The following is a 144,179-nucleotide window of genomic DNA, read 5'->3' on the forward strand; positions in this document are numbered from 1 at the left end:
TGAGCTCTGTGGACATATTTGCTATTTTGATAAATAATTTTGTGAGAGTTCTTGGATAATGAATGCAGTGATCAGTCCTAACTGCCTGTATATGTGCTTCCAGAGCCTTTCACAAGTCAGGAGAACAGTTGCCAACTCCTGACAAAGACCAAGATTTGACTAACCAAGTTCTTTGATAAACTTTGAGGGACATGGTGCAGAATAGGTGTTATCTTTCTTTCCTGAAGTGCTCAATATGAGTCTGATTTAAAACAAAGAAAGTGAGGGGAAGCAAAGAAAAAATTCCCAAACCCATGACCTAAATAAGGAAATAAAGAGAAATTAGTAGGGTAAGGCAAGTTTTAAATATTGCAGGGATCTAGTTCTTCAAGTAGAAAGAGGTTTAACAGATTTTAAAATATTTAAACTAGGAAACCTACAGTAGGAAATATTTAATATAATTCATTGCAGTAGAAAAGAAATATTACCAGAGATATGTCTGAAAGAAAACTAGAATGATTCAGACCCGGGGTGATGAGAGATTCATAGTAGGCTCCCTGTTATTTTCTGGGCCAACACTTCTTATAATTTCCAGCTTTTTTTTTTTCCTAATTCTGTTTCCAGCTGCCCTGCAAGCAAAAGGAGTGAGCATGCTGGCTGAGTGGACAGAGGCAGACTGGAAGACACCGAGGCAGACTGATTGTCAGGAAGGTATCTGCATATGAAATGGCACCAGGGAACCAGAACATTTTCCAGAAGAGAAGAGACGGGGGAATGCTGCAGGGACACTCTGTTTTCCTTGGATGAGCCGGCCAGAACTTCGCTCTTTTGTTTGGGATATGCCCTCCTCTTTGTACTTTGCTTTCCTGTCTCATTGAGAAGGGTAAGAAGGAAAATATTTGGACATGGCTTGATAGTAAATAAGATTTTTTTATTCATACACACACACAAGAAAAAGAAACATAGTTGAGGCCCCAAGCTAATAAGAGGAGCGCAATTCAATATCTATTTACAATGAAACATTTGGTGGAAGATCATCCCAAGAAAGTATAACTTCCCCAGAGGAAGTGTTTTTTTCCTCTTGCAATTTCCTGTAGGGCCTTCTAGTCTTGGGACTATAAGAGAAAAGGCTTTCAAAGAAGTACGAAAGAAATCATTGAATCATAGAATGGTTTGGGTTGGAAGGGACCTTTACGACAATTTAATTCCAAATCCCCTACCATGGGCAGGGGTGCCACCCATTAGATCTGGTTAAATGAGAAATAGCTTGTCTGTCAAATGTAATGGCATTTGTCTTATAATCACTGTAGTCAGGAGCTTTCTCTGCTTTCTAAAACTCTCTTCTGAGTTCAGCTTTTTGGGGGAATGAAATAGTTAGGCATATCCAAAATTATTATGTCATCTACATTTCCCTGAGCCTTTTGCTCTGCCACCCTGTGGCACATCTGCAGTGTGGTGAGACAGTGAGGAGTGGGTGGCACAAGTAGCATAAGACTCACAAGCATGGTACCATAGGATGTCTTTTGCTTGTTTGCTTCCAGTTGCAAGATATTAAACACATTTTGGGGTTGCTGTTACACATTAAACACAGCACTGACCGCTCTTCATATGAATCCAATGTTCATCTAACACAGCGTTTGGCTCAGGCAAACACTCTGAACAGTCTGAATGAGACAGCCTGCTGAATAATAATCTATTCTGATGCTGTAGGAGCAAACTCCTTTGATGCAGAGGCATGTCACGATGTTGTTTTCTCATCTACAGTATTTGTATTCAGGTATTTTCATTACTTCCATTTGGTCTTCACTCAAAGTTCACCCCCTTCCTGCTATTTCGATGCTGATCAGAACTAATGTTTTTCAAAAGTTTCTTCTTCAACCCTTTCTGAACAATTTCTGAAGAGAGATGACTATCAAATCCTATGAGCAAGAATAAGTATTTTTTAACAGACTATAGGTAGATGCTAACATGTTAGAATGTTAATGTTAAAATTCAAAACTATGATTTCATCGCAGGAGTTTACCTGGTGGTCAAAAGATTTAAAAGAAAATGTTCTTTTAGTTGCTTCATAATTCCATTACTGAGAAGTGGTTTGGTGACAAGCATAGTTTATAGAATCAGTCAGGTACGAAAAGTTTTTCCAGGAGATTCCAAGTTGTGGTTCAGGAGAACCCCCTTCCTCATGGCAGTGCAGACAAACTCTGTTGGTAATGCTGTTAATAGGTATTTTTCATTAGCTACGGTGGAACAGGTTTGACTTCTATGTGATCACTCTGATTTCTCGCAGCACTTCTCTGATGCATGGCTCTGTTAACATGCTGAAATGTGAAAGAAGGGGAAACATATGGTTTTGTGTGTTTCCAGTGTGGTCTCCTACTTGGAAAGATCTTCTTAAGTGCCAAGGATGCCTATCACTTGTATCTGCCATTGACAATGTGCCAAGACCCTGACAATGGGGAGCACCCAGGACTGAAAAGTGGATGTAAATGTTGGGACAGTCTGGATTGTGGAAAAGAATTTGATTGCTGCAAACAGAATTGAAACTTTGCCCTACCTTTGACAAATCCATTTTAGAGGATGCGGGGAACATTTGCAGCACATCTGAATCTGGTAATTTTTTCCAAATCTTTTGTTTTACTCTGCATTTTCATGTTTAAAACTGATTTCTTCTGCAGGAGTGGTTTGGGGACAGCTTGCACTCCAGTGATAGCAGTCCGTGTTGGTATTTAGCTATAATCAATTTTTAGGTGCTTAAAGAAGGGGGCAACAGTCCTACAGTGTAGACTTCAAGTGTGAAGCAATGAAACATTTGGGGCTGAAGGTGGAAGAAGAAGTTAATACACAGAGAGGAAGTATTACTCTGTTGAGTTCTAAGGTGCAAAGGGAATAGTGTTATATCATACATCTCTTCATACACTCTTCCTGTCATATAAAATTCCCTAACTGCTTCTCTTCTTTTTGGAAAGTATAAAAAGAAGAACAGCAAATTATTAAAACAGTCCTGGTGCACTAAATAAATAACAAAAAGTCCCAAATCAAAACAAAAATCCAACAACAACCAAACCAAACCAACAAACAAACAAACAAAAAACAACAAAAACCAAAACCCAAACCAAGCCAAACTAAAGAATCCCCACCAAAACCAAACCAAGCCAAAAAACCCAAACCAACAAAAAACCAACACAACAAAACAAAACAAACAAACAAAAAAAAACCCCAAAAACAAAACAACAAAAAACCCCCAAAAACCAAAAAACAAAAAAACAAACCAAAAACCCAACCAACCTTCCAAAAAAGTAAAAATCTAACATACTAGTATTGTTAGGAGATTTTATGCTGCCTGCCTTAACATTATGAATACCAATCCTTTTTGAGTACATAGAGGAAGGCTGGTTACCTTCTTGCTCAAGTAATTACACAAGAAGCTTTTTGGTTTGGCTGGATACTTAGGGTATTTCAGTCCTCCTATTCTTAATTGAAGAGAGTCATACACAGATCCTGAGAATTCAATGAAAAAACAAAGGTTGGGGTGATGACCTGGGTTGTAAATTAAATTTGGAGTACCCAAAAGAGTGAAAGTCTTGAGGGAAGCAGAAAAGCTGTATAAGCACATTGATTTCAGTCAGTAAATTTGTTTCTCATAAACACAGTCTTTAATACACTTTTCAATAGAGACGGACTTCACATTAATGTCCCTCATCCTACTGTTACTGTGCTTTGTTAGTAGACAGTCTAGTCAGCTGTGCTAATGCAGTAATTAATATCTTGTGTCCCTTGAGTCTGATCAAGCCTTTAGAACAGAGACTAAAACCTCCAAAACACAATTCTTCCCTTCTTCTTGGCCCAAATAGAGTCCTTTCCCATATCATCAGAAAGACTAGCTCAGTCCTCCTTTAGGAATCTGGTCTTTGGGCTGTGTCCTCTTTCCCTGCAGCACTTTACTTCCTGCAGTGCTGGTGAGTTAAAGGTTATGTATCTCAGTGAACCAGTGTGGCTAGTGGCAAAAACCTTCTTCAACAGAAAAACTGTAAAGCTGACAATAGGGTGATGCTACTGCTGCCCTGTGAACAATAAAAGATTTGTTCATTCAGTGTCATGTATTTTAGTCGGAGACCTTTTTTAAAATGAAGTAATTAAAATGTAGTAATTCCAACATGAAATTTCATTCAGAAATAGTGGTGTCCTTAGGAGACTTGTGGCTCCTAACCAAGGGTCATAATAGCAAAGAGGGTAACTGATCACAGAACTGAGGAGAAAGGTGGAACAGCCTGTGTGTTATCAGGCTAAGAAATTGAAAGGTGGAGTACCCATAATTGATAAGGAGTTGGCAGTTAGAGATTTGCCCTACTATTGCAACCTCTCACTACTAAGATGAGGAACGTTTTAATCAGGGGTTTTCAAGATATAATTAATTCATCCGCAAAACTTTTCTCTGAAGGACTACACATGGCTTGGGCAGATAGGTGAGGTTTTAGTGTACACTGGGGAGAGGGAAGATGCCTCCTCCACACCAGGTTTAGTTGGGGCAGTGCTCTGGTGGAATGCTCTACTCTAGGTGGGAGAGACAGTGAAGAAGTGGTCTGTAGAGAGCTGCAGCCATGGAAGAAAAACTGAGGATGAATAAGCAAGTAGGAATGACATTTTCTGGAAGAAAAGCACAGGTTCAGAAGAAGAACAGAAAAATTGAAGAGATAAGTGGAAAAGGCATGTCTCCCTCAGCATTGGTATAGTGAACAGTTAGTAAGAGGAGAGAGCTGTGCAAGGAATAAGAAGCCAGGTTTGGCTTTGCCAATATCCTGTGTGTAATAACACCCAAATAATTTCATCTTTCCTGTGGTTTTTTTCCCTTCACACTATGGTAATGTCTCTTGCTCCAGGTTTGCACGTGTCCTGGTTCCAGCCAGTATACAGTTAATATTTTGCAGTAACTGTAAAGGGATCTAGGTGGAACACAGCGGTTATTCTATACCATCTCATGTCATTGCCAGGAGCAGGGGAAAGGAACTCTCACTTCCAGAGAGAAGGGGTTGCTCCTAGTCAAGAAAACGTGGCAGCAGGAGCTGTCTAGTATTCTCTATTATTGGGGGTGTTTGTCCATGTGAATACTTTATTTTCTTATAGCCTTTGTTAATAATATTTTTGCTGTTACTAATTGCTTTCCTATCTCATTGCTGTTTCCGGTAAATTGTTCTTATCTCATTCAGTCCATGACCTTTGCCTTCTGTGCCTCCAGTAGGAGCAGCATATTGTTGGGAGAGTCTCCCTGGAGCCCTGAATGGGGAAGTACCATTCCTATGCCACAGCAGCATGGATCCAGCACAGGAGAGCCTCAGGTTTCCTGGGGCCTCCAGACACCATGGCAATGAAATATTACCTCACTGAAACAGAAGTAACAGAAAGGAGGCCAGGTCCAAGCACAGGCCTGGAAAATGAAGATAGTAGAGCAGAAAAACAAAAGATATCCAGAACCTTTTCTAGGAAGGAGGGGTGCTCATGGCCCCTGAAATGTCTGGATCTCCTTTTGTCCATCCTTTCTTTCTTGTCATTCCCCTTGTATTGTGCCTTTATTTTATAGTTATCAGCCAACATCCAGCAGCTAAAATCTACACGTGTTATTCGCAACTAAGACTCTCACACTGCTAAAAACTACCTCTCTGTTTCCATGGAAATGAAAGCTAACAGCATGACAATAAAATAGGAGAAAACCATCAAAAGAGAGCAGTTGAATACCTTTATCTTAGTTCTACTTAGTAGTAGCAAGAAGGCAAATGCTTCCCATCTAGAGCAATTTCCAGTGGTGGATGTCAAAATTCTTTCCAAGAGTAACTACAGCTAGGCTCAAAATGTCCTTGAGGAAATAGTTCTCTCTTTTCCTAATGGACAAACAGGTTTTTTGGGCTCCCTTCCCATGTAGGTGTGAATGTCCCTGTTTGAGACTGGGACGTTTCAGACATTACATATCAAAGTCATACAGCATGTGACTTGACAGGACTATATCAATATGATCAGGAACGGATTCCTGTATGAGATGCCTATCTCATCACATCAATTCCCCTCAAGAACAATCTTCTTCCTAGGTGCAGAAGGAAGAAAAATGGCTTTTCCTGGATTTTTGGGAATACAGATTTAAATTAAATACCACCAAAAATAACAAGTGGGGTATATGACTTTTATTCCCACAACCATTCTCAGATGAAAATTAGATCAGGGAATAATAAAGCCTTTCAAGCTCCTTTAAAACAATTGCCTATACCATATGCCTGACCTTCTTTCTCCCATTTCCATGGAAACAGAGCAGAAAAAATGCAATAGAATGGGACAGAGGACAATTATGCCAAATATATGTAGTAGTTCTCACTAACAGTTCTCACTGCAATTTCAGATTGTGTGCATTTTAAGGAAGAGAAAGCTAAAATCTGATGGGTATCTGAAAATGGATCACTCACCAATATAAATCTTCTGCAGCTAGTCAAATCTCTTTTTCTTTATCATTCACATCATAATAAACTTTATTGCACTGATGTGAGAACGACTGAGCACTGGAACACGAGGCCCACAGAAGCTGTAGAGTCTCCTTCCCTGGAGATATTAAAAAATTTCTGGGCACAGTCCTAAGTAATGTCGTCTAGGGGACCCTACTTGAGCAGGGAGGTTGGTCTAGATGATCTCCAAGGGCTCCCTTCAATTTTATCCATTCAGTGATTGATAAATCTCTTCAGCTTGGTTCTTGGTTGCACCAAAATTGGCCTTGTGGAACAAATGCATTAGAATAGGCATAAATAAACACCATAGCCTTAAAACAAGTCTCAGACACACAGGAAATAAGCCTGTCTATTTGTGGGTCCATGCACTTTTGCAATACCTGTGCACTTCTGTGTTTCCAAGCCTGCAGCACTGATTTCAAATTCCAAATTCCATATAATTATCTTTGCTTTCTGGAGTGGTACAAATGCTTTAATGAATTATATTAATCATTCTGGATGGTACTGCAGCTTAATGGGAGCACAGCAAAATTTTTCCTGTTGGTGAAATATGCACAAATGACAATCTATGCAACCATCAACAACCCATGGGAGGCAGCAGGCTCTAGATTTTGGCTTTTGGTGCAAAAGGCACTCAGCTTCCTCCTTTTTTTTTGGTAGAGAGATGAGGAGAAACTGGCAATCACGGGTTCACAAGCTCTTGTTTATTTTGTGTCACTTACAGGAGCAACAAAAAATTCCAGAGCAGTCATTAATATACAGCTGTAATATTTTAAATAGATCAAACTGACAATAGGAAAAAAAGAAGAAAAACCCTTCCAGAACTTTTTGATGTCATCCTGGCATGGAGGCGGTCCTGCAGGTGCCTCCTGAGATCTGACATCTGCATGGTCTGACTGTTGTGAAGGTCTGTTTGGGCTCAGAAGTTTGTATGTGGGCATCTTTATCCTTTTTGCAAGTTAAACCAGTCAAGAGTTTTCCAATGAAACCCTCCTAAACGAGGTATATTCTCCAGAAAAGCACATGATCTTACATAGAGGAAGAGTGGGACATGGACTGTTAGGACTTTACCCAACAGACTCTCACTCTCTTGAAAGACTCTTTGAGCAAGAAGACCAAGTGGCCTTAAACAAAAATTTTGTAAGATGCTGTAATTCTTCATTATAGCTGCTTCACAGCAACTTCATACTCTCTTCTGTCCTTGCTATGGGCCATTTGGTCAGAAACCAGAAGAAGAATGTCCTGAAGCCAGTAGCAGCCTCCAAGTCTCTTGTTAAAATACCCAGTATTACTCAGATAATACTGGGTATTCTCTTGTTAAAATACAGTATTGCCCAGAAAAGGAGACTGAGGATTTTAGTGAGAAAAGGGGACATGAGAGTCCTGGGGAAAGAAGAGCCATTTCAGGCTCTTACAAAGAAAAGTCTGCTGGCAGGAGGAGGAAAGGAGCAAGTCACTGAGTATAGTCTTGCAACATACTAATTGGGAAAATGCAAACAGTAAGTGAGGGGGAGCTGTGGTCTGCTTATGGATATTCTGGAAGCACACAAACAGGCTGATTTAACTGGATAAGTTATTAACCATGAATTGCTCTTTCCACCTGGATGATTAAAAAGTCTGTTTATCTTTGTAGCCCATTTTGTATTTCTTCACAGACTTCACAGGTAAATTCAGAACTGGTTACTTAGGTACGGCATTTTGATAAAGGGACAAGGTAAATTAGTCAACTTGATTACAGTGGCTTCCTGCCCAAGGGCATTTGACACAGATTACATTACACAAAGAAATAATTCAGATTTGCCTCTGAAACAACCACATGACTAGCTCTGACCCTTTATAAGAAACCTTGTCAGTTGCTTACCTGCACAATTAAAAGTCTGTATCTCACTTTGGCCTGAATAAAGCTAGTTCAACTCTCCTTGAACTTTACTCAGAAAACTCTGAGTTTAGACAAAGTAAAGCAGATGTATCCTTACTGACAAAGCTGAGATGTTTTTGCAAGTTTGATCTGAACTGAAGAGAGCTTTTTAGTGATGGTGTCCAGCAAAGGAAAGTGGGAACTGCTGGCTAATTTATTTATCCTAAGATACTGCACAGAAAAAGATCTGCTGTCCTGGGAGAGCCCTACCTTTGATGCTAGGAAACAGAGCAAGGTTGGTTTAAAAAAAAAAAGAAGTGCAGTATTAAAATTAATCTCCTCTTCAAACTGTTTAGGAAAGCTTTGCTTTCTGCCCCATCTAACTTTGCAATAAAGTGAGATCACAGCAAATCAAACAGATTTTGCCCGGAAGCCAGGCCAGCCAGTGCAGTCTGCTGCTTCTGAAAAAGGGAAGACAAAACTTTGCTCTTGGTCTGACTGCCATGACTATCTGCTTCTACCCTGCTAGACCTGCCTATACGTCTGTGAGGGACAACTCCCCCCAGAACACCCCCTCAGATCCAATTTGTATTCAAGGCTCTCCAGGTGGCCTTTCAGCCTGCATAGCTCATGTTAGTCTTCCTCCCATAATCACAGATCTCCTGTACCTTGGTTTCCTTTGTTGTTGTACCCCCACTGACTGCAGAATTGAATATGTAAGTCGCATCACCACCAGTGTTATGATTTTTTTAGTTGCTCACCAGAATATTTCAGGTGTGGTAACAAAGATTCTTCATGTATGAGAGATGAGGGTGGGTGACTGATGTTAACTCCTTTGCTTCTCAGCTTCCCCACTCCTTGCTCTATGCCCATTTTTCAGATAAATACTTCTTGTTTCATGGGCCAGCAGTGGTTTCCCAGTCACTTGTCTCCCAGCTGCCTAAGGAGTGCAGGGAGTACAGTACTGCAGGGAGGAAGGCTGATGTTCACCCTTTTGGGCTTTATTTTCCCTTGCTCTTGGTTAATTCTCAGGTGCAGTACTTACCTTCAGACCTAGATGGTGATGTCTCTGCTCTGTTGTAGGGGAGCATGAACCTCTTTGCCATGGATGGCTTCAGGTCCACTCCTGTGAGGAAGGGGTATCCTGCAGTGGGTTCTGTACTGCAGAGTGAGGCTGCTTGTGGCCCACTAGGTGACTCTGCATTTGTGCCTTGCACATGATTCTGGGAACCTATGACAGGCCCTTTCTCAGAAAATTCTCAGACAAGTTCTGGCTTTCTTCCAATGACCTGAAATTAATCCATCAAAACATCAAAGAAGGCATACAGAGGAGCAAGGTATGGTAATGCTGAGGGTGCTTTTGCTTGACTCTGTTTTGGAAGTCATGTGGCTTTTTTTTCAGGAAATCCTTTCAGTCTTTTGAGGACAGAATTGGCTACTTACAGAGAGAGTCCTGCTTATCCCTGGATCTCAGGATCCCAGGAGCTGTTTCCAGAGCTCTCTGTCCCTGAGACCAGCTCAGTTCTAATCCCTCTGTGGCGCAGTGTCTCCAGACTGATGGGGTGCAGTGTGGGGTGGTCCTGCTGGGAGGCGGCACCAGTGATGCCATGCTCAGAAATCACAGCTATCAGACTATGGTGAATGTGGGTGTGGGGCCATCTCCTTAAAGAGATATAATTGCAGCCCTATTACTTTGACTTTTCTGCTTATGAGCTCAGGAATGTAACCTTGGAAATGTTGTTCAGTTTTCCAAATATTACCTTTTGCTTCCAAACATTCATCAGTAATCTTATCAGCAGTGCTGTACAGTTTTTGCAGTGAGCTAGATTGCCAAAATAGTTTTAGTACGGTTGTGACTCAAAAGATCTGGTGTCTGTTCCACACTCTGCTACTAAAATCTTCTGCAACTGTGAGTAAATCCCGTCTGGCTGTAATGCAGTGAGGTGAACTAACAACAAAGTGAGGGGATTTAATGTTTTCTTGTTCAGATGCAGTAATTATTATGCCCCCCATAACATGACAAGAAGTAATGCAGTGAGTGAAAAACACAGATAAGGCCTGCAAAGCTTCAGCATAGCCCCGGGGAACACAGAAAAAGAAGACACAATCTTCTAGAAAGTTACATCTAGTCTTTCAGCTACCTGGAGCCTGTTGAAATGTTTTAGCATTTATCAGATCATGCTAATATTTAAATTTATTTATGAAAAAGCTGTATAGTTATATAGTTGTAATAATAAACATAGGTTGCAGTTTTAAGATAGTTTAAACCTCAATAGTTTATATATGCATGTAGCTCTACACAAGCATAACTGTAGAGTCACACACTCTCTTAGATGTGTATATCTGTTTCTTTCTGTTTTAAAGAAGTGAAGACCAGGATAATATTCTTGGATAATATTCTATGTAGTCTAGTATAATAAAGGTCTCAACTGAAAAAAACCCAAACAAACACAAAATCAGCTCAAGTTTAACTCTCTGCCTTTCTAAAGATGGTAGAAATCAACCAATCTACTCAAAACACACTGAAGAGACAGCAGACCAACAACATAATCTTCATTACTTTAGAAAACCATGCCAAAAATCAAGCTTAGACTTCCAAATACTTTTATAGTGCTCACACTCTACCATTTAAATAAGAAGAATTAATTATTTTAAAACAATTTTACAGAAAAGATGCTCTATCAATTTGTTTACCTTTCCACACTCCAACTTCACTAGATTATTTACTGTGCTTTTCACACTGGCCTCCAAACCTCAGGCCCTTTATTTTTCACTGTTTAAAACAACTCATGAAAGAACCCATTAAAAGTCAGCATAGCCTCAGACTCAGGTTAGTGAGACATTGGATCAGCTCCTCCCTACTTAGCAGCTTTATCTTGGTCTACAAATCAATTTGTAAATTAAGCTTGTCCACCTGGCTGATCAGCGACTGTACCCATCCTGTGAACTGATTATGTACAGCTCCTAAAGAGACCTCATGTGTTTCCACATGTTTTGATGGATGTCTGAGTCCCTCAGCCATTGTTGTGTCTATACAAATGCCCTGGGCCTCCGAGCCATTGCTGCATCCAACTCCTTGGTCTGTAGTATGGTCTCAAACATGACGTCTCACTTCTGGAAAGACAGCCTGGTACAAGACTCAACTTTAAATTAACAACTTCTCAGTTGTCTTTCAGCCAATACAGAGAATCACAGAATTATAAAGTTTGGAAAAGACTGCTAAGTTCATCCACATACGATAGACAGAAGGCCTTTCATTATTCTGCCCCAAAAGTCCACCAAAGAGTACCATGAAAGCTGAGCACATAAATACACAAAAAGAGATAGTCAGAAACAATGAAGAATATGGGGAAAGGGCAAAACTACTAAGTGATTATATTGTCCTGTTTTATTTTGACACAGAGCATTTATTCTTTCTAATTAATCCTAATTACAGAACTATTTTGCATTATTATCTACATGGGATAATTAAATTTTTTTCTTCTGAAGAAAAATGTGGACATATTCCTTGCTGTCACTGAGGAAGCTTATCCAAATTCTTGCTCAGATTCTCTGTGAAAGGAACCAGAGCTGTTGCCTCAGCTCTCCAACCCTGGACTGCTATCACATCCTGTCCACACATTTCCAGCAGTGATTACAGGACTGACTGCATTTTCCAGGGACATTCTCACTAAAGAGATACACAGTAGTGTTACTTCTCCATCCCACTAAATTTTTATGGACATAACTCCCTAAAGTGGCCAAAGATGCAGGACTGAACTGTTATAGACAGACTGCTAGTCATCTTCATGAGAATTATTCCTGAGAACTATCCTTGCCAGGGGCTCCAGCCTGACTCCAGTGATATTACAGAATATTGAAGGAATTCAGCACCTTGTATATACAGTTTGGCACAAATAAAGTATTTCATTGCCTTTGGATGAAACAGTTTAAATTGACTTTTTTTTATGGAGCATGAAAGACACACTCTAAACAGACTGCAATAGATACTAGACTAACCAGGAAAACTGGGAAAAATTTTGTTTAGGACGAATTTTATAATTTCAAATAAAAAACCTTCATGTATTCATGAAACTGTCAGTTTTGTATAACATATTTTAGCAAACAGGGATTGAGAGTACCTATGGCTATCTTCAACAGGTTTACATTTCTTGCTACTTCTCAACCACAAGAACCAGCGCAAAAGGTTCCTCTTAGTCCTACCCACACATGAGTACCCTTCCTTCTCTCTCTCCAATCCTCATCTGTCATCCTCATTATCAAATACAATAGAGTCTTCCAGGGCTTCTTATTCAGCAGCTACAACTCCAGAAACAGTTTCTGTTTTAGGTGGTTGCTTATATGCTGTGCAGGTGCTGGCTTTTGGTCACATCTAAATCCTGTTGTAGCAGCCTTTGTGCATTTTGCCCTGCCTATTCCTCTTCTCTCCCTCTCCTCCAATATCCTGCCTCAACTCCAGTGAACGCTGTATAATGACAGAAAACATAGAAGTTACAAATATTTGCAACACCTCACATCTACTGTAGATTAAAAAAACCAAGCACTTCACTTGTTTTTTCCTGAATCCTATTTCTTTAGGTCTTCTGCTTTTAAAGCTACTTCTGTAAACTTATAGGGATAAAGATTACTTTTTATTTCTGGTTTTGCATCTTGTTGACGATAGCAGTTTGTATTAACAACAATAATATAATAAGTTCTTAGTGAGATGACAATGGTTTTATACACAATAGGACAAAATGAAGTTAAACAGTGCCAGCATGAAATAAACATCATGATTTTTGGAGCTTACTGGTAATCTCTCATCCAAGTCATTAGTTGATCAGAACCACCAGAATAAATGAATTATCAGATTTTGTGGACTTCTCAGTGTTTCAGCAACTGTCCTGTCAACTGCAGAAAATGAACTTTTGCCTGAAGTTATTCAGTTACATAAAGAACCATTAACCCATCAGCATGCAGTCTGGACTACTGCAAAATAACCATGTGCCACCTTATTTTTGAGAGTATGTGTTTCTCTCCTTCTCCTTGGCTGTACAATTAGTCCTCAATTTTACAACATTTTGTAATCCAGTCTCAAGGGGAAAAGAAAATGAGGATATTTTTACATGGTGCAATGTTGTGAATTCCTTTCTTATAGTCCTGTGAGTTCTCCTTTTTACAAGAAATCATCTGCTCTGATTCTGCTTATGAGTACCCATTTAAATAGGAAAAAAAACCCCAGTGATCTCTAGATTCAGTTATGGCCTTTTCCATTATGTTCTGGAGGTGTTAGAGTATAGGTTGTCTCCCTTTTATCTAATTTGTGGCCCATGGGGGAAAAATTTAACCATCTTTGAAATGTTGCGTGATATTAGATGGATTTAGGACCACAATATTTAGTGAAATAAAGAATATCATATCAGATTATGTAAACAGAGAATGAAGAAGGGGAAGTGAGCACATTTTAAGTTTGTAAAAGAAGTGAAATACCTCAATCACTGTGTGGAATAGCATTCAATGGAATCAGCATGCTGTTGAAGAACAATTTTTGCAGCGTAGCCGTAGCTTAAAAACACTCTTCCTGCTGCTACAGTCTGAATTGGCTGGCCCCAGATTCTTCAAAGATGAAACATTGTTCTCTCACAAATTTCACGTTTATTAAAAGATTTCATCTTCTCCTGCGCTATGTTTGCATCACAACACAAATCATCAACTTGCTGTGACCCTGACACCATTTTATAGGCTTAATAACAATAAATCTATGTCCTGAAATAGTTTCTGCAGATTACAGCAATCAATCAAAATTCAGGGAGCCTTTAACCATTAATATCATTGGCAATGATCCAGCACCCTGGGAATCCATCTAAATCAGCCATTATTACTGAAAATGTTCCTTAAGAGCCTTAAGATAAAGGCAGTATTTGGGAGCATAAATTGCAGTTCTATTTTTATCAGCCACTGAGGGATGATTTTCATGGCAATGTTTTTTGTATCTGTTTAGAACAAGACAAAGCCAGAACAATTCCTTCTTTTGCCTCATGCAGCTCTTTTGGTTATTGTTACAGAAAAGTAGAAGCCAATACATAGCAGATTGCTTTGCCTATGTGAAATGTGTTCGTTATACAAAGGAGTCTCAAGATTTTTTGAAGGAAAAGGAAAGAGCTGCTGTCACAAGCCCTTGCTGTACTTCATGGAGACATCTCTAGTTCAAGGCAGCGTTCCTAAGAGAAGTTGTGCCCACTTTATGAGACTACAGATATCTACAGGTTTGGTAATTTCACACTCTGAAATTTTGTTATGCAGAGAAGCAATGCAAAACTTTGCAGCTCTTTGCAAAGCGAGTTTTTCACTGAAAGATACATCTACAACTCTTTGTCTCAGGATTTTCTGTAGATGACCATTAGCAAAGCACCTGAAAACCTTTCATGTAAAATCAATGGCAATTGTTAACACTGCTGAACTCACGTATATTTCTCTTTTATTGGTAAAAATGTTTACTTTCTACTTTGTGTATAGATTTTTAAAAAATAGTTTTCTTTTACCTGTTGTAACATGATTTTTTAAATATTTTTTTTTACTTAGCTGTTTTGATTGAGGGATTCTAGTTAAAAAGAAGGGCCATATGCTTTGGAACAGGGTCTTTTGAAATTGTCTAAACTGTGTCCTGCTGATTATTTTGCTTATTGTGCTCTGACAGCTTGTTCCCACTCAACTGTGAGCACACAATGCATCTCAAGCAAATCAATGCAGGCTCTGTGATCAGCATTGTTCTGAGAACAGCCATCATTTTATAAAGACCTGATGTCCATCTCTAGTGGGAATGGATTCAAGGCACCATTGAGGACTGGGCTGGGCTCAAAGGTTTGTTAGAAGCTGTCTGATTGCCCAGCAGCCTGACCCTAATGGACAGTGCTGAGGCAGTCCAGCAGTCTCCATCTTCAGCCATCAGTCTCTCAGCAGAGATCCAGCCAGATAGCTATACAACATGCTAGTAAACTAAAAGAAAAAATGTTTAAGTCATTTTGCAGAGGAGGGGATTGTTAATCAAGTGATCAGACTGTCCCTGACAGTCACAGGTCACACAAGACCTGTCTGAAAAGGAAAGAGTTTTTCTTCCCTTGATGGCCTAATTCATCCGCAGGTACAGCTACACTGTTTTCCTTGTTCATGGTTTCTGCAGAACAGAGCACACATAAACTGCATGGACAATTTCAAATCTTCATATCAATGAAACAAAGTAAAAGATCACAAATAAAATCCTGTGTTGGAAACCATGTTGTGTGAGACTCAATGAAAAGCACCTTAAATTTTTATCTAATTCAAAGGAAATATAGACAGGTTTTAAGCTTCCCATTTCACACTGAAAAGTGGAATACATAAGGGAATGATTTTCTGGTTCCCCACTCCAGTCTGACTGTTTTTGCAACTGCTTTAATTCCCTGGTAAGACCCCAGCTGACTTTTGCACTTGAAATACGACATAGGTATTATTGTCTAATAATGGTTCAAACCAAACTTCAAGGTGCCAAGGCAAAAAGATTTCCACAGCTGACCCATCCCCAGTGAGAAATCTCTAAACTTTTCTCCCAGTAACCAGGAGCTTACTGGGTCTATAAAATCCTGGTCCCAGCAGAAGCCTGAAAAGCCTGACAAGTTTCTCTACTAGAATCTGGATTATAGCCTGCAGAGTCTATGCAGTAGAGAAAGAGAGTTGTAAGGAAAAACCAAATAAGTATTGTTCTTTCTCACCTGATCTGTAGTTAATGGAAGAATAATCTATGAATATCATTACCTAAGGAGCATACAGCTAAATCTTCTTCTCTGGTTCTTCCCTTAACCTTGTATTTCCTGAAATGGTACACTTGACCTTTACATCTTTTAAATTTGATAGCAGTATCTTTTAAAAATAATCAGGCAATTGTGACCTTGTCAATGTCAAATAATTTTATCTACCATTAGATGCCAGTCCTTCTCATTTAACTGATTTACATTTGGGACTGCAGCTCTCCCTGAGCTGGGTGGCTGTTAATGGGGCCTGTTGCTGTGGTTGGTGATGCAATGAGCTATAAATGCTACCTTTTATCTTAGCTTTTACTATCCAAGTGAAGCCAGTTACTGGAAAAGCTGTTTGGTCAAATGGGTGATAGAGCTCATTTCAACTGAACAATGTAGTCCATCCTGCATCTAAAACTTTGCTACATGCATTGCAGTTAGACAGCAAAGGTGGGGACTAAAAAGCCTCAAGTTCAAGATTTGGAGATGGATAGCTGCTACTTTAATTGAGCTGTGGAACAAGAAGAAAAGTTTTTTTTAGGTTATTTCTGAGGCAAGTTTTCTCAATGCACTGAATGGAAGCACTCAGCTAAAAAGGAGAGGTGCATGAGAAGGAGAAATTTGATTTCTTGGAGTTCAAGGTATTCCCCAGTATACAGTTTTTGGCTGGTCTAGGTTATATCTCACAGCTGCTACCCACATGACAGGACAAATGCAGGTTTCTCTGAGTTCTTGCTCTTTTACATCTCTGTGTGCCACACCTATCAGGTTGTATAGGGCTTCTTCAGCTCTGCTCTTCAGTTCTAACTAATGGTTGTGAGATCAGTATTTGAGGTGGTGGTGTGATGTAGGAATGAGCCATAACAGATATCCTGACAATGATGAAACCCATGGACCTGGGTAGTAACAGAGCTCAGGAATGTGCCAGGTGATGACCTAAACCTCAACTGAGGGTAAAACTAGCTTCTTTCTTAGTAGCATTTTATCTTCAGCAGAGCAAGCAAAGGCTAATGAAATCTGTATATATGGTGCAAGCAAATTTGGAAGACTGAAAACTGTGGTAAGTTTTGGGATGAACATCTGAACTCTGAACATCTAACTCTTGACACAGTATCTCTGCTCCCAGAGGAGGGTTATCTTATCTAAAAGAAGTGCTAATTTGCACTGAGTTGTATTTCTATGCAATCTAAACAGGAAGAGGGTATTTCAGAACTGGGATGTCTGGTGTGTGTGGACTCCCTGTACTTACAAATGTTTACTGTTTCACTTAATGTTTGACCTTCCCGTTCTGACTGTCTCGTTCCGTAAGTCTGATCTGTGAACTCTCATCTTTCCTCTAAAGTGCAAGTTAAGACATTGATACCATCACATCAAAGATGAAAAGACGATCAGGATCACCTGCATGCAGAGTACCCTATATGGCATAGATGGTTCTTCTGGCAACTAACTCCATCTCAGAGATTTCTAACCCTCTTTGTTCTTTTAAGAAGCAGCCCAGATTCTGTCACACTGCAGTCTGGTGAAACTACATAAAGGAGATTTGCTGACATAGTGACCGTGTTTATACTACAGTAGATAATTTATATCATAATCTTACAAGTCTACATCTGATTTTGACAAATATGTAAGTGTATTCAAAAGAGAGTTCCTTGCACTTAGTTAACCATGTGCATAAAATGTCTCTAAGAGCTGAACTTCAATTGTTGAATGTATTTCATCCTGTTCTATGTTCTCACAGATTTATACCATCAAGAAAGTGAAAAACTCGCAGCTGTGGGATTCTCCTGAAGATTAATGAAGACAAATTAGTATAGAAAGACCTAGCTCTAAAATATTTATGTCTTTCTAAGTAAATCAAACACGATCTTTCTGACTCTGCATTAGGTCAATCTTAGCAGATCCCAGCTTTCCCATTTAAAAGTTTTACACTCCAGAAGACTTCAAATTGTTCTGTTGCTTCAAAGAGCTTTGGGTCTGAGTTCTGATGGTCCCAGTGCCAATCAGAAGTTATGCCATAGGGCATGCCTTCCCTTCAAGTGGACAGCCTAGTCCCATGTCTAGTGCAGGGTAAGAGGCTCCCTAGGAATATCAAGTATCTGCTGTAGGAGCAGTTAGAGGTATGAAGTCTTGAGGAACTTGAAATAAAGAGAACTGATCAGAAATGGCACTGAGCTACCCAGGGATTGTTCCTGCCTACTGGAACGAGGTCTTTCAGATCTGCTACAAAAAAAGCAATCAAGCCTACAAGTTGCCAGAGTGTGTTAACGAGAAAATTGGAAGGTGAGCAAAGAGGTAAGTATAGTAATGTGAAAATGTACATAAAATTCTTCAGCATTTCTGGAGGCTTTTCTGCTCCTAATCTTCAAGCCTAAATCATGTCCTCAGTAAGCTTGCTCTCCCAGTACCTGTCTCAGTCCTTCAGATTATTTTCTCAGTGGATGAGGACCAGAGAGGAAAAGCAATTGGTGGAGGCAGGGTGGTGATATAGGAGAGAGCAATACTTACACTACTGGCTTCATTGAGAGGATAATTCAAGGATTAATGCTTAGTGCTTATTGCTTTTGAGGCCATTTCTGAAGCTCAAGATGAAGGGAAGAATTATTATTTTAATTATTATTCTGCTAAATATTGTAGAGAGGCATTTAATAATCTCCAAACTGTCCATGAGGAGGTGTTGGTTCTCTCCAGATTTCCAGGAGGTAAGGCAGGCTATCTGGTGTCTGTCTATTATTTAAGACTTCCAAGGGATAGGGAAATTATGTAATGAACAGTAGGATTACAGCTCTTTTACATTAAAAAAATAATGAAGATCTTGCATTAAAAAGTTGTTAGAAGTGTCTCTGAGTCTTTCATTTCTGTGTAGCTATGTGCTGTCATTCCCATGGGGTAAAGGTGGAGCCTGGATGAGGTAAGAGAAAGCCAAGAATACAAACCAATCTTGTCTGCACAGTTGTGGAGTAATGGTCTACTGTTAGAAATTATTTTAAGCATTTCAGCTTCATGCTTAGCAAGGATCAGTACACCCAAGGCCTAATGAAGCCTGTAGAACAGATTGGTCATAATAGAGAAGCAGCTTTCATCATCTCTTTTTTCATCCACATTATTCTAGACATAATGGGAAACAACCTCAAGGAGTTACAGCTTTGAAGTGTCTAATAAAGACAAGTTTTTCCTTCTTTGAGAAGAAATGTTAAGTGGAAGCATCTGTATTTAGGATGATAATTTCTGAGTGCAGTGAGTGAGCAGAGAGCTGACAAATATGTAGTGAAGGGTTTCTGAAAACTAGCCATGGTTTTGAATCACCAATTGTACATTAAATCTCTACGTGGCCTGACATTATGTGCAGATCTTAGCAGAGGTGTAACAGAGAAATATATTGCATTCAGCACTCTTTAGACCTTGCCAGCTATTGTGTAGTTTCTAGTGGTGACAAAGTCTTTAAATTCCAAGAAGTTAAAAGGATCAGTAGGTGCTCAGCATCTCTTTGAGAGAACTGAGTCAACAGGCTCACTGCAAATCAGAACCCAGGGCAGCGCTGGTAAGGAAGTGATAACCTGCTGGTGGGCAGAGGCCGAAATGTCTATAATGTCAGTGATCAACACCTCTACATGCAGGCTCAGATGCAGTCCCGAGACAATGCAGCACTTTGGCTCTGCGTAATAGCTGGACTTGGCTGGACAGGGAGTGTGTGGTTGAAGTCCCATCCTACCATGGTGATCCTATGCATGGCAGCTACCAAACAAGTTTTCCAAAGTCTTCTTCACTGCAGCATTACAAACTGTGCCACGCTTCACTGGTTGTCTAAGGATATGGTTTAAGTTCAGGACTAGAAATCTCACTGGGTAGAGCAAAGAGCAAGTTTGCACCACACCTATATGACAGTTATGATAACATTCACAAACCTTCAGGATCTGGCCTGATTATTTTGTTGGGCAGAGAAGTCAATCTCCAGCATAAGTTTATCCTTTAATTTTGAACTTTGTTCCTGCTTCCTCAGAGATCCTGTTTCGGCATTCTAAAAGGTAAAATTTTGCATTCATATTAGCTCAAGCAATGCAAATCATGCAGTTCAAAGACTGTTATGTTAAGCTGCAGCCTAATATGCTCAAAAACTTGTTAGCTGCTCATATTTGGTTGGGGGTGTACTTCGTGTAGGCTACAATTCATTGTACACCTTCAAACTTTGCTTTGCTCTTAATGTAGTATAAGTAAAACCAAGAAACAATAGAAGTATAAACATATTCCAAGAGACTAAGTGGCACTGATATGTATGTATGCAGATAGATGTACATAGAGGTTCACTACCTAACTTCTTTAGCAACTTTCCAGTGACATTCAAAACAGTGATATGAGAGCACATAAAAAAGCTACAGGATATAAGTGAGTTACTAAAATATTTGAAGCTTTCATCTGTGTACTACACTGGGCTTTTCAATCACCCTAAGTTAACCTAGCTACACCTTTTCTACTCCTAAAGCAGAATGAAAGACTCATGATCAGAGATACCTCTTCCTTATTGCCGAACTGTGATTAATTACATTAACCTCACTGAATACTCAGATAGTTGCATTTTGCTTGAGTAAGTTTATACAAGATACATATTTTCCTACTGGTCCTAAAGCACACAGCAGCTTGATGGAAGTAAATTTGTGCAGGGATTTGCATCCTGCTTTCTGATTTCAAACCCAGACTAAGAATCAAATCTCATTTTTCAAAGGGTTTAGGCTCATAAAGTCATAGAATGGTTGGGATTAGAAGTGATCCTAAAAAATATCCTGCTGCAGCTCCCCTGCAATAGTCAGAGACAACTTTCAGTAGACCAGGTTGCTCAAAGCCCCATTAAAACTGGCTTTGAACACTTGCGGGAATGAAGCAATATCAAGTTCACTTCAAACTGAAGCTTTCCTTTGTGATGCTAAAGAGAAAACAGAGGCTCTTTGGCCCCACTCTGCAGCTCCTGCAGCTGCACAGACTGGTGGTGCCACCCTGCACTCCTGCTGGTCCCTGACCTGTCTCCAGCTGCATCCTTCTCTGGGTCTCTGCTCTGTGCCTGCTTTAACTGGGGCTTCCTCTGCACTTGGACAGTGTTGGGCAGCGCAATCCTGTTCGGTGCCTCTGTGGGTGCTCACGTAGCACCCGTGCCCGTAATGTCCTACAGCCAAAGGAAAGGCAGGGCCGTCCTTGCTCGGAGCTGGCCAGCCCTCAGGGTGCCCAGGCACAGAGTGTTCCTTCAGCTTACCGGGTGCAAGGGGGCTCAGGAGGAAGGGCACACAGCCCTGACGCTCTGATGAGAAGGTTTTGCTTGCCAATTGAGCCATGCTCTGTGTTGCAGCTGACTGCCACCTCAGTTCACAGACACGGGAGCACTAACACGGGGCTTCACAAAGCCAGGCCCAGTCCGCGCTGGCCCTGGTTGCAGGAACAGCACTTACCTGGGTGGTTTCCAAACACCGCCTGTGAGGGCAGAGCCTGCAAGGAATGCCAGGCAAGTCAGGCTGGCCGGCAGTGCTGCCGTGCCCCTGAGCTCAGAGGGCTCACTGCAAATTCAGTCACAGCGTGGCCTCGGCGCCACCGCAGTCGGAGCCTGGAGGAGCCACGGGAAGGTTTCCTGCCGCACGGGGGACACGGCGTTGCTCGCCACCCCTGCAGCAAATGGACACTCTCAAGTGTGGAAAGCTGCCACATCCTCAAGCTCCTTCCCACACAGTGTGTCCCCCCGGCTCAGTTTAGGCACTTGATGGTTAGAGCTGCTCCAAAGCACAGGTGGCTGCAGCCACGGGGCAGGACACGGTGCTGGCTGCTCTGTGTTGGCATCCAAGGCACAAGGCAGGGGCTGGGAAGGGACAAATAGAAAGGGAACTTTGGCTGCTCCCAAACGATCTGCAGAAACAGCAACACAATTTCCATCCATGAGGCAGTCGTTTCATGGCCCCAAAGCTGTAGCCACACTGCTGTTTTTAAAAAGAGGACGTAAATGGAAGATCAATTCCTGATTTATCACAAAACAGAATTAGGTCTATTCCTTAGTTATAATGGCTCATGAGGTCATCATGGCTTATGCCATACTCTCAATTTTTGTCTTCCTTGAAGAGATGCTCTATTGCAAATGAAGTGTCTGAAGTGCAGAATTTTATGTGCTTATGACTGTGAATTTTTCCTGACAGAGGAATGAAATGAACCTCTATTCCCCAAGTCCTTGCACTGCAGGGTTCTTGGTGCACCTTTCTCCCTCTCCACTCCCTCCCTCCACCCAGCCTCCAGCAGAGTTTAAAAGACCTACAGGAGGGGACTTTTACTGCTCTAATCACCCCTCATTTGTGCTGGAAGTAGCTCGTGGTCAGGGCTGCTTTACACCAGGCCTAGCAGAGGTCAGGCTGCTCAGAAGATCAATGATGGTAGGCAAAGCATGGCCTACCTCTCCCTGGTGCTGTCAGCCTTCTGAATATTCTGAGTTGGATTCCCCTGCCCACTGCAACCACCACCGTGTTTTAAAATTTTGGAATTGCTAATGCTTTTCAAAAGGAGAGCACTAAGCCCCACCTGCAGCATTGCCTGACTGTGGCGTGGTGTGACCAAGAGCTGAACACCAACTGGCAGTGGTGCAACAACGAGCATGGTGATGGTGCCCTTCCCCTGCACATGGACACCTTGTTCTTGTCCTCTGAAGGAGCTGATTCCATGCACAAATCAGGAGAACAATTGCCACAGAGAATTTCATTGTCAGAGAAGCAAAACAGGGCTGTGGAGAGCCAGGGGCCCCTGGAACAGGGCAGGGAGAAGCTGGAATCTCAACACCTTGTGCATTGTCTCAGTTTCATCCCTGTAAAAGTGAGAAGCAGAGCTGGAAAACTGAGGGCCTGGCAGGGTGCAGCAGTTTTGGACATCTGACTTGCATGGTGCAGCAGGACTACTCCGGCAAAAGGTTCTCCACTGCTCAAATGAGTTCTTCTCAAAACTTAACTTACTCTTTGCTTCATCACACTAAAACTTAAATACTTTTTAGGGGGTTACTGAGGCCCAGGGCACAGTAACCACAGTAATCATTCTCTGATTTCTGATCACTTATTGGGACAATTTGACTGCCATTTGACCCTTTTTTTTTTGGTGATCTTTAAAATAAAATATTATCTTTAACATTTCTGTGCAGTAAAGTAAAAATAATGGTGACAGATTGCCTAGTGAGGGATGGATCGGAGTATTGGTACTGCTGCAAACCCATTCCAAGCATAAAATATGATACTGATTTTGCCTCCCAGAGGTATTTTGACAGCTGATAGGGCTTGCTGTATCAGTGTTTCAGTTTCTGTTTGAGATAAACTGCAACCAAAATACATTATTAAAACTAAGAAAAATATTTCCTAGTCCAAACTTGAATAACAACCCGTGTGTACAGATAATTTCCTAAACTATACCCTGCCAAGCACGCTTTCCCACGAGAGAGACTCCTGCAGCAACCCTGTGTGGTTCTGTACCTGTGCCCAGTGCCCTGTGCTCATACTCACATTACTTCCTCCTCAACACAGCCTTTGCCACCAGCAAATCTTCTTGAGTGCTTTCTTCAAAAATCTAACACAAAAAAGTAATCCAGAACACTCTTTCAGTCTCTCCTATTAGTCAAAGCTTTAAAACATCTAAGCAGTTTATTTTAAGCCACTCCTTCGCCTAATTCCATGCCTCTAATCAAATTATCCTGCTGTTAGCTGTTCTCTCAGTAATCCTCAAAAAACTGTTTTCCAGCTAAGCTGATTTGTAACAAAGCGTACTCCACAGGCCATAGCACTGGGGCCAGAGCTCTTGGCCCCTCCACCCTGACCCAGAGCTTGTAATGGCTTGAACATTTTCTCTTCGGCTTGTTTTCCCTGAAAGAGTCAAGATGGTGCCACACTGCTGAATTGCTCCCACAAACAAAGCCCATTTCAGAGGACTTCAAAATCCATTTACAACAGTTCTTGACTTTGTGAGAAATGACTGCTCACTTTTAAAATTTTAAAAGGTTTATTAGACCTTAACAAAAAATACAACAAAAGGACTAAATAAGGAAAAAAAATTACAGTGCTGGGAATGGAGCCGAGCTAAGGCCCACCCCACGACTACAAGCCACATGCTCACCTACAAAAGGAATGCTCTGCCTTTTATACCCTTAGCCCTGCCCAAAGTTTTGTCAGTCAACTCCTTCTCTGCCGTCCATTGGTGGAGATCACTTTCTTACACCTTAATTGGAGGTCAGGTGTTGTGACACTGCACTTCCTGGTAACAAGCCTGCCTTCTCCAAATGTCCTGGCAGCTGAGACTACTAGAAGGGCAAGGGGGAAGGGGAAAGGGAGATATGGGAGGACATATTGCCATAACATCACTCTACATTTTAACATCCACCTTATACCTATCTCTTAATTGTGAGAGCCAACTATTGCGTTACTAATCTATAACAACTTCCTCATATGTTCCAGAACAAAGGTGTCAAATGACATGAGGAAACCTACCAGCTGGGATGCTTTTTTCTTGCCGCAGGAATGGCATTGTTGTTTGGTGGGGGGAAAACCCAAGGGAAAGGAGAACAGTCTTCTGCTCACTAGAATGGCTAATTGCTAATGAGCTTCTGTCCCTGAGTCAGTTTGAGAAATCAAAAAGTAGCTTGTCCACAATGTAGTGGAGTACTCTTGCCATGATGCAGCCACATACTTGAAATATGACTTTTCCAAATGGAAACTCTTGTTAGTATTATTAAAGTAGATAAATACTGTCTACAAGGGCTTATAAATATTAAATAGATGCTAGAGAAGGATCTTGAACCTTGTCTCCTATATCCCCAAGTGAGAGATCTAGTCATTGTGCCATCATATCCCTCCTAATTGCTCTGGGCCAGTGAATGTTTAATTATTTCCACAGAGAAGAATAACTCCCACAAAAGAGGCTGGTATTGGTGGAGTATGGTAATGATATTACTTTGCTAAAGATGGTGTATGATTATAATAGCACAACATTCTTCCAGAAGTACTGTGTCCTTGGTCATTTCTCTCAGACATGGAAAGTGGAAGCTTTGCTGTCACAGATCTGACCAAAATGCTTATTTTAAGAGGTTTTTTTTTCACTTTTCATGTGTGTGCCTAATTTTTTACTTTTAATTTTCTATGGATTGAGTGTTCTCTCATGCCTTTCCTCCCCACCTCAAAGAAGCTTGTGGTAGAAAGCTAGGAGATAAGGCTCTGCTAAAACAAAGAAAAGAAAAAAATGTGACCAATTGCAATAACAAGCTTGCACTGGGTAATTTAATACATACTCACATGAATTCTGCTTTCCTAATATGCTGTGTTAGTCAGTGCAGTAGTCAGATGGCCACAAGAAGAACATAACAGAAGAAAAAAGAAAGAATCTGAAAAGGAAAGAACCTACCCATACTCTAACCCTCCCAGGGAGGGGTGAGTAAATTTTTAGTACCCAAATATTTTAGGTGAATTATGGCTCCTTCCCAGAGTCATCTAGATAAAAGGAGACAGGCTGATGAGAGTCATCAAGCTTTCCACAAGCAGCCTGTTCTGACAGAAAAGTGTCCTTCCAAATAGTTTCTATTAACATAAGGCCAAAAATGAAGTACAGTGTCTCTAAGGCTTCTGGGTTAGACTGAGGAATTGAGGGACAGACAGAGTTTAACAGGCTTGTGTAGCACAGTGTATCCTCTCACAGAGCTTCATCTCGTGCCTGGAATGAATTCCAGATGTATCTGCATTCCACTGAACAGGAGGAACTGTAATATCTGTCTTGAAAATTAATCAGGATGATATAACTTTATACTAGTATCTAAACAGCTGGAGGGAAAGATTGGCTTGTCACTGTGTTAGTCTGAAAGCTGTTACTTTTTTTTAGCTTTGTCTAAATGAGGGGTTTTTTAGTTTCATCTCTTTGTTATTGTTTTGTGTTCATTTTGGGTTTTGGGTTTGTTTTGTTTTTTGTACCTGCAGTGTCTGGAAATAGAAGGAAATTCTATTTTCCTCATATTTATTTGAGTAATGAAGAATGAGAAAGGAGACAAAGGGCAGGAGGGAATAAAAATTTAGAAATTCATCAGGTGGAAACGCAGTGACTAATCTATGATAATTCAGGGATTAATAGGCTTAATCCAGCATGATCCTAGGGCTTTTTTTTCTCTCCTTTCACTTCAAGACAAAACTTCCCCTTACGGCTAAACATAGGGAAAGAATGAAAAAAAATTGCCATATTTATCCTACTTGGTGAGTATTTTCCAGAATGGAAAGGAGGAGGAAGCCCTGTTTGAATAACTGAAAATTTAAAGGGCTAAATTATCAGGAAAATGTTTCTAACCAAATAAGTGTTATTTGCATGCAGCATGAGTTCTGAATATATGGGCAGGCAACTGCTAAATGTCTTATAGTCCAATCCGTATTGGATGGCAGCTAACGAACTCTTGACTTCAACAAGTTGGGATAGAGTAGTACCTTAATTCTTCTTCCCCTTCCTGTTAATGGGAAGAACAGCAGCTGGGAGGAACATTTGCTGTGGGCAAAGCATAGACTGCATTAAGGATCAAACATTTAAGCAGAACATTTCAACTGGGATGCAGAACCCATTTAGATTTCAGCTGTGAACAAGTTCCATCTTGTTTAAAACTGAGCCTCTTAGAATGCCTCTGCAAAAGCTGAGAAGTGTTAGAATTTAAGATTGCATTTACCCTTGAAGTAAAAGGTCATAAGAATGAAATAAAAATATCGCCTTATTTGTTTATGTTAACAAATACATGGTGTAGTTATGGTACTGCACACTCCAGAGTTTGAGTCTCACAGACTCTTGTAGAGATGACATTCCTATAGATTTTTCCAGAACTTTTATTAAATTAGTCATGAGCTCCGGGAGACTTAGGAAAAAAAAAGTATTCTAAATGTGAACCAAAATTCTGGAAAAATGGCAAAACATAACAAGACCTGACATTTCTGAATGTAGATCTATGTGGAGTTGATAATCACAGGTGACGCTATAAAGGGTCTAACTCCCAAAACCTTCAAAAATTTGGCATCCAGGTCTGAATGATTTCAATATCTTTTTATTATACACTTGATTAGTCCCTTTATAATAGCTTCTGTTGTTTATCATTCCTTCAGTTCTACCTGCAGTCTACAGATTTTACTGCCTGTAATTGTAGCAGCAGTTTTTCTTTCAGTTGTCTGGTTGTATTTGACTGCAATGAATTTGTCTTATCACTCCTCAGTATTCATGGTTTCCCAGCTAAAGAATTTCAGAGTGCATCTATATATTATTTGTATTCATGTGTTTTAAGTTAACCACCTGTTAAGTTTGTTTGATGCCCTTGGACCTTGTGTTCTAAGAAGCAGTAACTAAATTTTCTGCTCACCTTCTCTCTGTCTTTCAGAAGTGGTTGTACCTATCACACCTCCTCATCAGCTTTGCTGAGCTGAAGCACCCTGTGTCCTCTTTCAGTGAAGCTATGCCACACCTTTGACCACATTTGTCATGCTATTGCTATGTTTGCTAGCTTTTTCATCTGCTTTTCATCTGCTTTTTTTCATGATGAAGAAGACAGCAACCATATGTAGTCAAAGACTCCCACGATCTGAAACAGCTGAGTTGTTTACCAACTTATGAAGTGAGCCTCTTTGGGATGGGCTCTATATAAGGGCTTTCTCACAGGTTCAGGTTTGATAAGGCAACACTGAAGTGTGAAGTTCCAATACCAGCCCAAGAAAAAATAGATGTGTCTGTACAGGTCTTCAGGCTGATTGTCGTCATGGTGCCGGGGAGGCTCTAGCAGTGACATTTACTTATTCACTTGTCCTATGTACCTGAAGAAACATTTACAAAAACCCACAAAAAAACCAAACCAAACAAACAAATACAGCCAGAAACCAAGCAGCTTTTAGAAACATTGCAATTTTAGAAGAGGAAAGGTACACCTCCCTTTGCCTTTATGACTAATGAAAAAAGCCACTTCCTCCCCACACCCCACCCCAGCTATCTCCACAAAGAAACAAGAGACAGAAAATATTGAACCCTCCAAAATAAGGTAACCACCAAGAGAAAATTTTCTCACCACTCCCTGAAATTTGCTCTTCTACCAACTGCTTGCCCCATCCTGAAAGAGTGGGGCTCCTGGTGACTGAGACAAGCCTCTAATCAGACTGTCAATTTGCCCTCTCTCCCTCACTCCCACCAGTTTATTTTTCAGACAGAGAGATGAACATGCAGAAGAACTAAAAAAGACAAAATCCACCTTGTGTGAACAATGTATAAACAAAATTTATAGTTCAGATTCAAAGGACAAAGAGATTAAAAAACTTGGTCATCTGTAAGAACAGTCAAGTTCTCTAATTTGGAAAGACAAGTTCTCTTCTCCATTGCAAATATTATTCAGGTGCAGTAGGTGCAATCAGTCAGGCACAGAAGGGGAAAAGGTTTCTATGACACTTGTACAAAAGCAGTCCACAGGAACTTGTGGCAGAAAAATTGGGTGAGGCAGATAATTTACAAAAGCACTTACAAAAGCAGTATCATCAGATCTAGAAATTTATTGAAAAAGTTGTCAAATAAATAGCCTAATGGATATGATAACCATTTTGCTGGTTGAACAGCATTTGAACACATGCTCCTCCAATAATTTGTGAAAGGAATTGTCTGAGTGAAGTTTTAATGTGACTTTCCTTCTGCTAAACTTCTAAAATGAATATCCCTGATGCAATTTTACCACTCACTCATAATTTTTGCACTTTGATACTGCTCCCTTGGAAGGGATAGGAGAAGAGTTTCTCCTTAACAGACTATGCATGTTTTCAAGACTGGGAGGCCTGACCAGTGATTTTAGTTCAGCCACATTTAAAAATGTTAGTAAAGAAAGCAGAAACCATTTAAGAATATTCTAGTGTAACAGGTAGGCAGGGCTAATCACTGCAATTTAACACCAAGAATAGGGACCTGAATGGCAGCCAGATCTACCTATAGGGTAGACAAATCTGGGGAGACATTTTGTGCTGGGATTAGATGGGGTCAGTGAACCTAAAGAGAGTTTTGGCACATGCAGCTCCATCATGTATATTTGTCTATTTCTAGTTCACACCAGTTGCTGTTGTGATTGGAGTAGTCTGGAGGGAAGAGGTCTGAAACAAATAGCAAAGGGTTTTTTCTAATTTGGAGTTTCCAATCAGTGTAATAGTTAGTTATGCTTTATGGTTAGTCTTCTATGCAGCCATAAAATATTCTAATGCATTCATTGGCCTTTTTTTTATTGCTGTGGTCAAATGTTTGTGTTTCTGATCAAAAAGACTAGGCAGTATTGAGTTTTTCAGTACAATGGAGGCAAACCTTTGATTTCTGAATGGATGAGATATGGTTATGAATATACCAGTCCAGTCTGGTTTCTGTGTCATACTCAAATCTGGCTAGGTTTGGTTTCCTGCTCTGTTTTTAAGTTACTTATGTCCAAAGCAGTGGGTCTGTCATTTCTGTGATTGCATGAGACAGCTTTTCATGGTCAAAAAATCTCCCAGACTTTGATACTTTGGCATCCAAAGCCAGACACAAATTGCAGACAAATTAAGTCTTAAAATGTGAATATTGATCCAAAAATAGTTCTGATCTAGATATCACTTCTTGATCTGTAATACTCAGTAAAAACCAAAGAACTCAAACTGCCTATAGAAAAACATCACGATCTTTATAAACTATACAATTACCCATATCTACCCAAAGCCTGCCTAGTTTTCTTACTCTAGACATGCAGTAATTATTGAAGCAGGGGTTTGAATTCAATCTTCCCTTTTATCTGCTGAGTGGCAAAACCAGGCATTATAAACAGTTTTCTTTATCCAAAGGATTATTTTTATTTATTTTATTTTATTGGTGGACTAAAACCACCAATGAATTGAAACTATTTCTGTAGTGTGGTGGAAATTGCACAAAGCATTCACCTGGAGCATCTTCTCTCTGACTTCAGCCTCTGCTCACTGAAGACTCTCCTAGATCTCACATGGGCTAAGTGACTGCTAGGATGGTCACTGTTGGCTAAGAGGCTTTATTAAATGGAAAATGAAATCCTGCTTTTAGTTTTGAACCTCCATATGGGCCATTCACTTCAGAGTTGGACTTGATGACCCTTGTGGATCCCTTTCGACTCAAAATATTCTGTGATTCTGTGATCTGTAAAAGAGTTCTGCTAAATTCATAACCCTTGTGAGGATTTTGTATAAAATAAGTGAGGGTTTTAAAATAAGAATTTCTATGGAAGAATGATTTTTGATTGACTCTAATTTGTGCATGATGAGCCTTTCCTTCCTAGGGTCTTTCAAGGTTCATGACTAAATTAGTTTCTAGGAAAGGACGGAGAATGATGACATCTTGCTGCTAAGTATGTAATTTATATGACACAGGAATATAACCTTGGATTATCAAATACATCAGCACTAACAAATACACCAATAACTTTGAATTGATAAGGATGTTGGGCTGGAAGACTTATCCTCAATTATCTGCAAAGCAAAATTAAAAAGATAAGTAAATCCAAGGTTTTAGAAGACTGTGTGGACACCTGTACATGTTTTTGTGCCTTGACCCTTCTGCTTGCATTCAAGAAGATCCACCGGGAATCTACTGCAAATGGGTAGCTCAGGAAAATTATGGAAGAAAACTTGGTTTTTCATGTCTTGTGGTCCTCCTCTTGCAGTGGGAGCTAGTTCTCAGAGCTCCAGAGTTAGGTTTGCATCAGAAGCCTTAGAGATGAAAATGTAGATGAACATCAGATGTGAATTATGTGCTGAGACTCTGAAGATGTCAGCTCAAAGAAGAAAACATACATTTGAATTGGGCATGGACACATGCCAGTTAAGGGCTACATATGTATTACCAGGTGGGAGAGTATTTTTTTGAGTTTTTGGATCGGGCATATTTCTCACATGCATTCTGATTTCATTAGGGCATAAGTCAGGCACCACCTTGCCTTACAGCTCTGTTGCCACAGAAATCAACCCAGGTGCATGGGTGTGAATAGCTTTGGCTCCTTCAGCTGGTTTCCCAATCAGTGGCCAGAACACTAAAATTTGAGAACAGTTAAAAAGAGCATAGCCCTTGTTTTTTGACTGGAGATAAGTATGTCAGATCTGATCTAGAAATAATAAATATTGTCATGGTTTGAAAGACAGGTGTCTTCCAAGGAAGATGGGAACCCCCTTGGAATGGAGAACATGGCCCTCTTCTGTCCGAACTATTGTAAATTTGAAAATAAGGGGCTTTCAGGCAATGATATGGAAAAGGAACAACAGTTCTTTACTGGCATGTATGTATATAACAAGGCAAACAAGCGATAACAACAAACAAACCAGAGCGCCCAGTGAAGTCTCCTCCCTGCAGTTTAATCCATTTCCCCGTTGGTGCAGTTCCGGTCACAGCCAGCAGGGGAGCTGCTGGCTCCGGGCCAGGCAGGGTGCGGTGATTCCCCCGCGCCTGCAGGGGCCGCTGTGCCACGGGCTCAGGGACCGCGCGGTGATGGCGGCACGGGCCAGATGGGAAAGGATGGAAAAAAGGCTTTCTTTACAGATTCTCAGGGGTAGCCAATCCAGGTGGCCCTCTGGATAGTGTAATGAGTTGTAGCTGGGACCTTGGAGCAGCAGCTGGAACAGCAGGGATGAGGAAAGTCCCGGAGTAGTAGACGAGATAGATCAGAAACGCCGCAGCTGTAGCAGGAAGTCTCGGCAGGCACTGGGTATGGGGATACAGTGTAGTGGGGAAAAACCCGGAGCAGTGGTAGAGGAGCAGTGGGGCTGGGCAGCAGCAGCCTGGCTCCTGAACATGGCAGGGAGAGGTTCCCTTGGAGGGGGAAAGGGGCTCAGGTATCCTGGGATGCCCTGAGGGAGCTGAGCAGATGAGGAAGTGTCCTCTGTCCGGTGAGGTAGGGTGTTAATAAAGTCCCAGTGCAATGGCCCCTCTTATCAGCAGAGTTCCACTCGTGGTAGGAGGCAGCAGAAGACAATCCTGCAGTTGGTGGTGAATTCTTCTGGCAGCGACCCTGGCCTCTTTCACCCCCAAATGCTGAGAGAGCAAGACAGAGCTAGGAGCTGCACCCAGCCCTTTCCCTCAGCCCCAGTTTTGTGGTATGTGTGCCCTTTCCAGGAGAATGTCCCTCAGCTACCATAGTAAAGCCAGCTGCACTCCACCCCTTTCTGCATGGTTATTTCTTTTCTTTCTCCTAAGTACCAATTGTTACTGCTTTTTAGCAATAAAATGGGAGAAAATGCCTTAAGAGAAAGAAAACAAAAAAGGAAAAATCCTAACCTCGAACAAATATGTACATTAGGGACAGGATCTGTCAAGCTCCACAAGTGCCTGTTCTGGAAAACCTGTACAGCCATGTGCTTCACTTGAGCAACATAGTTACTTTACTTAGGCATTGACATGGATTTCTTTGGCTTCTCCAGCAGCTTTTCCTCAATTTTATACTAATTTCAAAGGATACTTGAATTTCAGAAATTTGGGAAGAGTGGCATTTTGAAAGGAAGACTATTCATTGGCATGGCCTGGCTAAGAATCTGAACACATTTTCCATAAGTTAGCTTGTCTTCAGACCCAAGGTCGTGGTATTGGGTGTATTCCACTAAGAAATGTCAGCTTAGGTGAGCCTTAGGTCATGGAGGTTACAGTCACTGTGTCTCCAACAGAGACATGCTGAAGGGACCATGCGCATGTACACTGGTAGAGTGAAAATAAGGGAGAACTTGTTCATGTAATTGCCACAGCTAACTGCCTTCCCCAGTAAAAGAGCTCTCTCCAACCATCTTAATAGAGAATGTGTTCTTGGGTATGTGACGCCAAAAGGAAAATTCTTAGGATCAAAACTTTAATAACAGTCCCTTTCTTTTCCTGTCTGCTCCCATGTTCTGGAAATGGCTATTTGGAGTCAGGATTACTCAGGAGTTGCCTCACGCAGCTGTCAGAAGGACACACAGGCAAATTGTGTCTGGTCTCTGGCCACACCCTGCTGGAAGTACATGTGGCCCAGCCAGATAAGAGGCATTTTTTCTAGTGGAGAGCCATGGACAACACCTAGCTCATCCATGCTGCCAAGATTACAGTGCAAATTTGACAGGCCATGACAAGATTTCAGTTTTAGTAACACTGTTACTGGTTGTGAAGATCAAGACATTTTGAAACAACAACATCATTTAATTGTGTGTATTTGTACACAGTTGGCCTTTTTTTTATTCCTTTAAATCAGTTTGTCTTCTCATTCTGTCTGAAATACAGCTCTGCAGGAAAGTGGCTGTACAAATTCACTCACAAACTAGGTCAGTCTGTTTTCACTTAGAAGCAATATGCTCTTGCCCAGAAATCTACAGTGCCTACCACAAAGAGGTGCAATGCTGTGAACCCACTCTGAGGATTTTACTGACATATCCTGAGAAATCCTGGTGCTCAAGTGTTGTTTGTCAATCCCTGGCTTTCTTGTTTACATTGCCTCTTATCAGTAGAGCAACAGACTGTTTGCATGGCAGCTTGTCTTCCTTCATCTCAAGACTTCTGAAGCTGCTCCCCAAAATGTTCCTGCCTTTGACCTGATGCTGGATCTGCTCTAGCCACTGAAGTTATTCAAGGCCAGATCTTCTGTTTCATTGGATGGGGAAAACTCCCCAGGCTGTCTGCAGGCTCTTCCCAGTAGAACACTCTGCACTGAAAGGTTTGGTTTAACTGGAGTAGGTATGCACACATCATGTACCCAAAAACCATCATAGGACCTGCCACCTTCTTGAATTTTTCATGTAGTAGATGCCTGGGGGATTTCACACAGTTCTCTTGCCCTGAGGTAGAACTCAGTCTGACTGGGAGGTAATTTGACTAAAGTCCTTCCTATCTTAGTTTTACTATCACAATACCCCACCCTGTGGTCTTGGCTATGAACCAACTGGAAGGAAGGAAAGTCAAGTTCCCTAATTTCCCCTGGATAAGAAAGGAAATATAGATGTGGTGACTAACAAACTGATCTTACTTGGAAAAAACAGCAGCGTCTTCTTCATCCGTGTCTTTTCAGTGACCACATGGCTGGCAAAAGACCAAATTATTCCTCAAAAGACAAGTCTATAGCCCTCACAAAGACAGGCTGTTGGGAGGCACTGATAAGCCAGGTCTGAGGCAGTGCCAGGTTTTTCCCTGAAGCAGTCAGAGAAGGCAGTAGTATCATGGCATTACTGCTTATCTGGATTCCTCTGTGTGGAGTCGAGCATTACATCTCCAAGGAAGATATGGGACAGCATCTCTTTGAACCCATCTGTCACCCTTGCAATTATTATGAAAAACCCCAAGTTCTATGAACCAATTGAAATTCCAGACCCAAATTAATTGTCCTTTATCATTATGCCTAAGAGCAGAAGACATTGCAGCTGGTACTGGAAAGACTAAAACTGAACTGCCTATCAGCAGGGAAGAGACTGAGTTCATCCAACCTTAGCCACATTAAAGGTGCAGTCTAGCATAAGCCATTTGCCTGGGCCCTCCTTCCAGTCAATGGAACAATTCCATAGAGTGATTCACTGCATCCTAGGAATAGTGCTTGAGGCAGGTGGGATGAATCACTCTGGGGAATTGCCTGGCTCTCTCTGAAGAGAGTTTTGCCAGACAGCTTTAATGGAGAGCCTTTCTTCATGTGCTTAAAATTAGATGAGATGAATCCTGCCTCTAAATGTTCAAACTCACTTTCTGAAACAATGAAGAGCTGCAAATTGCATGAGAATGCAAACAGCTGATGTTTTTAAGTGACAGCCTTCACCCAAGGCCAATCCTGCATGGATTTCACAGGCAGGGTGGAAGGCAACTGGATGGTGCAGTCTGGATGGGAGGTGCTTGCTCAGTCTGCAGTGAGAGGTGCAAAGCTGCTCCTCTCACCTTTGCTCCCAGGTCTGGCTCCAGTTCTGACACCTGGTGATTTGCATTCACCTTATATTTCCACATCATGCTCTGGGAGGTCTCTACTCCCATTCAGCCATACAACAAGCAAGCTATTAAGGGTTGCTATACCTCTTAGATAGGTAAAGCTTACTGCTCATTGCTATGAGTGCAGTGACAGGCACGAGGGCCCATGAAAGCCATCACCTGTATGAACCACTGCCATGGGTACTGTGCAGGCAGGGGTAATGGATGATCCTGTCACACAAATAAGACACACAATTCCTGCAGAATTGACTCCAAACATTGACTCTCAGTGTGTCTTTTTCACCTAACACCCCATGGATGACTGCTGGAGGACTTCCACCAATTACAACATGAACATGTTGTGAAAATTAAATTATTTTCACAAAATTGTGAAAATTATGAATCCAGCAATATTTGTTTTATACCAAGCACAAGATTTGGGGGGAAAAATAAACCATGTAGAAAACAAACATACATAGAGAATTAAATGCTCTCAGGTATGAATTCATTATCTTTCTTCTCATGCTATGGACTTCTAATGAGTTAGGAATACCAGACACAGGACAGTGAAATCATCATCTGAATTAACTATATTCATGTCCAGTTTTGTCAATATTTTTGTTCAAAGACCTGAGAATGGTAGGGTTTAGATCCTTTTATATGCTGCCTGTTAAATTTTACTCCTGTAAATATTGGCACATTTAAATCAGTAATCCTAAACGCCTCCATTTTTGGTATGCAAATGTAATTTCTTCGTAGAGGACAGAATGGCACAAGTGGTGTCCTTGTAATGCCATTCTGGCAGAAAACAAGCCCTGGAATAGCCATGGATAAAAGCCCTTTTTTTTTGAAGAAGGGCATTTCTGGTTATCTCATTGCTTGATCAGAGGTCAAAAGGCTTGTCCCTGCAAAGATTATCCAAAGTTTAAATAGTGGCTGATCAATAAATATCTGTTTATCTAGAAGGTCTCAACAGAATTTCTCTTTTTGGTGGTCTGTGTATTTGAGGACATAGGTCCTCAAAGGGATTGAAAGAGACACCAGAACCACGTGGTGTTCCCAGAGTTCCTGCTTTTTGTGTACCAGAGGCAATAGGGAAGGCCTGATGCCTCTTGCACAGCCCACATCTGTCTGGAAGCATGTCTGACCTCCCTCCCCTGCAAGCTGTTCTGCAGGGAAAGCAAAACCATTTATTTTTAGCCTTCTTTCCAGTCAGGGATGCTGGCAAGTCCCTGCTGTTTGCTATTCCCTCAGTTTGCACCCTCTAAATGAGGGAATGGGGCCCCTGTGGTAAATGTTAGATGTATCCTAATGGCAATCACTTCAGGAGAGTCCGTAAGAACAAGAGCAGCTCTTCCTCCGTGATGGTTGGGAGGGCCATGATGAGCAGCAATAGGTGGCCCAGGCCTTCAGAGGAACTGCTCTCCTTGCCCCTGCCCTTTTGTGCCCAGCTGCAGCCCTGGGAGCACCTGTTGGTCCATGCAGAGCCACAGAAACAGCAACAGTGAATTTCAAAACCTCCCTCCCCTTTTTGGCTTCATGGCTCAAATAGATTTGTGTGAAGTTACTCGCACACAACTTTGCACGAGTCAAGCAACTTTGGGAGAAAAAGTCCCAGCCCATGAGCATTCCCAAGCCTTTAAAAATATCACACCCATTTGTATCTGCACAAACATAGATTTAAGCAGTTTTCCTATGCTTCTGTGACCATCAAAGCTTAGCAAGAAAGCAGAGAGGGAAAATGGGGAAGCATTTATCTGCAGACTGTAAAAATAGAATGGCATTTTTGCAAATTACTTTTCTAGTCTGCCAAGTGATTTCTATACAATGTATGACACTGGCAGGAAATCTGCCAGTCCATAGATTTTTCTGGATTATGATCCATCAGTCTTAATTTCTCTCCAATAGATGATGATAGATAACATGATTCACCACCTACCTCACCTTATTTTTCAGTGATGACTCTGTGGCTGCAGAAGCGTTTGTGGTCCCCAACAATGGTTCAGGGGGCAGGAGTGAGATAAACTCAGTGTTAGTATAAAAGTGTCAGTCTTCTGAGAAAAACTGCAACAGATACAAGTGCTGGAGGTCTAGCCCCTCTTGTTATTAAGCAGGCTGAAATACAGTAATAGCCCTTAGTTTAAGTTTCTTGTAAGAATCTCTAAGGGCTAGTGACAATGTTGTAGTTGTTAAAAATTGTTCAAGTTGGGGCTGAATATCTCAGTCAAGGGTATTTCCACATTAGTGTGAGCAATATGCAAGCAAAGTTTAGAATGGAAACCTTGGACAGAATGGGAATAGGAATCTCTTTCTTCTTCCACAGCAGCTCTGTGGGCAAGACATGAATGAACTTGAAGAAGTCAGATACCATATACCAATAATGAGGGGAAGCAAACAATATTCACAATTGCCCTTACCCAATCCCCTTCCCCCCATACTTCCTCCCTCTTCTTCAGTCTTATGCTGGGTTTCACAATTAGATGCAGACAGGAAGCTGGTAAATGACTTTCAATTGCAAATGCTGACAGGCTGGCTTCATGGAAATCAGTGACAAAACTCACACTCTTTTCAGAAGAACCATAACTTTATCTGCACTGCAAGAGGCAGATCACAGATCATGAGTATTGTACTGTTTTTGCAATAGTATGAGATGAGCAAAACTGTCATTTTGTCACTGTTTGACAAGACATTATTTTGGAGCTACTCAACTACCTCATTCAGTTCAAAACACAAAATGGCTGTGAGTCAGCTGAAATTATTTGCTCCCTAGTTCCTCTAATAATAAGAGCATTTGGGTATCATTTTCAAAGAAGGTCACATATTGACAGGAAGAGTTAGGCAAGGATGTTGGTAAATAGATATCACGGTCCGTATTGAAGCCCCAACAAATGAACTGCAGTTTCAAAACAACCTTTATTCTGCTTGAAGACTTATTACAATTTTTAAAGCAACTCAAAAACAAGACACAGCTCCATCAACTCTACAGCTTGAACAAAATTTTAAGGAGGCATGTTTTCACTGTTGCCTTGTAAAGGCAATTTACAATCTGCTTTACTCTCCACCTCCTCAAAGACAAATTTAAAACAAAGCAATCTCAATGTTTTAAAGACATGTAACAGAACAGAGCTTTATTTTCAAAAAACAAGAATAAAAAAAATAGCAGCATCTTGGGCAGCTAATGCAATCTCATCAGGACAAGTGCAATGTAACCTCACTAACTCCTACCGTTTAGTTTCAACTGCAGTAAACAGAACATGACTCTACATAAAATGTTGCACTTTGTAACCTTGTCCCATGGGAGGCATTATGCTTTGAGCTGCCCATTTCTAAAGTGACCCTGAAAAAAACCAGTATCAGGATTCACTTTCCCAACTTAATACCATGCATAGCAAAAGCACTGTGTGAAAATCGGCAGTTTTCCCCATAAGAAGCATCTGAATGTTTTCCCAAGCATTATTATTTCATTGCCAATTACAAGACAAAGCCATTTTTTCACTACAGAACAGTTGACACCAAATAGAAAATCTGAAGATTTGGTTTTACAGATTGCTTGACAAGATAACGGAACCATACAGACAAGCTTTTTTTTTTTTTCCTTTTTTTTTTTTTCTTTAAAGAAACTATCCAACAACACAGAAACTCAGTTTTCTAACTGTATCTGGAAACATGCTGCACCCACAAAAGTCTAGTGTGCATGTGTGTGTCTTTAAATAAAGTTAATGATATCACTTACTAAATTCAGCAAAATGATCATGTTCTGTGAAAATGCATCTATATTGGGAACTGTTCATACACAGCAAGTGTGTATGAGTATGCACAGATAAGCATCCCCAACCTGCAAATTCATATTTCAGCTGAATGAAATCAGAAACTCCTAATTTTGCCTGTGAGTTTTGGTTCTCTTTGCTATGTCTCATGCCTTTCAAAGGCCTTGTGAAAGAGATGCTGCAGTGCAGCATAACTCAGGGACTCAAAATAAAACGAAAAGTTATGCAAATCAAAAAAAGAAAAAAAAAAGTAACAGAGTAAAGCCCATCCATTGATTATATTTGATGAAAAAAAACTTTGCATCAATAGAAATACAGAAAAACACTGTGTTTCTTTAGTTATATCCCCATGCTTTTTTTTTTCTGTATATAGTAGTCTGAGATCAGATCAAAACTGGAGTGAACAATATGGTACATTAAAGACAAACAACTCTGCAGTGAATAGGGCCTTTGGCAGGACTTAGCTCTGTGCATTAAGGAGGGAGAGAAATGCAGAGGCCACACAATATGTAAGTACCAAAGAAAACCCACTCATGCCAATTTGAGGGCGTAAATGATCCCTGCAAATTGCACAGACCCTGTGTAGGCAGAACATCCCCTTAAGAAGCCCTAAGCATTCATCATTACAACATAGGGCTTATTTCTCATTGTTGCTTGTGCAAGAAAAGCAAGTGTCAAATCTGCACACACACTATTTTTTTTCTGCTACAGCCACACACAAAGAGAAGTTGCACAGCACACAGGAATGAATTATATTCCATACTGGGCTGGGCATGCTAAGGATATGGCCCACTGACATAGCAGGGGTTTTCTTAATATGAGGAAAATTAGATCCAAATGCTTAAACTATGATAAAATTTCTTGACAAATGCTACGTGAAACATCAATTCAGATTACATATATTTTGCCTACAGAGAAAAAATACAATTTTACTCTTAAAATATTTAACATTCAGAAATTAATATATGTCCGAAGAATATCTTGGATTGCTATAAGCGTTAAACTGCTGTATATTGAACTAATCTGTAACTTCAAGCCCAGTAGTATAACTGGCATGCTAGAGTAATTGTTGGTGTTTTTTGTAGTATAAACCAGTTATTAGTATAACAGATTCACATGTTCCTACAGACCTGAAAAAAGTGTGGAATGAGAAGGGAAGGCATGAAGACTAAACTTCTATTCAGGAAAAAGATTCAGAATAATTTTCTAAGTGATGACTATTGTGAAACGATATTTGTTGGATCTTGTTACCTGATATAAATAAGAAAATACACCAATAGGAAAGCTAAGATAACCCACCAAAAAAAAAATAGACCACAAAGTCAAAGTAAAAGCAAAAATCTTAGAGCCTCAGAACTGAAGTAACAATGTAAAAATGAAAAGATAATATAAAGATTAGTGGAAACTGGCAAATTTATTATTATTTCCAATAGCTTATAAAGCATTGCGTACTTTGAAATAAAACACAAGGATCTCTAACCAGAGCTATTATGAGAGAACTCCATGGGTCTCATTCTTTTGATTGTGTGTGCAACTCTCTTTAATAGTAATAAATCTTATCTTTTGCATCTTGGGGGAAGAATAATTTCATATGTTCACTTAGTCAAATCTTCTCCAAGATTTCTCTGAACGTCCTTACTTTATTGATTTGCAACGTGTGAATTTCCTCAGTGGTCAGGACAATAAATAACCATTGCAAACCATTGACAGTGAACTATCTCAGGATTACGGGTAACTCTGTTTTAGTGAGATTTATGTATTTGTTTCCCTTAACTGAACCATGATTTTGTAAGTCTCTGGTGCCCTAAAATTATGGAAGTGTTCACTTTGATACTGCCTCAGCCTACAGACTTTTGAAAATACATATCATAGCCTAATCATTTTTAAAAAATATATTTTCCAGTCTTAACTAGTTCTATATTGTATCCAAATGTTCTCTGTAGAGGTGGAAGGTTTTTTTTCCCCACAATACTAGTACAAAAAACAAACCTAGGCAACAGATTGGAGAAACTTCCTTCATGTGAAATGAAAATACCTTTACAGGCTGACAAAAATTCTGTCACAGGAGGTCAAGAAGTCATTTATTTACTGTGAAGGTGGATTCATTCTGAGATCCAAACTATCTACACTCTACACTGCAGTAGCAAAATATCCCCATTTATTTCTGCAGTCACTATCAAAGAAGGATACACTATTTTCCTTGTCTTCCATATACAAAGACAATCATGATAGAAGTCCAAAATGCTTCAAGAAGCAAATGTAGCATGGTACCGTATTCTAAAGATATCTCTGAAACAGTATTGTTGGACTCAGTGATATTTTGTAATATTCATATAATTTTATAGAACTAAGCAGCTTTGAAGCTTATCAGGCACTGCCCAACAAAGTATTTAGTCAAAAAAATTATGAACTTTTTAAACTTTGAGCTAGTAGCTCAATATTCTATACAATGAAAATTGTAAAATATTTCATAGTTTAAATTTTCAAGCCAACTCTTGCTGGCTGCCTGTACATTAAAACAAAATAAAACAAAGCAAAAAACAAAACAAAACAAACAAGAAAATTATTAACAAAAGTAATCGCCAGGAAGAATATGCTTAGGGAAAAGAAATTAAAAAAAAAAAGAAGACAAGAAAAACAAGCTTAATCTGTAGATATGCTTGAGAGAAGACTACAGCCTAAAGAAAATTCAGTATTGCATAGCATAGTCTAAAAATTCAGCTTTCAGCGAACAGAAAGGGAAAAAAAGAAGCAGTTTGGTATTGACAGTTTCCATCAATGACAGTTAGTCATCCAGTACTATGTACATTATTATACACTGTATGCCATTGAAAATCCTGTTTTCTTCAGTCTTAAATATATTCTTAAAACAGGATTTTTAATCATCTAAACAAAACACTTCCTGGCACTTTGCTATTACAATTACTCTGAACAACATACTGTAACTGAAATCCTTTTAAAGTGTCCCTTAGAAATGAAAGTGCCACTCTGCTACATATCATTCACCAGAAACCAAAATAGAACCACAATGCTGTATGTCTGGATCCACTGAGTGCAGCAACACCATTCCAAGTCAGGTTATGACCACGAAATTCCAATAACTGAATGACACAGACCTCTTATACCTTGTGTCTGGATAATCCAATGTTCTAGCTGGTAAAGCTTCAGAAGTGGTCGTAAACAAGCACCATGCTTAAAGGCCTCTATGTCCCTGCAGGGAGATCAGGTTTGGATTTTTCTCTTGTGTTTTTCTTTTATAATTACAAAAAAAAAAAAAGCACTTCAGATCACAAACATACATTCACAGCATAACACCGTGATCTCTCCCACTGCAATTGTGAAGGAAATCTTTAGTTCCATCTGAAGACAAATAGCTTTGATACTGAAAATTCTTGAGTAAAGCTGAAAGGAGCCTTTTCTCTCCAGAGGCCTCAATGTTGCCAAATAATTTCTTTAAAAAAACCAACAAACAACCCAGAGTATCAGGATCTTCATCGCCTCTGCTGGGCATATACTGGGTAGGCTAGCGTGACATTGAGAGAGTCATTGTGCTGCACAAGTGACGTGTGTTGGTAATGTAGCACCAGTTCTTTGAGCGAGTTGTACAAGTTATATGGCTCTGCAAATCCATACCCAGTAGGTGTTTTGTTTATCACACAGTGCTTTACTTCACCATCCACCCTAAAACAAGACAAAACCAAACAATTTTTAGTTTTTGAGTACAGCAAAATTAAGATAGAAAATAAGGTACTAGCAATACATCTTAAGATGCTAGCCAGTACATAGAATTCCTCTGTTTTACGGTGGGATAAGGGAAAAACCTATGTTTAGTCCAAATTTGTGAATGTCATCCTAGCTTAGGGAGGAAGGAGATAGGCAGGACTTAGCAGCTCCACAGAAAGGAGAGCACACGTATTTTGGTTTCCCCTCTGAGTGAGGCTCCTCTATGGGAGTGGCAGAGGTTGGAGCTGTGTAGGAAATAGAGCAGCAATAAGAATGGCCTCAGGAGTCCTTGAGCTGCTACTAAGCCAAAAGGTCCAAGAGGAATTGTGCATATGCAAGTGACTATCTGCCCCCAGCTGAAGGTAGCCCCTTGCATAGGGGTTATATCATTCACAAGTTAGGGTACATACACAACAGAGCAGGCATAGCAGCCTTGTTTGCTGCTCTCTCGAACAAGGAATGTTCCATCTCGTTTTCCCCGCAGCAGATTTTCAGCTTGGCTTCTATTGATATTTCCCACATTCCACGTTCTCTCATCATGATGGGGCAAGTCCTCATCATCTTCTACCATAGAGTATTGGCTGTTGGAAAGAAAAAATATGTTTGTGAAACACAGAACAAAATCCACTAATTAAGCAATCCTTATTCCATATTACAGTGGTTAGCAGGATGCCTCCTAGGTAAAACTGGAGATTTAAACTAAGTAATACTGCACCATTTAAACCACTGTATGAAAGTAAAATATAAGCTCCGTTTCTTGTTTTTTTGAAATGTAAATTTTAGGAAGAATATAAAAAGATGATGTGTTATTTTTCAGAATATGCTGTGAGCACTTTAGTACTTCTGCCATTGCTCACTGTTTTGGTAAACAGCAAGCCCAACAAAATCAGTACCGTCTGAGTCAGCTTCATTTCCAAAGATCAGAACACTTGGTCAGCAGTGAAAAATCATGCAATGTATCAACTACAGCTGCTGCCTAGAGAACCTCTGAGCAGTTGCACAGGGAGGCATTAATTATTCATAGGGGAATGGCTTTGTGAAAAGGTGCAAGAAAGCAGTAGAATGCTTTCTCTCTCTCTCTCTCCCCCACCCCACCCTGCCCCTTATAAGGAGATTGTGAAAATAGCATGCAATACATGCTTCTCTACTAAATCAGCCACCAACTATAAAGCTGATTCAGAGTTACAGAGAACCTTCTGAGCTAAAGCCCACCATGAAAAAAGAAGAATCTGGTTCAGCTGTCTGGGTATCACCTTGGAATTCTGCAGTTCCAGAGCTCCCCAATCCCACAACAGTCTGCAGTGGTTGGCCCTGCCTCTCCTGTTCAGCTTGCAATAAGTCTGTGTTAGGCTAATGCATTTATTCTCTCTGTAATAGGCTCTTAATTAGTTTTCCTTGGTCTAAGAAAAGATAACTTCTCACTCATCCATGGTTCTGTTTTTCTGAAGATTCTCAAAGTAGTCTACAGAAACCAGCAATTGCACATGGAATTCTATTTTTCATAGGGAGAAAAGGTTCTTTTTGTTTCAGATGACACTATCTCCAGGTTCCTTATCCCATCACTCTTTTGACCTGCATGACATTCACATACATTCAGTAGTGGCTCTGTTTTCAACCAGCATCTAGAGAAAGCAATTCTTGTTTTCATCCTGCTTATTATATTGGGGAATTTTTTTCTGCAATACAACTTCAGAAGAAAAGCCATATTCTAAAAGTTTAATTTTTCAGGAGTTACCAGACTTGCCAGCAAGGAGTATCAGAGTGAGAGAAAATGAAGATTTTCTTTAAACAGTTTGATTACTATTTTGATGCTACATTAAACCCACAGAGTGTTCTTTGTCTACTGTTTAAGTGATAGGAACATTAATGGGAACTGGTGCCTACCTATTTTACAACATCTCATCTTTGCTAAGACTGAGAAACCAACATGGCTTTAAAATGTGTATGTCATTTTTATCTCCTGCTACTACCACAGTGATAAGCACAATTTCCAGGGTAACAGTAAGAATTTATTTATTAACAATAAACCAAGCCAAATGAAAATAGATATGGACAAGGCCAGAATGCAAGGCAGAATGCACTACAGTCATTGTCAGTCTGCTGCTTTCATATTATATTCAATCAGGCAGCATAAAAGGGATGCATAAGAAACTACATAGGTGGAAAATGTTGATCCAAATACTACTGAGACAATTTTGATTCTTCTATTTGTTCATTTTTCACTGTTACTGTGCTTCAGATATTATTTTGTGTCTTGCTTTTGTTTAAATTTGGCCTATGTTTACACAACCCAATCAGCAACTTTTTGCCTTTTTTCCCAGGAATGAAGTGAAATGTATTCATCAGCCTCTGTCAGAACCTACAGTAAACTAAACTGAAATGACAGAATACTATCCTGCCGATTTCCAGAAAAACAAAACAGACCACAAAACTACAGGATACTCCTCAGCGCATAAAAATTTTTCATCTCCAACAGCAATGTGACACAATGATGTGGTGCTCCTATACTGGATAACATCATGGGACCCACAGATGAGATTTGGAAAAAGCCTGCTCATGCCTAAGAGACCTTCTGAATAATTTATCCATCCATATGACATCTCTGTAAAATACTAAGACCTTATGAACTTAATTTTGCTGGTAAGATAAAAGACATAGGTTACATTTCAGTGCTTTGCTACAGTAACTTGAATATGCACTTCACTGAAAAAAGGAGGAGAGTAGAGGGTGAGACAGTATCCTCTCTAATACTTGCATTATGTAGGCTGTCATGTCTTAGTCATTGTTACTGAAGATCTCGGCTTGAGATTCACTCTTTGTGGTCCAAGACTTAAATATGCCTTATCTCACTTCTGTATTTAGGTGATTTGAAATACCAGAAATATCTAAATCTTTCAATACTTACTCTTCTGCATTTTCATTTCCAAGCCATTCATTTAGCTTCTTTTGCCGAACGCCTTTTTGAGTCAGCCACCTGAACAATAATTGCAAATGAAATTAATTTTTAGTCACAAAAGTTGGGTATCATTAAAAACCAAACAATGTAAAATTTGTTAATTCATGGTACTCACATCAAGTACTGATCTCTTGTCTTCCTCAGCTGTATGAGGTCTGGCTTAATGCTGTTCATACGCTTGTCTATCTCTCTATATTCAGCTGCTTGCTTTTTCAAGTCTTCTTCTAATCTACGCCTGCTGTCCACAATTTCACTTATCCGAGACTTCAGTTTTTCATAGTTGTGCATGATTCTAGATGGAACAATATGGCAGGTTACACTCTGATTTCATAACTTTATAGTCTGCTATTTAGAGGTGTAGACATCTAAGAGAACAGATTCTTTCTCTAGATATAGTTATACATTTTGCCAGTTCACATCTACTCTATTTGAGGCTTCTTTGCTTGCAGCTGAACAATTTAAAACTTGCCATCTTGCTTCAATTTTAGGCAGACCTATACGTGGCATTGTTTTTTCAAAAATCATACAATTTGATACTCAAAATCAAATACTGACCTTTGTATTTCTTTTTCATTTCCTTCCCGTTTAAATTTTTCAATGTATTCCTTACTGTATCTTTCCTGTGTTTGGCACTGCTCTTCAAATATTTTTATTGTTTCATTAAATGCCTCAATGGCTGTTCTTTTCATTTGAATTTCCTGAAAATAAAATAATTGTTATTGCAGTTGGTATCAGATAAAGGGGAATATTTATTGGCTTGTATCACAGAAACACTTCAGGATATTATAGAAGAATTTCCTTTCAATATCCTTTTACCAAAAAGTATTTTGTCTGCTGAGCCTCATGGCATAGAGACAACAGGCCTGCGCAAAAGGTTACCATGATAAGATTTCCATGATGAGGTTTATCAAGAAATAGAACTACTAAAAAAAGAATCACTTACAATCTTTGCTTTGTATAAATAAATTGATGCTTAGAACCTTATGGCAGTGCACTTTGCCCTTTGTATGAACTCAAGTCATTAGAGGCACACCTGGCTTCCTGAAATAAAGGTGGCCTTGACAGGTCTCAGGAGGTTATCTGGTTTACCCTCCTGCCCCTACATACCTAGTTGGTAGCCAGGTCTTAAGTCATTAGTTCAAGTTGGCAGCAATTCTCCAATTTTCTTCAATTCTTTTTAGGTGTATTTCCTGCACACTTTTAAGATGCAGTCTTGATTCTGGGACTTTAAAACTGGACTTTCAGTGGCATGTCAAGGCATGGCTAATAATTGATTAAGCTGAAAGAGGCAGCTTTTTATTCCTGCATTTTGTCTACACATGTCATCTCTTTATTCTGTATAGGTAAACCAGACCCTTCAAAAACTCAAAATAAAATGCAATGCTTCCTTGGAAATGTGCCTTGAAAACTGTAACTCAGCTTGATGAGGTCAGAATGCAGAAGTGGTGTAAATCAAGACAGTTATGTACTGGCTTTGGATGGAGCTGTCAGACTTGGGCAGAAGGTGGCTTAGTTTACAGGTGGTGGCTGTTCAAACATGAGTAAGCAATTGCACTGTTCTGAGCAAGTACATCAGGGCAATGCAGTGGTGGTGGAAGAGAGGAGTAGGAAGATGACAATACAAATTCACAATAATGTTCTTCAAAATCTTCAAAGTTTTCCATTCTCCCTTTGGTTCAAATCCAGCTTACCTGAGATGTTCTTGTATAGTCTTCATAGAGTCTGTCATATTCTCTGCTTTTTTCTTGGAACTGGGTATTATATTCATGTAATTTCTTTCCTACTGCTTCAATGCTATCCTCTTTTACAACTTGATCCTGGAATGATGAGCAGAAAGAAAAATATTCTGTAAGGAAACAATTATATTGCCCTGCTTTTCTGGATAAAACTGCTTAAAAATGCTTGGATAATTACATGGAAATGTGACTCCTCTTTCACCAATATGGAGATACACTAAATGCATAATATGCAAATGAGATAATAATGACAAAAAGGAATTTTGCATTGCAAGTGTACTGAAAATTACATATTTCACCACTGAGTAGGATAATTATTAAGATGTTTATTTCCTAACAGTGTATCTGCATTATTTAAACTTTTAAATATTTACATGCAAAGCATGGAGTTGATTTTAAACAAAAATGTCAGATTTTGTACCCACATGATTTTTTCGGACAGTAACAGAGCTGAAGTTCTTCATGTTTGGCAAGTTTGGCAATAATTTCTCTGTTTTTAAGTGAAATGCAAACAAAATAAACTAAATTACCTGCTGGTACTTAGATACTGGATAGAGTAATTTTACATCCAGTTTAGGATTATACTGGGCTAGAGATTCATTCCGGTAGTGGTTTATTAGCTCGACGACAGAGTTGAATGTTAATGGGTCAGAAAAGCCATATTTTCCATCTCGGTGAAAAATTTTGATTAATTTGTTATTTCCTCCTTTCCTGCAAATAAAGTATATTGAAAAGTTAGGCATGCTTCAAGTACTATTTCCTAAAGAATACTCTGCATTAAGAGCAGTTATTGCATTTGACTATCAAGTATTACAGAGCCAGTGTAACTCGTCTTACCTCAGTGTCAGTGTGTAGTCCCCATGCATTTTGGTTGAAGCATCTCGTACCAAAAAGGTACCATCAGCTGTGTCTCGAAGCTTCTCATTTACTTCTTCTCTAAAATGAAAGCAAAAGTAACCAATCATTTCAATCAGTTCTCACACACTTATTTTTCCACAGTACTCTAAATTAAAATTTGAATGTTTTGAAGTAAGTGTGTTTTAGAAGCCTTCTATGTCTCCATATTAATACCAATATACTATGTATTATACCATATTAATATTAATAAACTATATATTACCTTATTTAACATTGTTAGAGAACAAGTGGGATAAAAAATGGCATACACTGTGCTCTCACTACTGGACAAAATTATTATTCATACAAAGCTCTTTCTGCTTGTTCATACAAGCCTATGCAAGTGGAGCAGCCAGTGCTGGTCTAATATAGCTATATATAGTACAGATAAAAATGTTGCTAATATATGGCACTTGTTAGTCTGACTTGCTGACTGTAGTGCCTACAGCTGAGGTTCTGAATGAAAGACAAGAAGAAAATTCTTTCTTAGTGCTATCTTTTCATGCTAGCATTTCATATAAGTCTTAAAGTAACAGAACAATTATTTTGCATACTACATTCTTAGTGACTGCCAGTAAGTTTTTAGTCATATTTGGAGAAAAACCAACTGTAATATGTTTATGGTGGAAACAATCATAAAATTGCTTTTAAAACTGTGAATTTTCTATACTCAAAGCCTAATACGTGTACACAGAATAGCACAGCAAGAATAGCACAAAGCCAAACATAAGAAATACATGTCTTGAGGTGATTTACCTTGAGATATCCCCCCAGTACCATTCAGCATCTTGTAATGACATGTTGTTATTCATGCTATTGTTAGTTACGGTATTAGGTTTCGGTGGCTTAGGAGGCAGTGCTGCAAATGAAAGGGGGGAAGAAAAGTTGTAACTCACTGAAAACATTACCATATATTCCTTGAAATAACACATTATTACATACATTTTAAAATTCTATGAGTGTGTTAAAAAAAAGAACTGGTTACCAAATAGAGTTGCCCATCATTAACAGAATTTAAAAGACACTACAGGAATCAAGAAATTTGAAAACAAAATAATTCAAAATAAAGTTTTACTGTTTCAAAAAATGATGTTATCTTGCAATAATATATTTTAAGGAAAATACAACACCATACTCAACTCCTGCCCCTGTGAAGAAAGCATTTGAGAAAAAAAAATCTGAAGTTTGCTTTTACCTTCTTTCACCATCTTTGGGTGAACACAAGTAATAAAACATGCCACTTTTTCTTTTATCCTTCTATGTAATGATCTTAGAGGAATGTTGTATTTTCTTACCTAGAAGCTGAGTAATAAAAGATGCAAACCCATAGCAATACAGTATATTTGAAGAAGAAGCAGAGTTTTGAAATCCTCAGCATTCTGTGCAATGATTTTCAAGAAAACCAAAAAAAACAAACCCAACAGTTTAAGAAACCCATCTGTGACCAAAATATCCGTTGTGTTAATCTTAGTATCCTACAGAATAAATTGTGTTCCAAATGCCAGGACTGATTAAACACCCCCCCCCCCCCTCACTTTTTTCAATGTCAAAGCTGCGTATGTATACCAGTGGGTGCCAGAGAAGATACTGCAGCACTGACTTAGTAACAAGGGGGACTACACTGGAATCAGGATTAAAAATCAACTCAGCTCTTTCAGTTCTCCAGTAAGTACAACATTCCTGTCCTGTATATTATGACCAGGCTGAAAAGACAATGTTTTTAAAGTTGCAAGGAATATCAGGATAGCTGTAATACTTTCATATGATATGAAAAAATGATGCTACAACAGGCATTCAATTAGTATTGCTAGATTTTAAAAATGTTTTTTCCTTAAACAATCCAAGCCAATGGTTTGGAATCACTGTTTCAGGAAATATGAGTGTTACTACAGCATCTCCTTTTAGGCACAGTGTGGAACAGAGAGAGCAAAAATAGTAATAAAAGAAATACAATTTTTACATGATAAAATAGCAGGACTAAAACTACGTCTGACATAATAAAATCAAAACAGAAACAGCTCAATTCAGTAAAAATTCAATTAAGTAAGCAATCAGGTATTTTAATATGTTAAGATTCTAATTACTACAACCATGCACTAATCCACAATTTTATTCTAATTTATGAAAAAAGGAAACCTATTTGTATCAGTAACAAAGTAAAGAAATCCTACATATCCAGTAAGAATTTTTCAGCAGCTATTGTAAAGACCAAAATTAATTAAGTCTTCTATAATAAGACTGCAGTTTTACCTGGTGGATCCATTTCTATGTAAAACATCAAGTCTGTGCCACAATTTATATCTGTCTTAGGATATTCTATATCCAGTTCTTCCATATTCCAAACAGTATTGTACATTTGTATGAGTTTCACTGAGTAAGCTCAGATACAAGAAAAGAGTCAGGCTGTCTTTGTAATGGTGTCTTGGAATTCATTTTAAAACCTATAAGGGGCTGCACTGTAACCTATTACATCATAATCCTCAGCCAATCATGTCAAAATAATGTCACCAAACCACTCCTGCTTTCTCATTTTGTTCTACATTAATCTTAAAACAATTTCAGTTTTGGGAAGAATCTCTATTTAGCAGAATTGCAATATAAAGCTGGTATTACACGCAAAAGGAGCAAGTGGACTCTCATATTCCTGGCTCATTTTCCTGACTTTGCAGCATGGTACAGTCCAATCCTGGCAGGATGACAAAAGGCTGATATGCTGCAGCACGTAGCTCTTAGACACAGGCACACACAACACTCACACACAGGGCAGCTCCCTTCAGAAGCAGGTTGGTCACATCTCAGGTGCACTCTTCCTGCTTAAATGCCTGAAGCTTGCCATTCAAAAATATTTAAAAGGATTCTAAATCTACTGCACATATTAGAGATGCATTAGAGAAGAGCATGACTGTGTGTGTATATCCATTACACACATTTTACACAAACATATAGAGAGATGTATATATCCACATAATGAAATATGGATTATGTTTTTAAACTCTCCGTACTTCTACTATTTTTATGGGCACATAGGACTGATAGAGTTTATATTATGATAAAAATGTGCTTACTGCAGAGATGTCTTCCTCTTTTATTATTCAAATCAATCTATATTAATTAATTTTGAAATCCAAAAATATTGTCATCTTACATTCAGCTGATTCACTCAAACAATGGAGGAAAGTCATAACTGAGCAAAATCTTCAAAAATGGTTTTGCTGAACACAAAAAAGGCTGTGAGGATACAATAAGATTTAGTCTGCCTTTTCACACAGTTTCTCTGCCCTATTCTCATTGATATATTTATCAAGTTAATTGTTTTTAAAAGCAAGAGTCTCTTGTCAGTGTCTCCTTTGCCCCTTGACTTTAGGTCAGCAGCATACTCCAACCATTTAGAAATATTCTATCTTAACTCCCCTCATCACTGACCATAACTCTCTCTGACCACTTGGAAGAAACATGGACAGAATAGACTATTAACTTCAGAGCAGAATGCTATGTAAAGCAACATACTCACTATAATCTATGGGGGAAGAAAACCAGAGACCAAAAATAACTACAACGAAAACTAGCTGTAGCAACTATCTGTGCCTTACACCTTAAGAAATTGTGGAACAGCTGAAATGTGTTCTATCTCACATTAAAAAAAAATCAACACAATTTATATGATTTCCAAATATTTCACCCTGCACTCCGCCCCTCCTCACCTCCCCACTGTCTGTGCCCATGAGCAGGTTACCCCTTTCAGACAAACATCAACATACAAGAGCATGTCTGGACTACACACACATACAAAAAGATGCAAGCTAGTTTGCTTTGTACATTAAGAAGCTTCATTTTGAAGTAGACTCTCCCCTTCCTGTTGAGGTAGATAAGCTCCAAAGATTCTTTCAATTTCCAAAATGAGAATCACCCCACACATAAGTCTAAATGCTAAACTTCAGGGTTTAACCTACCTGCTACCCAAACAATTAACTTGCCAAGGTAATTATTTAAATTAACCTACAAAGATTTCCTACAAGAACTGCATCGTTGTTTTTAGGTCTCATATGGGATCAGTAATTTTTTTTTATTCCATTGAATAAAGACTTTCAGGAAAAATTACTTCCCTAGAGTTTCACTGGTGGCCAAATCTAGGACTGAACAAACTCGTATAATCAGGTTAGTGCTCAGTTCAGACTAGCCTAGCCTGCAGGCAAGAAAAGACAGAGGAGGCAGATAGGCTATTACCCATTTTGTATATAACCTGGAGAGGTACTGAGTACTAGACTTGAATCCATGTATCTTAAAACTTTTAAAGCTCTACCTGGTAATCAGTTACAGTATAATACTTCCACAAGATGATGAAAAAACCACAGAAATTCAAAATCACTTACTTTGTAAATTATGCATCGCAAATAATTTCTCTTGTAAAACAGTCGAAAATACAATCCAATATTGGTTTCCTCTTATAAAAATCTTCTTTAAAAATAAACCCTAATATCTCCATTTACTAGGAAGCTTCTCTGAAGCAATGAAGGAAAAGCAATTGCTGTGCTTTCCAACTAATGTTCCATAAAACCCCCTAAAAGACTTGTAACTTGCAGTGAGAAAATCCAAGCCTTCTCTCTCAACAGCTTAAACCTCTGTGCTGTGCAGAAGGTATCCACTTACTCTGGTTCATCATTAAAAAGTGAACCTGACTTCAGTACTGTGGAAGAAAAAAAAGAAACCACCACCCTCAGTAGCTTGCACGTCCCTCTCAGATAAAGATCTCAGTTTCATGATTAACTTGGGTAGGTTCAAATATTTGCTGAGCCAGGAATTTCAGCTGGGGGATGGGAGCCAGATTCAAAGTAAAAGTTGTCATCAACTAACAAGTGGCCAATGCAAAGCTAACTTTCTCATTTTAGCTAAGTAAATGAGAAGACCATTGTAAGAAGCTTTAAAATAGTCCCTATCACTGGCTGCTGCATGCAGCATTGAAGATGAGAAAAGCACCATGAACAGCCAAATACAGGAAGTGGCTAACTGCAGAAAAAAAACAGAATAAAAATTTTCCTTGAAAAGAGCTGTAGAAGCAGCCTTGTGCAAGCAAAATAGCCTGCCGGCAAGCACAGCATTACCTTGTACATGCTCATGCTGGATCACAAATATAGATGCTGCTTCAAGACCCTTAGTCTGAGGCTGTGAGAATGTTTATCAATTTCCTATATACTAAAAAGATATATATAAAAAAAAAAATCTGTCTGTATCCATGGTGGTTTCCAGTACATCAGGATTGTTCATTTCTTGGGCAGGCAGGTGGGAAAATGGACTGTACAAAAAGGGAGGAGCTAAGGTTAAACCTGTTTTCCTTGCATTAGTGTTTGTTGGAGATCAAAATTGCTAAAAGAACAGAGCAGCAACTGAAGAGCCCACAGAGGTTATCTTCTTTGCCAGTTAAACTTCCAAAAGGAAATAACAAAAGGGGAGGAGGGGACTAATATTTCCCTCTCACTTCTTGCAAACAGTGAGAATTTCTAATAAAAACACTGAGAATTTCTTTGAGATTGCTAGTTGCTCATCAAGGCAGTCAAATAGTATAAAAAAATTTTTGCCTTCTTCATACTTCACATACCAAAATCCTCTTACACTATGAAACACCACTTGTACCTAATAATGAAATCCCAAATATCTGCAGTACATTTTGATGTTTTGCACTTGATTGATTGGCTTCATCTATAACAATCCTTTGCTTCCCTAGTTTTAGTCTCTGCCTACTCGAACAATTGTCAGTTCTAAATATAATTTAAATCTGCAGAGTCATAAAGGTACAGCCTACTTCAAGTGGAGATGGAAACCAGTGTTTCTGAACTAATTTAGCTTCAGATAGTACTTTATATACTTTACTGCTAAAATTATAGAAGGATTTGAGAACATTTCTTGGTTTTTAGGACCATAATACAGATGTATACAGTCAGAAGAGAAAAGACAATGCAAACTTGGTTCACATTATCAATTAAAAAAGCACAGATACCCACACAGAGATAATGAGTTCCTCATTATCCTGCAGGAGAGATACAAGTATCTTGTCAAAAAGAGATACTGGCATGCACACACCTGTATTTTCCTTGATATATTGCCAAGTCTTTTCTTTTTATCTAAATTTCAAAATCTTGAGTGGTGTCCATTTCACTTGCAGCCTACTATTCCTTGCAGTCATATTTACAGTGTTCTTCTATTAACACAGCATATTTTTTTCCTAAAATATTATGTCTGAAGGAGGAAAAGAACTTAGCAGTTTTGACAGGCTCCCACATTTTGCACATACATACCTGCACATGGACAAAACAATCTGTAAAAATGCGAATAATGGTGCACGTATTGTTTCACTTTTATAAAATTCTTGCAATTAGTTATTGAGAAACGTAAAGCACTGGCTTGTGTGAAACCTTAAACCAAGGATACAGCATTCCGAAGTATGGTGGTTAGCCAAGCACTGTGGTTTCCGTTAGGTCGGGGATAAAGCCTGGCTTTTATTAGCTTAGAAGGGGAGCCCTCTGCTGGGTAGGACACAGATGCACACGGCCCCCGGCCGCCGTGGGCACCGCGTCCGCTGTCCCTGGCACTCGCAGCCTTTTGCCTGCTTCAAACCCCGCTCGGCGCTGCTGGCAGTCCAGCCAAGACTTTGACATGATGCAGATAAGTTCTGACAACTGATAGCATTCCTACACATTTGTTTATGTCCCCAGGACACTACTGACAGGACTGTGGTCTTAGGCTAATGCCTGTATCAACAGGCATTGTATCTTTGAGGAGGGATCAAATTCCAGGAGGAACTGGATCAGCCTTCACATTGCCCTGCTCTAGCTATTATGCCACCGCTCTTGTGAATACTTTTTGTAGCCAAAAGCAAAGTTTATGCACCTTGGTGATGCTACCAAGACTTTCACCTCATTCCCAACAAGTGAGCAGTTACATGTAAGGCAGCCTTATTACCTCACTCATTCTTGCATACGATGCTCTGAGTAATAAAAAGTGCTTCTTCAGGCTGCAGTATTTCAGTCTGAGCTGTTATTTACAATGTTACATACAAGCCTGGGAAGCAGGAATAAACTGGGATAGGCAGCCCACACAAAGCAGCTCAGCTCTAGTCAGTGCACAGGCTGTTGGAGGCTTTGATTCATTGATACAAGGCAGCTCTTTGCTGTAGCTCCTCTTCTGCTCTTCACCAGCAGTGCTATGAGCTCCCCACATCCCCTTGCTCTCTCGCCACATCCCACTTCCTCTTTGCCTTCCTTAAACAGACATTATTCTCACACACTCCAGCTCCAGAAAGGAACTCCTGTCTCCCTAAACTCCCCGCTCAAAATTACTTTCCAACTTTCTCTGTGTGGCCTGCTTTCGCAGCTAAGAGTGTTAAACAGACCCTGTTGCTCTGAGCACTTACTACACCTACTATGGGCAGCTTTGGGATCTTCATCCAGGGCAAGCCACCTCCAGGGAGAAAAACCAGGAGCCTCTAAGATCCTTGACAATTAACTGAAAAATGACCCCAGTCTTCCATACCTACAAATATAGCCTAATATAGCCTATTTACCTTCACAAGTCTGTATGATGTGTGAGATTCTGTGAGACCTGAGCAGCACTATTTGCTAAAATATAAGTTACAATTAGGATATTTTCTTCTAATAGTACTGTTTTGGATAGCACACTTAGAGGCTTATACTTTGTTTCTCACTGTGCTCTTTAAAGTCTGTGCAGCTGTACATCAAGCTGGGATGTTCAGATGGGATACAAAAATCACCTGCCTTGCTCACCATCTTTTGTCTTTCCTACCGACAAACTTGAAGAATGAAACAAGAATCAGAAAATTGATCTCATTTTTTCCAGCCTTATTTCTCCTGCAACATTACTTGTCTTCATCTGCTACACAAAAATCTACGATTCTATTAATAAGTATTGTTAAAATTAGTATTTTTGTGTAGGACTAAGCACTATTTTAATCCACAAACTAGAATCTATAGTTTGCTGATGAACACCATGACAGTAAAAAATACCCCAATCCACATGTTATGTGGTAAGTCAAGTAATGGTCTAGGAGTAACTATTTTATTCATGTTATGACATCCAAGAAGCACCACTCTAGCTAAAAGATGTCCAACTGAAGATGCCCAATTTAAGATACAAATTTTAAAATACAGTAAGATGTAAGGTCCAGCTGCTTACTTTCTAGTGTTTTCAGGTAACAAGTATAATTAGTGGGTGATGTGGTAAGGAAAAAACCCACAGCTGTGCAAAGATCTGCCTGCTATTCAGATTGGTTATCTCTTAACACCACATTTAATGTATTTATATACTGCATGAGATACCACTAGAACTTCATGCACAGCTTGTTTTAGACAGAATGTTCTCATCTTAACAAAAAGAATTAAGAAGGAAGGAAGCCATCACTCCAGCCTGTGAAAAAGAGAAGAAACCTGGCAGCTCTAGCTTCCCTGTTATCACTTAGTTGTCATGACGTTATTTTCAATAAGTAAACTTCTTTCTGCTTAAGACCTCTCTAATTCTCCACTTGTAAAGTTCTATTTAAGACTGTAATTCTCAAAATACTTACATGATAAAGAAGGCATATTTTATTGGGATTTTCTTTTTATTAGAGTCTGTCTAAATAGTCTTTATGGAAAATCAAGCCACTAAAAGCAATAATCTTAAAGACGACAATTCTGAAAAACACATCTTAGAGTGCTTTTTATAGTTCTATGAGAACAATAAAAACAGACCACTCCAGATGTTCAGGTCACTGAATGATATTGGTGTGGAAATGGACGCATGACCTAATCCTGCAAACCTACAGAACATATTAGTAAGATTCAACTTTGGAAAATTAGTCAAACTCCTTACAGGCCTGAGAGCAGAGACTAGCTAACCAGACTACAAAGCCTGAAAATTTGTCTCTGAGGTTTTTTTCCCAGCATATTCGTACATGTGCAAATGTTCTATTAAAAACATTCTACTAGACATGATGGACTTAAATGCACAGGGAAGGAGTTCTATTTTTGTAACAGATCACATGAAAAATCCTAGGACTGTCAAAGTAAACTATTGCATCATGCTATATTAATTAATGCAGAAGTAATATTAAAAACAATCAGGTCTTCCATTATAATTATTAATGTAGTGTCAAATCATGTAAATCTGGTGGATAGAATGGCATTTCTTCAAGCACTCTAATGACACTCTCAAAATGACTAGATTCCTTGTTCTTATTAGTAGTTCTAACATCAACACCTTTCACTTTTATACCTTTCTCACATGAAGCAACTTGGGCAGATAAGCAACCAAGTGATCTCTTAAATGAAACTTATAAAATTCTTGCTTTGAAACGGAAGGAACTGTTGACCCTCTCTTTGTAACCTCCCAACCAGCTTCGAGACATATATATTTACATACTCCAAAGCATTTGCAAACATGTAACTACAAAAATGCTATTAGCTTCAGACTATTAGAATCTGTTTTACTTTTTAGGGCTTGCAACATGTGACAAAGACAATAATTTAACAATTAGCAGCTATTTGCTGATTCTTAGTAAAACATGACAAATACTGTAAGTCTGGACTCTCCTAGCTGTTACAAAGCATTAGGCAGAAAAATACACAGTAGTTCTGGAAATCTCTGTTAACTACTTCACCAAAGTTGAACAAAACTAAATAGCAAACTGAAAACAGATCTACACAAAATATAAGGGAAAGTCTCCTAACTAACAGAACTGGCAAGATTAGAAAAGTCTTTCAAACACAGTATTGGGAACAAAAATTTTAGCCATTTAAAATTAATCCTCATTAGCTGATGAAGAGGATTATACAATGTGCCTACCTGAAATACAGGAAATAAAGCACTTTTCTGCTGTGTTCTAGCTCTTCAAAACTTAAGTAATGCTAAAAATCCTACTGCCATGAACTTTATTTTGTTGTTTGACTACAGAGGTGGGAAAGGTATGGGATGTACAATGTTCACCCTTCCCTTTGTTAGATTATTCTCTGTTAATAAGTTGTGAAAGGAATTGCTTTCAGCTAATATGTAAAGTTCTCTGCATTAATAATTTCCTTTGCACATAGTTAGCAACTCTGCCTTGCTTCTACTGAATATTTGATTCAAACCCAGGGATTTTGCATAAATTAGAGGTGTGTTTACTATTTGTTGATTTAATTAGATGCTAACTTACAGAAGCAATACAAGTAGGAACTAACTTTCCTGGATGGGCTCCTAATTTTTTTTACATTATTTATTGATATTGATAAATAAATATTTTGTGTATCTGGATTAAAAAATATGTGTATGTAAATAGTGTCTCCATAGGGTATAGCAAATCTAAGAAAATTTGCCTGGGAGTAAATTGAGAGTTCAATAAAATCCCAAGAATTAGCCCCTCCACCACTGTATGATATGCATTCTACTTGTTTACAGGTCTTCAAAAACTCACAAAATACAATTTGCTGTTTACTGAAAGAGAACAAAAGTCCTAAGGCTGGACAAACTATTGGCACTAAAATTATTTTAATGAAAAATACTATTTCTTATAAAACAAACATTGCACACCACTATAAAACACACAACTTCTGCTTATCTCTGAAATTGTGCACTTTTGTTTTGCATTAAGTTTGATTTAAATAGGAAAAAACTGCAAGCATTTACTGTCATTAAATTAAATTTTAATATTTAAGAGAACATATAACTTTTAAAATTAAAAATATTTTTTACCTGGTACGGGCTGTCTCTCGTTCCATTCACTTGTGATTAAAACCTCTAGGATTTTTATGTGGTGTTCTGTATTATCAGAGCTGCAAGAGATGGATTAGGCAGTAAGAACTAGGAGAAATACACAAGTTTACTTTAAATTATTTAAAAAAATAGAAAGAATTTACCACAACGCCCTCACATCAGAAATAAGGTCAGAAAATTATTTAATTAATCTTATTTTGTATATAACTAATTCATATTTACAGTACAAAGTATGGTAAAGATGACCCACATACCTTGCTATCTGGAATCTGAAAAGCAGAGGGCTGAAAATTTCAGCCAGAGACCTTGCATTCAAGAGATTTTTGCTGGAGGCTTGACAAACTCTGAGGAAATGTTTGAGCAAATACTGGAGTGTGAGCCAATACTGAGGAGGTATATTTGGAGATCTGATCAGTTTCTTCAGCAACTGAGCATATTCCTCTGAGCTCTGCAGTTCTGCAAGCAAACAGATAAATGGTTCTTGAAACCAGCACAGAAACATTCAAGTAAAATGAAACTATATGTGGTTCCTTTAAAAACACCAATTTTACAGAAAAAAAAAATCTGTCCTTCATTAGAACCAAAAGATATCTTCTTTTAAAATAAGAAAAATGCTCAGGGAAGAGTAAAGAACAAGTATTTAAAAGTCAAATGGAAACAGATATGCATTTTGGTAAAAACCACAATGTGCTCAGAGTGTACTGGTAGAAGTCTGTCTTGTGTTTAGCGTCACACATGATTGGGTAATTCTGAGATGCACTAGATAAGTCTCACAGGTGCTGTTCTAACTTTGAAGGTTACCAGTAACAATATCCTGTCCTGAGATATATAACAGAATACTTGGCCCATGTGCTGAAAGCTTATAAGCTGTACTTGTTTGAAATGATCACTGTAGATGACGAATCTCACATGCATGTATTTCTCACTTCATAATCTGCAACCCCAATGTAACACAGCACTACATGACCTCTAATACATTTACTTTGTCAGCACTGATAAAAAGTTAAAAATTAGCTTTCTGTATACAGTCCTTGATTTTTTCCCCCAGTTCTTCTACAGTATTTCTACTTACTAAAATGAAGAGAACTGCGTTATCCCTTATATTTTACATTATATTTGCCTAAATAAGTAACCAAATAATGCAGAATAACGTCTAGATCTAAACTGAAACAGTTTTCATAGAAAAGGGTAAAGGTATATTTATGGCTTCTGAGATGCTGCCAGGTTGTGTAGAATTTTTGCTGTTCTGTAACAGCTGTACCACCAGTTATCCAGAATTTTAATAAAAGCCTTTTTGTTTGATATTTGAAATAATTTCATAATCATACCTTGAGATACAGAAATCATGTCACTGTAAACAGCTGCTGGAATGATGGGATTTGGCAGGTCCAGGATATACCTCTTGAGAGCATCTGATAAAGTGTGAATATCAAATGTCTCTAAATCTAATGAAGAGGCATCTAAAGGGAAAGAGCAACATGCTTTTTAGACTTCAGAAAGTGGAAAAAATATACAAGCTCACAACAAGCAAAAATTGCTAACTTACATCTGGTTCATGGGGAACAACTCCTAAGACACCAAAGAACGTCTTTGAGAAGAACAACACACAGAGTTCAACACCATGCCCAGTCCCTTGGCATCTGATGAACCAAATGGTTTCCATAACTGTGTGTGGCCTTCTGCCACATACAATTCAGAGCTGAACTCACAGTAATGGTAGTGACTTGCTGCATCTTGGCAATGTTATGAAACATCAGAATATTTTTAACAGGTCTCTGTTTTATGTGTAAATATTTTGTGTAAGAAGTAAGTACTAATCAAAGGTTTGGCCAAATGCAGCTTCTCTACAGGGAGCTACTTCTATTATGACTAAAAGTTTGATTAACATCTTGGGGATCCGAGTCTGCAAATATTTATGTAAGTAAGTCGAAACAAATATACACGTGCAGAACAGTGTGCTTGGTGTTTTATGCAGCTGTTGAGATTTATCTTGTAAAACCTGATACCCTTCCAGGATAGTTATGACTTGGGATAAGGTTTGGTAGTGTCACATAAAGGACTACTTGTTAGTGTTGGAGCAAAGAATATCAGCAGCAAAAATTAAAATGGGAAAATACAAAAATCCTTATTTAGTGAAAGCAAGGTTACGGTTCATCCTATAACATGAAACTCTGGCAAAGTCCTAAGTGTATACAAAAAGATCCTTATTTTGTACAAGAATTTGGAGGCATGAATACTGATCAACCTTCTATCTAGCAAGATTCTTGGTAAAATAACTACTGAATCTGTTTGTCTACTTTAAACAAAGGGAAAGGGAGGTAGAGGACTCAAATAAATGGTGTGTCTACCAATACTGTGAAATAAGGCAGCCAAGACGGGGTAGTGAGAAACTTAGTGCTCCTCCACCTCCTTTGTTTTCCCCAACAAAGAGCTTGTGGTATGAGCTCAAACCTTCTCAGACACCAAAGAATTTGCATGAGAGAAAAGATATAATAAATGTCTTAAATTATATAAAACTTGCAGTGTGGGAATGATTTCTGCAAGAGCAATTATGTGTCAGAGAATCCACAGATTCTTAAAGAAATAGCTTTCATTACTTCTGCTGCTTACTGACTGTTTTTTATTTCATAAGCCAAGTTGAATCATGCATTTTCATTGTTGACCATTTCTCTGAAGTATGTCCCAAATTACTATAATGAATACATGAGTAGAATATACTTATTCTGCAACTCTCTGGGTGTAATATCATAAACAGACCCGAACTCTTCCATCTGCTGAGCTGACAAGATGTAAATCAGCTTTGATTTTGGAGCTAGATAGTATTGTGTTGATGCTAACAGACAGTTATCCAATTAAAAAATGGAGAATATTTTAACTACTAGCAGAACAGCACACTAATGCAAGTTCACAACTTTGAGACCAAAGCTAACTTTGCTCTCTGAATTAGCATTCTGCTAATTCAAAAACAGCAGGCAGAGGAAATAGATCTGCCTCTATCCCTGTACCTGGATACTCACTGCACCAGCTCTGAGCTGAAGATCCTAATCCTATTTTAAAGAGAAGTCAGAAAGAGACACTTTTACTAAAGGGAAAAATTCTGATTCTGTTACTCAAAACTAACAACATTTTAAGTGGGAATACATGTAAACCATGAGTTTTTAATCTCAAGGGACAGATAAACCTTTCAAAAATTATAGCGCTGTTTCGAGACTTAAGGAAGGATTCAGATAAATAAAGAAATGCAATTGTATTGGTGCCACCAAAAATCTGGATTTATGCAGGCTGAAAAACATAAACACAATACTGAAGAGGTTGCTACTATCATGAGGCTGTTAGCACCACATGCCTATCTTCTCTCCCTGCTTGTACACATACAATTCTTCACTCCTACCACAATCAGCATCTTTGTTCTGAAAAAACAGACAACTCAGAGTATAATGTCTTATTCGCTTTGTTAATGTTTGCAATTATTAAAAATTAGGAGACTAAATCACTGCGTGAGTTTGCTTTTTTTGTCTCTTTGGCAACAAGGCATGTAACCATTTCCATTTTCTACCCCTTGTATTTTTGCACTCTTTTAGGCAAATGAAAGCTCACACCACACATTGCACCCCAGCTTGCCAAGTCGTGGTCAAACTCTCCTCCTACTCTCATTCTGAAACAGTGCTGCCATGCCAGGATATTCTGTCCTGAAGAAGAAATTAAGTATACCAAAAAAAGAAGAGGAAATATATTTCAGGAAACTTGAACGGGTATGTGGTGTAGTTGCATTTTACTGTCTGAGAACTCAGCCTACAATATTAATTCAACTGTCTTTCTTCAGTATCACTCTGTAGCAGGTAGATAATGGGCCGCTATTGACACGCCACCTACTGGACAAAAAAAATGCACCACAGAACTGTATGTAAACAGCTGGCCATTTGTTTACAAAATAATAACCTGCAGCCTTTCAGGACTAATCTATCTTTACCTCGCTTCTGAACAAAACACCACGTTTTTCTCAGTACAGCTAAACTGTCAGTCTTTGAACAAGTGAGACAACAAGAGATAAAAATAAATACTCTTAAAAAAAAGGTGCAGTTGAGCCATGAAAAAAGACAACTTGTAAAAGTGAAAAATACTTTGCATATCAAGTGCAGAAGTTAAAAAACTTTTTTATTTATATATGTCTTTTTAATAGTATATTATTGAGAACCAGCACATGAGTGAGAGTGGTCTGACCACAAAATCTGTCTAGTGCTTTAAGGAAGAGAACTGTACTTACCACACTCAAAAATTTGTCTTAATTCCACTGCGCTGCTTGAGCCTTGTGCTCCATACAAAGTTGAGTACTCCAGACCTTCAAAACAAAATCGATAGAATGCATTCAGGAAAGCATTACTATTTTGGTGACTGTTGCCCTGATGCAACATATTTTTGTTTTGTTCAGTAAGTACTTACAGTATAAACTAGCAACATTCTTTCACCTACCACACTACAGAATGTGATTGTTTTTTTAAGGCTGTAAGACACCTCTTTGTGCACTCAAGCTGCTGTGTCTGCAGAAAGAGATGGTCAAAGAAGATCAGAGATGCTGGCATCATATTCTGTAGAACTGTCCACTGGCCAACTATAAAAGGCCAGTGGACAGTTATAAAAGACTAGGAAAGAGATTCACACCAGTGTCAGAGAAAGTATCTGTATATATCACATATTGCGATATAACAATTCACCTGAATTGTTAGAGAAGACATCAGTAAAGTGTTTTCACATGAAAGATACTGTTTACAACTTTCCTACATCAGTGAAAATAGAGAAGACAGAAGGAAAGAGACCATATGCAGGGATGCAGAGCACTGAAGATTTAACACTGTCAGTGGTGTCTCCTGAAAGCAGTAGCTCCTTATGCACACTTGTGCTAAATACTGGCCCTCCATGCTGATATCAGCAAGCTTCTACTCTTTCAGGAAAGGCTTACACTCTTTTAAAGTGCCAGAGGAGTATGTTAGAACCCATGTCCCCAAGGACAGCAGCCTGATTCTCATCAGAATACCTCTTTTGCTCTTGTTCCCCAGCTTAAGGCCCATAAATGAGAAGGACTCACAGAGCTGCTCCTTACCTCACCAGCACTATGAAAGACACATCAGAGGAGGTGCCAGGAAGATATAAATAGGGCAAAAGAAGTATGACATTGTAAAAGAAAGAGGAAAGCTTCAAAAGGATGGAGAGACATCAACACAGGAAAGCAGGTGAGGGAAAAAAACCATAAAAATAACACTGTCTGGCTCATTATAGATCAGCAATAAAGAATTGGCTCCTGAAGAATAAAACCAGTTCTTGAAACCTTTTCATATTTTATTATTTTCTTTTTTCCCCTGCTTTTGGGGCAAAACATTACTGTTTTCCCTGTGCCACCAACTCAATGTTATGCTGGCATTTACATAACCAACTAAAGGTGCTTACTCGTTAGGAAAATACCAAACCCTTCTCCCTTACTTTCCAATAATACTTATATTAATTATTAAATGCCATTTGAGGTAAGCTTTGGTTTTGCTCCTACAGTCCAAATAGCCTCTAATGAGCAAAAACCACTGCAACAAACCTTAAAGGAGATTATTTTGGATGATAATGCAATGCATTATCAGTTCTAGAAAGAGGACATGCCAGCTCTGGATCCAGTTCTGCAGTCTTGCTTCACATAAGCAACTGAACACTTTGGTAGATCATTCTTCAGCCTACCTTTCTTTTCAATTGTCTCTACTATCTTGACAAGAATTGGTGGAGCAACATCAGGAGGTGTGAACTGCTCTGTAAGGTCTGGAAGTGAAAAAGCTGTAAAAAAAAAGAAGAAAAATAAGCCAAGCTGCAGATGAATGCAACTACTTTTATGAAAATCATGACATGTAATGCAACTAGTTAGTTTGTAATCACAGAACAAACATCCCGGTTGTCAGTGCTGTATGATAAAACAAACTCCATACTTAATAAAAAAATGGAATAAAAATTATGACAATTCCATTTTTATAGCATTTTCTTTCAGGGACCTCAGTCCTACATTCACTCTCCATATTGTCTAGGAAAAGAAAACGCAATAAAAGTTTGCAATCTATGGATGTGCAGAAATAAAATGCAAGCAAGGAAAGAAAAAGTCTTTCTGTCTGAGATATTTACATACACTGTGCACCAAGTGAAGGAGCTATTTAACACATAACTGTCTGTGAGTGCCTGATCCATTGGGTAAAACAGACTTAAAAAGGCCTGAAACAGCAGTAGAAACAAGTATTTCACACTCATACACAAGCTCAGTAACTTCTGTGCATTTCAATTTTCAAGCATTATACTATTAACAGTATAGTTTACTTGAAGCACGGATTTTCTTTTCTATATGGACTGGTTAGGAATAAATAGCAGTATAATTGGAAAGGGGCACTTTGCAGATTCAAACAAAACTGCACACAGCTTTTATACAAAGTCAGTTTTCATGCAATCTGGTTTCTTAATGGAGAGAACACACTCTTAAAGGTATGTTCTGGCTCTGTGAGGAACGATCTATCTCTAAATACACAATTTTTGCCAAAAGAATAATTCAAAAGTTTTAGAGTGGTCCTGTTTAACACTTGGAAACAAAAATGTTTACATAAACTACTGCCAGAACCATCTGGCATGGTTTGATGGATTATGATTGATAAACAAAAAATTAATCATTGAAGCAAAAATTGTCATTTACCTAAGCAATGGTGATCTCTGCTCAATTAAACTCACCATGGAAGAGAGCAATTCTTGAACACACACACACACAAAAGTGCCTGTAAGGATATGCATAAATACATATATGCACACCCTCCACCCCTATTTTCAGAAGACTGAAACAAAATGATGATAACTAAGTAGAAGGAGAAAAAAACCCACAGAAAATTATGAAAAGAGAAAACTAAAAGCTTAACTAAAAGCTTTGAGATAACAACAACAACAAAAAAATCAACTGAGAAAGAGAGAACAGACAGTTTTGGCTAATTCACCCTGTTTTGAATTACGTAACTTCATTAAAATGCAAACAATTTTGCCGTGGTTTAACCCCAGCCAGCCCCAAGTCCCACACAACTGCTCAGGCACTCTCCTCTGGTGGGATAGGGGTGAGAGTCAGAAGGGTAAAAGTGACAAAATTAGCCGATTGAGGTTTAGATAGTTTAACAGGGAAATCAAAAGCCACATACAAAAGCAAATTGAGCAAATCAAAGTATTAATTCATCCCATTGGCATGCAGATGCTCAGCTATCTCCAGGAGAGCAGGGCTTCATCACTGGGTAATGGCGACTTGGGAAGGCAAACACCATCACTTTGTGCATCTCCCACTTTCTTATTCTTCCCTCAGAAGAAGCACTGCTGAGCACAGTGCTCTGTGGTATGGAATGTCTCTGTGTCAGTTGTGGTCAGCTGTCCTGACTCTGTCCCTTCTCAACTTCTTGTGCACTCCCTGTCTCCTCACTTGTGAAGTGGGGTCTGAAGCAGAAAAGGCCTTCACACTGTATAAATCCCACTCAGCAGTAATTAAAATATCCCTGTGCTATTAGCACTGTTTCCAGTGTGAATCTGAAATGCAGCCCAATGACAGCTACTACTAAGAAAATTACTTCTACCCCAGTCAAAACCAGCACAAATTTAAAAAACAGTAGGACATCAAGGAAGGGACAGAAGTTTGGAAGTGTAGAGGGATGAGGAGTGAAATGAAAGACAATAGCAGTAATAGAAGTGAAGCATACTGGCAAAAAGAAGGAAAATTATGGTACTGTAATGATGGAAATACTTTCCTAACCCATTCATAACTGAAGGTATTAGAAAAACATCTGTTAGTCGTAACAGTTTAACATAGGGGGCCTGGAAGATAACCATTCAGGAGTTTCAAAAGAGTTGCCTATTCAGATATCTGCCCTACTGATGCTTTTTAATGACTTGAGGAAAATAAGAACAACTCCCACAGATCCAAAGAGCTCTAACAGCTGATACCATACTCTGCAAGGACAAGTAACATGTCTACATGCTAGTGTCATTATAAGTCCTGGACAAAATAAAGAAAAACCGAAAACTAGGCTCATATAATGCAACAAAAGACAGCAGACAGCACTGTAATGAAGGATCATCTGCACAGTTTTTTAGAAGATAGGTTCTTTCCTTAGTGGCACCTTTGTGAGCTGAAAAAGGCCAATGAGTAGACATAATAAACTCCAAAATTCTGCCAGATAGTTGATTTAGTATAACACTCCAATTAAGCTAAATTCAATGCAAGCATGTTATATAGGTATATTAAGCTAGAACAAGCTACTCAGGGAGCAAATGGACTTTTCAATTCTTTCCATCTTCAAATCACTTTCAGATTCCATTCGGAACATCTCTTTTATATCTGCTTCATGAACACAAGATGGGCTCAAATGGAAAATGCTGCACTCTAAGTAGCCTCTGCTGAGGCATACTGAAATACAGACCAACAGATTTGTAATATTCAAATCAAATAGTTCTTTTCAACCTCAAACTATGTATCTATCTTATGATATGGACAAATCTATTGAAATAATAAATGAAAGATTAGAGTAGTTTCAAAGGGTATGCTATGAAAATTCTCAGATTGTGAGATACTAGTAGACTCAAGTGAATGCTAAGGGCTTAAAATGGATCCCTTACATGGTAGCAGAGGAAGAATATGTTTTAAGAACAGAGTTTACATAAATTTACCTATGAAAGTAACTTTCTGGTCCCTGAGGGAGCTAGTTACAGTTAATTCCTCCCTCTTTCATAACATCAACAAAATTGCACCATCTCTGAACAAAGATGCTCATTTCCTAATTCCAGATGGAGGCAACATGCAGCCACAGTCAGCAGCCTAAACTGAAACAGAGGAAAGAGACAAAGAAGGATAAATAGAGACAGAGGATAGAAGTCAAAACTGAGAGACAGTTGGACCTTATCAAGTGACAGCTTGGCAGTTCAGGGATGGCCCGTCTAGGCTATTGAGCAGCACAGTGCTTCCTTCCATTAACCAAATTGTGCCTTGATGGCAAGACATCAACAAATACCTATTAAGAATATATACCTATTAGAAACATACCTATTAGAAAATATACCTATTACCTACAGCAAAAAGACACAAACAGGTCCAAAACCTGCAGTTATCAGCAGCTTCAGAGTTACAGAAGAAAACATCTAAGTCACATAGTTACAATGCTCAGCAATGTAGAAGAAAAACATTCACTTCATCAGCAGGTCGAAGACAGCATGAACAAATTAAAATCATTTAACCTCCCACCTATTCTAGGATTTTCCACTCACTGTGTCACCTTCAATATAATTAACACATATCATACTGACTTTTGCTTCAAATTTCCCACCTTTTCCACAAAAATAGAAAATTAAGTTTGTTTAAAGGCAAAAGGCTTTACAAGACACATGTAGTCAGAAAAAAAATCCAAAAAACTCAACAGTACTCAAAGAACTGAAGCCACTTTATTACATTTATAGAGAAGACAGCCCAATTTGGGAACAGTGTGCTTCAGTTTCAAAATGCTGAGGGGAAATCTCAGCAGCTAAACTAAGAAAACTGCACCTAATTTCTGGAAAAATAATTTTTTTTTTACTTCAAGAGCCAGAATAGAAGTTATGATTAAAGAAGTCCTGATTCTAGATTACGTGTACCAGGAGAAAACCCAGAATGCATGTTAAGATTTGCAGTGGGAAAGGAAGACTTTTTAGATAGGTCAGTTTTAGTAAAAGACAACTGAAAAAAACCTCACATGCAACCTGCATTTAGTACCTGATTTCAAAGTAGTCTTTTTCTTTGAAGAATGCTGTAGGGCAGCAAAGATGTTCGAAGAACCATATCCACTCTAAAGGATTTGAGCAAATTTGTACGTGCCTTTGCTAAAATCCTGTATCAGTTTTTCATTAAAACAATATTTTCCCCCAAATGTCTCTGTTTTGTTCTTTTTTTTTTCTTCCCTTAATCCCAGGGTCTCCAAAATATAATGGTTCTCAAAACTGTCTTCTTCCTAGGTCTAGTAGTGGGTCTCCAGATCGTAAGGAAGCTTCTGATAACACTTGATAAAAGCTGGGTTTTCCACTAGCTCTATTTTTACCTTGCCACAGTGAGAATCAATGAGATGAACCACAAATCAAGAGTTCTCTCCAATCTGCAAACTCTTCCTTCTCCCTGTTACAGACAGGACTGAACAGCTCTAAGGCAATGGCAGTGTGTGGGAGATGACAGCATACCTTACATTCAAGGGTTGCCAGCACAGCTACAAAGTGCAAGACGAAACCAGCACACAGCTGCACCTTTTGGAAGGGTTCTCAGTAAAAAGATATAGAGTTAGTACCTGGCAACGACAAGTGGAAATTTAAAGCCGCAATTTGGCTTCAGATGATTCTGAGACATATCTTTCATTACTGCTAGAAGAAGAATGAAATTTAAAAACATATATAATAAAACCCCTTAAAATGTACAGTAGATAGCATGAAAGGGAGTTTAATTTCTAAATAATTACAGGAACTATATACTAACTCTACTTGAATTTAATTTTGAATTAAGACTACTCCATGAATATTCTTATTTTTCCAGAATGTTCTTATTTTTCCAGAAATGGCAGTAAAGTTTGTGCACGCATTTTGCACTTTTGATGACAGCACAGCTCTATATAAAAGTCTTCTACTTGAGAGCTCAGGTGTTAAGATGATCACAATACTTATGGTGCATGCAGATATACTCTTATCATAATGATTTTCTGTAGCTTTACACAGGTCCTTTGTTTGGAAGTCATACAATAACTCCAGACATGAAAGGTTTTGCCAGTACTTAAATGAGCTATATTAAACATTAGCATATTAATTAATGCAGAAGAAGAAATGCAAAGGTAAGGATCATGGTCAAGCAAGTTGTGATAATGCTCCAACAAGAATAGACAACAAACTGTAAAGAAATGATGGCTGCTCAAGCACCTAAAATACTTCTGCCAGCAGCACCATCAGTATAATGCATTACCAGCTGCGGACAATGGGGGTTTCTTACATAGTTCAACACCCATGCTTGCTATTGGAATTTCTGGGAAACACAGGAGCTTACTTTCTTGATTGAAATACTATTATTTCAGCAGTTATGTACTCTACTCTACTAGGTATGGGAAATGGAATTAAAATAATGCGCCCCTATTATCATCCATCTTCCTTGAAACAGAATCTGAATTTCAATGAGGATCCATACTGTCGGAATTCAACAGCTTTTCAGTATACAATGTTGAATTCCAGTGAAGATGCATTGGAAATGAGGGCTGTCTGGCAGTTCTGCAGGCCTTTCAGGCAGTGGTATGTATTGAGCTGTCCCATGTACTCCTCCAGGGCGCTGGCTGCTAGTGACTCCCACATCAGAGACAGCAGAGCTTGAGGAGATTGTGTTGGGAACACACCAAAAGCCATGCCTACGGAAACACAAATTCAGACCCTGGAAAAGTGGAAAGCACTAGGAGGTACACCATCATACAGATGATGGCACAACCTGAAGCTTTTCCTGGCCCTGTGGTGTCAGCTGATACAGATGCTGAGCCTCAGCCATCACAGCCCTCTCAGCACCTGCTGTAATCAGCTGGGGAAGAAAAGGTCACATGAGCCTCACAAAATGTCTGAGTGAAAGGAGCCTTACTGACAAAAAACACTTAACTCATAATGAAAGGGAATTCTGTGATCTACTAAATGTTTCTTAACAGTCTAAAAAAGTAGTGAGTTCCTGCAAAAAGTTTCAGTACAACAGTATGAAATACTAAAAAAACCTCTCAGCTCTTAACTCTGGAGAAATTTTCCATAGAGATCTGTGCTTTGGGTTCAGTGTCAGACCAACACAAAAGATAAGTCTGGTATTAATTAAATAACAAAGAGCAACTCACCCTGAGATTTGAAGAGCTCAACCTTGCCTTGACATTTGCATTTTCAGATAACCTAATTGTATTTACCAAAAGAACAATGTTCAGAACTGCCCAACTGCCATTAGCAAAGGGTTTTCACTGGGCAAAGATGAAAGACAAAAAGGTGAGAGTGAAGAGAAAGTCAGTGTTACTGTGTGTCTTAAATAAATCAAGGATTGCAACAGATAGCAAATTCAGCTGCAACTGTTGGTAGAGAATATCTCTTAGTCCCTACTGAGATGATTTTGTTTGGCTACAGTTAAGTGCTACTTTAAATGGTTGAAATCGCCATTTAAAGTGTCAGGAGGAAGAGCTGTTTCGCCAGTACTGGTTTCCTTAAAAAGATTTCTAAAACACAACACCATTCATGGAAAAATATTAAAGAGACTTAAGCATCCATGAATTTGACACATCATTACAAGCGGCTTAATAAGTCTGCCAACTATTACTTGTCTCTTACTTTTGTGAGATGTCATCAGTCAGGCAGGGTGCAGACTCAGAATATCACAGAAGCCTTGGCAGTAGAGAAGACTAGACTCAGGAGAACTGAAGACACGTAAAGAGTATTGCAGCACATGCCCACCAACACTATGAGCCTTTGAGCTCAGAAAAAGTCCATTTATTATAGAGGCAAAAAAATGTCTGAGACTCAGTGAATGACCCCAGAGCTATGAAAAGAAATATGGAAAATGATGCCTGCTGGTGACTTTAAATTACTAGGGTACAACTGCAAAGCAGAATTAAAATACTACCATTTATAATCCTTGAATATTATGTACCTAGTACAGTCTGCTTCTTCCACTGGCTAACAGGTGTTGGGTATGAACTGGAGGACAAAGTGGTAACTTGATTTACATGTTCCCTGTTAACAGAACACTGAAGATTTTAGTCAGGAAATACAGATCTGTACTGAGAAAACAGTTTATTACATCTGCTGTTATTCCTCTTTTTTCTCTGTCTTCAATGATGGATCATCTGAATAAAACAGAACTGAATAAAGCCTTTCAAGGGCATCAATGACAACATTTAACCCTCATGGCAAAACAGTATTCTGGCAATACACTTTCAGATTTCAAATATCTTTGTAAAGCATTCATAGTTCTGCTGTGATCCTACATCAGTAACACCGAGTGACAACAACTTATCCAAGGGGCTTATTCCAAAAGGATGAAAACAGCAGTTCTCACGAGCATGATCTACTGACTCATCAGTCCCAGTTTACTGCCCAAAACAAAGCCAACATCTCCAGATTCCTCTGTGCAAGATAGGTACTAACAACATAACCTATACAGTTGAAAAAGGGACCTTGAACCTACTTTTATAGAAAAATGTACAAAACTTGTCATAATATTATGACACTTAACAGAATAAGGCAGTCATTTTTTCAGAAGGGTAAACACACGTATATTAAGATTGGGCCATTTATAGTCCAACCCACTAAATCTAAAATGGTCAGAAAAAAATCTGAATGTTACTTCATTTTATCCTAATTACACATAGTTGTCAAAAAGACAAAGTTACCTGCATAAATCAATGTTTTAACTGAGACCTACTTTGCCTAGATGCTTCCCAGGGTTATCAGCACACATGGAAGCAATGCTCTGGTTGATAAAGTATCATGTGCATAGTGACTATGCAGGGAATTTTGCGGGCCAGGAGAACTAATTCCTCTCTTCATCCCGTTCATGAAGCTGTGCCAGCTGCACTCTCAGGGCTAAAAAGGACAAGGGGCAGCTATGTGAAAAGGGGTGAAACAAGCCCTGGTAAATACAGATTAGTACAAGAAAATAATTCTTAAAGAATAGATGGCAGGACTAGGAAGAAAAAGTCTGATTAGATATTGAAAGTCTCACTCAGTAAGATACCAATTCTCCGAAAGAAATCCAGGATCTTTTTACCCTTCTCTGTCACAAAAATGAATACTTGTCCTAGAGCTGCTGCATTAATCAACTAAGAATTCCTCTAAGACAAAGCAAAATGAAAGTAGGGAAAGGAAGAACAAAGAGATTGTGTCTGGCTTGAGGAAAGTTTAGTTGCAGAGATAAGCAGAAAAACAAAACCACAAAGCAACATAGTATAGAGAACTATGTTCCTTCATAACAGTTTAATACTTTCAATAGTGGCTGATAATCATGTTTCACACTTATTAATTTAATATTTCATAAAGCCCTGTTTCTATCATCAGTTGAAAGGGAAGTGATAATGCCTGTACTGGGAAGAAACTCTGTTCATAAGATTCTATCAGATTAAACCTCAATAACTTTATGAATTATGAGCTGTCAGACATTTTTCTCATCTGCTACAGAACATACTTCTTAGAAATAGAAGCTATAATTAAGACAACAGATGTTCTTTGTTGAATTCATCTGAAGCATGGATAATTTTTTAAAAGCAGCCTATAGTTCAGACAGTATTCTGCTTCCCTCTATGGGTGAGCTTTTGCAATACTCTTTTTCCAAAGAGAATTGAATGTAATGGCTGCAACTATTTACAACTATTATTAGCATGATTAGAAAACATGAGCAGTACCATTCTGAGGAAAAAAAATCATTAACTAAGTAAAATGTGCTGGCATGAAGTACACTGCGTAATGCCATACATAATGCATACATAGTTTTGCAAAAGAAACTCCCTCCCACAAAAAGCAAGCAAGGGTGGGAAAACCACTTGCTTATTCAACTCTTTTTTCAAGGATCTGTGAGATAAACAGAAAGAAAAAAATAAGAAATAAGCAAGAATGTACTAAAAGATGTCCTTCTGCTTCTAAGTAGAGGAGGCACTCAAAAAGCTGAGGAGGTTAGAGTGTGGGTCAGGATACACTTAGCTGGAGCTGAAAACCAAATAGGCTAGCACTGGAACTTTGACACTGCTGGCTTCCAGGAGAGGCACATCTCACCTCTCTCAAGTGGTTTGGAGCCTTGGCACAGCTTGAGGCTTCTCATGCTTTTCTCAGGCGTGGCAGACTGGTGAATAATTCCTTCTTACCCTTCACTCTCAGGGATCAGCCTAAGCCCTGCGTGACATGCAGAAGCATAGCAGTAGTAGTGTTCTCACATTCCCCACGAGCATCACTTTAAATGGAAGGACAGGTTAACATCTCCAAATAGAACAAGCCAGCATGGATTTCAGTGCATGATTCCAATGACAGAGAAAAAAAAAATGTTTTAATAAGCTAACACCTGTTTTTCCTGTCTTCTTGACATCTGCAGGTTCCCTGCCAGCAGTTTTCAGTCAGAGAGATACCAGCAGATGAGAGGTAAGCTCTGATGTAGGTACTGAGTTACTGCACCACCACATGCAAGGAGATGATGATAGAGATGACCGAAGGGAAGGAACAGGACAGGGTCAACCACGTAGCTGAACCAATAAAGTGCAGAACTGCCTTTTTCATTAAGTGAGGCTTGTTATATTCCCTCCCCTTCCTTCAGGATGGCTGTTGCAGGACTAGAAAAGAACTGAGATCTGCAAGAATTTGAGTAACTCGGCCTGCTTAGTTCTCCTCAGAGACACAAAATGACAATTTCAGCTTCTGGCAGTGGTTTGACATGAAACCATACATACTATCAAGAAGGAAAATATATACCACTAAATGCTCAAGAGTATTATGGATAGTGCTGGCGACAGGACAAACAGCACATTCCACTGGCAGCTGCATCTTGTGACTTATCAAGTTCCCGGTGCTTCAATGTTATTATTGCCATTAAACATCCAGATTTTAGTGGTGGTACATAGAAGTCCTTATTAGACAAAATTTTGATAGTTCTCAAAACAAAACCTCCCTCACTGGCATTATGATTAACTAAGTATCTCCTTAGAACTGTTGTCAGCTGCCTTCCCACAAACTACCTCATCGTTCCCAAGGATATTTATGCCATGATTTCTATTAACTTCAGCACACTAGGCTTTTTTTAACTGAGAAAGAGTGAAAATTCACTAACAATATAATTTAGTGTAAAGTGACTAGCTGTACGCTAATACATCTAGTATGTATTAGCAAAATTTACAGGGTACTTTTGCTATTAGTCAAAATTTACATGGTACTTTTGCTACAGTCACTCCATAAGGAATGAGCAGCAAAGCTCCCTCTGATGCCTGCCATACCAGACAGACACATTAACAAAACTATATTGTAAGAGCATTAAGACCACCACCAAGTTCAAGCACTCAAAACTTAAGACCACAAAGAACTAAGGCTGCATGTTAAATTTCAGTTCATGCTTTTGTCTCTTTTAATATAATGACATAGAATTTTCCCCATGAAATTACACTGCCCATTCAGTGCACAAAGACCAGAGATCTCAAGGGACAAAACTCAGCTGAAGAACTGAGTACTTTAGTACCTGGAATATTATCTAGACTGTACAAAGACACATGGTCATGCAGTAGGCTTATACTCTCCTGTTTATTTTCCTCTTCAAACCTGAATTTTCTATCATCTCATCTTAGAATGGCTTCCCATGTAAAAGTACTTTGATCCACAATTTGTTCTTGAGTTCTTCCTAGCAAGTGGGAGAGGAAATACATATTTGGCTTTTCCTGAAAACATTTGACACATGGGAAAGAGGCAGTTGCCTATCTTTTTAAGGGAAGGAATGCTGAGGTCCATCTCAAGAGGCACTTGAAAATTGTGGTTCTGGCCAACCACTGGAAAGTCATAGTGAGACTATTTCAATGATCTCTGTCAGAAAAAACTTCACAGATAGAGCAAGTTCATGTGCTGAAACCATTTTCATTAGAAAGCAGTAACATATCTGGTGCTATCCTACAAAGACTACTAACCTCAATTCCCTTTCCCCATATAAATGGTGACAGTTAGAAACAGTGCTCCAGCAGCATCTGCTCTTTGTAGCCAAGACAGGTTATGAACGTGGATGAACCTTCACTGTGAGATACCCTGGTCGCTGCAACACTGTTGAGAATGACCTGTCCTATCTCTAAAGGATCCTTGTTCCTTATTGCTGTGTCCTTTTCCCCAGTAACATAAAGTTTCTTACGCAGGGCAAACACTGGTTTCTGATAGTATCTCTGCTTGAGAAGAGCAGAATTTAAAGCATTCTCTTTTTATTCAATAACCATAATACATAAAAATTCAGGGCAATATGTTTTTTTGCTCTGAAAACAACATACTTGTTTTGTTACCTTTTTGCTGTGGAGAAACTAATGGGAGAAGAATGACAACAAATCCCTGTCAAACTATCCACAGACAAAAAATCTAGAAGAAAAGAATAGGCTCTTCTTGCTCTTCTGCAAGAAAAAGATAATGCATATTACTATGCTTGAGAAGTCAAGTTGTTTAGATCTGGAAGATTTACATAAAAGAACTGGCAGAAGCTGCTGACAGATAAAAGTCAACACTGCTCCTTCATCTTTTGGGAATTATGGGAAACATTTGTAAGTACACAGAAAGTTGAAAATAATGAGTGTACAGCAGTCACCCAGAAAAAAAATGCAAACAATGGCAACAGTTCTCCAGCACCATAACTTTTATTCAAAAATTGAATGTGTTTCAAATCAAATCAAACATGTTTCCTTTTCTAAAAAAAAAAAAAGAAAAGCTTAGAGCCGTAGCTGTAGCAACAGAATACAGCAATACAGCAATGCTGAAAGGCAGACTTATAAGAAAGTAAAACTGGGTTAATCCTTACAGCCATTAAACCATCGGGTGATCTGACACAGATACAAAAACAACATTATTAGGAAAATCCTGGACTGAATCTATAGAGAGGTAATCCCACCATCCTCTTTACCTTCAGATGAAGAAGAAAACTCTAAGTCTATATGTAATGAGATTTTTTGACCCATATCATACTTCTGTGGAGATTTCTCTGCATAGCAATGTCAGTCTTATTTTCTTATTCCAATATATTTCATACTACCAAGATCCTAAACAAAAAAGATGTCATACAATATCAAGTACGTGTATTTAACGCATGAACCTAAAGACCTCTCTTTCATAAATCATTGTTTGTTCATACTTCTCTTCTAAGGTAGCTTTAATTCAGACCTTAGCACTTAGGGAGATGAATGAATTTCATGAACCTTTACAAGCTGTCAGGGTTCCAACTGGTTAACTAACTCTAACTGGCAAAAAACCTTCATTTGTGTATTGACCATCATACTGCGTTATGAAATTCATATAGTGTAAAACCTATTTATAGGAAGTGTATAAGAAAATTGACAATGACAACAAAGATGGTGCTCATGAAAAATTGGCTGTTTTTACATCACCATCTGCAAGGCAAGGATTAACTGAAGTCAGGGTAAGAAGGTATGGAACAGGATTTCAGTCTGCAGTGGGAGCATTCATTTGCAGAGACCAAAAACAAGAGACAAAACCTCTCTAAGAAAACCCAAACACTTCAAATCCAAGAAATTCTTTTCTAACCTTACAGTGTTAGAGTGCCTTGTGGTGTAAAACAAAAAGAGAAGTCTCTCTCTTGAAAACCAGTGGTAGAAGAGTGAGACTGAACAGAATAGGATGAAATAACTGAAAGAAATATTTTGTAAGTGATCTTGGAAGGCGTAAGCTACAGAAGGGCAAAAATAGAAAAACATAAATCTGGTTAAGAACTGACAACATGTTCCTTATGATCTTTAGCCCAGGGGACTTAAATAAAAGCAGCTCTTTCATGGAGTAAATGGGGAGGCAGAAGCTCTTTTTAGGTCCTCTACAAAGACCCAAGAGATGAGCAAGAAGCATTCTGATCCATTGCTTCCATTCCTTACTTCTGCTACTCAGCAGATGCCCTACATTGATCTACTCCAGCACAGTGCAATGTGCTCTAGACATTCTCCAACTTTCTTGTAGAAAATTCATGGATAACAGGATCAATACCATCTCTGAACTTAGAGGACTACTAAGTGTATACATGAGAATGACAAGAAAAACTAATGTCTTGAATATTTAAGTACTGCTCATGTACAGCTCTTATAGAAGTCACACACATAAAACATACAAATCAGTTTTTCCACCATCCTGCTCCTGCCAAGAAAGCTAGCTGGTCTTCTAACCCATCCATATCTGAAAATATAGTGGCACTATCTATCTATATATTTATCTCCATTTCCACATATGTACAGAGCTTAAAGCAAAAAAAAAGTGTTACTTATAGGATACAATAAAGGAGTAAAAATACATTCCTGACTTGAGCAAGATGTGAGCAAACATGTGAAAAGGCCTTCTAGCTATGACTCACTAAGAAATGGGTGGGGGATTGAGAGGCTGAAAGGCTGCTGGCTGACTGGAGTAAGCCTTCTTCCACACTGGCCAGCAAGGACTGAGAATTGACTATTCTGTCAAAATGCCAGGTATATCTTGCTTGTTTTCCTGCTATCTTACCGGGTGTGAGGTGGTGTGGGGGCTGGGGGAAAGAGAGAGAGAGAGAGAGAGAGAGGAAAGAAAGAAAGAAAGGAAGTCTTACATTTATGGTCTTTCTGTTATTGTGCTCTAGAGGAATCCCTTGGTCATCTTGCCAGAAGAAAGAACCAGTTACCTTTATTTGGGTCTAGCAGAAGGGAACACCTTTTCCTTATTTCGTTTGCCTTTTCAAATCTATCTATCTATCTATCTATCTATCTATCTATCTATATATCTATCTATCTATCTAAATGTTGGCTATGCCAGAAGGAAAAAGGGTATCTCACTTGACTTCCAGAAGGAAAATAATTCTAAAAGAACCAGTTCCCTGCTGAGAACAGGAAAAAGAGGAATACATTAATTTTAAACTGACCTGATTTTTCTAAAATGCATATGACTCCTAGTTTTTAAGCACAGTTCACATGAACTGCCTGCATGAAGCTGGAAAAACTTGTTTCCTAAAAAGCTCAGATGTGGCAACTTCAGAGAACTTTACTGAGGATTTTACAAGATAAAGCTCCTCAAAAATGGCAGCAGACAGCTGGTCTAACTCATCTAAGCTCTGCTTTGCTACCACTGTGGACCTATTTATTGCAGGACCTATTACCTCTCAAAGGATTCTAGTCTTTCATGGTAAATGTGCCAGTTGTAGTCTCTAAAATAATTTAGACGTATCAGTATGAGCAATCATCTAAACTCTGGCCTTATTTAAAGGGAAATCCCCTTTTAGTTTTGCTTTTTTGGTGGTTTGGGTTTTTTTCAAATAGCATATTTCTTGATCTCTCAGGGGACCCAGCCCTTCTGCTTCTCTTTTTCATGTTTCAGTACATCAGTCTGCTTTTCACCTGTCAGCTTCCCATACTTCAAACCCTGCTCTCAAACTGAGAAGTAAGTCTTAGGAGACAGAGCAAGGTGGCTGTTTATTCTATAATGGCATTCAGGTAGGAGTGAGCAATACAAAAAACCAAGTCAAAAGGCTACTCTGTGTTGCCTGAGGTTGAGAAGCAAGACATCAAGAAAGCGCAAGGCCACAGGTGTAGACTTCTCTAGCTACATATACTCAACTTTTTGTCTGCTGATTACAAAACGTTGCAGGATAATTTTGTTCTAAACTTGAATGCATAAAGACTGGGTTGGGGGTTTATTTTATTTTTTTCCCAGAATAGCTACAAATTACATATCACAAAATTAAATGCAGAAATTTAACATCTGCTGGGAGTCAACAGTGGAGTTTTGAGTCATGCTAACAAAGACAAGAACAAAGTTTCATAGCCTATTATAGTGGCTACTTATATTTACAGAGCACTGTCACAGTCTGACAGTGCTCTGTAAATATCCTAAACAAACTGTGATTTTTTTTAAAATTTGAGTCAGAAAATAAGCATGGATTAAAGATTTCTGACAAGCCGCAAATAGGTAACCAAATAATACTTAGCATGATAGAAAACACAGTATTTTCCAGAACATTAACTTGATACTGAAATAAGAGGATTTCATGTTTTTACTTCTGCATGGCTATCAACTTGAGCCCAACAGAACAAATTGGAACCATATTCAAGTCTATTTTTCCCTGCTGGCTTTATAGCTTCCTCATGCTTTCTGCACATTACATGTTCCCTCTCTTTTGCTCTCAGCATTTGGACTCTCTCCTTCAGGCATTCTGTAATCCTGCCAGCCAAAGAGCTTTGCTTTTAGTAAGTAGATCTGCCAACTTAAACACCAGTCTCCTAAGGCAATCAAATAATGAAACACACATGTATGTACTTGCACATAATCTGTCAAATACCTCTCTAGCCCACTACAAATGATTTTTGCAATCTGGGGTTTTCAGAGGAGCATGCATTCATACATAGTTTTCAAAGATCAAATGCCATGGCTCTCCAGAGTTTTCTCTCTCTTGTTTGTACACTCAAACCCAACGACCCTGCAATTTCCATATTAACATCTAAAGATATGAAAAATGAAAAACTTAAAAACAAAAAGGTCTTTGTGCAGAAAACTTCATATAGAGTAAGAGCAGAAAACTTCATATGGAGTAAGTATATCCTTCAATTTCTCCAACTTGGCAGAAGTCTCCTGCAAGACAGCACAGATTCCTCCATGGCAGAACACTCTTTCCACGTTTCTAGTTTGTCTGGAAAGTTAATGAATAACCATTCCAGGTGTCAAGAGTATTTTTCATACCTCCCCCATTACTCATCTGTCATCCACACTTGATGTCTTGACTTCCACTTTCTAAACTAGTGTTTCCTGAAAGAGGAATCTAATGTATGATGCTAGCAACAGAGTAACCCAGGAAAAGCTTTAAACTTTGTCATACTAGGATAAAATTGCACTGCTACACCTCTTGATTAAGTAAGGCTGCAGTTTACTACATGGCAAGATAAAGATGGGAGCAAAAGTGTCTTCCAAGGAAGCAAGTTATTGATTAGTATTAGAAGAGCAAAGATCTAGTTCCAAGAATGGTAATTTACTATGTAATGTCACCATTCGCAAAAAATTCCTGTATTGTGAATCACAACTATGATACAACAAAAGCCCCTCAAAACTAATAGAGATGCACCATAAAAACCTAAAGTAAGAGGTGCTTAAAACATGTCACTGAAATGTTCTATTGTGAAGCAAGTCTAACATGTACAACAAAGTACTGAGAATTTGAAACTCTGGATTTGCAAAATCATGAAACAAGTAAGGTAACACTAAATTATGTTACCATATATGTTAAATCTGTGCATTCACGTTCTAGTAATTATTTTGATTTTGATGCTTATATTTGGATTCCAGCTGTTGCAGGAAGAGGCATGCCAAGAAGATTTGTTCTGCAAGGAATTGTTTTGGACATCCAGTACATAGTAACTGAAGCCAGACACGGAGTGAGAATATGGTACTCACTCCTTGTGACAAATAAAGATTTACAGAGTCAAACCTAATCCATTTCTGGTTCCTGGTTTTATTTATCTCAATGAAATGTAACTGCTAAGGTTCTCATACGTTAAGAGCTTTTAAGAGTTGCTTCCAAGGTTCACCTTTTTGAAGTGAAATGTACATGGCATGAAGAGATTAACCTTAGACTATCTTGAATCAGTAGGTTTGTTTGGTTAGTTTTTTTTTAATTGTCTGTTTTGTTTACCTTACTCCTTACAGGAACCATGATAGCACCTTTGCTCACAACAGTGTCCTAAAGATGACTTAGTACTTGTCATTATGAAGTTCTATGAAACACTAATTAGTCATGTCATTGGAAAGACCACAAGTATCAATGAAAAAACCTGTTTCCAGAGAGAAGGCTGAAGGCTGTGAAGAGCAGGTGGCTTAATACTATGAACTGATCAACCTGAATGAAGCAATTTTAATTCAGTGAAGACCTTGGAAAAAAGAAAGCAAGAATAAGTGGGGGAAAGGGTGGGACAACTATATCACTAAAAAAAATTGTATCAGATGGTATACACTGAAAGAAGTTGTACTTTTATGTATAAACACAAGATTTAGATGCAGTTTTGAAACCTTGATGTTCTCCTACTGTAGTGTGCAGCTCCGTGTCTATACACACATACATCAAGATTATAAAACTCTGTATTTATTCTAAGTATAATAATTTGTTACAGTAAAAGAATATACAAATAAAACTGTTGCCATATCACTTCCTCAATTATAAGAAACCCCTATTACTATCACATTATTACCCAAACAGGCAGCCCTAAGGAAAACATCAGCCCTGCCAAAGCATCTATCACCCTAGAGCAAATTTTTAACATGTATCACTGAGGAGTTCTCAATATACTGAAAGAAAATAACCTGGTCAAAGTAGTTCTATACTGTCATCACCAAATACAATTAAATCTATGTAGTTCCCCAATTGAAAACATTTTACTACTAAATTCACAATTCTTATCATGTATTGGATATTAAAGGGATAAAAAGTTAAGTAATCTACACTAAATATGTACAAAGGAAGCAGTTTGGACTAATTAGTAACAGGCTTTAAATTCATCTAGAAGTTAGGAGATCCAAACAGGAATAACAGGGTGAAATTACATGCCCCACATTAGCCCAGGACCTCAGAAGAGATGCTCACAACAGAGTTTCCCTTATTTGTATTCAAAATTTATGAAAGGACAATCAGACTCTGCTCTTTATGTCGGTGTTTATGGTGTAGTATTTCATGCACATTCATATTCTATGATTCTGGTATACTGGAATCTCTTCCAAAAAGAGATAAGATTTGTGCTCCAAACCATAAAGATATTGTGAATTTTGCCAAAAAGAACTAAGAGTAAGAACTATGGGATTTTTCCCAATGCTGCTGAATCTTGACTATAGGTCTGATTCTGTTCCTTCTGAAGTTGAGATGGGTTTTGCCACAAATTTAAGAGCAAGTAGAATAGTAACCTAGGGCATTGTGTATGAATAAGTTCTTGAAGTAAATGAAAAAAACCCTCAATCATGTATAGTATTTTCAAGAACATCAGTACCTAACAATAATTTTATTTCTGGTTTGCATCCAAAAGGATTTTGAAGAAAGGATTTTAGTACTCTATTTAGAAGAGAGCAGCTCACATTAACAAGCATGGGCATGTTCCATCCAAACTACTAGACAATTTACCACTGTATTTAGTTCAAACAGACATTGAGAATTAAAAAAAAACCACACAACCCCCCCCCAACAAAACAACCATACTCGTCTAATTGGCATGTTCTTACTGTGTCATAATAAAACTCTACATATTTGTCTTAGAGGAAACATCTGGAGAAAAAGCATAACAGTTGGTAACTGTCTTCCCCTTTTTTGCTAAACTGTTCATGCAACTCAAAGTCCTGCATCCTAAATCACTCTGGAAGGCACAAGCAGCCCACTAGCTTTTTCAGTGGAGGTTTTAATATCAAAAGTAGACAAGACTTTCAACTTGCTAAGAAGCAAGATTTTATGCTAGTTGCTCTGTAGTAAACATTGTTCAACCAGTGGTTTAATATTAATCCCAAATCCTGACAATAATGAGATTGTGAAAATCTCTTATTTCATGTAGGGGACTGCAGTTTACACAGGCTACCAGAAAGTTTTTAGAGTTGTAAGCACTAAGTTTGAGCCAAGAAGTAGTCAGAAAAACATAGAAGTTGCAGGGAATGCATACTAATCTTTCAAACAACAGTAATTAATTATAAATACAGCAAAGAGAATTCAAACATTCATCTCTCTGTGCCCTTAAGAAGCCCCCATTCAATGAACAGAGGTCCTACTTTCGGTTATTTCAGAAGAAATTTTTGCTATTTGCTGTTTAGAATGTGTTCCTTATAATTCTATCATTTGGCCAGGCCAGATTACGAGGATGACTAGAAAAATTTTCATGCCTAGAAGTGGCTTGGACTGGAGCAAAAAAACCTCCCTAAATCTTTTTCTTATTAAGAAAATTACTTATTTAGGCTACTAGCTAGCTACACTATTCTGGCTTCAGAACAATTGAGTAGATTTGGACTGGCCAGAATATATTCTAAATCGTACTTAAACATCTGTACAGATTTTACTCCAAAGTACCTAAAGCAGGCCTTCACAGAATACCCATATACCAACAGAGACTGAAAGGCCAAGTAACAGATCACACCTCACTGCACCCCATGGTGTCCTGGCACCTCACAGCTCTTGGCAGATCACATCAGGGCAGATGTCTCTCATGCATGTGCCAGTCAACTAAGAGCAAAGCAGGAAATGATGGAGGGTTTTGCCACGGTCTCTGTTGCTCCTCACCTGTGCCAAGCAGCTGTGTCTTGGCAAGGAGACAATTCAAGGGTAAGGTTGAAAACACAAAAGACATTTTCCTGTTCCCTGCATCCAACCACAGCACATGAAAAATTGCAGTGAAATTTGCATGAAAAAATAGCACTAGAGGACTGGAATTTGTGCTCATAGTGTTGAACACCATGTGCGAATATGAAAAAGACTGAAAATTTTTCCCCTTAACTGTTTATTTCTGGAATGTTCCTGGATAGAGAGATAATGAAATCACATACAGCTGTGCAGCCTTATCTACTATGATGCATAATTAGCGGTTTCTTTCAATAATTTCCTAATTTAAGTGCCTTCATCTACCTCCAGCAAAAAAGAGCCTCACAAACTAAGAGGCTTCTCCTTGAGAGAGACTGCTGGAGAAGTTGTAACATGCTTTGAAACGTTGATTTGCAGTGTACCATTCAAAAGTTTCTTTGCCAAGAATAGTTCTCCATGCTTACCTGCTATCTAACAATGTTATCCAAGCAGGATGAAGAGTTCTTGGAAAAATAGGTGATAGCATTGAAGTTTTCTCTCCTGACCCCAACAAAAAAATTCCGCTGTTATATCTGTAAACAAGACATACAAATCTGGTGCAGCCATGCCTTCAGCTAGGTTGTCGTGGTAACTCTATCCCAGCATAAGCCAGCTCAGAGGTGCATTCCCTCTCAGACTACAGATCTCAGGTTGCACTATGCTTCCTTCCTTCCCAGGTGGTGAGCAGGAAGCTATGGAACTGGATTGTTCAAACATGCTGCATCCAACAAATACAACAACCAACAAGGAGAAAGAGCAAGGTAGAGACCACTTGAATTAAATGTTCCAGAGTGGAATAATTTGGCTTTTTGACACTACCTTTACAATTTAAGGTCCGCATGTGTTTTACAGGGAAGCATCAAAATGTTCAAGGAAAGCAGACTTAACTTTGTTTTTCTAAAATACAGACACTAAGGGAAAAAAAAGGCAAAAAACCCACAGAGAAAAATCAACCCCATCTATTTTACTGGAAAGATACAATAGCTGAGTCCTAAATGGACTCAAAGTAACTGCCATTCCTTCTGCAGAAGCATCTTCCTGTCCCAGATGCCACCAAGTGATTTGCCAGCAGAGATGGAAACTGGCATGTTTAGACCTACCAAAGGCAGATCTTCTTGCTCTCAACATCCACAACCTCCAGTGAAGAAATTATCTCAGATACTGACCTCTGGGAAATGTTCTAACACAGCAAATGATGAGAAGCATATACAAACAGACTTAGTGGATTGAATGAGAAAATTGTCTGACAGCTAACTAAACTGTAAAAGACATTTTTCATCATTCATGGGATAGTTTACATAGTAGTTTGGAAGTAGAAGATAGTCTCAAAAGATATTTTTGAAGTGTAGAAACCATATGCAATCACACCTTTCCCTGGATCAGGGCAGTAGTGAGTTTTTGAAAATCTGCCTTGTGAATCTTTTTACAGGAAAAACCATCAGCCTAAATATAATTTTTAATGCTGTTTTACATACAAACTATTTTATAAAGTGGGTCAACATGTGAAAATAAGAAATAAAATTTAGGTGCTACCCTTGTGGACTGTAGCATACAGCATTTATAAAAGACTGAACAAAAAGCAGTCCCATTAGTACAAAAGGTTACACCTGCTAACACTTTATGAAAAGATTTCAGGCAATGTGCAAGGGTGCAGGCATTTCTACAACACAGTAGAAACAAGAAAACAAACAAAAACCAAAACCCTAACAAAAAAATCTACACAAGCGCCTTCTCTTAATGAAATCATCATAAAATAGAATTGCATTTTAGACATGTATTTTGATGAAGACATGAACAAACGTTAGCAACTATTAACCAACTATTTTTTTTAAGGCAGAAATTCTCTTTAAGTTCTCTCAAGCACTTAGATTCTTACCAAAGTATTCTCAGGACTTAATATCCCTCTCCAGTTAAAATAACCATGTCTTTAATATTGTGTAATTTCCTTTGTCATTCTTAGCTATGAAAATAAAGAAGTTCTTTGTATTCTAGACTACAGATTGATTTCATGGATGTTCATCATGGAGAGTGGCTTTGGTAAGATGCAGATGTGAAACAGTGCACAGCCAGCTGCAGTTACAGACTTGTGTTCTTTCACACAAGAAAATCTGGATGCATATATGGCATCACACAACTATTTAAGTGGGCACGGTTATTTGCGCAGGGTGCTGAATGATCCATTCTTGGCAAACACTTAGCACCATGTATTGCTAAAACTCACAAACTGATGTTATCATATGCAAGCCTAAGTAAGAACTATTTGCTAACCAGTGAAGGTTTTTTTCAGATGTTCCTGGATCACAGCTACAGGACAAAGATGATTCCAATGAGAGGTGTAGGCTTATTCACCTTTGCCATGCTTTACATCTGCCCCAGCTTTCATGTCAGCACAAGGTATTAGCAAACTAAATCAGTATAACAGAAGGCTAAGAAAATGTAAGCAAAGTCACTCAACATAGTGCCACCTTTGTAATCACAGAAAGGCATATGAAAATCAGTATGACACAAAACAGACAAATATTTGTTACAGCATCTAAACAGGAGTGTCTTATTATTTCAGTTTCTTAATGCAAAAATGCATAAAATAAGGCTTTTTAAAAAAAATTATTAGATTAATTAGATTGATACAGTCAGGGAAAAAAGGTTCATTTCAGTCACACAAACCTTTTCAGTCTAAGATCACCTTTGAGGACTAAGAGGTATATATTTTTCTCAGGAATATCTATTTTTCAATTCAAGAATTATTTTAAAAAGCTCTTTCTCTCACTTTAATTTTTATCCTGTGAGGATTAACACGCAACATGGAAGACACTGTGTTTAAAGGTCCTTCCTGCCTCTTGCTTCCTTCCTCCTGTACCAGCAGGTGGGGCCACGCATCAACCATGAACGTACACAGGCCCTCTCTCCACGTGCAGTTTGTACTCGGACTTGTAAAGCCTATCCCTGTGCTTTCTGTGGTGCTTACAAAGGCTTTTTTAGTTATTATCAACCCTGATATTATCACTGTGAAAAAAAAATGTTCTATCTCACTTCAGTGGAGCTTGCAAAAATCTTTGCCATCATCAGTGATAAAGCAATTGGCAAGAACTCTGTTTTCAGATGCATGCACTTATCTGGCAGCTAGAAATTTGCCTAGAAATGTTAACACAAGCAGCCGGCAAGGCTTTATGGCAGAAACTTGCCCCATTTCTCAGTGCAAGTCAAACTCAACTGATGTGAAAATTCATGACTGCAATGAAGTTCTGACAACTGCAGCAGGGCAAAGGCTTATACTCCAACTGGTTCTAAAAAGAAAGAATTCAAGGGCTCTGGCTTGAATGGTAAATATATTTACCACTTGTATTTGTCATGAGATAGTGGCTCATCATCCCATAATTTCCTTTTTCCATTTGCCTAAATCATGCAAGATGACTGTTTTCTTGCCAATGGAGGCTCCAGGTTCACCGCGTTTCACTAACTTATGTCCCGCAATACACAAATCTAAGTAATTTTCACAAATGGATTGCTACACTGGCTTTATAGCAAAATTTAACAAACAAATCCTACAACACATTCAGTTAAACCATGCACAAACGGTTTTATGCCCTCTGTCAGTTTGGAACTCTATCAGATATTGCATAACCTGGTTGGTGAAAGGAAAGAGTTTCCAAATGTTATGTGTCATTATCTTTGTGTAATTGCTGATCTGTATCTGTTCTAGGAGAAGAGTGAAAAAGAGTTTGGACTTTTTCTTAAAAAAAATAAAAATCTGTTTACTTCACTACAAGAAGGAAGAGCTTCAGATTATTTTTAGGCTCAAAATCAGCTGAAATAGTACAAAGTGTCAACATACAACAACCCTTTTAACTTATACAGGAAGTTACAGGAAGCACCAAAACATCAAACCAGACAAATTATTCATATAAAATTCTGGTCTGCCTTTCTGCAATCTGATCTTCATTTCAAAGTGAAAATTTAGCATTCCAAGTTAAATCTGTAAGTATTTCAGTCCATCAATCAAAGCTTTATGCTCCAAAGTCTGCTTAAGATCAGCCTTCACAAAACAGGTAGGGAAATGATACTGTATGGATTAAAGCAAAATGTATATGGCCATATCAGATGAGTTGACACAACGTTTGAAAAACATATCTGGACTTTGTACAGCTTATGCACTTTCCATTTGCAAAGAATTGAGGAAAACTGGGATAAGCGAGAGGAACCAGCCTAATGTAGCTTCAATTAAAAAAAAAAATCATTCCAAGAGAAAAAAACCCAGTCTTGTAAAATCTTTACTGCTTCACATAAACTTCAGATATCTACTGGGGGGAATAAAGATGACCCTATGCTGGGCAAGTTCCTCAATCCTCCCAGCAGCAGCCAGGCACCCTTGCATGGTGGGAAAAAAATGCGGCATGTTGGGTCACTTGGAATCTCTCAACAGTGAGAGGAATTACATCTGCCTTGCCATAGCTCTGACATTGCATCAGGCCTGAGACTAGAAGGTGCTAGAGACTTCTTGGGGCTTTTGTTTCTTGGTTTTTTTCATGTCTTTTCAGATGCAATTTTTTAAAAATCCTCAAAAAAATCAGGCTAAATCTAGTTCTTTATTGACAAAGATAAGGGGAAGACAGGTAAAATATAATAGTCCTAACATTTCAGCCAAGGAATGCCAATTCCTGTCTTAATCAATGGTTCAAGAAACTTAAAATAAGTGATGAATAAAATAAAAATATGGGGAAAGAGTTAAGTGTTTCAATGGAACTTAAGACCACCAGCAAGGGGGGTTTTGTTTTCAGATTGGCTTTTAACATTTAGGAAGCTCCCTGTTTCTAAGACTGACTGCATAAGACACAGGCCTGATGAGCAGCTCTGCCCATGTCACCAGCCTCCTTGACTGCAAAGTGTGTTCAGATGTCTATGAGTAATACAGCATTGTGAGTACGGTCAGCATTGTGCTTAAATACTGCAAATTGTATCTAATACAAAGCAATCTGGATATTGATGATCAAGTGATCAGGCTTAATAAAGACAAGGGGGAAACCATTCAGAGTGAATAATTAAGTATTAAAGAGTATTGAAAATATTAAAAAGTTTTCTTCAAAAAATAAACCTAGGTATATAGCAAATTAATGGAGCTTCTTTGATTATGCACATATATTCTTTGAAATCGCAAGTTTCTGATACTCTTATTCAACATATACGCAACTGGAATGCATACAGAATTCCCTAATTCCCTCTTTGCAGAATTAAAAAAGGATACAGATTACAAATAAATGAGGTACGTTTAAGAAGTTTTAAGTTACAGTTCCCCATTAATTTGTCATCTTAATCCACAGTACTTTCAATTCATCAAGTAGTGAAAATATAAACTTGACTGCATTTGGTCAGGCAAGCTTCACACTACACATTAATTTATTTGAAATACACTCTAAGGATGTAGAGAGAAGTATCACCTTGGGAAGAATCTTTTGGCCTACTGCCCATTACACTGGCTGCTGGACAATGTTAACTGTGCCATTCCCTGCCCCAAATAACATATACAAAAATAGTGAAGCCACCTGAAAATCAAACATATGTTGCTACATTGTTTGTTATCTGAACTGTATTTCTGCCCTCACCTCTGGTTTTACCCTAATTTTGTAGCATTCTGCTAACTTAAAAATTTTACCTTCATTTTGATTTTTATAATACTCTTTCAGTAAATTTCCAAGTCTCCTTCTAGACTTGGAAATTTAAGATTCAAAGTGCTCTCTGCCTTAGATCTCGTCAGAAAAAAAGATCTGTAAAGAGACTACTTATAATTACTTTTCCTAATTTCTTTTAGGAAAGCATACTTTATTTTAACAGTAATTAAGCCTGAAGTTCAAATTTCTATTCAGAAGGGTCTAATCCCTGGTCTTAGGGCATTATGGAGGTGTCTAGCCTCTTATATGAAGCTTAAAATCTTTAATTCAAAACCAGCTATGGGAAGTCTTTTTTTTTTTTGATCAGAAGAAAACAAGGTTGGACTGCAAGCTGATTCTTAAGCATTTTAGAGCACAGCAGGATTATGTGTGCAGGCTTTGAGATGAAGATTCTCAGTTAAATCAGAACATTTTCTTGTTTCCAGTTCCCAGAGTCCCATGGTATTAAAAATAAACACACTGCATGTAAATCGTACTTTGTCTAAAGGCAACGAATATCCCATAGAAGGTTACATATAAGCAGAGCCCCCCAAATCTGTAGCAGAATTTCCCAAAGTAACTCCCAGCAGCTGAAACTCCCATAAATGTCTGTTACACAGTCCTGAGGCAGGCTTGGAAGCAGCAAGATTAACACCAGGACTTCCCAGCGCAGTGTTGTGGCCAGCTCACAGCATGGCGCTCCGAACAGAAGCATCCAGCAAGCATGAGTACAGAAACCAAAGAAGTTACGAAGTGCTACTTTTTAAACCAATAAACATCAAAGCCAGGATGCTGGTTGCTTCACCACAGCATGCACATGTAAAGAATGGGATTTTCTTTCCATTCTCTGCTGCTCAAAATAACATGTCAACTTTGAGGTGTCTATGCAAAAAACCATGTTTCTTCTGCAGTTACATAGGATGGTGATAACTATCTCCACAGGTGGGTTAAGAAAACAGCCAGTGTCATCTGAGCAGCATAAATAATATCCAACAAAAGAATAATCAAAGATGTAATAGCTTTTCTTTTAAAAGGAAATACTCCATTTTCAGAACTATGCCAATGAAAGAGCAAACATGAGGCTCTAACGACTAGCAGTTAAGAGTTCAAGGACTTCAGTAATAGGGACGGTCCAACTTAAAATCCCCTACAGCCCTTCATCCTAACAATGATTTACATCTAGGCACTGCAGACTTGTAAGGAACACCTGCTGCAGTGCTTCAGAACACTGCTATATAAACCACTGCAGATTCACTCTTTATTAAGTCCCCACCAACCTAGAAATGCTTCTGCTTAACTTGGTTGCCACATACATTTTTGTATATTTCTGCCCTTATATTTGCTGGTTATCAGCATAGCTGAATATAAACTTATAAAATGCACAAAGGGATGAAAGTTGATAAACTGATCCCACAAATTTGCAAGTGATGCTGCAAACATTTCTGTACAGGAAGTGTGATGATACTATTCATTACTATGGTGTAATCTGCTGTGAAAATCATGACCACATACTACAACTCTTATTACCTACAGTTAGAAACCCAGAGAATTTACGAAGCATTAGAAGTTGAAGAAATAAAAGCCAGTCTAGACTTCTCCAATAAGCTGTATTCTAAAATGTATGTGGCTTATTGATCTGTAAAACCCAACTATCTGAATGTCAGTAGGTAAAAGAGACAAAATCACTTGGAGGAAGAGTTTTTTGTTTCTTTTGGTTTTTTACCCCAAAGGTTTTCCAACTATAAAAGACAAGACTTGTTTCTTCCCTTAACAGAAGAGTTCTGATAAAATTCCAAGTTGTGCCTAACATACTGTTGCAAATACAGGTTAAAAAGCAACTTAGGAAGGCATTTCCTCTGTTTAACCTTTTTTCATATAAGGATATCTTTTTCTACTGCATGCCATACCCCCAAAATTATAAATCTGAATTTCTCTTTATTATCATTTCACTGTTAATTTTAAAATATTAATTTTTATCTTTAATGCCACAGGTAACCCCCTGTGACCAGAATATATCTTTTGCTGCTAGCAAGAGATTTGTGGTAAGAACACACTTTTATTTAGAATGCACAGTATTGGACTCACCGAGAACTTTCTCAATAGTTTGAGTTTGACGAACCACAAAAGGAAATACTTCCATCAGTTTCTTAGAAACCTAAAATAAATGTTAACTGGCTCATCTTCCACTTAAGGTTTTTCAGTGGAGAATTAGAAGCAGACTTTCTGACCTGTGAGATGTTCCTCACAGTAAGTCACTGGTCCCTGTGCCTGAGACAAACCATACAAAACTACAAACCGTGTGAGCTAAACATTACAATGTAGAAACAATTCTTAATTGACTGAAATGAGCTGTACACTAAAAAAAGCTGACCAGCAGGTGCTATAGACATGAAAGTACACTCAGAACAGACTGTGAAACAAAAATACTTGAAACCATGCACCTTCTGAATACTGACCTTGCTGCTCACTCTCTGATTCAGGTTTTGCAGGACTTGGTGCTACTGGAAGAGGCCGAGGAGGACGAGGCTTTGGAGTGGGGGGAGATATTTTTTTTCTTCCAATGTACTCTACATAAGTTCCTGGGAAATCCCCCCTCTCCCCTGTGGTTTCATTAAAGCCATTCAACCAACCAATTTCCTCAGGCTTTGCTTCTTCCCCTTCACTGAATCCAAGTGCTAGTAAGGTACCTTTATTCACGGTTAATATATCTCCTAAGTGCAAGTCAATATCTTCTTCTCGCTCTTTTTTGTAGTCATATAAAGCTCTGTATTGATATCCCTCAGCACTCATCTTGGCAAATGATTTAACATTCAAAAGTGTTACTAAACAGTATTGAAATGCAATTGTCCAGTTATAGTTTTATGTACAGAGAAATTCAAGATGAATTAAATGGGATGATGAAAATGTCTGTTAAGTAATAAAATCCAAAAGATAATGAAAAAACACAGTCTGCCTTTTCACTGCTGATGTTTTTACCAATGTATTTATTCTTAGTCACTGTCTGTTGCAGAAGTTAAAAGTTCCAGTTCTTCTGTGTCTAGCAATATTCTTCCAATTAATTCTTTTCCTGGGCTTCCCGGCACTTCTTTGTCTTCATACACAAGTTCAGCTGACTCTTTAGCCAGTCACGCTTTCTTCAGACGTATTTGCCACGGACTGCCCACATACCTTAAATATTCTGCCACCAAACGCCGCACACATGCTTTTCCTGGAAAGAGAAGAGAAATATCATGAAATCATTTCACATTCATTTGACAATTGTGAACTTGGTACTCTACCTCTGATTTAAGCTTTCTGCAACCCTGGCAAAGACTGTGTGCCACACAATAATCCTATGTGACAATAAAATCAAGCAAGAGCACAAAAAACATCTACAGCTAATGTTTGCATTTTCATAAAGGATATATGTCAAATTACTTGAACCAAATTTGCACCCCTGCAGTATGAGGCACACTTCCTTCTCTGTAACTTATGGCTACTGAAAAGCCTCAGGGCGAGAGGGCTAAGCCCTGGAGCAATTCCTCTCCACTCTATTGCAGAATCTAACCTGGTAGCAAGATTTTATATAATCTCCCTGAAGCCAGACAGCCACACCCCTTCTCCACAAAAGGTCCATCAAGACAGGGGAGGAGCTTACTGTAATTAGCATTGACCACTGGGTATCCAGTCTCCTCCTCTTTATGACAAGGGTGAGGATGGGCAACAATCCCCATCCTAAAGCCTGTCTTTCAAAAACCTTTTGGAGGAACGTGTCTTCTTGTAATCTGTAGAACCAAAGACTCAAAAGAACTTTTACTTGGTGACTACCGTATTTCCTCTTTTTTAAAGAGGGGCTTTACCACTCCCTCATCTTCCAGATGTTTTTTAATGTGTTTATGTTATAATACTAGAAAAACAATCAGCAACTGAAACAGGCACACCCAGACCACCTAAGCAGCCCTAGCAGGAGTGAAGTATCAGGGTTCAGGCTTAAGTTACATTAAAAGCAAGAGAACACAGGCCTGAACTTTTAGCTGAAGGTTGCCCAACCATAAAGTAAAAGAAAAATATTACTAAAACCCAAATCTATTTAGAGAACAGTTGCTTAAGACATATAGAACAGTGAAAGCTTTCTAAATATTCTTTCAACTGTTACTCATTTTCATCTACTTAAAAAGACAAGCCAAATCATAATTTGAAATGCTATACTGGAAACCAGAAACTACTAACTACACAAAGCTGCACTAAAAGTCCTAAACTACATCTGAATAAAAGATTTGAGAGAGCTGTATAATACCAGCAAGTAAATATTGACTATGTACTATGTAATCAATGTATAGAAAGCCCTTTTTTTTTGTGAAACACTCCCTTTTTACACTGTAAAGAGACATCAGTAGACAGGGCTGGAACAGGGAATATCTGACAGCTCTTTTCCACACCATTTTTTCTAATGCCTCAGTCATCAAGTCCTTTGAAATGTGATTGACAAGCTAAGAAGTGTTTATAGGAACGCATATGGACTTTCTGTGCCAGTGAATAAACCTGATCCCTAATTTGTATGTGGCTCCTCTTCAGCCCATCAGGTCCCTACAGCATGTTGCACAACATCTCTCGTGACAGAACACAGACGAAAATCTTGTGAAGTTCTAGAAGAACTTCCTTATCATCCCTTGCAACCAGTTTTTGTTGTAGGAAAGAATTATGTGAGCCTGAATTAGACTTCCTATTTAAATAAGCTTGCACATAAGTATTTATTTTAACAACTTGCAAATCTATCCACATGTATTAGGCACCCAGCTCCCACCAAAGTTTTAATTAGAGATTTCTGCAGCCACTTCTGAAAAACCAAACTATGTTGCCTACTTGACTGATGCTACCAAATATCACAGACTTTGTAATTAGCATGAATAGTTTCACTAATATTTAATTTTGCCTCTTCTACCAGAGAAAAGTCTACTGACAAAAACTGTGGAAAAAGTACAAGTATCAGTGTACCAACTAAATAGCAGAGAAGCCTTTACAAAAGCATGGATTTCTCCTGTTTCATGTAGCAAGAGAAAAAAAAATGCACTTTCACAGTTTTGATCCAAGCATTATGATTAATACAAATGTTTCCAATCAAAACCAACTATGCACACAGCAAAGGCTGCTAGAAAATTACCACTTTGACTACTTTAAATACTCTGAAATATTTATTTTCTTTTTAAGGAAGGTTCAACAAGTGCTCTGCTACAACTACTTATTTAACTCCTACTGCCTGTGGGCATTTTGGCAGCCAACAAAGTCTTCTAAACACTGCATAATTCAACTGACTTGACCTACTCCTCTGATCTTTTATTATCAAATGTATGATAGCAACTTTATAGCCACATATTTAAAATTAGTACTTCTGTCTCTTATTAATCTCTTGAACATACAGAACTGGAAATGTTGTAGTAGAACTTCTTATGACAATTTTAAAGCATATTTTAAAAAGTCAAGCCGTTAGAAAAAGTCAGTGAAGTAATGGTTTCCTCAGATCCAGTTTCCTTGGGGCTCAGAGCTGCAGTACCTGTTCATACTCACTTACCAGCACCACCCTCAGTAGAGAGTACCTGGGATCTGCCCTCCTGATCTATGGTTCATGTACCTGGAGACACTCCTCTGAGTCACCCATTCTGAACTCCTTGGATTTATGCCTTTTTCTATTGTTACTATGTCTAAGGTTCAGGGATGAACTAAGACTCAGAGTTCAAGAGCCTTGCATATAGATCTAACACAGAGACAAACACCAGTTTTCCACACCTGCTCAGTAACACCACAGTGTATGCAAAATGCCCTCTTAGAGTGATAGGCTAAGATTCAGCATAAAAAAAAAAATTCCTTTACTCCAATTGAAATTACACAAGAGTGATAGGCTAAGATTCAGCATAAAAAAAAAAATTCCTTTACTCCAATTGAAATTACACAGTCTCTACATTCAGGCATTTTGACTCAAGCTGACTGGTCCTAAAATATATAGCTTGGACACCATCTTAAATAGATTAAAACAAATAAACCAAACACTTCAGGGAAGAAATACTCCTATATTTGAGATGATTTTATTACTAGATTTCCATTTGGCTGGTAAAATGGAAAAGGAGGAAGAAGTATTGTAAGAGAATCAATGTTCATTTGTTTTTTATTTACGGTCTAAGAGCATGATGCCACTAAAAGATTCCTGAGTGTAGGCAGAATTCCGGTCTCTAAGCAGAATGGTTTACATTGAGCATTTCAGTAGAGATAAAATTTAAAATTCAAGAGAAAAACTCGAGACATTCCTACAAATTTAGGTGAAAAACGAAGAGGACATGAAATCTTCCCCTTCACCCTCCCTTTCTTCCCCTGTTAAAAATGACATCTGGCTCCCACTTCACTGGTACCCAAGGGTTTCCTCCCACACAAGCTATCATGTCTTTGGAGCTGGAGAATAAAAACTTCTACACTGCATTTACATGCACAGTGATACCAGAGGGGTGGGCTGGTTACTGGTACAGCATGCCTAGTACAAGATGCAAAGATTTTCTTCACCTTTATATTAACAACCGTATTTCCTTGCACTGCAATCTCTCTTAACAATTTCCAAAAATCCCTAGAGGAATAGTGCCTAACACAAGCTCCCTTCTACTGCAGGATAAGCTTGGTAGATAGAAGAGCTGACTAACATGCTCAGGGGGACACTGAAATAATGAGAATTGTGGGGTAAGCAGGGAAATTTTCTTGGAGACCAAGTCTTCTCCCCACTAGGTGTCTACACACCTGTGACTCAAACTGCAGCTTTCTCTGAAATATGCTCTTCAAGTGGAGACAACCAAGTATCACATTAGAACACTTTTCTGCAAGAAAGTGAGGTCCGTGATGTATCACATTTATACCATGTACAGTCTGAAATAATTATTTTGAATCTGTGGAGATTCTATCACAAATCTCTGAACGAGTCCAAATATATACACATTGAATAAGTACTCCGAGCACTGCACACCATATCTCATTCTGAAACACCTCAAAGACCTTATAAAGGCTGCAAACTATGGGCGAAGGGAGATGATAATTAAAAAACTTAGGAAAGCAGTACAGTCTGAACTTCCGTCCCGTTGAAGAGGCCGGCAGGTTAACCACTCCGGAGCCCCGCGCCCACACGCAGCTCCCGCCGCAGAGCAGCCGCTCTCCGGGGCCGGGGCTCAGGGGGCTGCAGCCTCTCCACCGCCGGGGCAGGGCAGCACCGAGCCGGCGCTCCCCGGTGAGGCGGGGACGATGGCGGAGCCCCGGGCACGGAGGACGCCGTGCCGACCGCTCCCGCCCCAGCGCTCCCTACGGACGCCCCTTCCGCCGCCCGGGGGGCTCTATCCCGGCGCGGCCACCAGCCCGGCTCCCCACGCCACCCGGGCCGGGGCTCCCGGGCAGCCCCGCGGCGGCTGCTCGCCCTGCCCGTCCAGGAAGCGCCGGGCCGAGCCGCCCCCGGCCGCGAGAGGACAGGCTGCACCATCCCTGGGGCTCGGCCTCGGCCGCAGCGGACGGCCCGCCCCGGCACGGGGGAAAAAGTTGTGCGGGGCGGCGCTGCCGCTCGGGCTGTCACCCTGCAGGGGCGGCCGGTGCCGTGGCTCCGGGCTGCCGCACGGCCCCGCGCCGCCCCCTCCCGCCCCGCTCCCGTACCCCGGCAGCCGCCCGAGGAGCAGCACCAGCTGCTGCGGATGCAGCAGGACTGGCTTTACCTCAGCGGCAGCAGCGTGGCAGCAGCGGTGGCTGCAGCTGCAGCAGGAGCAGCAAGAGCGGCGGAGCCGTCACCACCTCCCTCCTACCGCCGGACAGCAGCTACCGCCGCGACACCCCACTCTCCGCCGTGCGCCCGTCCCCGCGCTCGCAACCGCGCTCGCCGTCTCAGCGCCTCGGCGGTGCCGTGCCCGCCGCCGGCTCTGCCCCCACCCCGCCCCCGGCGCCTTCGCCAACCCGCTCAGGCACCGCCTTCCGCGGCCGCTGACTGACGGCGGCACCGCCCGCCCCCCGCGCCGCGGGGCCTCGGCGCAGCTCGGTGCGGGGTCCGGGCGCCTCTGGGTGTTTCGCAGCGCCCCCGCCGTGGCCAGGGGCCTTTGGGTCGGCGTCGGCGAGCTTCGGGAGCGGCGTTCAGAAATGCCTGCAAGCCTCGGGCGCCGCCTCAGCCCGGGGACGCCAGTCCAGGCCGGGAGGCGGCAGCGAGAGGAGCACGTGCTTCTGGCTAGTTCCTCGTTGGGGATTTTCCTCCTCTCTTTTCCTTCCCGTCCCCCGCCCCGTATTAAGGTGGTGTGTCACGCTGGTGAAGTGTGAAGTTGGTGAAATCCCGAACAAAACCAGCCACGGCGGGCCGCGGATGCCCGGCTGTGTGTGGAGCTGGGCCGTGCAGTACAGCCAGCTGTCCTCCCGTGATAGACTGTCCGGGGCTGCCGCCGCGACGCTGCTTGGTGGCGGTGTGGGTTTGACCCCACACGGGTGTGAAAGAGCCCTGCAAGGCTGTATACCTGAAGGTCCAGGACCCAGACCCTGGAAGATGGTAAAAATGCCTTCAGTGGTCTACCTGGGAACCTAAAGACACAGAATTGCTTTTTAAATTGATACTTCTTTTGGAGTAGAGACTGTTGTTTGTACACAAGTAAAAACATTACTATAATTTAAATAGTGAACAGTAAAATTTTTGAGGAAAATGTCAGCTCATTTAGGGGTTTTTTTGGGGTGATGGAGGGGGGTGGGTTTGTGGGATTGAAGGTGCAGGCAGAAGCAGAATTGAGAAATAATGTTTATTTCTTCTGTCCAGACTGCTGTCTCTGGCATTTGCTATTGCTGAAGGCAAAAACAGCATGGATTTTGGAGGGGATTAGGCAGACTGGCTGGTTGGAATGCCAGTCCTGGGCACTGGTCTAACAATGGGTATTTAGGGGAAATAAAGATCTCCCAAGTAGCATTTCCCAGCTGGTGAGACTAGACTTGTCCCACAGGTGAAATGCAGGGCTAGAGTCGATGTCTGTGCTCCCTCCCTGCTGGCGTGGTATCCCTCAGTGAAGGGAAAAGTCTCTCGGGGAAGTTCCAGGACCACCTCCTTGCTTCCCCTCTGCCCCTCCAGGGTGTGTGGGTCTCTGCTTTTTTGACAAGTTTTCATCCCTGAACTTGACTTTTGATTTCACCTTGGGCATCTAGCTTGCTGGTTTCTCTGTCAATCAAAGAAAGAAAAGGGCCCAAAAGAGAAAAAGTAGGCGATAGCAGCACTTAACTTTGGTGCTTCCCTTTCTGGCTTTGCTGTCTTATCTGTTATGACTTCAGTCTCAAGGTCACTCCAGCTCTTTCACACCTCTTTCCCCATAGATCCCAGCAGTATACCAGTGTTTCCAGGAATAATTGCCTATGTTTAATCTTTGTCGGTGAAATTTATACAACAAGTTTTGCCCTAGGAATGTTGCAAAGCAGTACCCCAGGAGACAGAAAGGAGAATGCACAAATTGAAAACCATGTTCCTTCTTCTATCAGGTACTTTTCAGAGGGTCTTAAGGACTCCATAAAGCTTTTGTATATTTAGTTTACAGTGGGCTTTAATGCATGTAGATGTGTTTGATTAGTTCTAGGTTTGTTGAGAAGGATATTTTTGAGAAATTGAAAGGTTAAGTTATTGAGGCAGCATGTAAACAGGAGGGATTTTCAAGGCAATGGTCAGTGAAAAGCAGAAGACAGAAGGGTAAAATATGGGTGAGAGGGCAGGATCATCAAGATACAAACCATACATACATGTTTTTGCTAAGACAACTGTAGTCTCCATCTGTCAGGAGACCTCTTGAGCATTTCTGCTAGAAGCTGCTTAGGAGAAGGCAGTAAAAACTGAGCAGGTTCTTTTTTCAGTACTAGTAGCAGCTGGTTGATATGAGCCTTTGCATCTTATGTCTGTGTAAGCTTTCTGTGGTAAAGGTCATGCAGCACTGGAGAGGATCTACACTGGAAGCTCCCTTTCCTCTAGGAAGAAAAGTTCAGCTAGATCTTACAAAGGAAATTTTAAAGTATGGAAACTGAGAGGAAAAATATGTGCTCATCGGAGGATTTATGGGGAAAGCAGAGTTTCCAGAGTATGGGATCTCTTCCACTTCTACTAACAAACTCCTTTTTTTTTTTTCTTTACTGGCACATTTTAAGCAGGAAGATTTCCTTCTTTTCTTATAGGATGTCAAGGCAAATCCATTTGTGAAGTAAGATGCCTAGATTAATGGACAGTGTTAACTTCACGGTTGGACTCAATGATCCTAAAAATCTTTTCTAATCTAAATAACTCTATGATTTTACCAGTGCTGGGACAGATAGACAAAGGTGGTCTCCTGGGACAGATAGACAAAGTGGAAGAGACTGTGCAGAGGAGTTTTACTGCAATATACCTTAGGTGTGATGAATGCTAATGGAACATGCCATTTACTAAGTTCAGAAGAGGGTCCTGTGATTTATTAGATAGTATCATACCATCCTGCAGCAGTGGGGTTTTCAGGTAGCTGATTTCAGGGAAGGAATTGGAGGAGAATCAATGCATACATCCATTTTACTCCCAAAGATGAAAATTACTTCATACAGTGTAGTTATACTGTTCTACTACCACACATTACTAAATGACTCATGTAAAATTCCCAAAGGAATGGGAGTCACGGAAACAACAGGAAAAACTAACCACAGTTATTGTAGACATGAGTTAAATGCAAAATAAGTACAATGGATCACAAGAAGGACAAGCATCAAAGACTGTGAATGGTGATGTTTTCCTGTCATAGCCAGGACAAGGAAACTTTGCTCTTCAGAAATGTAGCTTTAAGTGTGTTTCAGAAGTCAAAACAGCATCGTGAAAAGCAAGTTCCTTCACTGCTTAAAAGCTTTCTAGCATGTAAGGGAAAAGAATGAGCTAAAAATAAGACAGAGAAATTCAGGAAATAAGCAAAACTTGCTATCTCATTACGAATCAGAGAAGTAAGCCTGACAACTTTCATTTTAAAACTGGAAGGAAGCTGATTAGCAGCATGCTAATCATGCTGGGCATCAAAATGTGATTTGGTTTGAATTTATTTCTGTTCTGTAGAAAGGATAGAATGGTTTCTCTCTGGCCAAAACTGACATCAGCAATAAATTTGGATATCTAAGCTAATCAGATGAATCTGCCTTAGATATTTCCACTTTATATTCATGTCAGGGTTGACATCTAAGGCTGTTTTCCACTCTTTAAGATACAATGCACCTGAAGAGGCAATGGAATCTCCATCATTAAATATTTTTTAGGATATCTGCCTGGCTGAGACATGGGTTGTCCTGACTTAGCCAAAGAGAGGTGGCTACTGGAGGCCTCCTGCGATTCTATAAGTGGACATGTATACAAATTAGCAGAAGCAGGCAAAACCCTGAGAAATTATATTTTCTCTTAAGCAAATTTTCCCATGAGAATCAAAGTGGCCCAAAATTTGTTCCCCCAGCTTCCACCTAGTATCTGAAAGATGATGGCTGCAATTGTAAAACAAATAGGGCCTTGCTTCTGCAATATGTTCTTTTAGCAAGGAGTTTCTCCAGTCTGCTTTAGATCACATTTTTAGAACACAAAAGTAGTGGGAAATAAGATTTTTGTGTGCTAATCACATCTAGGAAATACTTTGTGTTCATGAAAAGTCTTCAAAATATTTTGCTTAAAAAACACCCAAACTGCTTTCGGTTGTCTGAAAGTCAACTTTTTGTTTATTTTTTTTTCTTTAATCTCATAATTTTGACTAAATGTATGAAAATATGCATTTTGTCAAGAAACTTTTTAAAATATGTAAGGATTAAGAAATATGAATATACCAAGTTTTTCCATGTCTGAGGCACAGCATAATTGATAAAATAATGTTATAAATATAATATCTGCAAATGCAACATCTGTGTTTATCTTTCAACCATATAAAATTACATAAACAAAGATTCTGCTTTTTATGAAATCTATGAGTAATTCCTCCTCTGCTCTTTCAGTGCTTGTATGCAAAATGATAGAAAAGTCAGGTTTGACAGCCATGTAAAACTCATGTCTTCAGTGTAGACAAGTGATGCAGAGTGAACAGAAATTTTAGGAGTTTTCTCAGGTACTGCATCATTTTTGCACTGACATCTATACCGACATTTCTGCTCTGTCTGAGTAAGACTGCTAGGAATATTAAGACCTCCATGTGTAATAATGTACCTATATATCCAGGGTCTTTTGTAGCTGCATTTTCTATTGAGACTGTTTTCCTAAAGATGCCATTTCTAGTTTTCGATATTGACACTGATCACTGGGAAATTTTAATTCTGCAGGAATAAACTCAGAAAAGGATGATGTTCAACTTAAGTTGAGACCATTTATTCATTTTGTGTCAGTTTTTACAGAGTAAGAGTTGTGCCTTTTCTTCAATAACATCAAGGTGGAAGGTGTCACATATTGTTACAATTTTCTGAGATATCCTGGACCCTTAAATCAATTATTCACAGGAGTCGCTTATCACAGTACATCTCAGTATGGGTATTTGATAGGTGGTACACTCCCTTCTCTTTCAAAGTGGATAAGATGCAAGACGAAGCATCAGAAAGCTTGCCAATTTAGATGTGTTTTTGTAGAGCCTGTGAAACCCACTGCAATGTGTGCATGAATAATCCAGATTCTGCCAAGCAGGAACATGTGCTGTTGCTCCTACATAAAATGCATCTAAAGTGACATATCCAGCAATTACAGTACTAGGAAGCAAATACAAAATTAGGGCTCATCCTGTGAAGCTAGTAGGAATTCAGGGTCAAAAGAAAAGTGTGTTTAGTATTCTCTTGCTTCCTGGACTAGGAAAGGAGGTGGGTTTTTTGGTTGGTTGGTTGGGTTTTTTGTTTGATTTTTTTGGGGGGGTGTGTTTGTTTGGTTGTTTGGTTGTTTGGTTTAGTTGTTTGTTTTGTTGCAGTGATAAATAAATGATTTCTTGGCGTTTAAACTGATGGCTCAGAGCTATCATATTTTTAAAATCTGAGAGAAATTTACAATGTGATTAATTAGATGTATCAATGCATTCTACTGCTAACTAAGGGTGCAGCCCCAAAATTTCAAGCCTTTTATTGTAAATATTGTCACACAACATGACAGTTGTCATTTGAGCAAGCTCAAAAAGATAATGCAGGAGCTGTGAGCTGCACCTTAGAAAGTCAGGCTTCCTTAAATCTCAGTTAGTTGAGAAGGCTGTGAACATTTGCCTTTCACTTTTTTGAAGGAAAATGCATGGCAGCAAATTGCCTTTATTATTCCTACCTACTCCTCTTCCAAAGGAAGAGCAAACAGAAGATTTTCAGTCCCACCTTTCAGCTATAGGACAGGATGATTCATCATGGGTCTCTGCAGTGCACATGCGTACCAACCAACACATATGCACATATAACAGATCATTATTTCTGCCTGCCATCTGAGTAGGGCGTTTGTGTCATTTTATGGCAACAGCATAGTTGCTGTACTAAAAAAAGATATGTCTTACTGTAAAAATGTCACAAAGCTATTAAATGAGTATCACTGTAAAATAAGCAATTATAAGGACAATTAGTGTTTGGAACCTTTTTCTGTTTACGTGATCTAAATTTGAAGGTAGCCATGCTTGGAGCAAATTACAAAGAATGGACTGAATAGCCCCCAGTGGTCCTTTCCAACCTAAATTATTCTGTGAGTCAGTGATTCTATGAAATTTTAATTTCTTTCATTTTGACTTGGAATGTAGTAGAGTGAATATATTATATGTAACATGTCTAGAAGAGTGTTTATTTGGTATGTACTACTAGGAAATCTTTTTTATGAAATAAAAGTAGGATTTTACAAATGCATGGGAGCTAATATATTTCAATATAAACTGAATAAATGTTTAAATTGTACTTCCTTTGAAAAAATAGGAAAAAGAATAAATTTTTTTGAAAGGCTCATACCAAGACAGTTGCATTGGGAATTTACTAAACTGAAAAACCCAACCAGAAAAGCCCTCAGTTACTAGCAGAAAAAGAAAATGCTATCCTTGGTGTTCAGTTGTCATTTTCATACTATCAGCAAGCCTCAGAATAACAGAATTATTTAATGTTTTTTACATGCAGTGAAAGTGGTGAAACCTCCTCCTGTTCTGACTTTATCTGTTAAGCCACAAAGAAAAGCAGGGGGAGCCTTGGGGGAGGGAGAGCAAACCACAGTTTTAAAGCAATGTTCTAGGTCTACAAAAAAGAATGGAAATTCGAAGATAAGGATAGTAGTTGTCTACCCATTACCCACCAATTTGTACATTGTTGTTACATGTTTCATATGAGAACAAGTATTTCACTTCTCTATGATTTTGGAAACAGGATGTATTTGGGAAAAGAAGCACCTCTTAATAACCTTCACAAGACAGGAAAATGAACCTTGAACACAGCCATGTAGTCTCCAGCAGTATTTGTTACTGGTGTATGGGGTTTGTTGGATTTGTTGGTTTTGAACAAGTATAGGTTCAGATGGCAAATAAAAATCAGTGTCTGGTGCAAAGATACCATAATCTGCAAATCGTGATGAAAGTGACTTACGTTGTTGCTCTTACCATCCTTGTTTGAGTGTGCCAGCTGCCTGAAGTAGAAACTATGTTACAAAGGGCAATGTATTCATGCAACTTTCTGCTGAAAAGTACTTCCTCCATGTGATGCAACTGGGGCTTATGGTAGGGTCACCAGCCTCTTAAGAGACACTACTACTCTCTGGCCTGTTTTCTTAAACATAACTTTCTAAAGTAAAGCAATTTTGGGAACTTGTAGTCCATCAGCTGTGTCATATTGTAAATCAGATCTCAGAGGGATCTTGTGATAGCCTTGAGGATGTAAGAACTAGCTGAACTCAGTACAGAAGTGGATTGAGACAGTATCCGCCATGAAAGGTGACAAGGAAAAACCTGACATTTGTGAGTTGTTCTAGAAAGTCTTAAAAGAAGCAGAAAATGCTGATGGCTTGAGTTTAGGAAAAATGATGCAAACTATATAGGCTGTGGGAACAGAGGGATATGGTGAGGTAACCATAGGAAACATCATAGTTAAGTGCAGGACAGAAGAACTGCTGCTACAGCAAAACATTTTCTTGGAAGATGATGAGAGGAAGTGCTATTAAAACAGTGTGACTTGTTCTGAAACTGTGGCTATTCTTGTATGAGTCTGAATTGAATTACTGACAGGGGTCTGAACTGTGGGAAGATAATCTCCTGTCTCAGATTGAGCCACAGCACCTGAGGACTACAGTCTACATTTTTTTCTGGAAGGCCAGGAAGTAGAAAATGGGGGTCCAAGGAGGGCCAGCATCTCTGCAGGGTTGTCTTCTCACAGTGCTCACTCAGCACAGATGCCTTAATAGATTCATAACTAAAGTTCCACACAGAGAAACTCCAATCTGAGTGAGCTCATGGTGTGCCTTGCTCAAATTTCATTTATGTACCTTAGTGCAGCCATGACAGTCTCTCAAAATGGAAGAAGCTAGAAAGTGAAACTGTGGCTCATACAGGTCGACAGGAAAATTGAGGTACAGGGATAAGTGTGGTACATTGATCTCTGAAAAAAGTTGTAAGCAGTTGTCCTTGGAGAGCATTTCTTCTTTGAGTAGAGAGAGACAGAGGGAGGTCTGAGTGAACCACTATGCATGGTGTTTCTTGTACTGCTCTACAGTGTTAAAATCAGGAGAGCTGGGGGGAATATGGGGCCTGTTGAATTCACCATCAAATATCTCAGTTTTACTGAAAGCTTCCCCTGTGTATTTTCTCTCTCCGTGTGTGCACGTGTGTTATTGCTAATGGTTGGCAAAATGTTGCAAAGAATGCTGGAATAGCATTTCTGTGATGGAGTAGGGAGCTGGAAAAAACCTTATTCGAAAGAAAAGTCAAGGAGCTTATAGTCTGCAAGGGCCTATAGTCTTTTCTGTGAGCTGGAAGTCCTCTTTTTTTTCAAACTGGCAGTATCATGTGTACTGAATTTTTAAAGAACATTTCAATTCTCTGCTTTCGTACAATGCAACCTTAATTTGCTTCCACTACTTGCAGTAGGAACACAGTCAGGCTGAATCATCTATGTATCAGAGTTCTATACATTAATGTAACAATTAAATGGAAATATAGTAATTCCATTCAGCCTGGTAAACTTGTTTTCTGTACAGTGCTAATTTCATTTTTATGGCTACTCCATGGAATTTCAGTGAGCCTTGGCAAGAAGGGGAGGCAATTTTTGGGGGTAGACTGAGATAGACTTCCCTTTCAATAGGAGTTTTAATTCTGAAGCCTCAGTATTTCTTGAAGACATCACCCTTCTTCCATGAAGACAGCAGGATATTCAGTTTTTTGCCCTGACTGTCTCTGTCAAAGGACATCTCGTTAAGTCAGCTTATGCTGGTGATAAATCCAGTGTGCTTATAGAAAAGGAAAAAAAATTTCTTTCACAAATTCCAAACGAGATGAAAGATATCTCTATAGTAGCTTTGTTGCAAGGGTATCTTCGCAGGAATATATGTGATCCATAGCTCTTAATTTTTGCTGGATTATATCCTGTAATTAGATGTATGAGTGGGATCCAAGCCCCTGCTATGCTTATATTTGAACAGGCATTGCAAAAAGAGGCTCACTCTGGAGACCTGTATGATGAGAGATAGGTAAAGGGCTTAGGCCAACCAGTGCCTCCCTCTGTGCTCAGTACTGTTGGAGTGCTGCTTCTCTTTGTGTCTTCATTCTCCATGAAAACCTGTGTTGGCTTGCATACCTTGACCTTGATTCAGTGTTGCTGTGTGGCAGGGCAGGCAAGCATGGTATCCCTCAGGGTTGTTGCTAGGACTGGACAGTCAGGCTTAGAATCAAGCTGGGGACTGCCATAATGAAAAGCCTGAGTCTCACTGCTTTCCCTGCAGTCAGATTCCAGCTAGTGGCTGTTACTTCTGTTCCATAATGCATCAAGAAATACAGAGATCCAATGGAGAAGAGCAGTGCAATGCTGAGAAACCTGCTAGGATTCTGCAGAGCCTCATCTTTGGCCAGTGAGTTCACATTTTGCATATTAGGTGTTGTGTTGCACTAAATAGTTTATTTAGTTATCCTTGCACTGGTGATGGGAAAAATGTTACTGGGTCACGTGGACGGTGTATTCCCCTTTCCTATCACATGGTCTCTCCCCCATGCATCCCTTTCGATATCCCCCTGTTTCTGTGGTTTGTCCCACGGGTGGCCCCTCCCCAGTGGCATCCCACTGGCCACGGTCCTCTCTCCTTGTCCCCTTTCCCTGGGGTATAAAACTGCCCTGCAAGGAGGCCACGTCCTCTTTTCTACCTGGGTGGTTGTCGCGGAAGTGTCCTGTCTCAAGCCAATAAACAGGATACTCGCTCCCACGTGGGAAAGAGCGCTTCTCTGTCTTTTGTCCTTTCGTCTGTGCAAGTCCGTGTGGGCTTGGGGTCGAGCTGGCCAGATTGGACCCACATAAAGCCCAGAGAACCACGGATTATTGCAATTAACTTTATCCTGTAGCAGTAGAGTAAGTGTGCAGATTCATTCTTCCCATATGTGCTCACAGAACATAGGCCTCAGTTAGCAGGTCTGCAGCTTTTCCAATTCAACAGTCCTAATGTCTTACCAGCCTTATTTTTATTATAATCTGAGCAGAAAGCTTTAAATTCTGTGCTTGCGGTCCATTATGTCCAACTCACCTGGCTACAGCTTACGTGGTAGAGTCTTCTCATCTGCAGAAGAGGTGAACAGGATCCTGGTGTGGTACTGTGATGGATCACTAATTCAGTCCATTGGGACCTTGTTTCATGTATAATAAAGTAAAAAGAACATTCTCCAACTTTAATGTTCCAATACAATTTTTAATTCATAGATCTAAACCCCTAAGAAGCAGGTGCAGCCCTCTGTCATGCCAGAAAATTGTGAGCTGTTTCTTTATTTGCATATGTCCACTACCTTGCATGATAAATCTGGATGGAGTACATTCCGTTGAATATTCCTTATAATTTCAGGACCTACTTTACCTGTGTGAAAAGTTATTTTACTCCTTAGAAAATTATTGTCGTATCTTGTCCCACAAAGGAATCAAACCACATAGTCCCATGTCCTGTGTTGAGTCCCATTAAAGCCTACTTGTAGATTCTCAACTGAGGTGAACCAGTGCATGTTTGTTGAAACCATTATTTTATTTATGTATTTGAATTTATTGCTAGTAAAACAATGCAGACAAATCTGTTTAAAGGATTCCCTTGCTGGAATATTATGGATTAAAGTGTTAAATATTCTTGGCATAATTAATAATCCAGTCAATAGGCAAGATTTAATTGGATTTTATTATTAAATTACCACACAGACCTATTAAATAATCACAAATGCACATAAACATATTCCTGTGTCTACAAATAGAAGTATTCTCCGCTACAGGAGGTAAGAAAATACCTATAGGCACTAAATACCACAGAAATAGTATCCTAAACACTTTGATCCATTTTTATACTACTGTGTAGGAAAATGAAGGCTTCAGCAAATCTTTTTTGTTTTAAGAGTTATTTCTTTGAAGAATTATTCCCCAAATCTCCCCACTAAGTGCTAACATTGTTCCTGGTACAATCCACTTGATATACTGGAGTGCTAAAATTTACAGTGCATTTTCTCATTTGTTTATAGGCCATTGTCAAATAGCAATTAACTAAAATAGTTGCTCTTGTAAATGGAGTGTAACAGTAGTTAATAATTTATTTTTTTCTGATTCCAGTGTGCAAGAATGTGAAAAATAATGACTAATTTGTTGTTGATATGGGAAGGAATTTTAATCTTTTATGAGAACATCTTGAGTGTTTGTATGCTTATCTCTGACAAAGAGAGTTGGAATTCTTCAGTGGGCAGTCTGTGAATATTATTGAGGCAATGTTGAAAGTAAAAATAATTTAACAAGGATCTAGTAACAATTTCCTCTTCTGTATCTAAGATCCTTATAAAGAACTCTCTAAGCAAATTGCTAGCCCATATTAAACAGATCTAAACCCTTCATTTATTCATTTATTAATTGAACATTAGTTGCTTCTGCAATAGGACACATTGTTACAAACAAGCTAAAAGAACTATTTGGCTCATTTTAAATAAACATTCTCAAAAAGGTGACTTAATGACCCATATAAGTGTCATTACTACTTTAATTAGGATTTCAGAAGAGGTGGTTGTCCTTTCGTATTCTGGGGCCACTTCCCTGTCCCCTACTCTTAGGTTCATGCTTCCATTGAGAGTTCACCAATGTGATTGAAAATCAGACCTGGTGATTACAGGGGCAAATCATCTGCCCTCATCACCAGCACTGCCTGCTGCAATACCGGAAGTATATTTTTATGCAGCCTCCTTTTTAATGAGTGTAGCTGGTCGATGGAATAAAGAATGAAGCCCTGGTCAGGTCCAGCAGTCTCAGCTCTGTTGGTGCAGATGTGTAGTCCAGAAACATTCTTCCAGATGTGTACTTCAAAGAAATAAATAAAAATCATTGATACTGGATCTACTACCTATCTCACTCAGTGAATCACAGCATACAGAGGATAATGAGTTTACAGCAATCCCCCTCAAGGTCTTTTGGTACTACTGTTGATGATATAGTGCTCAATAAAGAAATAGTAAAGAAATCTTCCTCGCAAAACCCAAGAACAGTGATATTACTTGCCCCTTATACGCATGCATGCTCATCCATACTACCTACATCATTTTTACACTCTGCCATTTTCATGATCTTCTCCTGTACAAGCCACTCTTTTTTTCAGACAAGAAGTGAAATGACTAAACGTGCTGCTGAGCCCGTAGGCAGTCTAAGAATAGTGCCCATTATTTTCTTAGGCAGAAACACCAACTTAAGACCTGTTTCTCAGCATCTTTCTTTGGTGTGCTCTAGCTGCTGTCTCTCTGTGATTCCCTTTCACCTCGCTGATCACATTTTCAAAGCACTCATTTTACCTTACAATTCCTGCCCCAGTAAGAGGATACCTTTCTTTGTGCTTACATAGCACCTAGGATTGTGAAACCTCTGTCCACTCAAACCTTCTTAATGACGTTGTAGTATGAGTAAGCGGTGAGTGCTATCTTAACTAGCCACTGCACTAACTCCAGGAGCTGAGGCAGATTTCCATTCTTTTCATATCTTTGCATCCCTCCTATAGTGACAACTAGACTTTGTAGATCCCCATATATAGTGACTCATGAAAAGCAATTTCTTGGTCCTTCTCATTACAGCTGTCTTCTTTTGTTTGAGAATCGGCAAGAGCAGGAATAGAGAAGGGTGTGATGGACCCACTGCTGCCCAAGGCCAAACCAGGCAGAGGAGGTTGTAATGCCTTTGTGATATCATACTTAAGAAGCAAAAGAGAAGTTACAGTGCAGATGTAATTGGGCTCAGAGAAGAGCAGAGGTAGAATAAGAAGAGCAGCCCTGCTGACATCAAGGTTGGTGAAGGAGGGACAGGAGGTACTCCAGGTGCCAGAGCTGAGGTTCCCCTGCAGCCATGGTGAGACCATGGTGAGGCAGCTGAGGATGCAGAGATCCACCTGCAGCCCCTGGAGGAGATCCACACTGGAGCAGATGAATGCCCAAAAAAAGGCTACGACCCTGTGGGAAGCCTGTGCTGTAACAGGCTCCTGGCAGGACCTGTGGATAGAGGAGCCCATGCAGCAGCAGGTTTGCTGGTAGGAGCTATGTCCCTGTTGGCCCTGAACACTGGAGCAGGCAATTCTTGAAGGACTGCACCTCCATGAAGACCTGCAGCCCATGGCAATGATTCACACTGGAGAAGCATCAGAAACAATCTGTGATGAATAACCCCCATTCTTCATCTTCCTGCACCACTAGAGGAGAGGAGGTAGATCCCAGGAAGCAGGAAGGGGTGGGGGAAAGGTGTTTTTAAGATTTATTTTACTTCTCATTATTCTGCTGTGAATTTGAATAGTAATAAATTCAGTTAATTTCTCCAAGTCAAGCTTGTTTTGTCTATGACAATAATCTGTTAGTGATCTTTCTTGGTTCTTACCCCATGAGCCTTTTTTTATATTTTCTCTCCCCTTTCCAGTTGTGGAGAGGAGTGATAGAGTGGCACTTGTCATCCAGCCACAGTCAATCTGTCCCACACAATCTTGTCAGCTCTCTATGACTGACTTTGTTTTCTCTTTGTAAAACAATACTGGAAATTAAAACCATTTTAGTAAGAAAACGATAAAATTTTAACATTTGCGGCAACATAGATTTTTATTCTTCCCTTTCTTGTTTTTTGGGGGGAAGTATGTTCTTCCTTTCTTCTTGCAGTCTAACATGACTACTTCTATATTTGTTTGGCTTAAATTTAGTGTTTCCCTTTACTGATTTCATGGAGTTTCACTTCTTTTACAGAAATGTAGAAAAATGTTTTGTACTTTTTCAAGCAACGGACTTTCAATTATGTTAGATTGTAGTGAAAGTGGGAATGGAAATGTCCCCCTGATGCCCTTCATACCAAAATTGTTGCATATAGATATTCTCAAGAACCTTGAGTAATAACATTTTAAATGGTTCTCCCATTCTTCTATGAGGGGTAGCATTTACATTCCTGTAGACTTCCCCACTCTACACCTTTCTTGAGATGTCACAATAGTTCAGATACACTTCTGAGAAGTCACCTACCTTTGTGCTTACAGTAGGCATCTTTCTCTCTTTTTGTTTTAAGGAGTCTTATTCCAATAACTTTCTAGATTGGAGCAAAAAAGCCCTGAACATGAACATTTCTTTTTGCATGCTCCAGAAAATGGCATCAGAGCATGTGGGGTATACATGCTTTTTATGCTTGTAAACTAACATACAAGTAAGTATATGAACGTTGCTACAGCCCTGTTGATTTTACACTGCAGAGGAGATGCTATTATTGGCTTCAGACTCAAATGTCATCTGGGTTTGGAGTCTTCCAGATCATGATTTCATCTCGGTAAATTCTAGTTTTCATAAGTCTGTTTATATGCACTGTAAACGGAAATATTCTGTCTGAAATAGTTACAGACATACTATGCTAATCAAAACATTTTATGGTTGAGTTATGCCCGCTTTTACTCTTTTAAAAATTCTGCTTGGGAAATCACAGCATTGTATTTTAGATTAGATGCCTAACATTTCCTTGTTTGTGTACTTCTTTTACCCAGACAAGCCACCATATTCAGTTGAGCTGAGCTTAGGACTCAAAAAGGGACGTTATTTTTGGATAAAAACTGAATAAAATAATGCCATTTTTATTTTTTCCAAGACAAGCTTATCACTGTGGATTTTATTAGTTTAAATCACTTGCCCCCTGGAATTTGCTAGCTACCTTTAAAGATCATGCAATTCCTTCAAACTCCAGGATAAATGCCATTATAAGATGGTACAGAATGGGGATTGGTGAGCTTTTGTATGTCTCAGTGAGCAAAATAGGTGACAGGAAGCAGTTCTGCCTGCTTAGACATTCATCCAAGTCTCACTATAAGGACTGGAAGGACATCCATTGACTTCACTGGGAACTGGATGAGTCTCTAAGCGTCAATAAAATCAAAGAATTCTCACAGTGAATCGGTCTATCTGGCACGCATTAAAATAAACGATTGTAAATTTTGAAAATGACTCTTCTTGCAGCATAGGCCAATTGGTCAGCTGCAAATTTGGCACAGCTGTGCAGCATGTGTCCTGGGCAGTCCACAGGAACATGATGTTCTTTTTCACTCCTGAGAGCTTTGGAGAATGAAAGAAAGGACTCAACCCATTGCTGAAGACTAAATGCTGAAATAATGGAGCTAAATAAAGAAATCAACAAAAGGCTTACAAAGGTAACATTTATTTTGGAAGAAAATAAATTAACAAAACCCCTAAAAGATGAAACCTTTTAAAGGCATGTGTATTGCTTAATTGGGTGTTCTGGAAAGAAAATAAGAAAAAATCAGAAAATTCTCTGGCAGAAGCTGATGGAATTTGACCTTTATATCAATGCACTGTAGAAATAAGGCAGAATTCCTGAAAAAAAATACTAAGCATGTAATTTTCCTCCTTTAACCATCTGTGAGGGGAGTGAAACTCATCCAAAGAGAGGAGAAGCTACTGAGCCCTAGGCATCCACACTGCTGTGAAGAAATGCTGCTGCTCTGTCTTCAAATCAAAGGATGATTTTGCAGCACAGACTCCTAGGGGATGCCTTTAAAACCTTGTGCAGTGGGTATGAATTCTAGAAAGAATAGATTTTCAACTGCATATAAAGACAAAAGAGCAAAAAATTACAGATGAATATTGTTTTTCATGTAATAAAACGCAGCACATGCACACTTAGGCTTGAAAGCAGCCACTGAAAAACTGGTTTTGATTGCCTTGATTTCCCACAAAGGAAGCTTCTCATGCTTAGAAAGCTGGATGAGTGTCATTAATGGAAAAGGAGCTTCACCACAATAAAAGAAGTGTGAGATTTAGTATCTGTACCATGCTGTTAAACACTAATCCCAAAAGACCTTAAGTCTAGCTCAGCATTTTGCAATTACACAGTAAAAGATACTTTGGACTTCCTTATTTGATGTCTTTGGGGATAGTCTGCACTGGTAAAACAAGATATTACAGAATATATGATTAGTAACTAAATATTCCTGTGACCTAGAGATAACTACTTCTCTCCAAGATAAGTGAATTCCTGAAGAGTCTCTTTGCAGTTGTTAAAAGGTATTAAAAAGTCACTCTATAAAAAAATGCAATTTTAAATTAACATTTTAATTCTGGGAGCTTTAGAATCCTAAAGTTTCATCTGTGTTTTGTTTTGCTTTTTACTTCCAGCTGTTGCATGTGATCTGGAGTTCTCCTCCTTCTCTGCTTCCCTGCTGGCTCTGAATGATTTGTGACTGCATTCCACAAAGATCCAGTGTGACAAGAGCAGAAGAATACATTAAAAGACTTTTTTTAGAGGTGATCTTAAAACTCTGGTTTTTGTTGATTCGACCTTTTTTTTTCAGTTAAAATGTCTGACCACTAGTAGTTTAATTTGACTCATTGATGCTAATGGTCCATGTCCACCTCTGTTTCTATGGAAATTGATGCCAGCCTGAAGAACAAGGAAAGACTTTAAACATATTCTTCACAGAAGCTGTTACTTATTGGATGTCCTTTATTGCTAAAATCTGATTTAGAATGTTTCTGGTAGCAAAACAAAAGCACTGCTACATAGTTTCTAGTAATGCTAGTTGAGGACCAAATTTACCAAAATAATTTTTCAAGTATATACAGAAGAAAATCCCAGGTTCACTGGCTTCTTGATCTTGATTTGTTATTGTTTTGCATCAAATACAAGAATTCACTGGATCAGAAGGAGTATATCAAATGCTATGAAATTAGCATGGGTGAATAAAGCATTACCAAAATGGGACAAATTTGCTTCATTGTTCTTTGTAAACAACCAGGCGTGGTGAGAAGTAAAGAAGGGTGAAAAATGGGCAAATTTCAAATATCTGCTTTTAAAGGGAGCATGGACATTTTTCTCCCAAGGGAACATTGGCTCTCCATAGAGGTTTTGCAAGTAAGGTCTAATGCAACATTTCTCTCCAAAAGCTATCACTCTACAGGAGTATTTCCTTTGGCTGAATAGGTTAGTGTTGTGTTGAGGGCTTTTTCTGATTCATAGGTAAAATTCTGGTTGGTTCAATAGGTAGTATTTATAGGTGAGAGCAAAATTGTTTTTAAATATAGAGGGAAAACTTAAAAGCCTTTTCTTTTTCCCAGCAAAAGATTGAAAGACATTATTGAAAATATCCTATTCATGTCTCCAATCTGCATATGCATGTGCACACATGATCTTGGTCTCATATAAAACAGTGAGGAAAGACAACATGGAATGAGTATTTACACAGAGTAATGTAATGAATACAAGTCACTTCCACTTTTTAATTACCTTCTCTGGCACAATGTGTGAAGGCAGAACACATGTCCTGGCATGTATGCTATTTCAGCAGATTGTGGAATATTGCCACATGCTTGTTTTCATGACTCTTTTATGGGTTCTCCCATTGGCTATCACCTGGTTTTAGGTTATTGAGTCAGATGTAATCTAACTTGTGGCATGTGTACTTTAATGTCTGTAACTGGACATACTGTAGTGTCTCATCAGCATAGCCTCTGATAGATTTAACATACTGAGCATTTTGTATAGTGCATGATCTGTGGATTCCATATGTGCTTCTCATCATCTGAGGTCTTGCCCTTCATGCCTCCCTCACTGTGTACTTTGTCCATCTACTCCATTGATCAAGTGGCAATGGGCTTCATTGAAAGCAGGGCTGACCAGTTTGCACCTGGTTTGAGCAGGTGGCTTAATATTGATCTTAAGACAAAGAAATATTTTTGACAATTTGTCCCAAATACTTTCTCTGAATAGGACTTTTGTCCTGGGACAGTTCCCACCTAGCAAAATGATGTATCATTATGTGGCAAGTTTGGATTTTCAGATTCACTGGATGGACTAGAGAGAAATTTTTTCCTTGTTCAAATTTTTATGTTTTCTGAAGTGGAGTAAGAAAAAGAAATGTGGTGGAGCCTTTTCCCCCCAAATGCTATGGAGGTTGTAGGTTCTGTCACAAGCTACAGACCCTCATTTCCCTCACTGAGCTGCTAGGATGTAGTACAAGAATCCCTGATCTTAGCACTGTGGAGAAAATTGAAGTCACAGGACATGAACATAAGCATATATCAGATCAATCAAATTTGGCAATGTTGAGAGTAGAAAGATTTAGCTGAAAACCAACATTGTGTTTAAAAATTAGTTGAAAAAACAATTTTCTGTTGAAATGAAGTTTGCACAAAAAAACCCGCTCTCAGCCAGTAATATCTGAAAGGCCAATACTCTGCTGATGGCAAAGTATTTGGTTGTTACTTTTGTACAGATGGCTGCATAACATTCACAGAAGGAATGATTCTAGAAGCCAGTTTTTCAAATGTCATCTTCTACATATGTAAGTGCAAATGGGTCCCAGCATATCACTTGTGCATGCAAATGATAGACCTAGCATTTGCACATCAAGCACAGATCATCTTTGGGCATTATTCTACAGATGGACAGATACAGTGTGAATCACATTTATTCAAAGAAATACAAGCTAAAATCCCTTTAGAAAGGCAGTTTCTTGGTTTGTCTACTCCTGGCAACACACAGTTGCTGAGGTAAGCAGTTACTCCTACATAATCTAGTGAAGAGAATTTTTTCATCCTCTGAATATGCTCTTATTAATCCTATTTTCTAAAGGTATGATACTATTTTGAAAGGCTGTGAAGTGGAGAAAATAAGCGAGTTTTTAAAATTAATATTGGCTTGGGATGTCAATAATTACACGCTTACCCTCTGTACAAAAGTTGACAGAAATAAAATATTCTGGGTCAATATTAGGAGACTGGATTTTTAAAAAACATTTTGTGATATTGTTGTCTTTAATCCGTCATGTCATTAATGATGCATCTTTGGCTGAGGAGCTAAGGCATATTATTTATGGTTCCGATTAAATTTAGCCATGTGAAAGGGTGTTTTTTTTTCCCAGTCTATTTATTTGTAAGAAAAGATTTTTTACCAGAATAGCTAAGACTAAGAAATTTTGGTCTCATCAAATCTAAGCTGATTCCATTGGTTTCTATACCAATTATTTAGTCATAGATTGGAAATAAACACCTTCATTGGGACTCACAGTAATTTGGAATGGTGTTAAATTGCTAATAGTATGCTATGTATAGATGTGCTAATACAAATGATAGCTGGACATGCATCATATATCACCTTATTGAAAGTTTTATTACTGCCTCACTGAATGCTAGAGAAGAAAGTAAGGTTTTGCTCTTACTGAGAGTAGGAGCAGTTCTCCAAACAGTACCATTTTAAATGTGCAACATACAATAAATTACCTTTTGTCTGAAGGATTTAAATTGTATTTATATTTCAAAGAAAAAATCACAAAACTTCTTCTTGTTTACACACAATTCTTTCCATGGTATCCTTCTGAAGGAAAGGGAGGTCGAACATATAATTTTAAGCTTTTGTAGATATTTACTCAAGCTTTGCTTCAGTATTCTTGATTTTTTTTAAGGAACTCAGTTAAATGTGCCTTATTAACTACTTTGTCAGCTATTTGATGCCAAAAGTGTTAACACAGGTGAAATCAAGTTCATGGAAAATATTGTATTTCTAAAAAACAGACTGCTTAGCACATTCTCTTTTGGTCTGGTCATATGACAAGGGGGCCTTATCAGGACATGCTTGGTTTTATTACAAGAGGTAAACCTTTTTGTATGAGGTGAGCTATTTGACTGTTAGAGTACTGCATTTTGGATAGTGAGCCATAAATGTATTTGTGGGCTTTCAGATGTATAAAAAAAAAATCAAGGAGTTATATAATCGCCCATGAAGAAGAAGAATCTAGTATGATTTTTGCTTGTATTCTGTAGGGAGTACAGCTCAGATGAGTGTTAGCTCTCTGACTGAAGACAACACAGTTCTTAACAGATTTTAGATCTTTACACGTCTGTAGCTAGCTTAAGCAGTCTTCAAAAGGCTTTCAGAAGTCATGGTGGGTTTTTTTTTGGTTTTTTTTTGTTTTTGTTTTGGTTTTTGTTTTTTTTTTTGCTTAACAATGAACTTACAGCACTTAAACAATGTAAGGTGATAAACAATGTAAGAAGATACTGGAGGAAATCTACATCTTCTAAGTTCAGGGAGAAGGGCCAGAAGACCCAAAATAGTGGACAGTGGATGAAGTTTTCCTAGAAGTAGTAACACACCAACAGCAAAGCAAGATGTCAAGCTCCGTGTAGCAATAGCTACATAAAATTAATATTTCCTTCCTCTTCCCTCCACAAATAGCTTCAGATAAAAGGACCCTGTGACTTCTTCCCCTTTGAACTTAAATTGTTTTTAATGTCTGTCAATTCCTGTAGCCTGAATATGACATAAACTCTGCTAAGAAAAGTGCAAAGAAATTGAGAAACTGAAATTGAGAAATCTTCAGTAATGAATAATTTTGAATGAGAAGAGAATGGACCAAAGAAGCATGACAGGAATTAAGACATGTGTTGACATGATTTTAATGTTTTATTACATAGTTATCTCCAAAGACAGGTATTTACAGTGGAGTTCATCATGTAATTCAGTTCTTAGACAGCATCTGAGAAGAGCATTTCTCTCTGCTATTCCCCTTAAAGTCCCACCATGGATTTTATTGAACATGAAAGACAAACATCTGTTATAAACAATGAAATCATGTTTCTCCTACTTTGAAGAACAATACTGGACCACATAATCTACTGAGAATCCTTTCCTATTTCCTTTTCATTGATTACACTGTTGGAGGCAAATTCCCTGTGTTCCTACAGCTTTCTTTGATGCAAAAGCAAAAATACAATTAATTAAAATAAAAGTACTATCTAATTTTATGTCAGAAATTCATTAATCAGAAAGTAAAAAGCAGGAAAGAAAATGGTCTCTGTCTCTTCTTGGATCAATGTCACTCTATTGCCAACAAGTTAATTTGTTGGTGTGGAAATGCACTTCCTTCTTTCCTCAGTGCAAATCCTAGTTCAGGATTTGTATTGCCTTGCCAATAATAGGGGTCTGATGAATTGATATTTGATATGTTTGCAGCTAAGTAAATTCAAGACCAGTCTTAACTAATAATACGGAACTGTGGAGCAGATTTGAATTCTGTGCTGGGCGGAACATTTCCATGATAGGCGACTCATTTCACTTTATTTAGTGTACCTTTTACTTATGAATTCTAGGCATCCTCCTGTCAACTATCTACAAAAGATGGAACTGTATCCAAGAACTGACAGCTATTCAAAATGGACAACAAACTAACGTGAATTCATTTTGAAGTCACCAAATGCCAAGAGAAGTTATCATAAATCCTGTCAAATTTTCTGGATGCTTTATACATGTGATAAACAAAAACCAGACAGCATTCTGCGGGCAGACATGATCTCAAAAAGCAGAGTCTGCTCCTCATCTTTCCAGTGCTGTTGCTCCATATAGTGGTAATTGGGCCACTGAACTCTCTGTCGCATTTCAATAGCCTTTCCACATACTGAGTGCCAGGTTTCTTACACAGAGTTCTTAAAATGACAGGTATCCTTGATCAATACTTAACCATCCAGATTTCTTGAACTCAAGTTCTTCGACTCACTGTTTGCTGCAGTTGAGATGGACATGACATGACACTCCATGGTTCATGCAGCAACAGTGAATTTTGATTGATTATAGCTCTCTTTTAATATGGTTTTTGAATAATCTTGCAGCTGATCTCAATTGACTAAATTCTGGCTACCACTCAGCTCACTAGCCAATAGCTGCCTGCGTCCACGCTTGTCAGGGATTGGCTGGTGTAGTTTGAATTTGAATCTCCCGGCTTCTTAGTGCCTTCCTCCTAGGAATGTTATTTCTTTTCCTTAAGAGAATAGATTGGTTGAGTTATAGTTAGGGCTACCTATGACTGTGAGGCCTCCAGGCCAGCTGTTGACCATCATAACTCCCTCTTTTTGTTTTGAAATGCAAAGGCAGTGTCTGTCACCCTCTGCAGGGCCCTTGCAGACAGGATGACAGACATAGCGCAACATGTGAAATAATTATGATGGCACAAATGACAAGCCTAGTTTGAAGGAGGCTCTTCAGCCAACTCGCAAGCCTAGCCTTACCAGCCATTTGTCTATCCCACATACTATCAAAACTTTTACTACAGTGTCCGGGAGCTATCAAAAATGAACACAGTTTTACAGGGTAGTACGCTGCACACTGTTCACATCTATGGCTGAACTGCTCAAACTAAAGTTACAAAGAAGTCAACTAAAAAAACTGTCAAAGGTAATATTCAAAAACTGTAAGAGGTAACATTTCACTGTCTTGTCTCAGTTTGGTCTTACAGGTCATGTGCAGGTGTATAATTAAAATTTACATGTCCTTTTGCTAGTAATGTCCTTAAATTTTTTCACTCTTCAGGTTTAAGTGAAGTAATAGGTGAATTGTCTTCCAATTGTTGACAGCATCTGGTAGCTGTTGGTTTGTTAGGTCACGTTGAATGTGATTGAGAATTTTAGGAATATCCAAGGCTTTTGTGGTGGGTATATACCATCCCTGCACTCCCCCATCTTTGTTTTTACAATAGTATACTTAACATCACTATTCAATGGCAGTAGTGAAAATAATGAATCTTTTCGCTTTTCAAACATGGAAATCTGAATGTCAATGTTGTTGAAAGGGCTTTTTTCTTTTGTTACAGCATAAGCTTCATTTCCTGTTGGTCCATGGATGTAATAGTGATAAATATGTGCCAGATGGCTTGTCCAAAGATGAAAGTAGTTTTTCCAGTACTGCATGTGATCTGGTTATGGAGCTGTCCAGGCAGGGCTAGCTAACCCATCAGGTCAGGTATTTGAATCCTCATCCTGAGCACAGAGTATACACAGCTGCACAACCTTGGCCAACAATGTTTCAAATCTGAGAAAAAATGGTGTCTATTTCAAGTACTGTGAAATAGATGAAAGTATCTGAATGAGCTCATTTTGTCATCTAGCATTGCCTATTATACTGTTTAGGTCCCTACACACTTTGGAGTCCTAATTATTTAGCCAGACCATAGACCATTTCCTTTAAATAAGTACCAATATCCATTTAACAAGTTCCTTCACAACTTAACAGTCAAGTGGCATTGCCTATTTTACAAGTAAGTTAATTGAGATGTTGCACACAGTGCAATCCCCCTGTAAATTAAATTAATCTCTCACAGCTGGCTCAGACTTGCTGCCCTTCAAATACTTGCACAGAGATTTAGAAGAGGTAGCATATTTAGTGAGGAGATGAAAAGGAGGGAGAGATGACTAGTCTCTTGCTTTGGCTAGTGTTTGTAAATTGGTGATCATACTTGACAATTTTATATATTGCACTGTGTAGGATACACTGTCAGGCTGAGCACATGAGTTTCTCTTTCAGGCACATGCAGTTTGCACCCATGTCAATTGTAATTAATTACAGTGGTTTTGTGTGGATGGATATATGCACAAAGCCTTGAGATAGAAAATATAACTTCAGACTTCATTAATTATCACTAGTAGATTAGGAGTGCCATGACTGATCTGATTTCGTGGGGTTGTGGTATCTCTTATTTTTAAGGCAGTCTGTAAGATACAAACTCTCTACCCCACACATAACATCTTTAAACAAAGCAAAACACTTTGAAGAAAATTCTAATTTTTTTGAGATTTATAGCCATACTTTGTTTGCGTTTAGTAATTATTTATTTAGTTAGCACTACCAAAAGGCAGATTTGGATACCAGGAAAATGCATTAGATAACTGCTAGTCCGTTTGCTCTTCTGGTGTTTTGTGGTATTTCATGCTGTTTTAATGGCATCACCTGGGATTCTTTGAGCACAAAAATATTTTAAACTGTGGTCTGTAATAAATTTTCAGGAAATGCTTTTCAAATTCTCACAGAACGAAGCTCTGTTGAAAATGTTGAAATGGCCAGGTTATAATTTTGAGATGGTCATTAGAGAATACTGAATTCTAGTTAATTTAAGCTGTAAGTATTATATATGCATATAAATTCAGCCATAATATATAGAGATATATGTGACCGTTGAGACCTAAGCATGCCACCAAGAAGTTATTAAATACAGGACACATTCCAAGGACAGCAGGTCCAGTGGAAGAGTTCATGCATTTTCAGTCCAGACCAGTATGAATAATGCCAATGCTTGTATCAGCATCATAAACTGGTTAAATTGCCAAGTCAGGCTAAAGAGAAACATTGCTGTGAACAGAGCCATTAGTGTGAGCCTTTCTTGAACAGGCTGTAAATGAGTTCAGAGTAGGTGTGTGATGGCTGCTACCTGAACAGCAAAGAATGGCAGTGCCCAATTCTACCTTAAAGGGATGGTGAATTCTACTGCTTATAGTATCTACTCTGACTCTGAAAAGAAATCACTGTGAAGGTTCTGCAAGTTACCCATTGTTTCTGTATCGCAAATGATGTACTTCAGCTCCACTAACTGTAATATACCAGCAAGCTGCCAACAACCCTGAAAGCCATCTTCCCCTGAGAAGCCAGCTTGTTACATACAGGATAATGGCCTAAACTGCTTGAAGTCCAAACAAAGTGTAGATATAAAAATAAATGGGCACTAGGTATTGCTGAATTGGAAGAATCCTAAACAGAATGCTGAGAAATACTTCCTGGTAAACATTCATTCTTTCAAGTATGTTAATTTTCCTCAGATTAAGTTCTATTGTCATATATGAAACCGTGTAAACCTTGCTGTATGGAAGCAGCCTGAATCATCTGTTTGCAGTAGGAATAATAAAGTTCACACTTGGTTCTGAATGAAATTTCTCTTGATATTTGGAAACCACAGGTGATTTTCATGCAGTGTAGCCACATAAAGAGAAGTAAGAAGTCCAAGAGATCACCACCCAGTTCAGTGGCCAATAGCTGCCTTGTGTCCATGCTTGTCAGGGATTGGCCGGTATTGTTGGAATTTGAATCTCCCAGCTTCTCAGTGTCTTCCTCCTAGGGATTTTTACTTCTTTTCCCTGATGGCATAGACTGGTCAAGTTATAGTTAGGGCTACCCATGACTGTGAGGCCTCCAGACCAGCTGTTGGCCATCACAACATGTGGTTATTAATGGCTTAGGGAGAGTTTCAGAACACTTGTAGTTAGGTAAGGAAGAATGATATTTAAAGATAAATAGCTCCAGAAGAATGGGTCTATAGATTGTTCATTTAAACATTATTGCTCTTCAAATACGATGAAGAAAATAAAACTTTGGCCTGAGAATTTGAGCTAAGCAGAAAGAATAATAGTTATTTTTTCTTTGTTGGATAAGGAATTCTACCATTGTACTCTTTTGACTATATACTGAGAATTAAATGCAGGTATGGAAATTTTACAATTTTCTCAGAGAAAAATTCAAGCATGGATATGCAGAAGGGAGATTGTTGATTTGGGTTTATTTTTTTATTTTGATGGGGGGTTTTTTTGTTTGGTTCTTTTTGGGTTTAGGGTCCTTTTTGTTTTGTTTGGTTTATTTTTTTTTTTTTTTTGTTCTTTGGGTTTTTTGGGTTTTTGGTTTTTTGGGATTTTTTGGGGGTTTTTTTTGGTTTTTTTAAAATTTTATTTCAAATAGGTCTAGAAGGTCCAAGAAAAATGACATGTTTTGTCCTTGAATTGTGAGGTGGATTTCTGCATATGGAGGAGAGAGGGAACAGCCAGAATGTTTGGCTTCTTAACTGGGACTGGGGCCACTCCATACAAGTGGTCACAGATGCCACTTAATGTTTTTAGCACCCACTATTACTACCTAACTTTTGTGACTTGTATCTCTTATTCAGACCCTGATTTTATAACTGCTTGGTTCTTTTTCTCATGTATGTCTTTCTGTATTTGCCTCTAACTGCAAAGTGAGCAATTCTCTCCAGTACTTGACACCATATCCTCTTTCAGAGGGTAGCACCACACATTTGGTGGCATGACTTCATAGCCTCTATAGTCTGTCCAAAACAACAGCCTCCTTCATGTTTTTCTGTACTCCTGGAGCACTTTGGAACTTGTTCCTGGGAGTGGAATGCAGACTAATAAAATTCCAGGGTACATGAGGTTTATAAATAAATTAAAGTGCTCTCATCTGAAACATTTAGAAGGGTATTTGTGAACATTAACTTTATGCATGCACAGAACTATACCCTCAGTTTTCATCTCTTGTTGACTTTAAACAGTTCATCCACCCGCTGGTATACATGTGATACATGTGTAAAACACTTTCTCTCTTCACAGCATGCATCGCTCTGCATTTTAGCCAACACCATTTAGAATCCCATTGGCAGATGCTTCTAGAGTCACATAAGAAAGAAAATTCCTACAGTATACTCAGTTTCTCCGAAGAATATGACAGCTTTCAGGTAGGGAGTCATATGTAAATTCCCTGTGCTATGTCCAGTTTTAAGAATATTTCAGTAAAAGAGAACTAAAAGAAATACACTTATTGAATCCCAGTCAAGCATGGACAATTAAATCTATGCAAATCTTTCAGCCAAGGAAAAAAACCTGTCATTTAATGAGTGCTATATAGCTCATCTTCTAATTGCTATCCCACAACTACTTCAGTCTTATAAGCCAGTTTACGGCTTTGGGGAAAAAAAAAAAGGCCAAATTGCAGATACAATAATCACTAAGTCATAAAGAGATGTTTTTAATGCATCAATGTTGGACAAAGAGAGAGCCTCTCTTCCTCTCGTAGAAGACTCTCTTTTCTGGCACCAAATTTGTGCCAAGGCTGGGTTATCTGTTTGGTTGCATTTTTCCTGTTCTAAGTCAGAAATGTCAAATAATCAGTATACTCAACTTGATTTGATTTTCTAAATATGTTTATAGTTTCTGTTGTATCAGATCTTTGTGTTCCTGTTGCAGGACAATAGGTAAGGACCTGTGAGTCTGATGGACTGTACTTGTGCCCCACTGTGCAGGTTGTAGGCCAGGCAGGTTTCAGGGCATAGAGAAGAAGGTAAATCCTATGAATGTTCATTCAGGATTTGTGCATAGAGAGCTGGATCTTTAAAAGGAGTGGATGTTGGCTCCAACCTGGATTGTTCAATACACCTTACCCCATCTTCACAGGTAAGGATGTTTTTCAGATACAATGGAAGGACACTAAATCTCAGCTCTCACTGCAGAATATTGTACATCTCAGTCCACTGCTGGCTGTATTTCTGTCTCAGATTTACTACTGCTTCTTGAGTAGATACTTCTCTGTTTAGATTTTTTTTCTCATTTGGCTCCTTCATCAGGAGTTTCCATTTTCAGTCTGTAGAAGAAAGCTGCTACAAAATATGTTCAGTTTTCAGAACACATTGAATGTTGAGCTTGTCAGATGGAAGATTGTGACTTCAATAGTTTTGATAGATGCTATAAATACCACTTATAAAATAAGCTGCTCTTATTTAAAAAGTTTGTTTGAAAAATGCCTATGATTTACTGGCACTAAAAAATTAAATTAATGGAGATTTACAATTTCAAATCAAAATGGACTTTTGCCTGTTCCTTTCTGCAACAGGGTAACTGTAAGATTACGAAGTTTTATTCACTACAGAAACAGATGACAAAACAAGATGTACTAAGCAACCAACTAGAAGATGGCTTTTTAAGTGCTGACTCGAAGTGAGTTTGGAAACATCCCCAGTGAAAAAATGATGGCTAGAGGCCAGAAGAACAGCTCATCAAGAGAGGTGGGAATCAGACTGTAGAATGAAATAAGATAAAATACATTAAATTTCTTGTGGAATGAAGTTTTAAACCCCAGATGATTGCTTTCATCACTGTGTAAATGTTGGTGTTGTCGCAATACTTTATTATAATTTGGATTTTTTTTTCAAAAATAGAAAATAGTAAATATTAAAGGCTTAGTTTAAATCCAATTGTTACAGTAGAAAACTGCAGAAGCTCAATGAAGTCCAAATAAACTATCTTGCTTTAGTTGAATCAGCATGTTTTGACACAGCATAAGTCAGTGAGGAAGCTTCACATCTTATGCCACTGTACTAGGAATAATTTTTATCTTATGTACCCTAAAAGCCTGAAGGAACAAACGTGACCTCCTATTTAACATATCTCTTTTTTTTAATGGATCAGACTACTTGGAAACCTTTGCATCAGTGAACAGCAAGTTCTGAAAGAAATTATTTCACTTAATTTAATAAATTCATTTCTACCTTAGCTGAAATAACTTTTGAAAGTCAATCTCTCTGGGCTTTTGAAATGTCTTCCATCATTGAGCTCTTACTGATTTCACTAACAGAAGAGCAAATTGGTGCAGAAGGCACCATGTTCTCTTGGCAATACTAAACCTGTTGGTCTTGTTGTTACCTTGGCCTCCCAAACTGAATGATTTTTGTATCAGTGAGCTGTCCTATATGGCATCAACTATATGAAGTAATTGCTCCCAGAACAGTTAAGGTGTTCTACAGGAAATATCTCTGTAGTTATGGATGCTTCCAGTAGCTGGAATCCTGTTTGTAATAGGCAAGGAAACTGTCAATTGCAAAGTGTGATACATTTACCCTCCCTTTGTATATTAATCTGAATGGTGGTTTTAAAATATTTAATCTCCATTATATGGAAAAAAGAGTTGTCAATGAGAACCTGAGTTCTCATTTCTAGGTGAAGTTCACAAATTCAAATGAAGAAACTGGAGCTTGAAAATGGGAATTTGGGGTGCATTCCCCACCCACTAAAGTCATTGGCACATATCCCTTTGCTGTTGGAGACCATGCAAAAAGACACCGTCTAGCACACTTTGTATTGCATTTAACTTGCCCAAATGAATGAGTAACCATGAATGGCTTGAGTCCCTGGCTTAATCTGTCCTGAGGTAATGTCCAAAATTAGCTTAATCTTCCTGCATATCCATAAATATTTAAAGAACAGCTACATCAAATCTAGTCCCCGTGAAAAACTTGGGGATTGAATCTGCAGGACCTACATGGCTAAGTGGATGAATCTGGCTATGCATCTTGAAAATAAACATTGATTGCAGATACTTATATACATTCCCATCACCTCTAAGAGTGTGAAGTACTTCCAGCTCTGGGTGTCTGGGCCTAAGTTATCTAAACTGGGAGTTGCAGCAAACTTTGCATATATAGCCAAGGCAGAGAACCTATACTAGGTAGGTTACTACACCTCCACCCTTAGTACTAACTGACTTCAGTATTTGCACATCTACTTTCTCCTGATTGAAATCAAAAGAAACACCCTTTTAAAATTGCGTAGACATAATTGAATCCATCTTGCAGCATGACCTCTGAATTGCTTTGTTGACACAAGGCAAATCTACATCAATTGCTCTGTCCCTGGACAGAGGCAATGCTAATTAAGTGATGTGAAGTCCAGGTATAGAGCCCTTAGCTAGTTTCTTTGTAAGTACCACATTTACCCTCATGCAGACTTTAGTCTGTGCACATTCTTGGGTGTTTTAAGCTGTAACTGAAAGTGGCTTGAGCTGAAGTATTTTTAATCTTTTTAATACTCAAATTAAAAGTTGTTTGAAACACTTTTGTATCTTTCAATGGAACCATCCACCAAAGATGCTCATTGCGTAAAAAAGAATAGGGTCTTAAGTTTTCAAACCCAGAGATACATTCACCAAGAGATAACCTAGTTTAAAGTTTTCTATTTGTGTTGTTTTCGTCTACTTTTCTAAATATCTCTTATTAAAGAGGTATTTTTGTCACTATTGCGCTGGGGTCAGGGCAGGAACAGACAAGAGTCAGGATCGTAGAAAAGGCAAAGAAGGCTTTATTCAAAAGAACTACATGGTTTTTATAGAGTGGCACAATATATTCTATTCTATTGGCTAACTAACAGAAACATCTTTCTTGTGCATTGTTTTTGAGAGGAACAGAAAAATAAAGTAGAAAAACACCAGTTGCAAATTGTTTATAGTCAACATGTTATCATATCTTTCTAGCTCTTTAAAACTTCTCACAAGCTGCTGTGAGAAATGCTTGCTGTTTCTCTCTCTCTCTGTCCCATGGCATCCACAATTTTGACTACTATAATTTACCCAACTACAAGAAATTTTTGAAATGTAGCTAAAAGAAATTATACTTGAAACTTCCAAATTCCTTGGGGTTTTTTTCATGCTATGAAATTTTAACATGATTTTCAATGATAAAATAAGGACAGCATCGAAGTACAATTTGCTTATCATACTTCTATACCAACACTGATATGTCTAGTTCTTCTTCCAAATATTTGACTCATTTTTATTCCTGTCAAAAAGGTTAATAAACATTTAGTAACTCAGTACTGCCAGCTTTTTACCACTCCTTGCCTGCTGTGTAATTTTTTTCTGCAGAATTGCAGAAACAGCATGAATGATGCATCACCTAAGCCAGTCATAGTGTGATAGTCTCTTGGTTACTTATTAATACAATTAATCAACTACTTAAATTCCTTAGCTTTGTTTTCATTGTAGTAACAGTAGGATTTTGAGTCTTCTTTTGGTAAAAAACTTTGGAATTTTTTCTGGGAAAGAAATACAGCTTCACTTCTCAGTGGATCCAAAAATTGGATTTCACAAATGCTCTGAGCAATGAAGTTCATTGGTCATTAGTAATGCTTAGCATTTATTTTAGCAGGGAGCAGGATGACAACTTGCGGCTTGTTCAGGCAGAAATGGATGGAATACAAAATGTTCTTCCTCACTTCATGTCACATATAAATTATTAACATTCCTAAAAATTTCTCTCCCCCTCAGTCACCTTCTGTTGTGCATGAAGAGTCATATTTTTTTCTAAAGCTTTCCTTTTTTATACAGTCCACAGCAAGAGACTTAGCTGACAAAATGGAGGAATTGTGCCAGCAAAATTGCAAGTACAATAAAGTTTCTTCATTTGAAGAATGACCCAAGTTCTCCAATCTCTTCTCTATTGTTGATTCCAGTAAACAACTCAGGATGCAATTCAGGAAGTAAAAACCATGCCCTAATAGTGAACTTTCATCTAAATCATAGATGAACTGTCCTGTTCCCTTCTCTTTCTTCCCACCTCCTGAAAAAAACAACCAAAACCAAACTGAATGGAAAAGACGTATTACTACTTCTCCATCATCAGCAGACACTTGTGATAAGCACTGGTGATAAGTACTTGTGATAAGCATGGGCATCATTACCCCTTGACATCGTCTTATGTGGACAAATGTTAACCTAGTACTGGATGTCAGCTACTTGTTCTCCAAGTGACAGATCCATGTAGCTGAGCAGATACCTCTTGACTGGTAAGGGTTTCCAAGCTGGCAGTGTACCCAGTGGCACTTGCAAAACAGAGTGTAAAAACCATTTGCTATTGTACTGTCAGTGCTTCTGTCCTGAACTAGCAACTGTCTTCCATGCTCAGTTCAGTGATGTGTTTAAGTCACACTTAAGTCACACTTAAGACAGTTGCTAGTTCTGAAAACTACTTGGCCTGGAGTTTTCTGTACTGCTGCTGAGGTGATAATGCTAACTGCAGGCAGTGTAGTTAAGCAGACAGTTTTAAATGAGACTTAACCCTGTAATCAGTCTTCACATAGTTCAAGAATACAAATTACAAAAAGTGCCTTCATCAGGGGCTTGGATGCATAAGATGAAAATCTCTACAGAGCCAGAACTGCAGCTGAAACTAGCCTCAGGTATATCCACCAAAGCTAAGGCAATTCTAAATTGAATCATCCCCTCTAAAATTTTGTTTTCTACTTGGCAACATACTACTCAGAACCTAAAGCAATACTCCCCAAGATATTTGCATGTTGTGCTGTGATCAGGGTTCACGCTGCACTGCTGCTCAGCAGAGAAGGAAACTCTCTGTGTGCCAGCCATGATGGTATCTGCAGCGGCACTTCTCATTTTGCGGGTTTCCTATCAACAGCTAGCAGTTACCCACTGGCCTCAGAGCACACCTTGCCAATTCTCAGCCACATGCCACCACATGAATACTGCTGCTTATCTCAGCAGTAACGGCAGCTGGTTTCCCAATCCAGCTGCAATCAAATGGTTTGCTGATCAGGTGTTATAATCATAAATATGGCAGTTAAGGCTGACAGACACTGCAGATGCTGCTCCTTTTTCCTGTGCCACAGGGCAAGGTAATTTTTTACTCCAAATACCGTGGATCATCACATCTCCATCCTGCTTTCTTGACTTCATGCTGCCTCCTTCTTCCCCTTCTTACCTTTGCTTTTGTTCCATACTAACCAGTGTTATTCCTTTATCCTTTTCTTCAGCTGATCTTGTTCCTTGAAAGATTCCTGTAGAATTGAATATATCTCTCTCACCCTCATTAAAGGGTGAGCAATTATTTTCCTGAGCAGTCTGATCTTTAAATAAGAAGCCCTTAATGCCTTTAAGTTAAACGTGGAGATCAGGTTTTCTCACCTGACTAAACTTTGTCAATCATTTTTGGTTTCACATACACTCTCTGAATCTTTCTGTACTACTCTTCTGTCCAGGTTCACAGTTCGCAGACAGAAAACTATATTTTCTCTGCTATAGCCTGAGGGGTCTAAACCAGGCCCCAGATGATTCACAGCCTTTTCTTGTCTGTGAGCAAGATAACAAAATCTTCTGATTCTTACTTCTTATCTTTCATATATGTCCCCCACTTTGTTTTGTAAATAGGCTCTGATCTTGTTTTTGGTGTCTACAGAAGCATGTGCAAATGACTTGAGATGACCACTGCAGTTTTTGCTCAAGTCTTTTCTCAGCAGCAGGTAACTCAAAGCCAGAAAACCAGCCTGAATTTCAAAGGGAGCAAGTAAGAAAGGCCTGTATTTGTGAAATGGGTACAGGCTATATACATGAGTTGTTTTGTCTTTCATAAACTCTCACACTAGTTTCAGGCAGAATTGCAATAAAATCATACTCCTAACAAAATTATAATCTATTTTACAGGTATAGTTGCAGATATTTTCTACAACTGTGTCTATACCAACATGGCTGAGAACAATTTACAATACACACTTCTGTCTGCCTGTTTTAATTCCATTCAAAGACAAGACACACACTTTTATGAAGACAGCTCCTTTTCTTTTTTCTTCCAGTTCTTGCAGCATACTTCATGCTGTGCTACTGGTAGATGCCAAATTCTGGCATTTATTGAAGTGTTCCCTTGTATTTTACTTGGTGGCATAGTTGAACAACAAGCATGATATGCCTATACTCCAGCCATGTACAGGATTAGCTCAAGCAGGCTCCCAAGATGCTGGATGCTTTACAACCACCATGCTACAGCATTTATCAGACTCCTGCTTGCAATGACAGCATGATGTGACTTGCTACAGATCTGTGCTACACACCAACTAAAAGCAAGTTGCTGCTAATTATTCAGATTCTGTCAGGGAATTACAATCTCTGCAAGTTTCTTCATCTGCTCTTGTTAGGAAATCCATTCTCCTCTGAAGAAACCACCATCAGAACTGTCTACAAGAAAAGTCTAGATGCAATCTACTAACACCTTTGGTCTTTGGTGAAAATAAAGTCTGATTCTTTGCAGACCTGCAGAATCTCCTCTGTAACAAAGAAGACTTGAAGACATGATTGCTATACTATACCTCCCCTCTCTTTTTAATCATAACTGTAAATATCCTATTTTGGAAGACTGAAATTCTGGAGTAATGATTTGAAACCTGTAACATCCCGTGTATTTTCCTATCCATATGGAAAAATAGTTCTCTGTGATTTTTGTCACTAAGTTCTTAGAAAGCCACAGCAAGATAGGAGAACTGTTTAAACATATTTTTAATTTAGGAATAGCATGAAACAATAAAAAAAATCTGTAGAAACTCTTCATTACAGTTTAAGATCAAACTTTACCCTATGAATTTCACTAGGAACTCCCTTCCCCTTTTTCTCCTTCTCTGCTGCTGCAGGCTGCTTCCTAGGAGGCTAATGAGCTGTGTGTGACCATGCCCTTTGCTGGCTGACCTTTGTCTCTCCGGCCTGTAGCCCCAGAACCTTTCATCCTGGCTGTGACCTGGCAATAGACCTTGCCACATGTAGTTAACTCATCATCCCTATCCTGTGTTTGAAATCCCATTATTAGATAACAGCATTAAAACCAGCACCAATAGCAAATTAAATATAGATTCACTTTTAATTAATATCTGCATTTTTATAGGCAAGAGTTTGATTATTCACAGAGTAAGAACATGCAATAGTTGCAGTTGCAGCTGAGAAATCAGTGAATGAGTTGTAATAATATATTGGTGGGAAAGGTTCCTGTTGTTTGTGCTTTGGTAGACATTGTCATGAGATATTATGATATACTTCCTAAGTCACATATGGTAACCATAGTGTACTGGAACAGAGCTATATCTATTTTGGTCCTCCTTTGTGCTTGACAGCACTCAAGGTGACACCAAACTATTCTTCTGATCTTACAGATCCTGTGGAGCTGCTTCTCTATGTTGATTCAAGACATGTGAGAAGAGTTTCTCTTGAAGAGTATTGTCAGACAGCATATGGAAGTTGGACTCAGTGTAGCTCAGCTTTGCCCCATGGAATCAGATTCACTAAGAGATTATTGAAAAACCTTAAGTATCTGAGTTGCAGGTGTTTGACCTTTGTATACGTGTTATGAATACATATGGCCAGCCAGCTTCCTTCACAGAGACATTTCTTCACACATTTCTTCAAAATACAATCTCTAGAATAACACATAGTCTTGAAAACATTCTCAAGTTAATATTTTCAGAAGCCAGAAGTGATATATATGGTGCACCCTCTGATGAAGCATATGTTTGAGCAAATCTTACTGCATTTCAGAGGTCATCTGTGACAAATAATAGGTGTGCACAGAAGGCCTTCAGTATATTTCAGAGTAGGAAGGAGTTTGAATAAGGATAAGGTTAAGTTTTCATCTCAGAAAATGCATAATATGAGATAACTGTAGACCGGACAGCAATCCATGTTTGCTATTTCACATGTGTTGGGAAATTTAACTAAAATGAGGGAAGATGCTGATGTAAGGTGAGGATTTCTAGAAAACCTGCATTAGTGTGGAAAAGCAGGACTTACCACTGTCAGTCACTGACAGCCTGTGGATAATCAGAAATAGTTTATTCGAATCCCAAGAGGGTCTCAGCCTTTCATTAATGCTAGTCATTTCAGAGCATGGTTCTACATAACACAGTGCACAGTAGGCAGCTTCAACTACATCTTAATTAATTAGGCATCTCTTAATATATTTTAGAATTGCTTGAAGAATGTGTGTTTAAAACTAGCTGCTCTAGCAAATCAAAATCACTGTATGTGAATCTTCCGTTCTTAGAAAATATAAAAACTTTTTCACAACAGGAAGGGAGGTTAGTATTTTCAAGAAGCAGCAGAATTAGTCTGGAAGGTTAGTGAGGAGAAAGACCTTTGGCTGGAAAAGATCAAGCAAGTGACTGCAATATAAAAGATGTGACAGAACTCAAGCTCAGTAAGAACTGTGAACTAAAGCATGTGACAGGTAACAGGACTTGATAAGTTGTCTACAGTGAAAATGAATTCACCAAAAACAAAGTCAGGGGAATCTGAGATAATGGGAATAATACCTGATTATATATATAATATATATAATATAATGTATATAATATATATAATATATCTAATATATATAATATATATTATATACTATATATTATATATAGCATATATATACTATATGCTAAAAACTATATATTATATATATTATATATATTATATATAAAATATATATAATAGATATGATATATATCATATACATTCTGTCCATTACCAGCTGTTACTGGTAAGCCTAGTAACAAATTTTACTAGAACTGCTCAGAAATGTCTAAATGAATCTTCTTTTTCTGTTAAAAAATGTGAACTAAATAGCATGAAATCAGCTCACAAGAAAACATGAACCTGGGAATCTTGGGACAGACTGAGAACACTTCCTGCAAGGAGAGCTGCCAAGATTGGCTGCCAGACAAATTTCTATCAGGGGTTTGCCAGTTTGCTCAGCTGTATGCTTGGCATATACCTATAATGCATGCTCAGGTCTAATCTATCTAGGATTCAATGGTTTGACACCCCTGAGAGTTCCTATCCTGTGTGTTGCCCTAGAAATCAGCAGTCCAGGAGGGTTTTCAGCTTTGCCAAGTCCCACAGAGTAGCACTTAAGAGCTGCAGTTACTTCTGTTGTTGTTGGGGAGTTTGATTTGAAATATCTGAAATGAAATCCCATTTCACAATGAAATCCAATATGAATTTTCTCTTTCCAAAAAAATGTTGAAACTTCTGAAGATATTTTGGGGCAACATGCAATATCATTGTTTTCCAATTTTGTAATACCTTATAGAGAAGAAATTCTTACTTTTCTCATCTCTAGAAGCTTTATAACAGAATAAAAAACAGTCCCCCACTCACTTGCTTCAGCAAAGAAAAGGAGTTTTATCAAAAGATAAGCTTGTTGGTGCTAGCAACTCAGGCCATGCTTGACTTCACTGGCTTGCCTTATGGTGTTGTGTTTCAGCTTTTCACTTGTTTTTTTCTTAATATGCGTTGGTCATGTCAGATTAAAAGCCCTCCTGAAAAGTAAATGCATAGCCATTGGCCAGCAATTACCAAACACAAGAGAAGACAAAGGCACCAGGGTAGGGAAAATGTGAGTTATTCAGAGTAAATATAGGCCAGAAAGGGAAGTTGCTTTTGAAATGATAGTCTCTCAAGCTGAAACATTCTGTCCTTTACGGCTGGTACCCTCTGTTAAGTTCTAAGCATAACTTTCTTTCCAAGATTTGCTGAAGTAAACTTAGAGAGAAAAAGGCAAGGCGATTTTGAAATGCTGGGCTGTTCTGGATGGGAAGAGTAAAGACATAAATATTATCACCCAATTAGTTATAAAAAAAAGCCCTGACAAAACAAGAAGAGTTTCTACATAGAAAACCTTTAAATAGTGAAGAAAAGCAACTGAAATGCTAGGTCAACATAAATACAACTAGAACTCCCTCACTGAAAGTTGTCATATAATCAGTCATAATATCCTTATAATAATAATATTTTGACTAGGATTGCAGAAAACTATTGTATTTCTTTGTGGTGAAGCCATACAAAACATATCAAACATGCTATGTGCTGTTGTTGTGGCTTAACAATGAGGACCTGATTACCCAGGAATGCATGAAGATTTCTTCTACATTAATGTAAAGTTGTTTACCTGTTTGCATGTCCATTGAGGACCGAGAGTCTTGGATAGATACCTCTCTTACATTCAGGCTTTGTCATACAAATTGTTAACAAAAAAAATGTTGCAAAGGGTATGCACTCCAACAGCTGTGAAATTGCCTTCTACATCTGGACCCCAATCTGAAAAAAATAGCGTGGAACTAATTCACCTGATTTCCACTTGTCCAAACATAAAGAAAAACACAGTGGAATATAGATGTCCTACGCATGGCTTTAGCCACATATATTTCTCACAAGGAAAATGCAATGTAATTAGACTTATGGTTGAAAGAGGAAACAGAGGTTTATTTCTGCTCTCTCTGATACACTAAAGTGTCTTTCTAAGAAGCTGTGAGAGTTTGTCCAAACAAGATGATTATTGTTTCACGTTAAGAGAGTAATTCAGATGCTCATCTCTTTCACATTATCACTGATAATGTTGAGAATTAAATCATGAGGTTGTCAGCAATATAAATGTTTGCAATCTCAATTATTTTCATGAACTCCCATTGTCTAGGAAAATAGATTTTCCCTATATTCCCTCTGCAAGAATTTTTCTGCTCTGTGTCACTCATTCATGATATTGAAAACAGGAATGTGTTGCCCAACTTTTTGATGGAGAACGACATCAGTATTCTGGGATTCTGTACTCAGTTGGAGAGGAAAAAAAAGGCTAGAGCTGTTACCGTTTCTGATGTTTTGTTGTTTTCAGCTTTGAGGAAAACAAATCCAGTATCAGTGTACACAGAGAAAATAACATTCACAGCCTAAAAAATACTTTTGCTTGCTGCTGTAGTCAGCTACTGAGCACTACTTAGGACAGCGCAAATATAGGCTCTGTGTCATATCATTGGCTTTCAAGGCACGAGTATAGGATTCCTCATAGTGTTAAACCTTTCACGGTGAATGTCTGTGCTATAAATTTTGATGTACTTCCCAGCTGAATGGATGCTCTGAGTGGAGACAGACTGGCTGGAGCTAAAGTAGTTAGGTTTGATTTACCTCTTCTTTATTATTCAGTTCTATCAAGAATTTGGAGGAGTGATATCAAGGCATGTTGATTGACTTCAGTGTGTAGATTGAAATAAAGTGAGTGATATTTAACCTTGGCCAATACCATACAACCTTATAGTGATATTATCAGGATGAAGTAATGTGTAGATTTGTAAGACAGACAATGAAACCTGATCTTTGCCAATAAATCCATTGACAGATGAGTTTTTCCTTTTTCATTCAGTGTGTATTTTTTGTGGAAGTCCTTATGGGATTTCCAGAATTAGAGAAGTACTTGTGAAGAGTCCCTGTGCATGCCATTCCTTAAGCACTATTTATATTTAGTTTGATTTGTAAAGTTTGGTTTGCATATGTTGGCCATATTCATGCAGTGCATTTCATCTGCTGCTTTTTCTAGAGCTAAAACACTTCTTGCTCTCCAGCATTTGCAGAATATTCCTTCTTGCTACAAATTTTCAGCTGCTACAAATTTTGTAGTGAGAGTGAGATAGCTATTAGTGTGCCTAAAATGAGTGATGAAAAAGGATTGATCAATTTTCTAAATCCTGTTATGATACTCTGTAGGCTTCTTCATAAATATCTATATACTTCTGATATTCCGTGTCAAATGGAACAGCAGGTATTTGTGGAGTCAAGTAATTCCCTCCCCAGTTTCCCTCACCTAGCTTCCTCACTAAGAAGCAAAGTATGATTTCTCTTTTCTTCTGGAATCAGGCAATGATATCAGGACTACTTTCCAGCTAATTATTAATGAGACTCATGAACAGTTTTCAAGGCATTAATCCTGTGAAAAGGTCCTGTGTTCTGCTGCAAATTATAGGTGGCTTTTAGAGGACTTCAATACTGACAGTTTAAGGTACCATGCAGTAAAAAGGGCAAGCAGTGGTGGGGAAAAAAAAAAACAAGACAGATGTGAAACTGTCCTGAGCAAGACCAGGAGTAAGTCCTTGCCAGCAGTATTTCAGAAGGTAGTGCAATAGTTATGTGTGGATCCCTAGGGGCTTTCTGAATGGGAATGCCTATCAGCTGTGGCAGCTGTAAGTTACAGTCCTCCAAGCACATATTTGGTCTTCTGCATACTTGTCATGCAGTCTGGTGGCCCAAGGCTAAGCCAGAATTAGGATATTTATATCCTGAATATTATTGTCACTAACCCACACCAGAGTTAGACACAGTTGAGCTGTATTTGGCCATTGCATTAGACTCCGTACACTCGAGGGAAATTCCCAAAGAGAGGAGAGGAAGGTCTGAGTAGTATCAGCTGTTACCATGCAGCAAAGCAACAATTAAACACTCAGTGTGTACAGTTCTGATTAGTGTCTAGGCATGCAGAAATGTGACCAGCTCTCACAGACATACCTGCTGTTACTGTGCACCATGCCATGCTGTTCTTGCTCAGACAAAACTGTCAGCAGCTGAAAGTGAAGCATGCTCCTGTGATCCAGGGCCTTACTTTTTGATCACCATATCCTATAAATTAACTAGTCTCAACAAGGTGAAATATAGAATCCTTGCTGGCTTTTACCATAATAGAACTCTATAAATGAATCTCAGTTTATTCTTTTCCATCTCTGTCGATTTTCTGAGACCAACCCTTCCCACAGACGACAAAAATTCTTAGCATTCAACTGAAGAGCTATATCAGACTCCAGCTGAATTTGAAATAGTTGCAACCCTTAAGCATTCAGGTCTTTCAGAGACTACGAAAATGCAAAGAGTGTATGCAAAACAGACCCTGCAGAGTGAAGTTGCCACAGGAGATTTAGTCTGTCTCACATGTCCTGAAGATTCATACTTGGGTTTTTATTCCAAATGAAGAAGTCTACATACAATTGGAAGGTTATGGAGTAAAACCACATATAGCCCACTGAGTTATCAAAAGAATGTGGTTCCCATTCATTAGTTGTAATGGATGGGAATTCCCTTTGAAGTTCTAGTATTACAAGTTCTAAATTATTTGCTATAAGTGGCTGGGTCTGTGTTTTGAGTGTTTTATTTAATGCCAGGTAGAATATTCTTGTGATGGTACTTAGGACAAAAAATAAAAGTGTAATTGTGCCTTTTCTGTAAAAGAGAAAACCATGCAGCCAAGTTCAATATTCATCAGACAGCCCAGGACAGAGTGGAGAAGATGAGGAGGAGAGACCTCACAGATTCAGCTCCACAGAAGTAAAACCAAGAGCTGTGCTCCTGACCACATCCTTTGAAGTGGTTTCTAAACCAAATCAGTTTGATGAAGCCTGGGAACATCTTTCATCATCTGTCTCCTTGCTGCCCATCCTTGATTAGTGTCAATGAGTTTGAGGGTGAGGGCTGAAAAAGGCTTGCCAGTGCAGCACTCCTTGTTCTGTCCCTCAGGCAGAATTCAGGGAAACACATGTAATGAATTGTCTTTACTTCTAAGTATTTTTCAGGTGAGACTAATATAACCACCTGTCCACTGGCTATATACAACACATCAAACATATGTGCTGCAACTGACACAGTTTTGTACTGGCAAAGTGCCAGTACCCAGTATAATTTAAATATCCTGGACTCAGTGCTAATCAGTAGCTGTCTCTGAGAAGACTGTGCTGATATTTCTAGTTAGTTCTTGCTACAAAACTGATTTTTAAATCTAAGGTTGCCGAGTTCTATGAAGTAGGATGTGAATATAATTTGCTTAACATTGCCATTTTCCGTGATTTTATGAATTATATTTCAGAATTAATAATAATTACCCAGGAAGGCAGTTGTTCTCATTTATTTGTCTGAATGACTTGAAATTCATCTTGGAATTACCAAAGCATGGAGATGTAGAAGACAAAAGCTGAACTATGAGTCTATCATAGTATGACTCTTTGGATTTTGTTGGACTATTCTGCTTGTTTTATAAACTCTGTTTTTTCAATGCCATACTTTTTAACCTCCATAAATAATTATTCCATGTCAGCAGCTGAGTTATTTTTTCTAAAGCCCATTCAGTTGCTCCTATGCATGACAGCCTTACTGCTACTAGGAGGAAAAGCATGGCATCATATTGAGCCACTAGCTACATAATTTCTAGTTCCACATTGCATTCCATAGCAGTCTCAGTGTTCTACTTAGTGGGTATTTTTGCATGCATGTCTTTCTAAATCTGGCGCTACAAATTTCAGAGGCAATTGCTGCCGTACTTTCAAAAATCTACTCTAAATGTCAGAAGTTGCTCAATATATGTTCCAGAATCTACTCCCTAAGTCAGAAGTTCTCACATCAGTGATAATGAGGCACCATTTTGACACTTCTCACAGTTTAACATATCTCTTAAGGAGCTAATGACTACATCATAATCCCATCTTTCACTAAAAAAATATGTACATAAATAATATCACTCCACAAACTGGCCTATTGCACAGAACATGAAGGAGGGACACTGCAAATCCAAACATTTTTAGGTAAATAAGCAGCCCTCAACATGCACATTTTATTTAATTCTTATTGTTTTTACTAACACCTTCAGCTTTTTGTGATTAGGATTTCCCCCCCTCCTTCCCCCTTTTACCTTTCTCTTCTTCTTTGATCACTTAAGGTTGGCAACACAATCACAGAACCACAGAATCATTTAGGCTGTAAAAGACCTCTGGGATTATCAAGTCCCACCTTTAAAAATTCCACCCTCTTAACTAGACCATGGCATTAAGTGCCACATACAGTCGGTGCTTTCTTGATCACCTCCAAGGATGGCGACTCCACCATTTGGATGGTGACTCCACTGTTTGGATGGCAGTCCATTCCAATGCTTAACCACTCTTCCCATGAAGAAATTCTTACTGATGTCCAGCCTGACATGCCGAACCTCCCCGGTGCAGCTTGAGGAGATGTCCTCTTGCCCTGTCACTGGCTGCCTAGGAGAAGAGACTGACCCTCCCAGCTACAATTTCAGGCAGTTGTAGACAGTGATAAGGTCACTACTGAGCCTCCTTCTCTCCAGGTTCCATCAAGCCTTTCTCATAAGATTTGTATTCCAGACTCTTCAACACCTCCACCACCTCAATGTCCTTGTAGTGTGGGCCCAGAGCTGGACACAATACTCCAGGTATGGCCTCACCAGTGCAGACACCCGATGCTGCTCCATGAGAAGAAATTCTAAATCCATTCTAGCTCTCTAGTTTTAGAAGTGAAAAAATCATCATTAGTCTTCCACTAGTAAAATTTAAATGCCCAGATTACTTGCACATAAGCATGTTTCTGGAACTGTTTGCATTTTATTGCATAAGATTCATTACTTTTGTTATATATCTGATGGAGAGATGGAAGGTGATAAGTGCAGATGGATTTTGGTAAGTAAGTGTATAGGGATACACACCATTTCTGCAACAGAAGATAAAATAGATACTTAAAGTAAGAACAGTTTTCAGTTCAAAGAGAAATGCAAAAAGTTTAAAAAGTCTCAATACATTAATTTCATTTTCTGTTCACAAAATACATCTATGTTTTCTGTATTCTTATATGCCTAATGTTAGGTAGTACCATTTTCCTTGGAATGGTATTTTTTGATTAAAGATTGTTTAACTATGGGCAATTCTGAAACCTAGACAAATACCTCAGTCATTCTCCTTTGGCAAAGTGGCCTCTCAGTGCTGTGGTTTTAAAAATGCAATTGTAGAGGTCGTGTTGCTTGATGTGGAAGAAGTAATACACCCAAATTTTCTCTGCAATAGGCAAGGCAATCCCATGAAGTTTTTAGCAAGTCTTATGTCAATCACCAGAAAGAACAGAATGAGGATGAAGAATCAATGGTAAGGGCAAGCAAAGATTTTGTGAATTTACCGTAAGATTTTCACATTTAGGAAGTTAAGCTTCAAGAGATCCCCCTGAAATTCCTTTAATTCCTTGTTAGTTTAAATTAGATATTTTTTTCAGAATGTCCTTTATATTTTTGGTGCTGACTCAGATGTAAAAAGATCCAAAGGAATGACATGAAGCTAGTAATAAAAATTATGTGATCTGCCATAGACTTTTTTTTGGCACAACTGTTCAAGATTTTCTATATGTGGAAAAGCCACAGAGTACTTTTCAGAGCATGGAAATCACTCCACGCTAAAATTTCTTAGCACCTTATGCCATCAGACACACTGTGATAAAACTACTCCACATTTTTACAAGAAAAATAATTTTTTTGTACTTGGATTATGAAGAATTTGACCCTGTAGTGACTATAACAAAAAGATCAATTGAAAATTACTTGTGAGAAATAACAGTTTAGTATGAAGTTGAGAAAAAAGGAGCTACAGATGTGCAATGTGATGCAGTCAGAAACAAAGGCAAACACACTACTGGTGCATATTAGAAGTACCTCCATCAGAAATGGAATGCTGTCACAGTCAGACCCCTCTGCTTGTCACTTGTGAGACCCCACCTGGACCACTGCACCGCGTGGGATGATGGCAAAAGATCCAGCAGGGCCCGAGGCTTGCTGCCTATGGCCTACACTGCATACCTGCTACGTTATCCTTGGGGATGGAGACTGCATAATGCACATCAAGAAAGGATGAAGGACAAGGTCCTGTGCAGATAGGATGGGCAATGGTTCTGATGAACTGCACAGAATGCAACAGTCATGATTGGAACTTTGAAGGGCGCCATCACCCCAAATGTAACTTTTAGAATCATAAAGTAATTGAATAACTCAGGCTGGAAAAGACCTCCAAGATCATCCAGGCCTTTGACTGATCACCACCATGCCAACTAAACCACAACACTGACTAAGTGCCATGTCCAGCTGTTTCTTGAGTACTTCCAGTTTGTTCCAGTGCTTGACAACCTGTTTAGTGAAGAAATTCTTCCTGATGTCTAAACAGAACTTTTCCATGGTGCAGCTTGAGGCCATTTCCTCTTGCCCTGAATTTATGCATTAAAACACACGTCCTGCAAATACTAGTAAGTATAATGAAGTACATGCTACCATGTGTATCACCATATTACTCAAACTGTCAGCTTAGATCATGCTGCATGTAACAGAGAAGGAGGGGATAAGACTGGGTTGTATATATGGGTAGGAATTTAATCTAAGTTTGGAGAAAAACTCATAATCACCTTACCAGCAGCTGACTGACAACCTTCCTCTCCCTCCTCCCAAGGAGAAAGACCTTCCTGAGCTTCTGAGTAGGACGGTTGTTACTATTATCCAGGTTAGCACAGTACAATTGTTATTAGAGCTCTATTGCAGCTAGTGCATTCAGCAACAACAATCTGTATGTCTGTTGCTTCAATAAACAGCAGTATTTGTGAATCTGTGATTGCAAAGTTCTTACTGAAGCGACTGGATCCAAAGTTTCTTACTGGTTAATCGCACCATTCATGAGTCTATGATACCACAAATTCTTATTGAACATGATGAGACTTCTAGTGCCAAATGGGTTATAATCAGAGATTAAGCCTAGTCACACCCAGCCTCTTTGATCTCTGAGGACCAGGTGGAATGCAAGGGGGTTTATGTCCTGGCCAAATCACTTAACCTTAAATGCAACAGACCCTCAACATACATAGGGAGTGGACTCATTGAAGCAGGTCCAGAGAGGGCATGAATATATTCAGAAGGATGGAGACCTCTCCTACAAAGACAGACTGAGGGATCTGGGCTTATTCAGACTGGAAAAAAAAAAGATTTTGGAGACACCTCTCAGCAGCCTTTCTAAATGAGGCTTACAAGAAAGCTGAAGAGGGACTTTTTAAAAGAGAGTGTAGTGAGAGGATAAGGGTTAATGGCTTTAAACTGAAAGGAGGCAGGTTTAGATTAGATGTTAGGAGGAAATTCTTCATTGTGAGAATGGTGAGAAGAAATTCTTCATTATGAGAATGGCAAGGCACTGGAACAGATTGTTAAGAGAAGTTGTAAATGCCCCATCCCTGGAAGTGTTAAAGGCCAGGCTGGATGGGACTTTAAGCAGCCAGGTATAATAGGTGTTCCTGCCCAGGGCAGGAGGGCTGGAACTAGGTAGTCTTTGTCCCTTCCAGCCCACACCTTTTTATGATTTTATGATTAAACACCTTTTGTACAAATAAATTCGAACTTGGATGTTGTATTTAGGAAAGGTTAGTTTGGATTATAATGGGAGAGAAACAGAGGAGAAAGAAGAGATTGTATGTTGCAAAGACACTAGAATAGTCTAGTTCACTTTACATTGTAAAAACACAAACTATGAAAGAATATGTTCATTTTGTAAAGCAAGGAGGAAGAAGAGTTGTATATAACAACAGTTTATGCTGGCAGAAACCCAAGCATAGCCACGGCTCACAGCTTTAAATTACAGAGTCTTTTCAAACAGAACAAAGGAACAAATCACCTTAAACTGGTGCAGACTACTGTGCATGCAGTTAGAGAAGTCTGGGGTTCAGCACTTAGAAGGTCAATTCCGGCACGGCTTGCTATGAAGACCAAACAGGGAAATGGAAGTGGATTTGGAATTTTTTTCAGTGAAATATTTTTCTCGTGGGAAATTCTAAATTATCAAACAAAAAATTTCCCAATCTGGCTTGAAATTTCTTTTTGCTTGAAACTTTCAATTCCTTTTTTTCTTCCCCCTCCCCAAGATTTCATTCTTCAGCTTGACTGGGCATAAGTATCTTTTGTGTGAAAGGAAAACGCTTTCTTTAGGGCTTTGTTAGCAGCTATACTTGTGCATTGCCTGGCTGTACTGAGAGGCAGTGATTTACATCTCTATTCCATTGGTTCTTCAAGATTTTAATTCTGTTTCCCTCTAAGTACAATTCTTTGTGTATCCTCTGTAACAGTAAATACATTTTTTCTGCTTTATTCTCATTCCAAGCCAATATACATGAAGGAATCAGATCTCCATGTTATCAGGATTTGATCAGTGATGATTGGATATTCAATACTCAGTCTTTAAAAAATATCTAGAATCACAAGTACAGTACATGATAGACCTCTCAGGTTTAGAAATCTATCCACAAAAAAGGATGAAAGAATGACAACATGCATGAAAACTTTACTACACATTGGCAGAATGCCCATCAGTCAAGAAGAAGTAGTGATGAAACTTTTCTCACTAAAAGCCTTTTTTATGGTTGCAGGAAGTGTGGTTTAGTACAGGTGATCTGACTCTTTTCTTCTCTCTTATTTTAAAAGTAATTTTAACGCATTTTAATTTGAAAGACTGAGGAGATCTTCCAGTGATAAGTGAGGTAGGCTACATGACAGACTTAAGAAGTGCTGGACGTGTCTGCAGTCTAAACATCTGAGCTGGCATACAGCTGCTGACACTAGAAGCCCTGAATTTCTACATTTTGGCTCTAAGTTAAGAGACTCTAGGCCCTGAAATTCCTAGTTGCATGGAAGTTCTGTGGCAAGGGCTGTCCAGCTTCCCTGCAGGGCCACTCCCCTGGCACATGCTGGATTCTGTCAGAGACAGCCCATGCCTTCAGGATCTGATAGTATGTGCTGGAAGGAGGCTCTCTGAAAATCTGAATTATTCGAAAATCCTGTCTCTGAATTATATCCAATTATATTTCTGTGAAATGTTTTGTATAGGAACTGTTCCTGACCACAGTTTTAAAGAAATTTCTCTACCTGACTGGAGAATGGAAAGACGGGAGGTCATCCCAATGTACAGCCCCAGACAGTAGCACATTGCAAAAACTACATAAACTGTAGTTTGCTTACCTTCCTCTCCCCGTTCCATCCATCCATCCATTCCACTGCCTCCACAAACACAAAGTCCAAAGAGATCTTCTGCCCTCCTCAGAGCTGCAGTTTTTCTTGGTGTAAAATGCTTTCACTTGCATTATCGGAGAAGTACATGGGGGAAGTTCTGATTTGCAGCTCTTTCTGGCATGAAGAGATAACATACTGAAAACATGTTCAATTGCCTAGTTGAGTTGGAGCTGAAAAAACTGAAATAACATCACCAATGTCTCTGTTAGATATCTG

At 38.8% G+C, this 144,179-nt stretch overlaps 1 protein-coding gene across 3 annotated transcripts; it reads right to left on the bottom strand.

Moving 5' to 3' along the window:
- Positions 1–37,876: 37,876 nt before the first annotated feature.
- PIK3R1 (phosphoinositide-3-kinase regulatory subunit 1) lies at positions 37,877–97,407 on the bottom strand. 3 transcript variants are annotated; one of them, XM_030968012.1, is made up of 16 exons: positions 97,222–97,407; positions 91,969–92,720; positions 64,517–64,609; positions 63,063–63,137; positions 60,127–60,258; positions 59,053–59,254; positions 58,778–58,857; positions 48,818–48,920; positions 48,002–48,100; positions 47,695–47,875; positions 47,120–47,245; positions 45,984–46,126; positions 45,544–45,720; positions 45,378–45,446; positions 42,883–43,053; positions 37,877–42,430 (listed from the first exon to the last, which is right to left on the bottom strand). In XM_030968012.1, exons 2-16 carry the CDS (start codon positions 92,300–92,302, stop codon positions 42,241–42,243), a joined length of 2,175 nt encoding a protein of 724 aa, XP_030823872.1. In that variant the 5' UTR covers positions 92,303–92,720; positions 97,222–97,407; the 3' UTR covers positions 37,877–42,240. The 3 variants fall into 3 exon arrangements, with proteins under 3 accessions (XP_030823872.1, XP_030823874.1, XP_030823873.1); XM_030968014.1 differs by lacking the exons at positions 58,778–58,857; positions 59,053–59,254; positions 60,127–60,258; ... (2 more) ...; positions 91,969–92,720; positions 97,222–97,407 and adding an exon at positions 52,432–58,620; XM_030968013.1 differs by lacking the exons at positions 58,778–58,857; positions 59,053–59,254; positions 60,127–60,258; ... (2 more) ...; positions 91,969–92,720; positions 97,222–97,407 and adding an exon at positions 50,312–52,416.
- Between the last annotated feature and the right edge of the window lie 46,772 nt (positions 97,408–144,179).

This window comes from Camarhynchus parvulus, chromosome Z (genome assembly GCF_901933205.1).
Source record: "Camarhynchus parvulus chromosome Z, STF_HiC, whole genome shotgun sequence".
NCBI lineage: Eukaryota > Metazoa > Chordata > Aves > Passeriformes > Thraupidae > Camarhynchus > Camarhynchus parvulus.

Coding starts and splice junctions, on each gene's coding strand:
- PIK3R1 (XM_030968012.1), bottom strand. CDS start 92,302: ATGAGTGCTGAGGGATATCAATACAGAGCTTTATATGACTACAAAAAA. Junction 59,255..60,126: donor CATGATTTCTGTATCTCAAG/GTATGATTATGA, acceptor GTTTGCTTGCAG/AACTGCAGAGCTCAGAGGAA. Junction 46,127..47,119: donor ACTATACAAGAACATCTCAG/GTAAGCTGGATT, acceptor TTTTATTTTCAG/GAAATTCAAATGAAAAGAAC.